Here is a 144,179-nt window from a genome sequence, read left to right as displayed (position 1 = left end):
TTACTCTCGACTAGATTAATGACTCTCAAATCCAATTCAGATGAAAACAGATTAATTGAAATAATTGAACACCTCTCGAAACTTCCTGATGATACCGTTTGCTTATTACCTACAAAAAACATGTGTCAACAATTAAATACTGCAATGCTTAAATCTCTTCTACATCCCAAAATAAAACTTACAGCTGTAGATAGCATAAATTTCCGCAGATACCTAACAAAAAGAGCTCGTGAATGCATAAAAAAATATGAAGACGATGCTTCTATGACTGCAGGCCTGGAAGAGAACATAATTATAAAAATAGGAGCAAAAGTCATGTTAAGGCGAAATATTGACGTGAGTCTTGGTTTAGTTAATGATTCTATCGGTATAGTGCAAAGAGTAAAGGTTTATCAGGAAAATACAAAAAATAATTAAGAAAATATACATTGCATTTAATAAAGAACATGTTTACGAGCTTAGTCCGGTCAAAACTAAATTTGAAATTATTAATAGAGCTAATGTTCATCGCGAACCGTTTTCCATATGTATAGCCTATGCTATAACTACACACAAAAGTCACGGTCTGAGTCTAAATAATGCACTGATGGATATTGGTTCTGCAGCGTTCACATCCGGTCAAGCTTACGTGGCACTTCCGAGAGTTACAAGTCTGGACGGCTTACATCTAATAAATATCGACTTTGCAAGTATTAAAGCGCAAGAATCCTCAATTTGTGAATACAACAGACTAAGAAGCATTTACCGTCCAGACTTGTCAAAAATTGTAACATCAAAGCTTACTAGAAAAACCCATAGAGACAGAGACTGGGCTTTGAGAAAAACTGTGGCTGAATCTCAAGAAGTAGTACCGGAAAAGAAAAAGGGGAAGACTACATCCAAAAATAAGAAAAGGACTATCTACAAAAAGAAATGAGATGCCATCAAAAACATAACTTGTAAAAAAAAACCAAGTCTCGCAACTCAGTTCTTGTATCGTAAAAAGTTGTGAGGTCCATGTAATACCAAGTCGGTCCATTTATTCAGTCCCTACTTAAGGGTCCTTCTGTCTTAAGTTATTACGTAATTAGCTAACCTAACAACATCTTATCGTGACCATATCAAAATTAAAAATCTTTTATGGTTTAAATAAATAGATTGACTTGGCAATCGCACTAAACAATCTAATTTAATATAATATGTTAATGTGATCTAATTTAATGTAAAGGTACATTGTGTTTTCATGCGATGGCCAAGTCAATCTATTTATTTAAACCATAAAAGATTTTTAATATTGATATGGTCACGATAAGATGTTGTTAGGTTAGATAAGATGTTGTTAATTACGTAATAACTTAAGACAGAAGGACCCTTAAGTAGGGACTGAATAAATGGATCGACTTGAGTAGTATAGAGATGATGGCTCTCATATAAAAAGTACCTTTCACTAGATGATGGCTCTCATATAAAAAGTACCTTTCACTAGATGATGGCTCTCATATAAAAAGTACCTTTCACTAGATGATGGCTCTCATATAAAAAGTACCTTTCACTAGATGATGGCTCTCATATAAAAAGTACCTTTCACTAGATGATGGCTCTCATATAAAAAGTACCTTTCACTAGATGATGGCTCTCATATAAAAAGTACCTTTCACTAGATGATGGCTCTCATATAAAAAGTACCTTTCACTAGATGATGGCTCTCATATAAAAAGTACCTTTCACTAGATGATGGCTCTCATATAAAAAGTACCTTTCACTAGATGATGGCTCTCATATAAAAAGTACCTTTCACTAGATGATGGCTCTCATATAAAAAGTACCTTTCACTAGATGATGGCTCTCATATAAAAAGTACCTTTCACTAGATGATGGCTCTCATATAAAAAGTACCTTTCACTAGATGATGGCTCTCATATAAAAAGTACCTTTCACTAGATGATGGCTCTCATATAAAAAGTGCCTTTCAAAATAGTTGAAATATTCAACTAAATGAATTTTTTTTATCTCATTTCAGAATTAAAAATTTAGAATAACATTATAATTACAACAAATGTCTCTAGATTATAAAAAGAAATAAGTAAAATTTTATCTGTATACGGAGGAACATTGTTAACTCATATATTTAAACCGAAGCGATTAAATTCATCTAGAATTGTTTTTATAACTTTACAAGTTCATTTTTCACCGAAAGGAAATTGATAGAAGGGAAAAAACGTTACGATCAAGAATAAAATCATGAAAAACAATGAGTGAGAGAAGCATTGCTGGCTCATTCGATTGAACCGCGGCGATTAAAATGAGCGAGCAATGTTTTTGCAAGGTTATAAGTTCTATTCCCACTCAAAAAAAAGAGGCACAACAACTAAAAGAACCTTCAGATAAATTACAGATCTGAAATGATGCACGCTGCAAATGAAGTTTGCTGAGAAGAGAGTATGCAGATACGAACCTTGGTACCATTGAAATCACGGTAGAAAATGATCCGTTAAAGCGGGTGTATTCAGGTCGGGAGGAAAGGTTAAGTACAAGTTTGCGAAGAAGAGGAAATGCGCGTTCCATTTTTTTTTCCAAGGTGAAAAAAAAGCATTTGTTTATAATGGGGGACATCTGAAGAAAAAAAGAATATAAAGAAATTTATCGATCGAAATCGTCATTTAGTCACCCAGTATACACGGGAAATGGATGGAAAAAAGTTGAGCTTGTTTGTTTTAATAATTCTAGCTACAGCAGAATTAATTTTTATAATATCAAACCACCTTGAGACGACTGACAACGAAATTAAAATTAATAATAAAACGTGCTTTCGTTCGATACATATAGGAAAGGAAATTATTTTATCATGAATGTTTAAAACAGGGTGCAAATATTCATGACATACGATATTTTTTTAACGTAAATTCAACATATTTATCAGCAAGCTTTTTAGGAGTTCAAATGACTGAGAAAGAATTTCAGAAAGTATGTGAACAATGTTCAAATTGAAACATCCTTCGTGTTTACTATGTGTAGGAGCATCGCAGTCGGGTAAAACCTCATTGGTGCGACAAATGATTGCACATAAAGCATATGATTTTGAATTTAAAAATATTATCTGGTGCTATAAAGTTTTTCAGCCATGGTTTGCTAAAGAAAAAGAAATGAAATTTGTTCAAGGTTTTCCAGAAAAAGTCGAAAGCGGAAATCTATATGTATTTGATGATCAGATGGATCAACTTTGCCAAGATTATGCGGAATTGTTCACTATTACAGCACACCATTCTAGAATCAGTGTGATTCTGATTTTGCAGAATCTATTTCCCCGAAATAAAGTGATGCGAGACATAAGTCTGAATGCACAATATGTAATATTATTTAAAAACAATCGTGACGTGGGACAAATCCAGTGTTTCGCAAGACAAGTATACGGAAATAAGGCAGCATATTTTATGGATGCTTACAAAAAGAGCACGCAAGGCAATTTTAACTATTTGTTGGTGGACCTACACCCGAGAACGGATGAAAAATTTAGGCTCAGAGAGAGCGTGTTCCCTGATTCCAATGGATTTTATTGGATATATTTACCGATAAAATGAAGAATATAAAGAAGCATTATCACTTACTGAAACTACTACTCAGCGCATCTCCAGCACAAAAAAGAGCAATAATACGGACTGCTAACAAAAGTCAGTTACATTGCTTATGCGAAATTTGTGTAAACGTCTTAGGTGGTAATTTATCGGTGAGCGTAAAGAAATTACGTAAATATAAAACGGCTATAAGAAAAATTGTTAATAAAAAATTATCTTTAGAAAAAAAGAGAAAAGAATTAATTAACCAAACGGGAGGCTTCCTACCCCTCATTCTTCCCGCAGTTCTATCTGCGTTAGTAGGCCTTGCCGGAAAAGCAATAGGAAGCTGAATTTAATATTCGCAGCAATGTCTCGGAGAATGGCTCTCGTTCCTGAAGATTTAGCAGCAACTTACTTTTCGAAAACATCAGATACCGGAGTACATGGTATTGAAAACCAAATATTAAACCTTCTTCATGAGTCAAACTATTCGGATGATGCAAAAGCAAAACTGTTGAGCCAACTGCTTTTAAAATATCAGCATGCTATAAATGTGCCTAAACCACCGATACGTGTAACTATTGAAGACTCTAAGGAACAAGTTCAAGAATCGCCTAAAAGTAACTCAGTGGAAGATCCTATATTACGTGATATCATACTTTCAGTTCCTGCGAACTTCCAAAAATTTATTTCGCCTATTGCTGAAAAATTGAATACACGCAGCTATGCTTGGAATGAATATGGTGAATTGATGAAAGATAACGAAATCGTTAAAAACACAAACGTTATTGACTTATTTTCATATTTAATGAGAAATGTAAAGAAAGGTTATGAACCACATGGTTTTTCAGTGTTTTGGAGGGGTATTAAAGAGATAAAAATACCAACACGTTGGATTGGCAACCAGAAGCTAGTAGAAAATTTCGGGTTTGACACAGACGCAGGCGAGATCCAAAACGAAATTAATCTGAAATCTCCAGATTCAAAAGCAAAGAAGAAGAAGCAAAACTCGAAAAGAAAATGGAAAGAATATTAGAAGCAGCATATTACGATTTCGCAAACCCTGCATCATTTGGCGGAATAAAGAAACTATCAGCAATCTCTAAAGTTCCATATGAGAAAGCTAAACGCTGGTTAATGACCCAAGATACTTATTCGTTACATAAACCAGTTCGGTATAAATTTTCTCGGATGTCGACGCTTTCATATGGTATAAATGATTTATGGCAATGCGATCTTGTGGATTTACAGCATTTAGCAGAACATAATAATGGGTTTAAGTATTTACTCACCGTAATTGATGTATTTTCGAAGTATGCCTATGTTATACCTCTTAAAAGCAAAACTTCTGTGGCTGTAAAAAATGCTTTTGAAAAATTGTTACAGCAGGTTAAGCCTAAACACATTCAAAGCGATAAGGGCAAGGAATTTTACAATACGCAACTTCAGTCATTGTTTAAGAGGTACAACATTAACCACTATTCAGCTGAAGGTGATCATAAAGCTAGTGTTATTGAGAGGTTCAACAGAACTTTAAAAAACAAAATGTTCAGGGTATTCACATATAGAAAATCTTATAGATATGATGATGTGCTACAGTCACTAGTAAAGTCGTATAATGACAGTGAACATCGTAGCATTGGCATGGCACCTTCAAAAGTCACTCGTGATTTTGAACCACATATCTTCAAAAAATTATATGGTTACACATTGAAGAACTCGCGAGTGATTTTGAATAAGGGAGATTTAGTAAGAATATCGAAAGCGAATAAATCGTTCAGACGAGGATATTTACCAGGGTGGAGCGATGAGGTGTTTATGGTGTCAAAAGTATATCCCTCTTATCCAACTACATTCGAGCTTCAAGACCTTAAATCAGAAGCTATAAAAGGACGATTTTACGCAGAAGAACTCCAGAAAATATTGAAACGCCCTGAGGATTATTGGCATATAGAAAAGGTGCTTAAAACAAAGGGCAAAGGTACGAAGAAAGAATATTACGTGAAGTGGAAAGGCTTTGATAATCGGTTCAACTCGTGGGTAAAAGCAGCATGGATGAAGTGAACGATTTTTACATTACGCTTCCCAGCAACTCTAGCATGGATTACTTTCCAAAAAATACGCAAGCATCATTCAGAACGAAATTATCTCGTCCAATAATACTAACTGGTGAATGGGAAGTTGGTTTATCAGAAATATTCGTTCCTCGAACCTGGTTCAACATCGGAAATCATAATAATAAATATTCGATAACTTACGAGGAAACAAAATTGGTGGAAAAGGATTTTCTGGAGTACTCAATCAGAATAAAAATTGAACAGGGAACTTCTGATGAGGATATAATCGATAACATTAACCAAAGTATTGAAGCAATATGTGGACATTTCGTCTCTTTCGAATTGGATCACAAGAATATGAATATACTTATTGCTCCGAATTATGAACTACACTTGACAGCTGCTGATTCACCAAGATTGTTAACTATGTTAAACTTACCTAGAGAGGATAGAGTTATAAAAACATCGGAAAGTTTTATGTACAGAAAACCATCAAAGACAAACAAAGACAATATTTTCAAAATTATCGCTCGAAATATGAAAAGGCATTTTATAATTCGCGTCACCAGGTTTAATCATAAGTATACTGATATGGACAACATACATCACGAACTCTTTCAGCATATAAATCATAATCTAATGCAGACTGGTATAGGAGGTGCAGCGGATTTTATATTCGACTTTAAAGAAGATAAAGTAGAAATAACGGTTCAAAAGAATGTTGAACTCGAGTTTAGGTTATTATATGCCCCGTTGTTTATGCGAATGTTGGGCATGACGAAAGATATTGTTTTAACGGGTAGAACGTTACATGTTTTGCAAAAAATTGAAAGGCCTCCTATGAACGAATACTTCCGCGTGAGCATTACGAATAAACCAACAATTCCTGTGAAAATTAAAAAAACAGAGGATATGGAACTACAAGTCGGATTTTATAAAAACTCAGAGCAGTTGTTTGGATCTTTTAAACACCTTGCTTTTAATCATTTAGCGAACAATAAGATCAAAATTCATATACCAGAAAATTCAACTCTGACTTTACAAGAAGGATTAAGAGATCTTTTAGGTTTCAAAGAATCCACATTAAATGGCGGAACTCATATATCTGACTATCAATTGGAGTTAGATGGAGGAATCACCGAAATTTATGTCTATAGTGATATCATAGAATCGCACTTTGTAGGGGATACAATTGCTCCTTTACTCCGTATTATTCCTGTTATGTCGAAAAAAGAAGACCAAATAGTAATAAATTATCAAAGACCGCTGTATTTTCCTTTGCGCAAAAATTATATCGATTGCATAGAAATCGAATTGAGAAGTAGCTCTGGAGATGGTATAATTTTTACCAGTGGGAAATCACTCTTGGTTCTCTCCTTCCGTCGCAGAACACTATAAAACTATTACTTATTTTGTGATGAATCATTTTAAATCCGATCGTGAAAGAGAATGCATTTGGATCAAAAAGCTTGTGAAGATTATTACTGCTCGCAAGTGCAGGCTGGCGGTGGACCATATTTTCAGGGTGTTGGCCACCAAAGAGGATATGGAATGTTTTCAAATTTATTTCGATTTATTTCTCCCATAGCACTGAAAGCTGGAAAGTATTTAGGAAAACACCTTCTAAGCGCAGGTTCAAAAGTAATGTCAGATGTTGCTTCAGGTTCATCTCTTAAAGACTCGGCAAGATCGCGATTTCGCGAAACATCAAAACAAATAAAAGACGACATTATTCATAAAATTCAGAGCGGTTCGGGTATAAAAAGAAAGAAATTCCAGAAGAAAAATCATTCGCAACGTGTCAAGCGGAGCCGAAAGAAATTAAAGAAAGCAGACATATTTTCATAATGGATTCCCGAGCGTGTGCTTGCTTGCAGAGTGAATTAGACCTTTTTAACGTGAATCCTGTACAATTATCAACAGAAGACAGCTCATTCACTGAGATTTTTCCTGTTGCATCTCTGAATGAAAAGACGCCAATTGAATTTTACGTAAGCGGAAGTGGTGAACATTATCTGGACTTATCCCATACACTTTTGCATCTACAAGTGAAAATTAAAAAGAGAAATGGAGCAGTAATTGGAACGCCTGATCAAGTGGCTCCTATCAATTATCTCCTTAATACGATATTTTCTGAATGTTCAGTTACATTAAATGACAAGCAGGTTTCTTCGCAAGCTAACTACGCATATAGATGTATTTTCGATGCTTTGCTTTCACCTCGAGCTGTTCAAGAATCAATGCTAACATCGGGTCTTTTCTACAAAGACGCTGCTTCTAAGCATGAATCAGTAGAACTAGCTAATGTTGGTGATAATGCAAATTCCGGTTACCAAACTAGATATAACATCTGCAAAGATAGTAAACTTATAGATATGATAGGTCCATTACATTTCGATCTAGGCAATCAGAGCAAATGTCTTATAAATTCGGTGAATCTTCGGATCAAATTAGAAAGAAATAAGGATTCTTTTGCTCTGATGTCAGCCACGCAAGATTTTAAAGTAGTTATATATCATGCATCATTATTTGTTAGGAAAATTAAAGTCGCTCCCTCAGTCGTGATTGCCCATGAATTAGCTTTAAGCAAGGGAGTTATAAAAATGCCTATTCGCAGAACAGAAGTGAAATCATTCGCACTTTCTTCAGGAATGCAATCAATAACTATCCCTAATGCGTTCATTGGACAATTACCGACACGACTTATAATGGGTATGGTATCTAATGCTGCATTTAATGGGGATTTTTCAAAAAATCCATTCAATTTCAAGCATTATGATTTATCATATCTTTGTATATTAGATGGCAATCGTATGATTCCGTCAAAGCCCTTTCAACCAAAATTTGATAATTCTAACAGTTACAGCAGATGTTATATGAGTCTATTTACTGATTTGGGTAGATATCATAAAGATCAAGACATTAATATAAGTTACACTGAATATAAAGATGGGTATACGCTGTTCGCTGTAGATTTGACGCCCGATCTCAACGCGGACGGAATGCATGAAAGTATTTCACGCAATGGTAATTTAACTATTGATATAAAATTCAGCAAAGCATTATCTGAAACTGTAAATTTAATAGTTTTTTCAGAGTATCGAAATACTATAGAAATCGACAAAAGTCGCAGTATTTTTTCAGATTTTTGAAAATGGATAGCACAACTTTGTGCAGACTTGCATGCAGCGACTTCCGTCTACGTTCTAAATTTGGAGGTGTATACGCTTCAGATGAATTGCCTAAGACAATAGATAGTTATTCATGTTTTATTGTAAATTTAGATCCTAAAACAAAACCGGGAAGTCATTGGGTTGCAATAGCATTTCGGAATAATAAATGTTACTATTTTTGTAGTTACGCTTCTGTGCCGAATAACAAATATATTTTAAAGTTCATAGAAAATAACGCTGCAAATTTTGCTTGGAACAAATGTAGATATCAAAGCTTAGTGTCGTATACTTGTGGTCATTTTTGCCTTCATTTCTTGTACAATTTTGTGAGAAAGCAAACTTTGTCACCTCTAGATTCTAATAAAATTGAAAATAACGAGAAGTTTATTAAAAAATTTGTAGCTAGCAAATTTCGTTTACAAAATTGCTGCTTTTCTCCATATTCAAATCAAATTTGTGAAGCTCGTGATTTCAGAAATAGATGTCTTTAGACATGTTTCAACAGAATATAATTATATATGCTCTCTCTATAAGCTCTCTATATAAATTTAACATATTTTTTTGGAGGTCACTTTTCATACAGAGCATATAAAAGAGATACACTAACTGGGGAATTCTCATTGTGCTTCAACTGATTCAGCAGAAACGATGACTTCCGAACTGAGATATGGCTTTATGTACTTGAAGCGTACTGGATCAGCTTATATGATTCATTGCTTCACCGATTCCCTTTACGAAAATATGATATCCTGTGTTCAAGCTGCGAACTCCTATCAAATGGATACAGTTGATTCAGACTGCAGATTGAAGATTGCCTATTTCAAGGTTCTCAACAATAATGATATTGTCAGAGAACTCCATAACGGTTCTGCTATGAATTATCGACAGACATTTGATTGTAAAACGTAATACAAAGCGAACTTCGGCGAATCAATTACTCATGATTCAAAGATCTGCAATGGAATTGTGGACAACTTCAAAGAAAATAAATGTAAATACTAAACTATACAGCTAAGATACTGAGAATAGCTCAGCATTGTAAACTCTATATAAAATTGTAATACTAAGCAGCACTAACTGTCATTTAATGTAACATCATCAATGAATCGATGTTCTACATGCATAAGCAACACGAAGAAACTGATTGTACCACTCGATGTAATATTTTAACAATCCCTGAATAAAAATATAATTTAACTGTATAATTGCGTCTGTCTTATTTTGCTTCGCTACATCAATATGTTTTTTGTAATATCCTATATCACCGTAAAATTACGTTGTTTTATTCTCAAGGTGGTGAAAGTGGGTTAAGGTAGGAAAATGCACATAAAGTTATTTTAAAATTACTTTAAGGTCACCAGTTCAGGGAGAACAAGGCGTTCCTGGGAAATTCTACAGATAATAAACAATTATTCCATTGCCACTTACATAAACAGGGGTATAAATATAAGCTACATCAGCCTTTGTACATATACTACCGATCTTGTTGAAGACTTCATCTTCATCTCTGTCTCCGTCTTCCTCAGAGTGCGTGTATCTAAGTACTACTCAGCTATCATGGACAGTCACAAAGCGAGCGTCAGTAAGTGATTGCATTTTCATATTCTTTTTAGATTGCTAAGCATGTGTAACATAATTTTTTAAAAATAAAGTTAAGTTTTCACACTTCCTAATAGGCTTAACTGATAGCGATTCAGACGGCGAGCAGTTATTTCCCCTTCCTTCCAAGGAAAAGCATACAAGCGGTAAATTAGATTTGATTTTATAAGTCAATTTAGACTTTAGATTTTTAAATTCCCAAAGAAAAAACATGACGGTAAAATGTAAAATCATTTTACATTTTGTATCTTTAGATTTAATTTCAAAATATTATCCCTTTTCTGATAGCTAAAAGAAAATCAAACGATGAGAAAAAAGAGGAGTCCACCAAAAGAGCAAAGAATTTCGAGTATAATTTTTCTGATCCGACAGAAGAGAAAAAGCTCATACCCCCAATAAGCGCTTACCTAGGAAAAGGGATTAACATCAGCATCAAGGAATACAGAAAGTCCTATTATCTTGCTTTCCAAAAGAATGTTGGAGATGAAACAAAGAACAGATTCAACATGAATCTTGACCAATTGGGAGCTTTAAAAAAAGCTATAAATGTGTTTGCAGAACATATAAAGAAAAATTGACATTCACGAGTTAAATGAAAATTTTGTAAAAAAATTGAACTAACTTGACAATTTTCCCTATATTCATCTTCTTAGAATGTCGTTTAATAGAATAGAATCAAGTTTTAGAGGTTATATTTCAGCTTACCGACACTCTCCGATACACTCTGATCCCTACAACTTATATAACGAAATTCGAGAAAACATTTTCTTACTCTTATTAGAGCAAAACCTACCTTTCCGTCTTTTAATATGCATAAGCATTGAATTTATTAAAGATACTCATCCTGACAATTTACTGCAAAACGCTTACTTCTGTTCATTTGCTGAACGCATAATATCATATAACCAAGTAAAAAGTAAAGTTAAAAGCTGTTTTCAGAAAATATTCAATTCCATTGAAACATATATCCAAAACGGTAGTGGTTGGGTTATTAATAAAATTAACTTTTTAGATGTTAATATCGGACAGTACAGAGAACCGCGGGGAGGTTGCGGTAATATAAAATTACCTGACTGTTTAAAAAAAAAAAGAACTCTTCTAAATATACGTTGCGATGATCACAAATGCTTCATATATAGTTGCTTAGCTCATCTCTTTCCTCCTGAAAAAAATTCTAATGCTCCAAGCAGTTACCAAAATAAACTAAAATACTTAAAATTGAAAAATGTAACCTTCCCCATGAAACTCTCTAACATAAAGCATTTTGAAAGTATCAACAGCTTAAAGATAAATATTTTTACTTATGACAAAGAAGTTTTCCCCATATATATCAGTAATAAAAAGTTGGGTTCGGAAATAAATTTACTTCTGTATAAAGAGCATTACTTCTTAATTAAAAATCTAAATCGTTTATTAAACTCCAAAAAAGGGATTCATCATTATTGCTCGCGATGCCTGATTGGATTTCAGAGGCGAAATAGTCTTGTAGATCATAAGCGAGTGTGTTGCCAAAATGCCCCCCAAAAACTATCCCCGCCTAAAATAAACACTGTAAAATTTACTAGCATTTACAAAATGTTGTTCCATCCTTTTATTTTGTATGCGGATTTTGAATGCATAACGAAAAATATATCTACTGTTTTACCAAATACATCTCAGAGTTTTTCAGCCAACCTAGAGCATCACGAACCAATCAGTTTCGCATTAATAGCAATTAATATAAAAAATGAAATAATATATCACAAATTCTATTGCGGAGAAAATCCAGTACAAATATTTTTAAAAACAATAAAAAAATTAGCAAAATCTTTATTTAAAAGACTATCATGCAATAAACCAATGATCGAGGAAAATATACCAACGGGAAAGCCTAGCACATGTTACATATGCAAGTTAAAATTTGAACCGAGTGATCGCATTGTCAGAGATCATTGCCATGTTTTAGGCATATTTAGAGGTTTCTGTCACAATTCATGCAATTTAAATTTAAAAAGAAGTAATTTCATTCCTGTAGTCATTCACAACCTTAAGGGGTACGATTCCCACTTATTGTTAAAACATATGTCTCCAGAATTCGCGCATCAGATTGATATAATTCCGACGAATAGTCAAAAATTTACTAGTTTCACCCTCGATAATTACATTAAATTTATTGATTCGTACGCATTTCTTGATTCTTCCTTATCTTCTCTTGTAGAAATTTTGAAAATTTCTGAACATCGGTTTGACATTTTTGATTCTTTTTTCCAAAATAAAACAAATAGAAACTTACTCAAACAAAAAGGATTTTTTCCTTATAGCTATTTTTCATCAAAAGATATTTTAAAACAAAAGACATTTCCACCTCACGAAGCCTTTTTTAACATTTTGACGAATTCGAACATAACAAAAAAAGAATACAAACACGCACTGAGGGTTTACCAAGAATTTCATTGTAAAAATTTTCAAGATTACCTTGAATTGTATCAAAATACAGATACAATTCTTTTAGCTGAAGTATTTCAATCGTTTCGACAAACAAGCATGATGCACTATCATTTGGACCCTGCTCATTTCCTAACTATTGCTGATTTAACGTGGCATTCTGGTTTAAAATTCACAGGTCAGGAATTAAAATTGTTATCGAATGTAGAAGACTATGTCTTACTTGAGACTCAAATGAGAGGTGGAATTTGCTTTCTCGGTCAAAGATATGCCCAGGCAAATAATCCATATCTTTCTTGTTATAACCCCGATGAACCTACAAATTATATTGTGAATTTAGATGTTAACAATCTTTACGGACATTGCATGTCTGAATATCTACCTGTGGGGGATTTTCGTTGGCTTTCACCTGAAGAAATAGCTGTTTTTGATTTAGCAAATGTATCTCGATACTCAGAAACGGGATATTTATTAGAGGTAGATTTACTATATGATAAATCAGCTCATGATTTCCATGATTTTCCCTTAGCAGCAGAACACTTAAATATAAATAAACAAATGTTATCAGATTATCAAAAAAAAATATTGTCTGAAAAAAATATTCCATTCACCGAGTGTAAAAAGTTAACACCAAATTTTTATCCAAAGAAACGCTACATTTTACACTACAGGAACTTAAAATACTATTTAAAGCATGGGATGTCTTTAAAAAAAATTTATCGGATCTTGGCTTTTTCACAATCAGACTGGTTGCGAAGCTATATAAATTTTAATAATGAAAAACGCCAACAAGCCAAAAGCGAGTTTGAAAAATCTTTCTTTAAAAAAATGAATAATGCTTTTTTCGGCAAAACATGCCAAAACGTCAGAAAAAGAATTAACTTAAAGACTGCTCTTACACCCGCTGAATGTAGAAAGCATTTAGCAAGTCCTTTACTTGAATACTTTGAGAGCATAAACGAAGACTTCGCTGTCTTTAAGATGAAAAAAATTAATCTAGTTCTCGACAAACCAATTTATGTAGGATTTTGCGTGCTTGAGCTAGCTAAATTACACATGTATACTTTATATTACTCTAAGTTCAAAAAATATTATAAAGAAAATTGCAAACTCTTATACACAGATACTGATTCTCTATTCATGCAAATATTTACAAATAATGTTTACAAAGATTTTAAAAACGAATTTTTTGATATCATGGATCTAAGCAACTATCCATCTTCAAGTGAATTTTTTAATTCGGAGAACCAAAATAAGTTAGGGTTTTTAAAAGACGAAACGAAATCTAAACCTATTTCAGAATTTATCGGTTTACGATGCAAAATGTACAGCTACAAATGTGAAAATACTGAAACGAAAAAGGCAAAAGGTGTAAAACAGAGTTGTTTAAGAAACATAACACATGAACATTTTAAAACCTCTTTACTTAATGAAACGATTCATCGTCACGAGCAATATTCTATACAGTCAAAATCACATATTCTTTCTACAACCATATCAAACAAAATTTCTTTATCTCCGTTTTACGATAAAATATTTTTGAATGAGGATGGTGTGACCGGAAAATGCTTTGGTCACTATTCCTTGCTTGAAGAATAATGGTAATATAATTTTCGTTTATTTTTATGTTCTTCAAAAAAAATTTTTTTTTGAAAAACTATTAAGCATTCAATAGCTACCTTCTGTTAAGGGGAAAATTGTCTCTTAGTTCAATTTTATTTCACATGCTTTGTAAGTGAATCAAATGTTTACTCAGATCGACTGGTTGGACTGAGTTTTTTCATGGTTTTCTCAGTCTATAACGCAAATGCGAACCAATATAAGAAGATCTTCCATGACATATTATTAATAAATACCAAGAACATTTTATTTTTAATGTAATCAATTTTTATACTATTTTTGCATGTACATATATATATGATTCAAGTTGTTGTTTTTATCTTAGTTAATATTGTATTAATTGTTTGCACTGTTTTTCGAATGAAATGGAAATAATTTGTATTCATATCCTTTCTTTATATACATTTCTTTCTTATATTCACATGCTTTGTAAGTGAATCAAATGTTTACTCAGATCGACTGGTTGGACTGAGTCTTTTCATGGTTTTCTCAGTCTATAACGCAAATGCGAACCTATATAAGATCTTCCATGAGATATTATTAATAAATTCCAAGAACATTTTATTTTTTAATGTAATCAATTTTTATACTATTTTTGCATGTATATATATATATGATTCAAGTTGTTGTTTTGTCTTACTTAATAATGTATTAATTGTTTGCACTGCTTTTTCGAATGAAATGAAAATAATTTGTATTCATATCCTTTCTTTATACATATATTTCTTTCTTATAAATACAATAAAAATCGTTCAACAATTATCAGTCTATGCCTCTTTTTTTTGAGTGGGAATAAAATTTATAACCTTGCAGAAAACATTGCTCGCTCTTTTAGTAGTATAGAGATGATGGTTTTCATATAAAAAGTTTTTATATGAGAGCCATCATTTAGTGAAAGGTACTTTTTATATGAGAGCCATCATCTAGTGAAAGGTACTTTTTATATGAGAGCCATCATCTAGTGAAAGGTACTTTTTATATGAGAGCCATCATCTAGTGAAAGGTACTTTTTATATGAGAGCCATCATCTAGTGAAAGGTACTTTTTATATGAGAGCCATCATCTAGTGAAAGGTACTTTTTATATGAGAGCCATCATCTCTATACTACTGACTTGGTATTACATGGTTCTAACAACTTTTTACGATAGAAGAACTGAGTTGCGAGACTTGGATTTTTTTAAAAGTTATGTTTTTGATGGCATTTTCTCTTACGAAATGAAGATATGAAATTTTTTTTCTATTAATTGGCTGAAAGTAAAAATTAACATTTTTTTCGGTGGGTGAGGGTTATTGGAAAGAAATCTACCTGCAAAAGGAAAGATCTTTTGTTCAGTTCTTCCAGAAATTTATCGAATGCTGAAATATCAAGAAAATATTTTATGCATTGGAATATATATCTAATTTGTTTTTAATTGAACTTTTAATTCGAGCGCTATTTTTCAGACAAAAAGTTTTTAAAGTTCATTTCATATATTACTAAACATAATTTCAATTAGCGAGAGTAAATTTAATGAATAATTTTATAACCAAAAATTATTAAACGTATAACTTTTAAGCTCTTAGAAAAGCCTTAATATTTAATAACAAAATAAAATAACTTTAATTAACAAATTTATTCGCCTTATTATAAATCACGTTCATATTAGAATATCACTATTAATGTATGGACTAAAATGATTACATTTTTTTACTACATAAAAATTAAATCTCAATTAATACAGAAAAAATGTCTAAAAGTAAACTTCGTACAATTTTCTAGTAAATATTCTTCAATTTTTTGGAATAACCAATTTATTGTTACTACAAGAAATTTCAAACCAATTATCTGATGCAAACTAATTCACCGTTGTTTTAATGATATATTTTTCATGATTTCTTCGTTTCATTCCAATTTCTTGTGATACAAAGTATGCAGCAAAATAGAAAAGTATTATTTTGTATTAGATGAGCTTTCATTCAGTTTCTCAATTGTAGTATGATGTTATGAAATGACGAATACTAAAGAAATACAAACTAATATATCAAAATTTACAAAATATTTAATTGATTTTCAATTAAACAATAACTTTTCATTTCTGTTATTTCCTACATTTTCTCTCTACCTAATTCCTCAAAGTTCTGTGTACACTTTAATATATACAACATAAGAGAGAATAATTATTATTCTCCACGTATAAAGCAAAATGGAAAAGATATTATCTTATTTTTTGTACATTTTCAATCAGAAGAACTAATTTTAACTGCCCATAGAAATATTAATTACAAATTAAATTCATTAACATATTAACACCCCTTTTTTGCCTCTACACCAAATCCATTGACTTATTATTAGTAAATTGTTAAACAGCTAATAATTACCGTATTTCAATTGTTACTGCACAAAAGTATTTAAACAGTCACTTCAACTATTTTGTCGAAAAAGAATCATTGTTTAAATGCTCAACAAATTTATAGTATACAAACAATGTTATAGAAGAAATAATCAACATATGCATTGTTGATTTCTGCTAAAATTCATTTATTTTCTTGCAACCGATAGTTGTGTGTCCTTATATTTCTGAGCTATGCTTAGTGCTGTTTTTGAACTTTTCGATGAGACTACGGCCTTCTTTGGAATCATCGCCCTGATGGCGATTTGGGAAGTTATGAAACTTTTCCTATTTCCCTTACTACCAACTTTTTTGGACATTGATTCTGATCCTGATTTGGGTCTGAATGCGGAAATGACATCTCCATCGCTTGTACCGGGAGTTGCTGTAGTGCACTCCTACGTTGTTTATAGATTTTGCCAGGCATTGGAGATACCGGCTGAACTGGCTCCAATCAAAGTCCAGAAAGCTGCACCGCCGATTGTAAAATCAAATATGATATATGCAATGTGCTGTGCATTGGATCTGCCTGCACAGTTGGCTCCCATTGGAACACCAGTAGTCGAGTCATACGCGGTCTACCAGTTTTGCCTGGCACTGGACTTGCCTGTAGAATACCGGCAGTTCCAGGATGCAGTTTAATTTCAAAACTGCTTTCAAGCACACTATTGACTGCCTTCAACATCCAGATGCAGTTAAAAAGAATGCCTTCTTTACCAGATTATACTTTTGACTGCCTTCAACATCTAGATGCAGTTAAAAAAATGACTCTTTTATCAAATGCTACTTTTTACTGCCTTCAACATCCAGATGCAGTCAAAAAGAATGTCTTCTTTACCAGATTATACTTTTGACTGCCTACAACATCTAGATGCAGTTAAAAAGAATGACTCTATTACCAGATGCTACTTTTTACTGCCTTCAACATCCAGATGCAGTCAAAAAGAATATCTTCTTTACCAGATTATACTTCGGACTGCCTACAACATCTAGATGCAGTTAAAAAGAATGACTCTATTACCAGATGCTACTTTTTACTGCCTTCAACATCCAGATGCAGTCAGAAAAGAATACCTGTATTACCACATGGTACATTTGATTACATTCAACATCCAGACGCAGTTATAAATGAATACCTGTGTTACTAAATGATACTTTTGACTGCCTTCAACATCTAGACGCAGTTAGAAAAGAATACCTGTATTATCAGATGCTACTTTTGACTGCCTTCGACATCCAAACGGAGTTAGAAAAGAATGCCTGCATTACCAGATGCTACTTATGACTGCTTTTGACATCCAGACGCAGACAGAAAAGAATACCTGTATTACCATATGTTACTTTGATTTCTTTCGACATCCAGACGCAGTTAGAAAAGAATACCTGTATTATCAGATGCTACTTTTGACTGCCTTCGACATCCAAACGGAGTTAGAAACGAATGCCTTTATTACCAGATGCTACTTAAAATTGCCTTTGTTTTCTACAGGCTATTTGAAATGTTGTTGTCAGTAACCAGATGGATTTTCAAAGACTATCGTCAACATCTAGAAGCTCTTTTAAAATCTGTCGTCAGCTTGCTTCTAAATGGTTTTATGAAAAAAAAAAAAAAAAAAAAAAAACATTAAAACATTTGATGCAGCGACGAAGGGAGGCTTGGCGGGAGGGGAACGAGAGTAGCACACCTCCACGTGGTGTTCCCTGGGCAACGTCGCATTTCTTTTGAACTGCGACGGCTAAGATGCTACTCAAGCGTGAAATATAAATAAAGAATTTTTATTTATCTGGAAAATAGCTTACTTATCTTTTTCTTATTTTTCATGTCTTCAAAATATATACATTTTCAAGTCATAAAATTTCGCTATTTGTATTAAAAAAACTAAGCGCACAGTGCATGAATTTATAGACTCAACTGCTGCGGAATTTTAAAGTGCATATAATAACTACTGATTACTTTCATCGCAATTGCTATGAAGATATGTGACTTGCCTCAGTAGAGAGCAGGTGGAAGTTTCTGAATTTCAATCCTTAATATTTAAATCTTGAAGATCTTAAAATCATAATATAGAAAACTGTATATGATTTTTATAAACCATTCAGATGAAACAAATATATATCTTTCTTACCGATACGTAACGAATGCCTGTTTATATGATAAAACTTATTATATAGAAAAACTTAAGATTTTATTACATGTTTTAATAAATATAATTTTTTATATTTTAATAAGACTTAATTTAAACTCATAATTCCTACGTAAAAACATTTGCGTTACTGGTAAAAATTGAAACCAAATAATGACTTCAAAACATTTATTTGTATAAATTCCTGTCATAAAAACTAATTATATATATATATATATATATATATATATATATATATATATATATATATATATATACTTCAATTTATTTCCCTAAGGTAGGCATATTCTGTACAAGATCTATGATAAAACTGACGTCCATTTATATCGCGATACAAGTATAAAAGAGCCAGAAATGTTGTCTCCTCAGTAACAAAGAGATTTTGATAGGGATTTGTTTGGTACGTTTAGATTTAGGGTAGGAAATCTTAGGTATCTTAAAAAGATGCTGCAAGCATTAGGGTAGAATGAAAATATTTAATAAATTAAGTTAAAAATTAAGAAATAAAATTAGGATTTAAATAAGATGAATTTTAATAAATAATTCATTACGTATAAAATTTTGCATTCAAAAATTATATACAGGCATTTTTTTTTATAAGAAGTTATAAAAATTAAATCAGAAAAAAAAAAAACTGTTTCACCAGTTTTCATTAGAAAAGAAACTCTAAATGCTGGAGGCCAAAGAAGGGATATAAACTTAACGTCATTTACGATTCTCATTTTCCGTTGCAGATATTCTTTTACTTATTTTTCAGAATTCTAATCCTACTTTAGACTAGTGTCTAGACTATATCCCTAAACGAAAGCTAAAAGTCTGAAAAACATACGCAATCGACAAAATATATGGCACATCAAAAAGTATGTATTAGTAATCTCTACAATTTCTAAATCTTTTAAAAACATCTTTGAATTCAAGATTTATTTATTATTTTTTTGTTTCTCTTTTAATCCTCTAAATTTTTAAAAAAAATTATAGTTGTTTTTCGTTACAAAATGTGGAATTAAGTGTAGTGCATACATTTCTAAATATTTCTGCACGTCCGGATTATTGTACATTAGATTTAATTTAAAAATTTTACTTGTAGTGGTAACATTATAAGCCAGATAACAACTTCCGGAGAAGAGAGTACTCTTTTGTCTAGTGGTTATGTTACTCGGCTATGAACCCTAACGTTGCGAGTTCGAACCTCAACCCGCACATTGGTGACCCTGGTTCTGAACAACTGCATCCTTCATTCTGCTGTCGTGGCTCCATCTACCGGCAGCAACCACTCACACACACTCGCCGTCACCCGCCATAACACTTGGCGCGATAACAACGTTCGTCGCTCGCCATAACTGGCGCAATAAACTCTACCGACTCACTGGTGGGGGACTATTGTAGTGGTAACATTATAAGCCAGATAACAACTTCCGGAGAAGAGAGTACTCTTTTGTCTAGTGGTTATGTTACTCGGCTATGAACCCTAACGTTGCGAGTTCGTACCGCAACCCGCACATACTTATTCCATATGACTTGTATGTTGGATATGTAGAGATTCGATTGTAAAAGAATATTTAGTAATCTATTTCTGCGATTTGAGCAAAGTGTACTAGAAATTTTGCTACATACATCCTTTTTTAGTGAATTAAAAAAAAAAATATTATAATTTTATATCTAAAATTCCTGTCCTGATTCACAGCTCTAAAATTTCCAGAAAAATGTTGCACTAAACAATAACAGACTGAAAATATCATATGATATCAAAAACATAACGTGTAAAAAAAAACCAAGTCTCGCAACTCAATTCTTCTATCGTAAAAAGTTGTGAGATTCATGTAATACCAAGTCGGTCAATTTATTTAGTCCCTACTTAAGGGTCCTTCTGTCTTAAGTTATTACGTATTTAGCTAACCTAACAACATCTTATCGTGACCATATCAATATTAAAAATCTTTTATGGTTTAAATAAATAGATTGACTTGGCCATCGCATGAAAACACAATGTATCTTTACATTAAATTAGATTACATTAACATATTATATTAAATTAGATTGTTTAGTGCGATTGCCAAGTCAATCTATTTATTTAAACCATAAAAGATTTTTAATATTGATATGGTCACGATAAGATGTTGTTAGGTTAGATAAGATGTTGTTAATTACGTAATAACTTAAGACAGAAGGACCCTTAAGTAGGGACTGAATAAATGGACCGACTTGGTATTACATGAATCTCACAACTTTTTACGATAGAAGAATTGAGTTGCGAGACGGTTTTTTTTACACGTTATGTTTTTGATGGCATATTTATTTATTTGCGATTGACATATATGAATATATGTTTACAATGCAATATAAATGGCTCTAACTATATATATATATATATATATATATTGTGTGTGTGTGTGTGAGCATTATTATACGTGAAGCAGAATGCAGTTTGAAGACAGTGAAGATACTTTTAATTTCGTGACGTCGTTTTATTTCATTTTGAAGAAGCAGGCATATGTACAAGCGATGAGCACACAGAACGACACAGAAAAGGAATGAGGAAAAAGCTCATGGACATTTTATCCCTGGTCTTATATAACCTATGATTTTGAAATGGAAAACATTTCTTCATAGTGCTAATATATTACGAGATTTCGATAGGGATTTTCGTTACACGCGCGGAGAAGGCAAGGGAAACACAGGGAGATTTTAAAAAAGAATTTGCCTCATCAGCGGTATTTTGCCTCTTCACGCGCAGTGTGGGAAAGTTAGATTTTAGCTGATTCATCAATTTAACAAAGCTTCTCTTGAATTAATTAGAGACAGTGGAATTGGATCACGAAATAAGAGAATATTTTAGAATGAAGTTACTATGGGCTAAATTAAGATAAAATCTTGAAAATTAATTAAATTGAAATTAGAGTTAAAATATCATTACATATATGTGTAAGCATTATTTTATGTGAAGCAGGATGCAGTTTGAAAACAGTGAAAAGACTTTTTACATTTTAAAATTCTTTTTAATCCATCGGGAAAGCATAATTATTTACAAGAAGGCGCGGACATCGCACATCCGCCACAGCGCGTTGCAAAAGCAGAAGTGGGGAAGAAGAAACAAATAAATTATCCCTCGTCTTATATAACCTTAGATTTTGATAAGGAAAATATTTCTTCACAGTGCTAATATATTAAGATTCTGATAGGGATTTCTGACGGATGTCAATCACATGTAGGGATTGCAATACCGGACCAAAATTTCAATACCGGTATTCGGTATTTTTTAAATCTTAATACCGGGATACCGGTTTTAATACCGGTATTAGAAATTTTAGAAAAAAGAAAGAAAACACAGGTGTTTCTTTGTTTTATTTGCCAGTTTTATTAGAGAGTGTAAATATAACAAAAAATAATTTGTAACTTATAAATTATAACAGTATATAATCACAAAAAAGTAACGTAACATCTTATTTATTTAAATCACAAAAAAGTGTAAATATCCCTATTCAGTCTGTGGTATTATTACAAATTTTTGAAATGGGATCTTAAAAAAACATAGTGTATCAATTGTTCATTTAAATCACAAAAAAAGTGTAAGTATCACTAGTGAGTCTGTGATATTATAACAAATTTTAGAAATGTGATCATAAAAAAAACATATTGTATCAATTCTACTGTCATTATGCCTGAAAAGTAATTTTGTGTAAAAATTACCAGCTGTCGAAAACGCTCTTTCGTCATCTACGCTAGCTGGTGGTACTGTTAGCAATGCGCGATATATTTTTTCAAGTATTTACCTCTAAATCCCTCATCTTCAAATAAATCGATTTCTCGTCTGATGGTTTTGGATATAGCTGATTTCTGTATTGTATTTTGGTTCGTTGAAATTTTTTTTTAATTTATCGCTAATTCTAATTTTTGTTCAAGAGACAATTCCTTTTCACTATCGACAGTAGTGACATCATAATTTTCGATAATTGAACAGAATTCTTCTGAATGTGGATAGGTTTGTGAGTAAAAAAATTTAAGAAAATTTACTCTAAACTTAATCAGATTTGAACTGGTTGTTTTCTTTTCTTCTTTTTCATTTTCATTTTTAAAATCATTAGAATTATGTAAATACCATAAGACATTTTCTATTTCGGTATGCCTCTCTTCTGTGCGGTTTTTCAATGTAATATATAATTCTTCAGATAGTGATGTTCTTTCAGTGACTGCAACAAGAAATTTATTGTTTCATTAGCTGTTAATAAATTAGAATCTATCCGATATAATGTCCCAATAGTCAGTTTTATTGGAAGTAGAGCTGATATAGTTCTGGATATTAAGTCGAATTCACTATCTGAAAAATTAATTTACCGATTTAAGTCGATTATTGCTTTTTTGGATTGGATTTCTCAGTTTCAAAAATCGGTCCATCATTAGGAGTAAACTGTTCCAACGTGTTTTAGAATCTAATATTAACATATATTCTGTTTTATTTTCGGTTAGTATATATTTAAGTAATATATCCTTTTTATAGGGGAACGTTTGAATATCTTAACAATTTTTCGAACTTTCTAAATTATAGGAAGCAATTCTTGATAGGTTAATATTTCATCTTCATTAGCAATATCTTCTTCAACATTTACATTGTCATTATCTTCTTTGTCAATATCACTCTCACTCTTACTCTTTTCAAAGTTGGAATTCGAAGTTCCTATATCCACAGTATTTATATTCTTCTGTTCTTTATTTTTTTGGTATTATACATCTATTACTCCTAATTGAATTCCATGTGCATAGCACAACTGCTGATTTGCACCAATCAACTTTCCAACTTTTTTCATAATTGTTGCTCCATCAGTCGTTATGGATACAATATTTTCTTTCAGGGATAATCCATGTTTCGCTCATTTAGATTTAAGCAATTAATTAAGCCATTAATTATCTAATTAATTTCGCCCGTTAAGGAGACATAAAAACAAAAATGTATACTATTTTGCTATGTTCGCGATCCCTGAACATATAGTGGAGACCATTTTAAAAATTTCTAGTAAATACCGAAAAACCGGTATTTAAACTTGTGAATACCGGTATTACAAAATTGTACAAATGGCTCAAAATACCGGTATTCGGTATCCCGGTATACCGGTATTGCAATCCCTAATCACATGTAAGGGAAACACAGGGATCTTTTTTAAAAAGAATGTACTTACTAGACATTTTTTTACCCCTTCACGCCGAGCGTGTGAAAGTGTTGGCGTTTAGCTGATTAAGCAATTTTATAAAGCTTCTCCTGAATTAATTAAGTAGAGAAAGTGGAATTGGATCACGAAATAAGAGAATATTTTAGGATGAAGTTATTATGGGCTAAATTAAGATAAAATCTTGAAAATTAATTAAATTGAAATTAGAGTTAAAATATCATTACATACATATATATATATATATATATGTGTGTGTGTGTGTGTGTGTGTGTGTGTGTGTTGTGTGTGTGTGTGTGTGTGTGTGTGTGTGTGTGTGTGTGTGTGTGTGTGTGTGTGTGTGTGTGTGTGTGTGTGTGTGTGTGTGTGTAATGATACTTTAAATTCTGATTTCAATTCTAATTATTTTACAAAGTTTTAGTTTAATTTAGCCCATTGTAAGTCCATTCTCTTATTTCTTGATCCAATTCCACTTTCTCTACTTAATTAATTCAAGAGAAGCTTTATAAAATTGCTGAATCGACTTAAACGCCAACATTTTCAAACGCTCAGGGTGAAGGGATAGAAAAATTTCCAGTAAGCACATTCTTTTTTAAAGATCCCTGTGTTTCCCTTACTTGTGATTGACATGCGTCAGAAATCCCTATCAGAAGCTTAATAATATATTAGCACTGTCAAAAAATATTTTCCCTATCCATATCTCGTGTTATATAAGACGAGGGAATAATTTATTTTGCGCTTTTTCCCGACCTGTTTTTGCAACGTGCTGTGGCGGACGTGGCTTGTCCGCGTCTTCTTATAAATAATCATGCCTGCCACCCGGAAGAGAATAAAACGAACTTAAAAATACAAAGCCTTCTCACTGTCTTCAAAACTGCATCCTCTTCACATAAAATTTTAAATTATAATTAATTTCCTAATTTTGATATTAATTTAGCAAGAAAAAAAGCTGACATTTATCTGAATATGAAAATCTTAGTTGACATTTGTCCAGAATGGGACAAATGTCAACAAATGTCCAGTCTGGACAAATGTCCGTTTTATTGACATTTGTCCAGAAAATTTTTAATTTTGTACTTTTTTTATACCTTTCTGAAAAATGATTTGCATTCTAAATTTTTGGCACTTTAAAATTTAACTTTTAGATTATCTTAATATTTTATCACATTATGTTAAAATTTTTATATAATATATTGTTCTGAAAAATCGAAACTTTATATACTTTGTGTTTCAATTACACCATAAGTTTGGCACAATATGATCAAAAATAGTTTCTACTCTTTTAAATCCATTCAATTAGGCAGAATGAAGTCAGCTTGTAAAACTTGATCTTATTCAGTAATATAATTTGGTAATTGGGAAAAGCCTGCATCCAATTATTGATGTTGAAAGATGAATAAAATGTGCTCAAAATGCAACCCTTTAAAATTTGAGAATGAAGTATCTGGGATATGTTTGTTTGAATAGCAAAGTTAAATGACCCCATTGAAGCCATCACTTCAACCATTCTTCTCATCAATTGCTGGTACTGCAATGCAATCGAAGGTGTTTTTTTTAAATAGCATACGAATCTGAGACATTTCCAAATGAAATTATTTCGAACAATGAATATAAAATAATACATAATTTAGTCACGTCAAACAGTTATTAATTGGCGACGAAAATTGGCGCAAGTAGACAAGTTATTGACTTTAAAGTCTGTCAATATCTCATTTTGCAGTCTCTTTCGAAATGAAGAAATTGAAAACGAATATAGATGATGCAAGCAATGATCATAAACACTGATATACAATAAATCGATGCAATAACAGTGTCTGGGACTATGTCAAAACCGATACTTCTTTTATTTTTCAATTTCTCTGGAAACTGGAGTTCTAAGAATAGCTGGCCAATACTGATAATATTTCTAGATGTCATTAGCTTTATTATGAAATGAAAGTTTTCGAAATTGATTCAGTGGTTAGTGCTTGAGAACTCTGCCTTTTGTTTTCCTTATATACAATGTACAATGAAGCTGTGTTTTTTCGATTTCTCTCTAAAATGAAAGATCGCGGAGGACAAGCAACCAGAGCAAGTAACAATTCATAACATATCCAGAAGTCAGGAGCTTTTATATGGAAAACAAGCTGGTGAAGTCAGACCAATGGTAGAACTAGATGACTGTTTCCTTATTATTTTCAATAACATTATTAGTATGGTTAGCAAGGAAATCGTAGAATTTCATTGATTCTCTGTGGGGTTCTCTTTTTTTAAGACTGTCTTTATTTTCAATTTGATTTTAATTTTTACTATCAACAGCTTACCAAGAGATATCATTACTGGAAAAAAAATGTAAAATCATAAAAATTGTTACTTTCTCGTGTGCGTGGTATGGATAATCATCAAAAATAAATAAATAAAATAAAATAAAACCTCCAGTTTTCGACGAATCTCCATGTGATAGACCTCTCTGAGATAAAAAAAAACAAACAACACATTTTTGGGAAATGTTTGTCTGCCTGTCTTTGACAAAGATACTTCAACAACACTTTTACCTAAACGGATGGAATATGATAAGTGGTTTTTATACCAAATTTGTAGATCTCTATCAAATTTTCCGCAGAGGAATTATATCTGGTGGCAGTCTGAATATAATTCATCACTATAGTTACAAAACGAAGAGAGCTGCATAAATAAAATTCGATGCACAGAATTAACATCTATAGTCTAGGAAGCTATCAAATTTTCAGCTGAAACCAACAAAGGATTTATCGTCTGTGGGTCTGAACTTTTTGACACATATAAAAATAACTCAGTCTTAAATATATGTGGTTTTAAATATGTCACCTTGGTATGTGATTTTTTGATTGCAGGTGTAGCTTTGTGTCAAATTTTTGTTTCAATAGAGTGAGAAAAACGCATCTAAATCACATACATCAAATACAAATTCGATTTTCGGATTCTATTTACCGCATGCCAGGAATTAATCGCCAAACAATTCGCTTAGGATGACACAATAGATTTATTAAAAAGACCCAATTTACGCTAAAGGTTAATACTTCGTAACTATTGTACGCCAGTGCAAGATATTGTACGATATCTCCACGACTTTCTTCGATATTCTGAATACCGGCCAATATCGTGTAGATATCGTACCAGTATCATTGTCATTTTTGTGCTAATAAGGATCAAGCCGTTATCAAGGATTGCACCTTTATTAAAGAGTACGGGAGAAAATTTTTGAGAGACAACTCCCGCTGTTTATTTTTATTTTATATTTTTCTGGTTTTTATTTCATAAACATTCAGCATGTCACAGATAATATTGTACAGGTACTGCTAAAAAGTACATTAACAGTATACAAAGCTATGATGAGATTTTTTTTCTCAAGCATTGGTTTTGTACAGTTTGTCCCCAAAAATTAAATTGCTTGAAATTATTTCAAAATCGTTCACTGCTACAATTTTGTAGACAATATTTTCATGTGAATTTTCTTTTACCATTGCTATTGAAATTTAATTTAGCAAAATTGTGTTCATCAACGACATTGAAATCATTTCATTGAAAAGAAAATTTCGATTAGAAAACCTTGGAAGATACAAGAGAGAAATAAAAAAGTACCTGTCATTAGTTTGATAGCAGTTATTGGATTAGTTTGAAAACATTGGATCGCCCAGAGAAATGCCAGATCAGATGTCGTCTTCGTTATCTAACCATAATTAAAAATTAAGACGTCGGTTGTAAAAAGACGTCAAGATGATTTAAAACAAATGTAAAAGTAATTGAACAAGTCTGGAACTAAATCTTACCCATCTATAGTCAACATTTTCAGATTTTACTTATCATCAACTTTGATATGAGAGCTTGTAATGTAATAGAAAGTATTAAACATCTATTCTCTGCAAAATCTACGTTTTGAACATCGAATTAATATTTTTTGTTGTAACATGTCTATTTTATTTATCATACTCATGGATTTTTGGATCTTTTTTAATGATAAAAGAAATTGCCACATAGAATCTTTTGTATGTTTCATGACAAGCGACAATATCTTACGATTCCATATTTGCCATCTTGAACATGATTGGCTGTTCTGGTCATGTGATTCACTGACGTTTGTAAGATGAATCGCCTTTCAGTTAGAGATGCATAATCCACGATTTTTTAAATAACAAATAATATTGCTATTGTTATTTTTAAATATGCGTTCCAAATATCTGTTATTTCAATCATATTATTAATTAAAAATTAATATTAAATATAAAATTTATTAATTGTAATTAATACTTAATTTACTAATTTAATTAACGTGTGATTGAATTAATTTATCTGTTTTAGCTTACTTCTTAAATTTTATTTTTTTTCTCTAAACTATTTATTTAATTTATTTATTAGAGGGAACCATTTTCTGGAAAAGATGAGTTAAAAATATATGTCATTTCTTTAAAATGTCTACTTTAGTCCTATATTCTACCAATAGATGGCGCCAGCAGTAAACAGAGTGCATGTAATCAAAGTCAATCATGTCACGAGCAATTAAAAATAATCCGTATGGAATAAGTGCATCATCAAATACGAATATCGGTCACTCCCGTAAAGTGGAGTGGTGACTTCGCACTTTCCAGTGAAGCTTCGCACTTTCCGGTGAATCACCGCTCCGATAAATTTCAGTGATATGCAATTCAATGATACGATACGATAATTCCAATAACCGGTCCGTTCACTTTTCAATCCAACCACAGGTTTCTTTCGAGAGCTTCCATTGGACAGATCGTATCGTCACCGCTCCGGCAAATTTCAGTGATATCGTATCGATTGTTAGTTTCTATCGTGATCCAAAACCTGTAATCGAAATATAACAGGATGGAGTAAGGATTTGAATCACACCTCTCTTTGAAAAGTATTGATCACTTGTATTTGTGACTTTTTGTTATTGGTTACGTAATAACCGCTCTGAAAATATTTGTCATCCGTACTTTCAGTGAGATTAATCCTACAATACATTTTGTTTACTATTCTTCAATAATTTAAAGTTTCTCTTAACATTTCCATTAATTTTAAACAAAATATTAAGGCACTATGGTAAGACCGGAGTTTAAACCCCTAATTGGAAAAATCTTTAAAAATCGACAACAACATTGAGCGTAATCGCAACTTAGCGAAGAAGGGGGTTAAACTACGGTGCACCCTAATTTTATTACATTAGTATTTTCTATACAGAACTGCGTACTTTGGGATTTTCCTGTTGACCATTTTCGCCAACCCGAAATTATCGTCAAAAAGTAGCTTTTCGCCAGTAATTCTAAAAGCAGGCTGCTATATCCTTCGATTCTAGGCCCACTATAATTGCATTTATAAATAACTGAAAATATTACATTATTAAGGCTTTTGTTACTGGATTTAATACATTAATAAAATAGGAACACACAATAATAACACATTTTTAATTAATGATATACATTCACATTTCTGTTATGCTTAAATATAATCGAAAGTTCATTCAAACTATTTCAAAAAAGAAACTACAATCATATTTAAGATTAATCGCAAATAGCGATGCTCCACATCGTTTTTGCTTTTAAATTAATCATACACATTCTCATTTCAGTCATGCTTATAAATAATCAAAAGTACATTCAAAATATTTTCAATCCAAACAGCAACCATATTTAAAATTAATCGAAAATATATTCAAAATAATCTTTCCGTTGCAATAAGCAAACGTCAGTGAATCACATGACCAGAACAGCCAATCATGTTCATGATGGCAAATATGGAATCGAAAGATGCTTGTTGAAACCGCTTGTTGTTTCATCTGATATTTATTGACTTCAAGATCTGATTTTATTTCATTTCCCAGTCGAAATTGAAATGAAGGGTAGATAGGATTAAAACAGCCAAACAGCCGAAACAGCAAGCGTGCATCTCAACACTCATCCTCATAACGTTAATCGCAGGACACATACTGGATTAGAGATCTTATCAACGCCTGTAGGTGATTGGACTAGCGTCTCAATCGCAACGTCTATCCCTATGGGATGGGCGAATCCATCCCAAACCATACTTTCGACAGGTAGGGACGTTTGACCGAGAGGGGCAGCAGGGATAAACGTTGTCTTTTAAATGTTGAGTTGAAGCTCAACGCTTATCCCGGTTCATTTGAATCGTTTTTTGCTGTAGTGGAAGGATGCGTTTTCCGAGTAAGGTGTCGACATATTAGCTTAAAACATATTTTTCAGTGATCTTTCATCTTATTTAATGGATATTTAATACAAATACCATTTTATCAAATTTATAGCAAAAACACAACAAACGTACAAAGGCAATATTTCAGACAATTCATTTTCAGGTGGCTTTTACTTGTTTTCTACTGTTTTTATTATTATTATTACTAATTCTGTCTTTATAGGGTACTGAATTTCCTGATTGTTAATGAATCTTGAAATCATTTAAAAGTACTTTTGACCCGACGAATGTTTCCATTAATACATCATCTTTAAAATTGGTAATTTACTGATTTTGAAAAAAATTTAATTGTAATATAATATTCCTTTACAGAAAAATTTCTGAATAATATGGAAACATATTTTTCACTTACATCTAACATGCACTATTTCTGCAATAAATAAGAAAGATGTGCCTATTAGAACTTCATATGATTGTATGGATATAATATCTTTATAGTCTGAGAAAAAAATATTCTGCCAATGGTTATATTTGCCTTTACATTCCCAGAACAGTGTATGTCTATTTTTTTTATAATTCTTAAACTTCACATTTCTATATTTCTTAATATGTTACTATGAACTAAAAAAAAATGATTCTGCTATTTTTAAATTTAAAATATGACATCAGAACATTTCAATTTTGTAATATAAACTAAAAGTTGGATTTTTAAACCATAGATAGTCACAAAAGACATTGACAAATTGAAGTATCTGAAATATATATACTTTAAATAGAATAAGCTTCCTGATATAATCTTTCTGTAGAAGTATTTTCTATAATATGATTAGAATGTTGTTAATTCAGAATATAAACTCAAACAGAATAAATTTGGAATGGATTTAGAATGTTTTCTGATATTTTGCATTTTCTGCAGTCTCAATTTAAAGATATAGCTGGCCAATTTTTTTCTGAAATAAAAATCTCAATCCCAAGACGGTTCTCATATCATAAAAACACAATTTAAGACATTATTTGGGAACTTCATATGTTTTACATTTATTTTCCATTAGCCAGTTGCAGTTATATAGTTTCTAAAAATAATTATGCTATGATAAATTCTTTTTAAAAAGAAAAAAAAAAAATGCAAGTAAAATATTACACACATAGATTCACAGTGTCTCTTTTAGAATGTACTAAGTATTCAAAAATTGATTATTCAAAATCAATTGCAGTATTGGCAATTTGAATCTTGGAACATTTTTTAACGATAAAATGCAACACATCACATGATTTGTGAGAAGATATACTAGTATTTAAAATACTTAGGTAAATTTTTCCTTCTTATCGCTTTCTTTACTTTATTGAACCTGAAATTGTAATTATGGTAGCTATGTTTTTCAGTTGTAATATTTTTTTTAATATTATGCATTGTTCTCATTCTTAATAAAGTTTACACATTTTGCTTAGCATTTTATATGTAGTTTGTGCATTTAATATGTGTCTATTCATTGCAAAACCCTCTTGATAATGTTTATTCCTTTCATTAAAATTTTACATTGTAAATTAGAGCCAAATATATCAATTCAATAGACAAAAAAAAAAAAAAATCATATTAGTATTTCAATTTAGTTACATGCTAAATAATTTGCTATTTTTATTATTTGATTTTTGAAAGTTATATAGTAAAATATTCTACATCCAAAGCATCTCCTATTATGCCATATCAATGTTTGTTGGACTAACTTGGTCAAATATTCATGTATAAATGTTTTTCATTGTTAGTCTTATAAATTATGAGAATTACCTATATAATTCAGAAAAATAAATAGCAGATTGTTATTTTTTTTAATCACTAACCACTTACCAAAGAAATTTTTAGCAGGCATTCAGCTAAGTAGAGCCTTATGGGTACCAATCTGTAAATATTCTTACTATATTCTTTAACACTGTAACATTTCTATATTTTATGTGAATAAATACTTTTCCTTTACCTATAGCACAATTATGAGAATTACATATATAATGCACAATGGTTCCAGTGCTAATTGAGAGTATATTATCTATGCTTATTAGCCATTCATATTTTGGTTTCCTTAATGATTTCGAAGCAAACCTAATGAAAACAAATATATCATTTTCTTAACTGCCTCACAAAAATGAGCTGTTATGTAAATATTTAAAACAAGTTTTAATCAAATTGCTTTCATTCTGTTTCCTTGACTTTTCAGACTTGCTATAACTTTGTTTCTAGAGTGTCCATCCAAATTTATTTTGTTATTATTAATTTTTTATTGTAAAACAATAAAATAAATATAAAATTATAGAAATTTAATATTTCTTCTCATAGAAAAGAACATATTTTTATATAAATACTAATAAAAAAAATGGAAATAACTATTTTCATTATATTTTTTTAATTTGTTTGTCTTTGTTTCTAATAAAACTACAATGCTATATTTTTTAATAATTAGATACAATATACCAATGGAGAAACTAAATTGCATTTGAAATTTTTTAAAAATCTGCCTTGAAAAATTTAGATTTATTTGTATATTAAGTAAAAAAAAGTATTTCACTTCTTATTCTATATAGATAATAAAAAAAAGTTGTTTGCAATAGAAAGTTTATAAAATATTATTTAAATTTATTAAATTAAAAATTTCTATAAAATATCTATTAACTATCATTGAGCTATCATCAAATTTATTCAATTCTTGAGAGCTGAAGTTCTAGTTCACTAGTTTATTTAGCATAATTATAATATATAAACCAAAATACAGTTTGTAACATTTAACCAAATAACAGAATTGCAAGTCATCATCTACAGAGTTATTGTCTGTAGTATTTATGTAAATAAACTTATTTATTGTATCACTTGCATATTTTATTTTTTTTTTAGTATTACTATATTTAACTATTTTAATACATTATAAGGATAAAAACGGAATCATTTTTTTTATCCACCCCGTACATAACTTGCTTCAATGAACGAATAACGAAACATTTAATTATAAAAAAAGTGGAACAAATATATTTATATACAAATAATAAAGTTGAATGTGCGTGTTTTGGTGCTCTACAAGCCAAATCTTTGACCTACATGTATCAAATGTGACACATATGTAGAATGGTGGACGTGTGCACCTTGGACCGATTTCCCCCCCTACATTTAATGTTACATTATTACCCTGAAATCCAAATCGTTTTCATTATTTCATCATGTAGTTAATCGCATGGTTTTCGCCCATTATTGAAAGTCAAGTAAAGAAGTATTATACTTAATGTCTGAGCAATTTATAAAACAAATAGCAAAAGTGAAGTTACAATATCTCAAATTTAAAAGATAGATGAAAGGGTTATTTACATTTTCAACAGTGCCATGATGTCAAGTAACAGTCTCAATCAGAAAAGTTATGATCACAATACACAAATAAGAATATTTAAGTAAGTCAGTTAAAATCACAATTTTAATGCTAAACTATTTGATATGAAGTTATATCTACACAATTTATCTAAAAACAAATACAACCAATATTCCTGGTGAACAAACTGGTCACCTGATGTGACAAATATGAATATATATAATATGAAATGCATAACAGAATGATGAAACAGACAATAACAAATATGAAAACAATATCTTGTTTTAATATTGCATAGTATTCCCTCGTCCTTTATTAATCCATTTTCTGTTTGTTTCATTACATAATGTTTTTGTAATAAATATATATTGCTTTTTTATTATATTTAACTTTATTACATATTAAACATTTTACCATTTGTGAGCTATGTCAGTTAAATAGACTACATCTCAAAAAACAGTTTGCTTCTGTAGGCTCTTCTAAATTTAGCTTTTAGTTTTCCTTGTTGTGATTCAAGTGAACTTGCTAATTATTATTTAATTCTTTTTATCATGATTTCATATTTGGTAAGGATATCTTTGTATTTTATTTGATAAACTGTAAGATGAGAATCTCATTTTGTCATTAAAATAGTAGAAACTTTAGTAATGTGTAAACTTGCACTATCATTTTAATAAGGTAAGCATTAAGATTTAGATGAGAAAAATTTTGACAAATCAAATAAAACCTTTCTCATGATAAGGATTATATATAACTATTTCTTTTTATGACTTATAATGAAACCAACCAAGATTTTTCAAATAAATTAATAAGTATTGCAATTATTCACAAAAGGAAGATAACATGATTACTTCATTCCCAACACTGTAAATATGATTTTATGTCATGGAACAACAATCTGAAAAAAATTACCGTGAACACATTTATTTACATTTTATAGCTGTATAAAGCTAACAATCGATACATTTTATTTTTCATCACTCTAAAAACTGCTTAGTTATGATATTAACTTATTAAAGTTTAGTCAAAAAATTGTGTAATACAGTGCTATATATTATTTATTTATTTTAGTTTTTATTTCATATATTGATTAATTTGTTTATATTATACTGTTAAACCAATAAGAATTTGATATTTGACTATATTTCTATTTTTCCAAGTGTTATTGCTTAATTCAATATTAGCTTGTTATTTAATTGTAGAATTTTCAGGATATTATATTCATACTCCTAAACATGAAAAAAATAACTGCTGGATGATTTAGCAGGTAAAATTAATTCTTTCCTAACTATAATTTTTTTGCTCCAATTTTTACTTTTCTTCAATGAATTCTTAAAACTTCATTTTGCCATATTTCAAAAATTTTGTGTAATTAAACTACAGGGTGACCATAAAATAACTTTCCCCAGTTGGAGGCATCTACAACTAAATAGAATGAAGCCAAATTCCACTAACCCTCTTTTAAAAAGTTTTCACATGGAAACATATTGGTGCTACTAGAAATAGAACATGTGACATGCTGAACATTCAGGCTTTCTATATTTGTATAATATATTAGTTCAATATCACTTCTGTTTCAGTTATTAACTGGAAAATTTATTGGTTTCATTTTTTAAAAAGAGAGATTTATTCCTTTCCTATATTCAGAATGTCAGTAACAGGCTGCAATATTGTGAATATTCTGAACATCTTTTTATCAAAAAGACCATTATATTAATCTTTCAAGAATATTTATATTTTGAAATATACTGAGGAAGCTGCAAGTAAGAACATGAAACTCTATATTTCATGATTTCTTAATAACTAGAAAAACAAACCCTAATTTAAAAACAACCAGTATTTAAAAAAAAATTATATCCTCCGAAACATTCGCAGGGAGTTACATTTTAATACTTTTATGTAATTGAATATAATCTTATACTTGTCATAAGAAAATTGAATTTATATAGTCCTATGTTAAAAAAATCACTATAAAATAAAATTCTTTGCAACTTTAAATTGCTAACAGACATTATTAACATGTTAATTTTCAAATAATACTAATTGAACTAATAAAATAACTTCAAATGAAAATATTTTAAATATATTTACAATTGTGTCGTTTATGTAGAACTAATTTGTTACAAAAGAACTTAAATTATCAATAAAACATGAATTGAAAATAGTTTTATTTGATGCATTAAAAAGGTTCATATTTTTATAGCTCATTTAATGAGATTTATCTGTTAAGTAATAAAACTTAATTTGTTTTATTTATTGAGAAGAGGAAAATAACTTGCGATAATAAAAATTTTAGAAATTTATAATATAGTAAAATAAATCTCAATCAAACATTAATAAAATCAGAATCCATTTAAGAAAATTGTTTCTTGAATAAAGGCTTGATATACCATAAATATTACAATATATACCTACTCAACATGCTATGTTTATGATCCCCGAGTAGGAAATAAACTTTGTGATAAAGTTGTTTTTACAGTAAGCACTTTATAAAATTATTTTTCTAAATTTATGTAAAAGTTGTTTTACTTATTTTTTTTTAAAAATAAAGGTGACCTAGATCATTAAGTTTTGATTATATGTCTTCTATTCACAAAACGTGTTATTTAAATTCAATGTTTCAATATATTTCATTCCTATTAGTTTATTACCTTTACAAGAATTTAACATGCATTTACTTAAAACTACAAAGCACAAGAGTAATATAATGACAAAAAAAAATCAACAAGTATGAAAATGAAATGGTTAATGATTTGTTTTATTTCCATATTACATACTATGAAACTTAAATATCAATATCACATTACCTCTTCATTCACAATGTAATTTTATACATTTCTAAAAATTATATATGATCTGTTTACGAAACGCAACACAAGAACAAATTTGTAAACTGCAAAACAACATTTTCAAAGATAAGAAATAGTTATTTAAAAACAGACATTAATAGAGGGGAAAATTATATCCACATTCACATGCTAAAGTAATGACAACGTATTCCCTCGTGATCAACGAAAAACGATTCAAATGAACCGGGATAAGCGTTGAGCTACAACTCAACATTTAAAAGCCAACGTTTATCCCTGCTGCCCCTCTCGGGCAAACGTACCTACCTGTGAAAAGTACGGTTCATGATGGATTCGCCCATCCCATAGGGATTACGTTGCGATTGAGACGCTAGTAGGTGATTGGTTTGGTAGCCTGTCATAGGTCGATTTCTTTCGCATACACTTTCTTTGCCGTAGCTACTACGAGTGAAGAATTTCTTGATAGTTCTGACATCATATCCGGTAGGGTTGCTCCCGTGATCCTTTCTTCTGACTCATGCTTCCTTCATTTCGTTGTTTTCCCGCTTTGTTTGAGTGTGAAATCTTAGCCATTTTGTTTTGCGTTTTTCTCAACACTAGTTTTGTGGATTATAAAATGCCATTCACTTGTTGTGTACCTAGCTGTAAAGGAAATTTTAAAACTGCGCCCAAAGTTTGTTTTTAATTTACCGAAAGATGGGAATCTGCGAAAACGGTGGAATGCCGCCATTCACAGAAAGGATTTTGAACCCAGCAAGGTATATAAACTATTTCGTCAATTTCATTAATACATTATTCAAATATCCGTTTCGTGATATAATGTAAGAATAGTGTTATCTTATGTTCTTCAAAAATGAGATATTGAAATAGATCTTACTTTTAAGCAGAATCTAGTGCTAATGTGATAATTTTCTTTATGCATTATTTTTGTTCTGTTTGATTATTGATTCTTGAGCATCATTCATTGCTGTTTATTTATTTTATATACTATACTTGCATTTACCATTATGTAGTTTGAAATGCTAATAATTCGGAATTAAGGCTAATGTATGTTTTCAAATAATGTGTTCGAGTGCACTATTGATCGAAATTAACTCCTTTTTTTTCATTAGAACAATAATATTCAAAATCCTTTCCCTTTGTAAGGATAACAAGAAATTTATATTATAAATATTAAAATTTTATTTACTATCTATTTTACCTAGTTCCTGTAAATTTTGTTTCCACTGTAAAATGAAAGATAAGAAAAAATTTAAATAAGGATAAAGAATAGAATAAATTTAAATAAGGAAATCAACACTTAATTTATTAAATTAGTTTCAAAAATTCTTAGTTATATTAAAGGAGTAATTTCTCTTTAATTAATGTCAACTGCATAATTAATGTTATGTCAGAATGAAGGTAATAATTTATTTCTTAGCTATTGCTTTATTATTCGTTTTGGTAAAAGTGAATTATAGTGTGCCTCCTGCTGCGCCAACAATGCCAAGTCGCCAATAAAGATGGTGGACAAAATAAACAAATATTTCCGCGGAACAATTACGGCTACCATTTTCCTCTATATAATTAGGACTTTTTACTGATAAGTATTGTTTTTTTTTCCCATACTGCCCGGTGCCTTCTACAGATGCTGAAGGCACCGGACAGAATTTTTTTACTTTGAAAAAACATCCTACGGCTTCTCTAGCAGCTAGAGTGGGAACCTAGTAGCTTCGCTAGCACATTGAACATAAGGACTGTGTGGATAATAGGGACAGTACATAACCAAAAGAAAAGAACGGAGAAAGAAGCGATCAGAACATTCTCCATACAAAATTTCAAACATCCTTTCCAAACTTCATCAACTCGTAAAAAATATATATATACATATTTCCTTCATCCATTCTACAGGTTCGAAATACTCCCAACATAACAAATAATGAAGGGAACTAACCATTAGAACACCAAAAGAATTACAAGAACGTCAAAGAATTCCATTGCAAGTTAACTTTTCCATTCTTCTTTTAAAGTGAGAATGCAGACAATTTTTTAAAGCTCATACTGACAATTAAAAATTGCTAAAGAATATATATTTTCTGTTCGTATTCACATTAAGAAAAAAGAAGCAAATAAATTTTAATTATAAGCTTAACTTTCTTCATTTAATAAAGTTTTCACTATAATAAAGAACAAAATTAAAATCTTTAATCGATATTTCTTTTAAATTTTTAATTTAACATTTTTCATGTTGTAGTTTATGCACAACTCAACCATTTTAAAAAGTAGTAAACAAAACAGCATTAATGTTGCTAGAAGAGTGTTCTGATGGATTGCAATATTGGCGACAAACTCGGGAGCACACTATTCTTCACTTTATCCTTCGTTTTATTTATTATAATCCATCTTGCTAGTTTCTGTTCATTTTACTTGTAAACTTAACAATGAGTCATTGTTTTGAATTTGTAGTTATTATGTTACTGTTATTGTAGTTTTAACGATTATTTTTGCATTTACTGGAATGATAAAGTCAGTGGTAGCTAAAATAAAAATTATTTTATATTGCAGATGTGTGAGCTGCATTTTGTAGAAGATGATTTTGTCGGAGAAGCTCGTGGGGTCGACATAAACGCAGGTAAAGTGTTTACCTCACCATTGGGCTTAAAAAAAATTAAAGAATGCATTCTCTACAATTTTTTGTGGATAACCAAATTATTTTCCAAGTTCCTAAGATCCAGAGAGATTGTCCTGAAGAAAAGAGAAAGGAAAGAAAGCAGTCTGCTCTCATTCAGACTATTGAGAACAGCATTAAAGAAAATGAAATATTTGAGAAGTCCAAGTCATTTGGCTCTTTGGAAGAACATGATTTGAAGGTAGCTAATTTGGAGTTATCCTGTTTATGGATTGTAATTCCAAAGGATTCGTATTTACTTTTTGCAAAACTGATTCTCCTTGTCCTCAAATTAAGTATTCTGTACTAATAAATGAAATATTGGAGGTAAATGTATTTTTCATGAATCTTAATCGATTAAAAGTTGGATCGTATTCTTTTCCTCTTCAGTGTTGAAGTATTAGTTTACTTACCGATATTCTTTCAACTTGTGTTAAAGTGTTTGAAGAAGAGCCAAAAGACGAGAATTCTGTTAAAGATGCACTTCAGATTATGATGCGTAGAGATAAAGATAACAGTTTGAGATTCACATAAAGCCATATGTTGATTATAAAGCAAGAAACATTGTTGGTCTCACAAAAAATAATGGCAAGTTGGCTACCTCAGCACATGCATTTGTGATTTCAAGTGTGACCTCTTCTTACAAAGATGTTATACATGTGTGGTCAGTTAAAAGCATAAAATAAGATGATTTGCATTGCATGATAAGGAAAATAATCAATAAGTTAGAAAACATTGTGTTTTTTTGTCTGCTGTTGTTAGTGATAACAATTCTATTAATAGAAGTGCAATGTCCCAATTTGATACTCGGGTCGATTCAAAAAAAGAAAAAACAATTTCGAATGGTTTATCTTCATCCATGTGATAAAAAAAAGGCCTTTGTAATTATATGATTGATCCACTGCATTTACTTAAAAGTGTACAAAACAGTTGGTTGAACAAAAAAAAAAAAACAGTTGGTAATTCATTCCTTCTCCCTCCCCCCAAATTTTGAGACATGAAGGGAAAAGTTTTCACCAAGCTTCTTTTGCATCACTTAGAAAATTACATAATGTTGATGCTAATAACTTTGTTAAACATAACTGTAAACATTAAAACTGTAACTGTAACATTAAAAGCTTTCCCTTTCTAGTCTTGAGACAAAATGTCAAGACTTGCCTTACAGGTTTTTAATGACCATACTGTTGGGGCATTGCAGGAGGTTGGCAATAAATATGAAATTCAACATTTTACAGATACAGCTGAGTTTATTAAAATAATCTTGACTTGTTGAAAGATTATGAATGTAAAATTCCCTACTGTAGTGTTGCATTCTAAAGCCAAATTTCTTTAATTCATTAAAATGTTATGTAGAACTTTCTTCCACTAACCGCTGCAGCTGTATGATGAAAGTTGGAAGAAATTTACTTAGATTTCTGCTTTTATTTTTTTCCTCCCTTTAGAAATCTTAACTACTCAAGCAGAGTTTTGAAGTGCAGCAGAAGGAGAGGCAGTCAAATACCTGTCCAACCTACAGCAATTGCAAGATGAAAATCAATTTATTGTGGAAGGAAAAGTCAAGTTGGTAGAAGACCAGTTAAGCGAGCATTACTACCTGTCTTAAAAGAACATGCATATGGAATTTTCTCTGAGTTACCTAAAAACATCCAAAAACAAAGTATAATTTGAAACACTTTGTTGAAAAGACTGCATCTCTTCCAAGTTTATATTTATTTTATTACTATCATGCTTCAAAGATATGTTTGTTAATTGTAATTTTTTTTTTCTTTTGTACATGCTTTAAAAATGTACTAGAACATACTAACAGGAATTGTATGGTGTTAAAATAATTGGTATTAATACGGTATAAAATTTTAATGTTGTTGTGGAATCAATTGCCACTTATTTCATAAAACTGTTATATGTTAAATATTTTTCAATTTATTATATATATAATATATATATTAAAAATTAAAGAGTTAAAATAAAGTATTTACAAGTTGCTCTGTTGTGTATTGAAGCATTTTCAGAAAATGAATAAAACATTCCTTTGAAACCAAAGAGTCTTGAATTTTTTATTGATGTTATATGTATTCACATATATTAACCAAAGTCTTCATATAATCAAGCTTGTGCTGTTATTTGATGGAATTTGAAGTTATTTACATGTAAATTATAAAACTGCATTGAGTCATTCTTCCCCTGCACCTTTTATTTTTTTTTCTTAGTTTTTATTATTTTCTGCAACACTTCTCAAAATTCTTTAATAAATTGTTAGTCTTAAGCTGTGTATAAAAGAAACAAACAAAGATAGACTAATGTATGATTTTTTTTAATCATAAAAAATAGAAGTTTAAAAATGATTTCCTAGGCATGTAGACGGGACATGGGAAGCACGTAGCCTCAAAGGATTTTCATCTTCCTTACCAGCTGAAAATTGAAGTAGTTAGTGACATAAAACAGAGTTTGTGCTTATTTAAAATATAAAACATTAGATATTTATGATTAGACATCTATTTAATGTAATCAGTAAGAGTTTTTTTTTTTTTTTTAAAATTTTATTCTTTTTTTTTAATCCTTATAATTAAATTGGCTAGTCAGGCTAAAGGATGAAAGGGGAAGTGAAGTGTTTAACACAGTGCCTCTACTTAAAAATGACAAGAACATTTTATATTAGAATATAGAAATTTTTTTTTAATTCAAATATAAGAAAAAAATAAAGCATTTATAATTTTTTTCTATCTTCTGTAAACCTGTATTTCTATATCAATTATAAATCTATCAATTAAACAAAGATAGAGAAAAGTATTAAGAAAAATGTATCCCTAATCCACAATTTTTTTCATTCCAAGAATTGTAAAAATAATCAGTGTTATACTATAACTATGAGTTATTAAAAAGTAAGCCTAACATCAATAATACATATGAATTATTTTCACTGACAGATATTGAAAAATAATAATTTTTTTAAACATAAATAGGTACAAAAGTCTTCAAACTATAATGACTGTTTTGATTTATTTGTAAACAGAGATCTTGCCCTAATTAAATTTTTTCATTTTGAGGTTTTTAGATACATTCCATAAATATAGTTCACAAATGAGGCAAAAATAGAATATAAGTATCGATAAGTAAGTAAGATTTGTATTAAAAGTCATTATATATTTTTTCATTACAATAATTTATGTGAACAGTAAAAACTGCTAAATCTATTTTGTTTTGATAGTTAATGTGTACTATTACTCCAACTAAAATATATATATTAAATTTCCAATTGAAAAGTTTTTAAAATAATCTTTAAAAGAATAAAAATGTTATTGTTCATTTCAAAGTATTTAGCGGCGATTTGACATGTTATATCATTTTTTGTAACTTTATTAAATTGTTATCATTGTTGATGGCATATTATTTGCTATAGACGAAATTCAAAATGTATTCGCTTGTGGAAATAGAAAAATATTTTAAAATATTGTTAGAATTTAACTAATATATTTAACTCATAAATACTAAAGATGCATGTTTTTAAAAATTTAATTGTTTGAATGTCAGAAGAAATTGTTTTCAAATGGAGATGGGGATATCTGATTCTAGTTATTGAAAAATAAATATTAAAACAATTCTTTTTAAAATGTCTTAATAAAATTTTTGGAAGATATATTAAATCTCTTAATACTATTTGTTACTGTGAAATATATTTTTATATGAAATATGTATATTTATCTCCCACCACCCTTTTTTTATGGTATACATGTCATATTAATCTGGAACACATATACAGCAGGAAAGATCAAATCCTGAAACCTGAATTCAAGGAATATAAAAATTACAATTTATTAAAAATATTTTTGTGTTTCTTCTTATTATTATTTTGATATAACTATAAAAAGTAGCAACGAAATCACATATTTATATGTTTTGGGGAATTAAGTAAATATCTTCCCCTATATATATAGTGGACTGGAAAATAATAAATGTTCACCTACAAGTTTCAATGGCTGCATAAATGAGCAAATAATGGCTCGAAAATCATAGAAAACTAAGAAGTATTTAATTGCTGCATCAAATATTTCGCAATTCTGTTACTAATTTCTTAAATTAGAAATAGAAATGTTTTTCCTGATTGAAACAGTTTTCTATTTGGTTTGAATTAATGTTTCATTAAAAACAAATATTTAGAGAAAACTATTATTTTAATAAAAATTAGATCATATTGAAAATTTACTCGTATATCTTCCATAAAACTAATGAAAGCCGTTAAGTGTGAGCCAAAAAAGCGATAATTACACTATTATGAGTGCAAAACATTGCCAAAAGGATGCCAAGACTTTTAACAAATCGGAACACGTCGGTACCCCTTTGCCGTAGTCTGTAAAATCTGTGAACTCGCAAACAAAAGAGCATTAGGGTTGCTAGAAGAGCCTTCTCCTGGGTTGCCATATTAGCGACAAACTCGGGGGCATACTATTCTTCATTCGAATATCAGTTGGCGCCAAGTTCAGTTAACGTATGGGAAGATCAATTGTTGCATTAACCCTTAACTGGGGACGTGCGGTCTGTGAGACCATTAACAATGGATTTTCGTTCACCCTATTCTGACCCTGAATGGATTGACCCTTCATCATTCTGTTTTGTGACCTTCAATACACGTGCACTTTTTCAACCGATTTCAGCGGATACTTTTTAAAAATAATTCAGTTATTTCTTTGAGCGGTCTCCCTGTTAGTGTTCCAGTGGCAAACAAGGCTTAGCAGATGGCGCTAAAATTTGGACCCGAAATATCATCCAATTTACTGATCCTATTATGAAGCAGTGCTCCAGACACTTTTAAATGAAGCAGAAAGCGATTTTAGTGATAAGAATGATTATACAGAAGAGTTTTTCGATGAAAGTTCGCATTCCACTGATTCTGAAACGTATGTCAGGGGTGTTTGTGCTCCGGGGAAACCCCGGAATTCCGGGGATTTTGAACTTCGATACCCGGAAATTCCGGGGATCGTCGTTCAAAAGGAAGTAGGAATAATAAGGAATTATTTATTTTGATCTGGGTAATTTTGTTTGCTTTGAAAGCAGAAAACGCAAGGTCAGTGTGTGTGGTGAAAACTTTTCCTTTCTTTCTCCAAAGGCAGTGATAATGCGTGAAAAGGGGGGAAAACTTCTTTTTTGTTCTTTCCTTATTGCGAGTTATGACTCATTCCCCCGGTTCTCGGACATTCTCTTCTGGATTCTTTTCGGCAAGTAGGCGCGGCAGAAAAAAAAGGGAGAGACTTCGTTCGACCAGATGTGCGATAACGTGACTCTGGGTTCAAAGGTCTTATCTCTCCTGGCTTGGCGCCAATAAGTAGAGAAGGGGGATTTTTCGCCTTATTAGCTATTTGTCATTGATCGCTTCGCAACTTTTTTTTCTCCGCTGTGTAAAATTTCCGTTTCATTTATTGATGCACGTGTAAATTTTTCGTTTCGCTTATTGAAATATTTTTTTATTTATGTACGCAAGAGAATTTCACTTTGAAATTTCAGCATATGAAACAGAAATTACCCCTTAAAAATTCATTTCTAATTAGTTTTACAGCATTAGATCCAGAGCTAAGAGGTAAAACCAGTACAATATTAGCTTTTGAAAAATTATCATCTTTTATTATGTCCCATATTTTTAGTGATAATGGAAAGTCAAAAGTAGAAGCTGAAATAAGTTTATACCAGAGTGATATTGATATCACCAAAGAAATGCTCTACACATCTGATGAAAGTGGAAATCAAGTCAAGTGTACAATTGATAAATATTGGTCTAAAGTTTTTAATTTAAAAGATGATTTCACAAATGATTATAAGTATCCTACATTGGCTAAATTGGTCAAAGCCTGCCTTAGCTGCTTCCATGGCCCATTAGTGGAAAGTGCATTCAACTTAATGGATACACTTGTCACTGACTATAGAACCTCTCTTAAGATTGATTCCCTAGATGCAGTGCAGACTATTAAATATAATTTAATGGCTTTTAAAGAAATCTCATGTGAAAAATATGGCTCAAAAAATCCAATGACTGATCCAATTCACAAAGATCTCTTGCTGAATATGAACAGAAGTTGGAAAACATATCAAGAGGACTTAAAAACATGTATTTCAGATAAGTCACCTATAAAAGTCTCTGAAAAACCTTCTACATTAGCAGGAAAGCAAATTGCTTCTACCTCTGCATGTGCAGTTCTCGAGGAAATTTCTTCAACTGTAAATGAGGAAAATAAAAGTCAACCTTCCTGCAATTATGAAGTTCACCACAAAAGAAAGACAAGCCCACAAACATCAGAAAATAAAAAAAAAAGCAGCAGAAATTAGATAATTTTTTTTAAAGAATTAATTCAGGTAATTTAAAATATTTGCATAAAATGTAGTAGTTTATATGTTTGAAAATTTATGGTTATTAATTTTGCAAAAAAAGTAATTCATTGAACTTTTATAATTAGGTCATTCAATACTACATAATTGTAATTTTTCATTTCTCTCCCCCCCCCCTTCTCGAAACTCCAAAATGTCGGTAGTAAGTCCGTAAAAGTTTCAGGGGATTTTTTGGGGTCCCACAAACACCCCTGGTATGTTCAAACATAATTAATTTTTCTAATGGTAATGTAGTTTGAAAAATTTATAAAATATATTAATATGCCAAAGATATATATACAGAATTTATAAGTTGATTTTTATACTAGTTCTTAACCTGTATGTTTAAAATGCCCTAGAAAACCGTGCTATGAAAGTCGCACAAGCCGATAAAAAAAGGGCCAATTTTAAACATTATTTTTATTTTATTTTTCAAATAATTGTTGAATTGTACATGATATTGTTTTCTATATTCTTTCATATACCGTAAAAATAAATATGATTTAAAAAGTAATATTTTTTTCAAGATTATTATTTATTGTAACATGTAATTTGAGAAGAAAATTCCAACGCATTTACTTTTTTCATTGATAATATATTTTGAAAAATTTCTGAAACATATTTATATATCAATAAAATATCTGCAAAATATATTGGCAGTTTTTCATACTAATACATTAATTAGAAAATTTAATTTGAGTGTAAATGAAATGTGGTCTCGTAGACCGCATTTCAACCAATTAAATTTCACCTCTCCAGTTAAGAGTTAAGGTGGGTTCACACGAGGCTTTTTATTGCGCGCAAACGTTGTCTCTCTACTGTTGTCCGTCTATTGTCCCCGTGTGAACAGTTGAGACAACGTGTCGGGACAATGGCTAATAGTTGTCCCGACGGGACAACCATTTGCCATTGTCCTGTTGCAGTCACGTGATTTTCCTGAAGTAGGCGTGACCTTCTATTGCGCGCAATAATAAGCCTCGTCTGAACCCACCTTTAAAGAATTGCTAATTATGTGAAGACAATAAAATGTGTAACTTTTAATGTTTTTACGCCGTAATTTTGGAAGATATATTTGTTCAGGAAGTAATATTGCATAGTCTTATTCAAAAAGTTAGTTTTTCAGTCCTGTTTCTTATCGCTGTCTGTGCTTTTTAACCCGTAACTAAAGACATGAATTTCGCACGCTTTCAGAAACATGGAGTCAAAATGACTCCATTTTTTGATTTTTTGTCTTTTGTAAACAGCATTGGAATTTATTTTTGGAACACAATACGTTCTGGAAATCATGTAGTTAACCAAAAATATTAATATTAAAAATTTTATAATATTAAATATTGAGAAAATGTTATAAGAAAAACTTAATCAATCCTTTAATGAGTATTTATTTTGTTTAGATATTACAGAATTACGTCAATGTTAATAACTGTTAGAATTTATTGGAAAGGTAGAATACAATATTTAAAACTATTGTTTGGAAAGGTAGAATACAATATTTAAAACTATTATTTTAAGAATATTTCTTTATTCTTTTTTGCATTATTCAAATGAAAAGCAGTTTTAGAGACTTGGAGTTAATGAAACTATAAATAACAAAAATTTTGAAAATTTACTAGCTAAAAGAACAACTTAAAGGTATAGAGGACATGATTGTATTTAAGAACCAAATGCAACATGATAATCAGTGCTAATGAACAATGCAAAGTCATTTTGACTCCCGTTTTTAGTTATGGGTTAGTCAATTTTTACAATATTGTTCAAACGATTCTCTAATAATGCCACCTTCTTTTTGTAATATCTTAATCCATATCACTATTTAATTACTTGCATTCTTTTATTGATGTTAAAATTAATTCTTTGAAGATTTTTATTTTTTCTTTAAAATTGTACTCTTTGGCATGATTTTACTTTATATTTTGACATTTTAAACTGTTATTACATTCTTTTGACGTGTGTTTTTCAGTGACTCTTTAAAGCTTCCACTCATTGAGTAAGATTTTTTCATTTGATGAATTATTTAGAAGACTCTGCATACATGGAATCTAAAAGTTAGTTTGTTCATCATGCTACTTAGGAATTTAGATCCATCTAAATTGTGCAATGCAGTAAGACTGAATCAGCAAATACTTCAAGATTCAAGCAACTAACCTTACAGGTAATAATAAAGGAAAGCACCTCTTCATTATTCTTGTTATTCCAGTTCACCTTGCTTTTGTAACAATAATAAATACAGTTCAAAAGCACTCCCTTAATGTTGTGATGTCAACACTATTTTCCCATTCCATCAGAAATACCATTTTTCTCCCATTGTTCAGTTACATAAGTATTCTTGAGTGGGAAAACCAGGCAGTCTTGCCATATGTGCAGTAAATTGCAGAAGTAAAATTATTGCTTATTATAGAAATGGGATAATTTTATATTTGCATCCACATTTAGAGTCTTAAAACCTATGAATGATTTGGATCTAAGAACTAGAAAACTGTATGACATAAAAGTATGCACATTTATTCTTTCATACACACATACATTTATTGATATATAGTGAGAGATAAATATATATGTATTTTTTCATAAATATAAATTTTGAATTAAACAAAAACTTGATAGTTGTTCACTGGATTATATTAATTTTATTATTTTTTATTTGTACAAATGCATTCCTTTCTCTGACAAATGTGTTATGTAAAATCTTCTCTTGACTTGCTTATATAAGGTTTTAAAACTACTGTAAAAGGCCTAAGTGTAATGGTGAAAAATATTTAACTATCTAAAGTTATTCCAAATTATTTTAATTAATCTGTCATCAATTGTACATTTTTAGCTGCAGTTTTGTTTCAGTATAATTATAAAAAATAAAAAAAAAAAAAAAATTGCAAAATTCCTACCTTTTATTAATATTTACCTAGAAATTTCAGTTATTTCATTGCATCTCATTATATAAAATATAACTTTGCAAAAAAAGTTGTATATTTCATAAATACAAAGATCATTTATATTAACTAGCATTACAATTTTAAGTTATTTTTATTTTATTTCTCTCTTAAACATAACTTTGGTAAACTAATGCGATTTTTGCAGCATGTAAAAAAGAAGCATTATCACAATTCCTTTACTAGATTGAAAAATTCTTGCAAGAGAAAAAGCATTTTCTTGGATTTAACTATATTGTTCATTTGAATAAACTGTAATCTGTATAAGTAAAAACTGAAGGTATATTGTACCTTAACCTTTGCAAGACCTAATTTTTTTTACACTCAAATTAAATTTTCTAATGAAAGTATTAGTATGAAAGTCAGCTAATATATTCTGTAGATATTTTTCTTGATATACAAATATGTTACAATTTTTTTCAAAATATATTATTAAAAAAAGCAATTGCATTTGAATATACATTTTATTCTCAAATTGCATATTACAACAAATAATAGTTTTGAAAAAAACAAAAAAAACATATTGCATTATAATTTTTAAATCATATTTACTTTTCTAGTATACAAAAGTATGTAGAAAACAATATAATGGAAAATTCAACAAATACATGAAAAAAAAAATGACAATGAATAAAATTGACAATTTTTGTTATTGACATCATTTCTACTTGTAAATATTCATAGCAGGTTATTCGAGAGAATTTTAAATATATAGGTTAAGTACTAGTATAAATTCAGCCTTTCATCCCTAAGGGATGAAAGGCTGAATTTATCCAATCAGGCTGAATCGCTCCAAAATCATGCTCATCCAAATATTTTAAAGATTTTAGACCTATTTTATAAAATTATCTCTCGTGGCTTTACAGTCTTATTCTGTTGGATACCATCCCATGTGAGAATATGTGACAATGAGCAGGCTGATAAGAGTGCCAAATCCGCAACTCGTTTTTTGGAAACACCCATACCTGCATGCGATTTGAAGAAACAGGCAAAAATATGTCTTTACAAAAACTGACAAACTCAGTGAGATTCAGAAACTCTAAACAAACTTCATGCTTGCAAGCCTATCATAGAAAACTGGCCTTCTTTGAATTATCGAAAACATGACACAGTTTTAACTCGTCTGAGAATCGGTCACACTAGATTCACACATAGACATCTGTTATTAAATGAACAATTGCCAACATGCCCACATTGTGACTGGAATAACAGTTTATCATATCCTTGTTGAATGCCCTTATTTTAATGCGCAGCGCTTATTTTACTTCAAAACAACAGCGGTGACTTTGCCCTTGTTGCTTGGTAGAGATCCACATGAGAACCTTTTTGTCTTTTTAAAATCTATAGGTTTTTATTCCTTAATTTGAACTTACCATCTTGGCTTTGTTTTGACTTTTTGTAATTTATCATCGTTTTACCAATGTTTTTTTTATCACTTTATTGAAACTGATTTTATTTAACTTTTAATTAGAAATAAACTTGTTTGGCGCAGTATAACCTTCATATTGGTTCTTGTGCCATAAAACATCAAACCAAACCAAACCCTTCATTGGGTCGATAAACTGAGGGAACTAAACACAAGGGGGGGGGGGTCCGGTTAGGCCGACTGCCTAACTGGAATATATGCCTTGCACCCAATAACCCTTGGTGAGAAAAACAGACATGGACATTATAAGCCTTGGCCCACATGGATTGTCGTGCCATTCAGTTTAGTTTACTGGTATAAATATCAGTTTGTAAATTCTGTAGATATTTTTCTTGTTATATTAATATTTTTTGAAATTTTTTACAAGACATTATCATTAGAAAATTAATTCTGTTTGAACAAGGATATTAGAATCAGTCAAATGTAAAATTTCATCGAAAAAATTTTCTGTTCAATTATCCTTATCACTAAAATCACTTTTTGCTTTATTTAAAAGTCTCTGGAGCTCTGCCTCATAATAAGGATCAGGAAATTGGATGATATTTTGAGGACTATGTTTTGCAGCCATCTGCTAAGCCTTGTATAATATTGGAACACTTAAAGGGAGGTACAGTCTTACTGACATTGTACAAAGAAATAGCTGAAATATTTAAAAAAATATCCACTGAAACTGGTTGAAAAAGTGCACATGTGAAGCTACAGAGTCAATCCATTCGATTGAGGTAAAAATAGAATAGGGGTAACCAAAAGCCATCCTTAGCAGTCCGAGATACCACACTTCCTCATTTAAGAATTGAGGGACAATTCCACATTCCTCAGCATAATCATATGAAGTTTTTGAACTATGTTACTTAGTATCTGTAAGGATTAATTGCTCTATTAATAATTTGCCATACTCTGTTAAAAGAAATGACGTAGATGTTAAAAGATTGTTTTTCTGCTATAATTTTGTAAAATATCATGTTGTACATAAATTTTTTAATGCAATCTTAATATTTTAAAAATTAATTTCTGAGTGAAGCCATTTCTGTTTAAATAATTGTTATACCAATATTTTTAATCTGTTTTTAAAATTAAATGCATTTTTTTCTATTAATGCTTTTTTGTTATAACATTAAACCAATTTCCCTGTTTAATCATGTGCCATTTCACTTTCTTTGACCATTGTTAAAATTAAATTCATTTCTTTGCATATTTTCACTCTTCCTTTTATTTCATAGCTTTGTACATCATTTTGATATGTATTTACTGTTTCCTGTTTTTTTATTCAAATTTTTTATTTTGATTGAATTTTCTGTTATATTTTAGCTGTTTAAAATTTTTTGTCACATCTGTTGGTATATATATGTCAAATTTATCTTGTCATATGGCAATTTTTTAACTTGAGCTAATTGTATAGAGCTTTATTTTATATAATAAAAGTTTTCAATTTTTGTGCCTTTTTTACATATTTTTTTGATTAATGATAAAGTCATATCTTTAACTGTGGCAATAAACTTTTATTGATGGTTTTATGAATATGTGATTTTAGTTATTTAAAATGAAAATTTTAATAAAATCAGATTAATTACCCTTTAGGAATTCCTGAAAATTTTACTATGTACAATTCTGTTCACTCTGCAATGGATAAAGAGCAAACATTAAAAAAGAAAAAGAAAAAGGAAAGGAATTCTTTGAATTCATCTGGAAAGCAAAACATACATAACACTAAAAGTTAGTTTGCTCGTCATTTTACTTAGGACTCCAAATTATGCAGTGGAACAGGACTTTGTATCTGCAAGCTTATGGCTGACATGAGTCAAGTTTCAAGCAACTTTACTTGAGGTAATAGCAAAACAGAATGCATTTTTTTAAACACTAAGCAAAATATTCAATTTTAAAATTATGCAATTTCTTATTGACCTTGCTTTCACTATATAATTTTTACTGATTATAAAAAGGAATATATGTGTTAGTGCTCTGTAGGCTTACTTTGAAAACAATTAAATTAGGGACCTATTTTTCTTTTGAAGATGAAAGTGTGTAACTTAAAATGATCTTTAAATTTTTAAAAATAGAATTTAATAAATAGTATGTGAAATTTTGGCATTTTTTGTCGTTGTACATAAATATTTTAGCACAAAAATTATTTTTACATTATCTAAAAATTAAAAAAAAAATAATTTTTTTTTTAATGATAGCACCATCTTTCCGATATCTTAAACTTAATATAATCATATTTTACAATATATTATATTGTTAAAATGAAACTCAAATTGTTTTCATTGATTCTGTTAGTACTTTATCCTGTCTTTTTTCCATTATTCATGTTCAAGATATGAAAATTTGTCTAAGTTTCCATTTTCTGTAGGTTGTGACACAAAACATTCTTTTAATAAAATTTTTGAAATTTTATTATTTTTTAAAATTACTTTTTAACATAAAAAGTGCATCTATTTTTAATTACTGCTGTTCTTCTTACTAATATAATTGGACTAAAAAGCTGTTAATAATAACAAACAAACAGTATGAACTATACTATAACAAAACTATAAACTATAACAAACTATAACAAAAAATTAGAGAAATGCATACTATTTTATAGAACAAAACAGTATGAGGTATCTGAAATAGTATGAGTTAGATATCTACCAAAATTTGTTTAATATTTTGCTGATGAAGCTGCTAAAATATATTTGCAACAGAAATATTTAATTGAAATTTTTAGTAATCATTTAGTTCCCTGAAACACGAGGAGAATGTCAGTTTGACAAATTGGTCAATGCAAGGATGGACAATACTCAAGATAGCAGTCGGCCACAACAAATCCTGTCGATACTGCTACGTTCAGTGGTGGCGGGGTGGTCGGCTGTACGCAAGAAGAAGACAAGTTCCCTGAAACAGTTGGTCACCAAAAGCAATTAGTAATAAATAAAACTCAACAATAATCTGTTTCAACTCTGATATCAATCTAGAAAATCCATGTTCTTCTCAATGCCAGTTATATAATTTATTTTAAAGTTGAAACTCTATGCAATCTTTTCATATGTGCTTTCCCAATTGCAGGGCAAAAAGTATTGCTTACCATAGGGTAGAAATTAATTAGGTATTATAATTTTAAATGGAGTTCTCTAAAACTTATTAGTTTGTTGGATCTAAGAACTGAAAAATTGTATAACATAAAAATATGTGTTCATTTTTCTTTAATATATATTTAGAACACATTGAGAGCATCGAGTGCAACATTCTTTAAGAATATAGTAGTTTTTCTATTTTCAAATGCAGAGCAAAGCATAGAATGCAGTACTTCTATTTATATGATAAAGTGTAAAAATTTATTTCAAGTTATTGATATTTAGAGTTTATAAATAAAAAAGTTATTATAATAGTAATTTTTTTCATTATAATTTATATTTGTAAATGCTGTAGGTTAAATGATTTGCAGGACTTAACATTTTTTCAATGCATTAAGATTTTTACGCAACAAACTGTTAAAATTACTTAAAATTTCTAAAAGTATAAGGTATGTATATGTTTTTAGAGCAAGGTTAGCAAAATTTCATTAAAAATATTCTCCATGATTTTATAATTTTTTTGAATACTTTACCATTTTAATGACTATTTGATGAAAGAGCTTTATGCAGTTATATTTACATCAGTGTGGATTATGTGAAAAGGCTCTGGAGCTGCTGCATGAATACATTTTTCTGCTATAAATTTAAGGATTCATTTATTTATGTAGTTTTACTTGTATTATCTAAATATATTAACAGTTAAAATATCATTTTATACTGATGCTTCAACAAAATGAAGGGAAAAAAACAAGGTTTCTCCCATCCCTCCTTTATTTAGTTATTAATTTTAGTGCAAGGTTCTCAGAAAGTCACTAAATCCAAGTGTCGCTAAAAGTAAAATTAGTTCTTTCTGGCTGATTTTACTATAGATATATAAATGAAACAACAGTACCTACTATAAATTACTTTGTATTATAACATTACATGATCAAACATATAATACAAATGCTTAATATCCTAGTTATAGGAATGTATTAAAATTTTATAAAATACAATAAAGAAATATATTGCCTTATAGTTCAATGAATTTTCAAGCTCAGTATTCAACTAAACTGTAAATTAAATTCAGTGATCACATATATTTCATTACTCAGAAAATAAGTGAATGTTCAAATATTGTAAAAGAAAAGCATAGACAATCTTAACATGAGCATTAATATAAGATGTAAAAAATCTGTATAAAACTTTTAATTGCATCAGCACCACTGCATTGCATACCTGGCTCTTGCATAATGCAAATATTCTATTTTTGAAATGTGAGAGCCCAATGGGTTAGTTCAAGAGTCTTTTGTGTGACTTGATTCAAGAATTTCAAAAGATTATGATCTGAAATAATTTCGATTCTCACTTTACAAATCTATTTATCAAATTTGTTCAAATCAAATACCACCATGCTTCCTCTTCAATACTAGTGTAATTCTTTTGAGTCGATCTTCTCTTCTGACTAGCTTATAATTCTCTTCAGAATCTTATTTGAATATACAATTTCCCTAATGGATTTCGTACTGATTTATTATAATGATCATTTGATTTATTATAATGCAATTTGAAAAGGCAGATTGACATCAGAAATGGCTAAATCAGTTACTTCATATATAATTTCCTTCAATTTGTCAAATGAATCTCGCTCTATTTATCCCCAGGGAATATGTTGGTTTATTTTTTTGAGTTAAATCAGAGTGGAGTTGAAATCGCCATTTAAATTGGAATATGGGTTTTGTTAAATCCTATTAAGCTTAATATTAATCTTACCTTCTTTGCAGAAGGTCTGGGTAACCTTCGTATCACCAAGATTTTTTTTTTTTATCTGATTCATGTTTTCTGTACTTGTTCTCTTTTTTTTTCACAATAGCAAAAACACATTTTTCAGGCATTACAGAACACTCCATTTTATCTCTGTCAAAATTAATCTTAAAGTGGGCGAGCAAAGATTTCATGGGGGGAAAAAAATTATCTCATCTATGTAGGATTGAGCATATTCAGAATGGGATTTGAGTTTCATTTTTTACTGAAGAAGTACCAAATGCTTCTGTGAGTTTTAAAAATATAATTTCCATTATGATTAGTAAATGTGGTTACTGGTCCACTGGCTGCATCAGTTTAATTTGCCAATTACCTTTTAAAAAATCCTAATCTTGACCAGTAATAAAATTTAGTATCTTTCATAGGAGAAACAAGTATCTTTGTAATGGCATTTAATGCTTGAAAATCAATGCACATCCATGCTATTCACTCACAAACTACAAATTTTTTTTGATTTGCAAATTACAAATTATTTGAGTGATTTCATCATAACCAAATTACTCTAACTTTAAATCTGTTAATTCTCAAATATGATGCTTTATATCCTTGCTGTTGGCAATGGCTACACTATAACAATGAGGCGTTTCCATATCTCTACATATCTCATTTAAAGATATTTGAATTTTGCAGTTAGATTTTTAATTGTGAACTATCCAAATTATTTACCCCATCAAATATACACTGTCGACCAATAAGTAATTGGACAACTGTGCTAAAGGAGGTAAACACAATTTATTGAAATCTTGCTGAAATATGAAAACCATTCTTGTCATCTACATTTATAAGTGCTTTCTCTAATTTGGTAAGCTGATCAACAATAACCTTTTTAGGTATAACTTGTAAATCTATCAATGTAGCTATTTCATTTTTTTTGTTTCAGGTTCTTTATTCTAAAACATTATTCATTAATCCTTTATTACAATTTTGTCATAAATGTTTATTGAATCCACTAGACAAACAAGTCAAGCTTCTTAATTTCTATTCCTTTTTGTTTATCAAATTTTTTAAAAAGTGAATTTGTTGTGTTTAATCTTTTTATTGTTGGTTGATTATTTTTTCTATTTATTGTAAAGATATTTCATGTTTGCTTCTTATCGGCCAATCATATGATATTCGTTTGAAGGTCTAAGATATACTAATTCTGTTTATCTATTACCTTTTGTTGAAACATAATCCCTCCCCCCACCTTACAAAACCCCAAGGTGACTGGGTGACTAGCTGACTGGGAATCAGTGAAAACTATGAATGGTCAGAGAATTCTGAGAGATAGGGAAAACACAGGGAAATTTATTCTAAAAGTGAGATGTTTTATATTTTGATGATTATTATCAAAATTAACAATTCATAGTCTCTCTCTCTTTTTTTTTGCAATTACAAATTTGTGATTATATTTTTCATTTGTAAATTTTATGAATCATTTTTTTATGGCAACAGTTAATTTTCTTTTTTGTTGTTGGTATCATATATATCTTTCCAAACGTATTGTATAATAGTTACCATTTTTCCATCATTAAGTGTGATATTATATATATCCTTTTAAGCTTTATTGGTTTTACTTAATAAATGCCAACAAGTTATCAGCCCAGTTCTTTTATGGCATTTAAAATGAATATCAGCATTGATACGTTTGTCATTAGTTAGACCTAACAATCAGAGAATTAAGATGTAGCATTATCATATCTATTAGAAATCTAACAGTTATTAAAAAAATGAATAAAGAAAAGATCCAAATTAAGGAATTGCAAGGAAAAAGTGACTGGTTGATTTGTAAATATAGAATTAAATTCATCCTTAATTACTATATAGATGCTTTGAAAGTCAGGAAGGAAAAATCCAAAAATCAGAGGAGCTAAATGTGAATTCAAATGAGAAATACCAAGATGATTGCAAAAGGTATGATAAAGCTAATAATTACATCATGATGGTTTTTACGAATTCTATGACTGAAGAAACTGCAAAAGGTCATGAGATATGAAAATGTTTGAGAGGCTTGATTAGAGCTGCACAAGATTTTCAAAGATTCATCCAACAACCAGTTATCTAATATCTGCTTGAATTTTTTAAATCTAGATGGGAAAATGAGGACATGGCAGCTCATTTATCAAAGTTCAAAAATTTGTGGAATGATCTGAATGAAGGGCTAGAAAATATAAGGGAGAGGACAGCAAATATGCAAAATCTTGGATAATCCTTCTGCAAGCTGTCTTTCTTTTAAGTCAGGTCACTGTCTTTTAAACAAAGAAAAAAGAACTTAAGATAAACTGACTACAAAGCTCTGTGCTGAATGAGAAATGAAGTTGCAAATTCAAAATCAGAAGTTGCAAAGAACAAGGTGCAATTACTGTTTTCAGAGAGGACATACAGTCAAAACATGCGGGAAGGGGATTGTTGATGGGCAACTACCAAGATAGGGTATATCCAACTCCATAAAAGAAAGAACAAATCATGTGTCTATAAATTTGATACTTTTAGCTTTAGATGAGGGCATACTTATTGCTGAGATAATATCAATTGTCTGTACATTGGCAATGGTGCTTCAAAACATGTGACCAAATATAGCAGTCACATGTTTTGAGTCATAAAAATAAGTCACAACTTTGGTGTTTTTGAAAATTTGAGTTTCCCAATAGCATAGCCGTAGCTAATGTAATGTCTTTACCAGCCATTGATAAAAGTACCATGAAAATTGTGACATTTGTAAATAATGAAAAGTAATTCAAAGTTTTAGAAAATGTGTGCTATATGTCTGCAGTTAGCAAAAAAAAAAAAAAAAAAAAAAAAAATCCATATTGGCAACTTAAGATAAAAATCACAATAGTAAATTTGAGCCTACTTATAAAGACTGTTATTTTAAAATGGGGAAACAATTTTACATGGATGCTGGTGGTAGTCTCTTAAGGCTGATATGAAGATATTGATATCAGAAAATCAACACTGACATTGCTGTTAATGATATCCTTCAGCTTTATTGTGTAGGATGAAGACACCAAGACAAACAGCATGTAAAAACTCTTAGAAAATGAAAGAGACTCAAGAAAGCAATGAAAGAAACTCAAAGCAAAGAGCTTCTAAATTTCTTTATCTATGTCAAGAATATGGGACATAATATGAAGGAAATTGCCAGTGACAATGGCTGAGAATTTAATGAAGCAACCAGACAATTCTCAAGAATCAAGGAATATCTCAGAGGCTTGCAGCTCCATATTCTCCTGAACAGAATGGTAATTTTGAAAGCGACAACTGAACAGTTGTTGAAATTGCACAGACTTAAAAGTACTCAAATAAAGAAATAGAATTCCTGAAATAATTATGGGCAGAATTTTTAAGTACTGTGTATGTTTTAAACAGAACTGGTAAATCTTCAAAGTTTAAGCCCCAATGAATTATGAATAGGTAAGGAACCCAGAATAAAACAGATAGGCATCATAGGATCTGTTTGCTATGCACATATTCCAATTTAAAAAAAAAGATGAACAAAAAGGCAACTAAAAGTGGGTAACTTGTTGGATATGATGGAGACAAGAGATCACTTTTATGTTAAAGAAAAGGGCAAGATAATTTGCTCTCGAGATGTGTTAAAGAAAAATCATCCTTGACCGAAAGTGCAGTTACACTGTCTCACCATGGTGTTGAAGACTGCCAGGAATCTCATTATGATGAAAATGAAATTGCATCAGATGAAGATTCCTGACTGGAAGAGAACATAGAAATAGAAATGGAAAGCTGACACAGAAGACTAATATCAGCCCCTAGGTCGACAGAGGATTACATCATGGGAAATATAAAGATTTGTGATGAATCTGTTGATGGCATAAACAAAGAGGAATGCAACTGACTAATGTCATTCAAAAATGAAGGACCCTAGAATTTTTTGAAATATTCGGAAAGGCTAGAAAAGGCTTTAATTTGACCTGAAGCAGAACAGTGGATATTAGATATGAAAGAGGAGTTAGAGAACTTAAAAAGGAACAAAACATGAGATGAGGTTTCTGGACCTATAAAAGAAAAGTTGTTAAATGTTAATTGATATTGAAGAGAAAGTACAAAGAAGGAAATATGAGCAAATTTAACTCTTGACTTGCTGCCAGAGGCTACACATAAGTAAAGGGAATTGATTCTACAAAGATATATTCTCTTATATAATAAAGTCTATTGGAACCTTATTGGCATATTCAGTTGAACAAGATTGGCTGGTTCATCAACTTGTTATTACCACTACCTAACTGAAGGGCATATTAAAAGAGACAGTTTTTATGGAACTACCACCTGTTTAGCAACAGGAAAAATCAGCAAAGGAAAGCTTCTTATTAAAGAGGGGGTCTTTATGTTCTTAACCAATCTGAAAGATATACAATACTGAAGAGAGTGGAATATATGTCTCAATGATTTTCTTATGCCATATAAGCTTATAAGATCTAAAGCATATCCTTGTGTATATTTTGACCAAGATAGAAAACTGATTGTAGATGTGCATGTGGATGCTTACCTTCTAATATCTAACCTGGAAACTATCATACAAAAATTTAAAGGTATCATTGGATTTACTTCTGAAGTCACGATTTGGGAGAGCTACACAGTTTATTGTCAATCAAAATGGAGAGAGAGAGAGAGTCATGGAGTCATTGTCCATCAAGGGTTCAATGACTCTCGACTCGAGTGCATATATATATAATAGATCTGTTGCAATCAACTGGCATGTTAATTGTAAAGGAGTATCAACCCCTTTGGATCCAGAGATGATATACATGCCAGCATCGAAAGGCAACAAATTAAATACTGAAAAAGCATTTAAGTATCGTCAAGTTGTAGGAGGATTTCTGTATTTAGAAAATAAGGCTTGACTTGCTTTTGCAATCTATATGACTGAGTTCAACCAATGCCTTAGTAAAGAACGCTGGTCTGTTCTACAACTCATCCTTCATTATGTTGCACAAACCAAAGATGCCAAACCAACCTTCCAAAAGACAGGATAAAAATATAGAAATATTTTACGATTCAGATTGGGCTATGGCAAAATTGATTTTTGATTATTCTGTGGCTACATCTCAATATTTGCAGGAGGTGCGATTTCAGGGAATAGCTAGAAGTATAGAACAGCAGCTCAATCTACAGTAGAGGCAGAATACCAATTTTGGAATTAAGCGCATTTTCATAATTTGCCTGTCTTCCGACGCGCTGCTGCGTACGTTTTTCCGCATCTTTAATTTTCCTTTCCTTTTTAGCCTCGACGAGCGCTTTCTTCAGACACTTTTCCAAGAAGTATTTTTTACGTAAATAGACACGATCCCTATATTTGCTGTCATCTAAAAATTTCTGAAGTTGCTTTTCACAGATGGCTACTAGATTTTCTTTATTCATGGTGATTTTAAGCTCAGATAACTGCACCAGCGAAACGTGGGATTCGATCTTCCCTCTCAATTGTGTCTGTATTCTTCCCTCTTTTAACTGTCTTCTTCACTTCATTTCTGGTTGACGCGGATTTTATTCAAATCGGAAACAAATTTCGAATTGCTAGGAGAATGTCTGATTCAAAATTACTATCACCAAAATGCAACTTTTAATTGAACTCTAAGTTTAAATTTTAAAATATTGATTATTAAATAATATTTAGATTAGACAAAATTATGATATGGTCGCCACGAAGCTCTTCGATCAACCGCCGTCGCCGCATAAATTTCAGACATTTTTTAAATTAAAAAAAAAAAAACATTTTTGAATGAAACTGTCAATATTTAAAATAACTTTTTAAAAAATAATTTCCATATGTATAATTATGATGTTTGTGTTGTATTGTTTGCTCGAATACCAGATATATAAAATTAAATTGTTGCAGTCGTCTAAAATAATGAAGAAATTTTTGGCGGGTTTATAACTATTCGAGTCCAAAAAACACATTATTTGGAGATATGCCTTGCATTTTATTTGTTTCCGAACTAGATCATTGAAAATCTCTTTTGGCTTCAAAGATATAATTTAGAATGCTCTCCCTCCTCTCTTTTTACACCGTTTTCCGAATTTGTATATTTCTATTAATTTTTGGATGGAATTCATATAGAAACAGTGTTCTGTGTGAATGCAAGAAAACAATGTCTAAACGAACAAGACTTTTTCGCATGCTCAGTAATAGCGGCTTTATCACCCTCTCGCAAAAAAGTATAGATGCTGGGCAGGGCCCTGAATGTCACATGTGCTCCGATTTTCATTTTCGCACATTAGAGTTGTGTGCTTTATAGAATAGTAAGGAAAACCGACTATACTATAAAGCACACAATACTCTTTAATTAACTGCTTTATTCTGGTAAACACTACAGCGAAAGGACGATATTTAGCCTAAATTTAGATATTTTTTTTCTGAATCAAACATGTGATTAATCGGTTACACAGGTATGAGAAAAATTGAATGTGTATTTCGGAAGCTTTTCTCTTTTGCACTGAAATGAAACCAGAATATGATACAGAAATTATAATCATAAGATCAAATATCAAATTTAATTTACTTAAGCCATTATGGTTTTCAACTATTGCGTTACCATGCATGGGAAAGGACATGTGGTCAACCCGTGGACCGCTTTTGTTCCATAAACATACAGATCGTCGCTTTAGATGATACATCTATGTACTAAATTTTATGCTCTTTTCGTTCGTGATTCACTTGTACACAGACAACCAGACATAAATTTTTCTGTTTGAGTTTGGTTTAATATTTGGTGGAAGTCTGCAAATTTCTTGCTATGTCCGTATTTCGCCACTATTTTAATATATTTCAAAATGTCTTTGAAATATGTTCAGATAGAAATTGAGATTTGTAGTCCGCATTTTTCGACGGTCACAATACTTTTTATTTGTATATTTCGTTTAGCAAAAAGTAAAGTCATCCATTGGACTCTCCAACCAGCCACGAAGACACACGGATTTAAACCATAAAACTGAATGACCTGACCGCCGCAACAGCAGCACTGGTGGGAACTGTGGTTGAATCCTAAGGGCCATCACCGGCCACGGTACAACCATCCCCGAAGGAAGTTTGTTCCGTCATAGATGCGAGGAGTCAGATCCCCCACCTATTTGTGTACCCTCCAGGGTGGCGAGATAAAGCCATCATACCGGAAGCATCTCATCCTCACTTCGAGGGTGCCCCCCCGGGGGGGGATGTAGCAGAAAGTAAAAGTGGAAACGACTGTTTCCGTAAAATTTCGTACCCAACTTTATCCTCTAATATATAGACATGCATCAGGTTTGCTAACAAATCTATCAACGCGATGATTGTATAACGGTCTAAATCTTCGGATATACAGAAACCCAATAACTTGGAAAATGCTTTAAATGGGTTTTGAAATGGCACTAAATTTGTTGTTCGTTGGTCACTTTAGACCAAAATTGATTATCAAAATCGCGTCCAATATATACATTCGTAGTTTTACACAGTACTACGATACACAAATCGCTCATGACAGAACTGGAAATAAAATTCTGGGTACTTTTGGAGTTCACGCACTCGCTCTGGGTTGAAAATTAATTTTGCGATCTTTAAAAAAAAAATGTCAATTGGGTATAATTCCTGTAATAGATTGGAAAATTAGCAGCAGAAAAATGTTTACTTGAATTCAGCAGAGCTATTTATATAAGTAAGCTATAATTTGTATTTAGAATAAAATGAATTTTTGTTTGTTTGAAATAATGAATTATATATTTCTTGGCACAATCGAATAAAGTTTTTGAACATATTCTTTTATAGCTCAAAGGATTAACGACACTATTAATAATTTGTTGTGGTTTCTGAAAGGGAGTAAAATAGATGCGGGGGAAAAAAGATCAAATTTTTTCCTTCTTAACTTGGAAAAAGTATCAGTGCTCTTCCCCCCCCCCTACTGATTGAAATATTAGCTATTCAGTCACATTATGCTCATTTCTTCATTACTATTTTTTAAATTAATTTTAGTGTTTAGAATTAATTCCTAGTTATTTTATTAATGTTTTTCTTATTTTTATATTAAACCCTTGAATCTTTTTAATGACACACTCTTTTAGCAATGTGAAAAGTAAATTCATATTTTCTCTTTTTTACTAATATTTTCGATGATGCTTTTATTTTGTAATATATTCCAGTTTTAATGTTTATTCAGAATAAATAATTTTTAAACCCTGCTTTTTTTAATTTTATTTCTTTTACAGTGTGAATTATTTTTGTTGTACATTTTCCAGGATGCAGATTAAAGGTCCTTAAGAATAGCTTATTATTGATTCTCCATATAAAAGGGCATTAGAAGTCCTTATTTTTTATGTATGTTCTTATATTTTCCGATTCAGATTTTATTGAATTCAGAGATTCAGTGGCAAAGGTTTTATTGAAATATTGATAGAATGTTGAAAATATATACTTTTCCTTCACCTTTTTCTTATTTAGACTGGAGGTGGGTAAGAGTCCGTTCTTCTTAGAGTTAATTTATGTATTCGAATAAAACCACTAATGTTGATTTAATGTTTTGCTTCTTGTTTGTAGAGCATTTGCTATATTTCAAAATGATTTAATGACTCCTCATTAATGAATTATTTAAATATTGTAACTTAAATTAATTTTGATGCAAAAATTTAATACTTTTTGACTGTATGCCGAAAAATATACATTTCAATCATTGTGATCTTCCATAAGTGAACACATTGAATGATTGCTCTGTTGTATATTTGAATTCATTTCAGAATAGACTCAGACTTTTTTGTCTTATAGTATATTGGTTTTCTAAAAATAAAAATCCTGTCTCTCTTGGCTTTCACAGCCTTACCCAAGGTTCGTGCCAGATGGAAGGGTGTTAATATCTTTTACGGGAAGTATTGGAGAGAAGATCTCAGCTGGTTTCTTGTGTTGTGAAAAATCAGATATTACACTTTTATCGGAAAGGATATGAAGATGATATTATCATGGAGTTTATAGATTCCCAGTCAAGTCATCTTTACTCGATTTCAGTAATTTTATAATCAGGAAAATTAGATTTTTTTAGTTATTTTTATCCTTTATTTTTAAAATAAAATAAAAAGAAATTGAAAATTTTGAGATTTATTTCAGTTCTTTCTCATGAGCAAACATCTTTTGAAAGAGGATTCTGCATTAATTAAGTTATTGAAGTGGAAATTTTATTTTTCACAATATGTAGTCTATGACCATATAAAGTAAAATAGCAGAATACACTCAGTTAATATTATTTTAAAAAATTAGAATAAAAAAAAATCTTAGAAATGGAAATTACTGATGCGAATTTACTTGTTCGGCAAGCCAGAACCTCTTGATTGCTACTAAATTGATATAGTGATTAGGGAAAACTTATTTGTGCGAAAATTGAAGGTATTAAAAGAATAAAAGAAGGAATAACAGTTTAGAAAAATCTCGAAAGGGACACAACCTTTTATTTACATATTTAATAAAATTAGTATGATTATTGTACTCTAGATTTGTGTACTAAAATTCTTAATCTTTATATCGAGGATATCAAATTTTATTAATGTACCAGAAGAACTTACTTTCAAATACTACTGACTTTTATGTAATTGAATCCTTTAAGATATCCAATGAAAGTCTTTTATTAATATTTTTTAACAAAATTTGTATTAAAAAAAGTTATTTTCAATGTTGGTTATATTATAAAATATAACCAACATAACATCCATATATAAGAAGAACCAAAAAAATTTAGTTATTCTGATAGTATTTATGTTTATATTTGTAAAAAATTAGACATTTACTTAGTTTATAAAACATAATTTATTTCATTGAATTCATAGTTCTCTAATAAAAGAAAGAAAAAAATACTTCATAGTTGATTTTTATTTTTTCACTAAAAGTGCTTATTTTTTAAAAATAAAATTAACATAGGCGCCATGTTTTATAGTTTTAATATTTTTACTGCATTCATTTAGCATGTCAAGTGTGTTTCTAAAAGACTGATTTTTGTAATATCAGATATTATTCCAAATGTTGAATGAGATATTATTCCAAATAATGATTATTTTTGTTTTCTTTTCATCTATTTCATCACATTGGGTACAAAGTCACTTTTGTTCAGCAGATTTTCTTTTTCACTTTCTAGAATAAAAATGTAATGAAATTATTTTTTAGGAGTTTGTTAGGAAGTTCTACTACAGAAAATTCTGTTGATACTATAATGGATGAAGAGCAAATTACTTACTATTGAGATGTTTTAAACCACCTGAAGAGCAGCGCATACCTGAAATTTAAATTAGGAGCTCATCATGCTTCTGAGGAAATTAAATCCATCCAAATTATGCAGTGTAGCAGGACTTAGCATTTGCAAATCAAAAGCCTATATGATTGAAGAAACTAATCAACAGGTAATTATAAAAGAGAGCACACTTCATTTCTCTTATTTCAAGTTTTATGCCATGCAGATTTAAACCTTGGACTATGCATGTTTTGTAACAGTATTTTTCTCTATATTTTCTATGTGGGTTATATGATTAGATTCTAAACAACGCATATTTATTTAACTCCCCATTTCTGCCCCCTTCAAACAAATTATCTTTTATCTGAAGGCTAGGACATGTTCATCAAATAATCACCAAAAACTAATTTTGCTATTTAAACTCACTTTAAATATTTGTAATATGTTTTTTTCCAGTTTATTAGATGATAAATATAACAGTTATATATTTTTAATATTGCTATAATATCAATGGATTGGTCTTCATTAGAAAGTTTCATGTATACATTGAACCTTATATCCCCTCAGGGGCTCGCCTACTATAGGTGAGTACGGGTGTCCCAATCCCGATGTTCCCAGGGATCTATACTCCCTTTATGTTTTACTCTCCCCTACTCCTCCTGCTGTTTTCTTGACCCTTCCATCCCTCGACGTTAAGCGAGGGAGCTCTCTATGACAAGCAGTCGCCGCTCTGTTTGCTTCTTGCTTCTCATGGACAGCCAAAACCCCACGTGTTTGCCGTGCGTGGCGACCCATTTGAAAGACGGGTGGTGCACTGTGGTCCCCGGTGTATCAATCGGCTGGTACCTAGTCACTTGAGTGGCTAGTCTGCTAGGGATCAAGCGAAGGGGCTACTCCTTGGGCTTGGCGTTAAGGGTGGCCACTGTCCCCGGGAGTAGCTCCCAGCGTATAGGTACCGATTAGCACTAGGGTAAGTACCGAGGTTGGAAATGTCCAGAGCCGGTGGCTGCCTTCCCTTGTTGGGCTCCGTGGTGGGCGGTGCCGTCGGACCCGAATCTTTTCTAATATCGTATGGGCTCCTCCAAACGTGGTCCCTTCAGTGGGCGTCAAGTTTATAAATCTTTAACTAATTTTGAACATTTTGACAAATTTTTCGTAATTAAACGAAAATCGGAAAAACAAGATACGTTTAACTTCGTTTCACCTTTTTTAGTTCAGAAAACCGTCTCTGCTACCGTCGGTGAGGTACAGTCTATTAAAAAAATGCGTTCTGGTGACTTATTAGTTGAAGTAAATTCTAAAAAACAATCACAGCAAATTATGAAACTGAAAGCTCTAGCTTCTATACCCATTTCTGTTAGTCCGCACATATCTTTAAACTTCTCCAAAGGTATAATAACTTGCGGAGAATTATTTAATGTCTCTCTGGAAGAAATTACTTCAGAATTGAAACCTCAAGGAGTGACTCATGTTCGCCAGATTGCCATTCGGCGGGATGGTCAACTCCTTCCAACAAAGCATTATGTGCTTACCTTCCATAGCCCCAAGCTACCTGAATTTATATATGCCGGTTATATTAAGTTACCTGTGCGTCATTTTATACCAAATCCATTGAGGTGTTTCCAATGCCAGCGCTTTGGCCACTCGAAGATTAATTGCCGCGGGACACTCACTTGTGCCCGCTGTGCTGATAAAGGGCATGATAGCCAGCAGTGTTCCGCAACAGAAAAGTGCGTAAACTGTGGTGGCGATCATCCCTCTTATTCTCGAAATTGCTCCCGCTGGAAACTGGAAAAAGAAGTCACTATTATCAAAATAAAAGAAAACATAACATACCTAGAAGCTAGACGTACAGTTCAAATTCAGACACCTACGCCAGGCATTAGCTATGCCTCCGTTGTTCAAAAACCATTTTGTACAAATTGTTCCTGTGAAAACTGCATAAAGCAAACTCCAAAACCAAAACTTCCTGTAAAAACATCAGAATCTGATTCTGATAATTCAGTTCAAAGTATTTCAGAATCTCCTAAACCGGATCTATCAGCATCTAAAAAAACTCGATAGAAAAAACCTCAGTCCTCACTGACATTGAAACTTGCTAAACGTGGCATGTCACATAAAGATCTTTCTGTCAAGTTACAAAAATCTACTTCTCGGAATTCCGTCGCTTTGGGATTAGCAAGAGATGGTGTAGCCCATAAGGATTTAACGTCTATCTTTGGAGGCACTCCAACTATCCCTGATTTTAAGCTCCATCCGTCTGAGGATGAAGATGCACTTTCTATGAGTTGCGAAGATCACGCAACTCCTACAGCTGCTCACTCACACTCCCCATCTAAATCTCTCTCTTAATGGGTACCTTCGTTTCTTGGAATTGTCGCGGCATTCGTTCCAAACTTCATGACATGAAATCAATTATTAACATATTTCATCCTATCTGTTTCGGTGTTCAAGAAATCTTCTTGACACCCAACATTCCCCTAAAATTACGCGGATATAACTGTGTTCGGAAAGATGCAGGCACTGGATCTCATTCTTCTGGAGGTGTCTGTATTTTCCCATCAAACCTTTATCCCAGCACACCTCTCAATTTGCATACCACTCTTCAGGCTGTGGCTGTACAGGTCCATATACGATCTTTGGTCACAGTCTGCTGTATTTATCTTCCGCCTCACGGTATCATCCGTCAGCAAGACCTGGACAATCTAGTAGACCAACTTCCTTCACCCTTCATTTTATTTGACGACTTCAATGGACATAGTATTTTGTGGGGCTCGGATAATACAAACTCTCGAGGGCAGCAGATTGAACAGTTTATTGCTAATAACTGTCTCTGTCTGCTCAATAATGACGAGAAAACGTACTTCCATACGCCCATACGTAGCTTCCACTGTCTTGACCTAGCCATATGCACTCCTGAACTGCTACCGTTGATGAATTTGAGAATTGAAGATGATCTGCACAATAGCGATCACTTTCCCCTAATAATCTCCCACGCTGATGGTCGAGGTGCGACTATTTGTCCTCCGCGTTTTCTGTTCCAGCGGGCAGATTGGACTACATTCTCACAACTAGCAGTTATCAATGAGACTATGGTCAGTGATGCAGATATTTCAAAATCAGTTCAAAATGTCATTGATACAATAATGAACGCCGCGAACACCACCATTCCAAAAACATCCCCACGTGTAAGAAAATTCCGTAGGCCGTGGTGGAACGAAGCTTGTCGCGACAGTCATAAGAACCAAAAGAAACTCTGGAATCTGTTTAGAAGGTACCCTACGACTGAGAATTTGATCGCTTTTAAAAGAGCCAAAGCGCTAGGTCGTCACATTCGGCGTCGTAGTAAGAGAGAATCGTGGATTAAATTTGTTTCATCCATCACATCCTCTACTTCGAGTAAACTTTTATGGAAAAAGGTTAAGGCTGCTAATGGGATCTATAATGGAACTTCTATTCCTGTTATAAAAACCGGTAATATGATGTATTCAAGCCCATTAGCCGTTGTTAACATTCTCGGCCAAGCGTTTGCACAAGTTTCCGCAACGGATTCTTACAGCCCTGAATTTCTGGCAATTAAGAATCGCGCGGAACGGTTGCCTTTGCGCTTCAATGCCCGAAGTACTCTTCCATATAATTGTGACTTCAGGATGATTGAATTGGAAATGGCCTTGTCTCAAGTCCATGATACCAGTCCCGGGCCAGATGGGATCACATATAATATGCTCCGCCATTTGAATGCACCTTCCCTTTCGAATCTGTTATTACTATTTAACAGAATATGGATTGAACAGAAGTACCCTTCACAATGGCGCGAAGCTATTGTGATCCCAATATTAAAACCTGGCAAGGAAGCCTCAATTCCTCTGAACTACAGACCGATTGCTCTTACAAATTGCCTCTGTAAGACTTTCGAGCGCATGGTTAATGCTCGTCTAATTTTCGAACTAGAGAAACAGGGATGCCTCTCCCCGTTGCAGAGTGGTTTCCGTAGAGGTTGGTCTACCTTTGACAACCTCGTATTACTGGAAACCCAAATACGCAATGCCTTTGTGAGGAGGAACCACCTAGTTTCCATATTTTTCGACATTGAGAAGGCATACGACCTTACATGGTGCAACGGCATACTTTCAACACTTTTTAATCTAGGTTTTAGAGGTAACTTACCCATATTTTTACAAAACTTTTTATCAAGACGTACTTTTCGTGTTCGAATTGGCAACTTTTACTCTAATCCTTTTATTCAAGCTGAGGGAGTTCCGCAAGGAAGTGTCCTCAGCGTTACACTTTTTATAGTTCATCTGAGCCAAATTTTAAATCATTTGCCTCCATCTATTAATGGAACTCTTTATGTTGACGATCTGCAGATCTCATGTCAAGGTAGCAACATGAATCTCATAGAACGACAATTGCAAAACGCAGTAAATAAGGTGGTAGCTTGGTGCAACAACAATGGGCACGCAATCTCACCTGAGAAGAGTAGATGCGTTCACTTCTGCCGGAAGAGAATAATTCACCGAATATTTATATTCGGATCCGAATATTTATATTCAAAATATACCTATCCCAGTGGTGAGTGAAATACGGTTTTTAGGAGTGATATTTGATCGGAAACTCACCTTCCTTCCGCATATATTGCATTTGCGAATGAAGTGTGAGAAAATGTTAAATATTTTGAAAGTACTTTCCAGAACATCCTGGGGTGCCGATCGGACCTCTCTACTCCGTATTTATGATGCAATCATCCTTTCGCGCATTGACTATGGGTGTATGGTATATGGTTCGGCGCGATCATCTGCTTTACGTCGGTTGGATACTGTACACCATTCTGCTTTAAGGATCTGCTCCAGTGCGTTCCGTACTTCTCCTATTGAAAGCCTTTATGTTATTTGTCACCAGTTGCCCCTTTATTTAAGACGCCAGAAAATTTCTGTTTCATATTATTTCAAAACAAAATCTATTTTGAAACACCCCTTAAGTCAAATGACATTTCCGAGTGGTCTTCGTAGATTGTATAATGCCCGTCCGTCTCACATTCTACCATTCTATGAGAGAGCCAAAATGCTCATAAGTGACTCGGACCTCAATACTGTTAGTGTTAAAAGTGTTGACTCCTTTATTTTTCCACCTTGGGATGCCCCGAAATTCTCTTTTGTAAATTCCATTCAAAGGCTTCGATAAATCCTCAACTGCACCTGTTGTCTTCCAACAGCTATTTTTCTATCATCGCCATCGGTATTCCTCATTTGATCCAATTTTCACGGATGGCTCGAAATCACATGGTCATGTCGGTTATGGCATAGTACTTCCATCTGATATAGGGAGCTATCGGGTTCATAATTGTTGTTCAGTATTTACTGCTGAGTTGCTTGCCATATTCTGCGCTCTACAGAAGATCTCATATTTGCCACAGCAAAAATTTATAATTTATACCGATAGCATGAGTGCCCTGGAAACACTTTCTCACTATCATAATCGCATGCATCCAACAGCAATACGAATTTTATCCCTTTTGCGCCTCTTGCAGAATGAGGATTATCAAATCATTTTTTGTTGGGTTCCCAGTCATGTCGGCATTCATGGAAATGAAATGGCTGATTCTGCTGCAAAATCTGCATTGTCGTGTTTGAACCAACGACTTCCTTATAATGATATTACGCGGTCTTTCATTAATTACATCTATTCTACCTGGCAAAGTAAATGGGATCTGCAGATCCATAACAAACTGCATGAAGTGAAGAGTAACATTGGCTCGTAGCCGGTCCTCCCTGTACGTGGGGTGGATGTCAGGTTGACTCGCCTCAGTATAGGACATACACGTTTCACGCATAGGCACATTTTTGGCGAAAGGGCACCACATTGCCCGGCCTGCCATGTTGATTTTAGTGTAAAACACATCTTGATTGAATGCCCTACTTTTAACTCGCATCGTATCCAATATTTTCATACATCGTCAGTAATTTTGAAGGACTTGGTGGGTGAGAAATACCACCCAAATATTTTTAACTTTCTGAGAGCCACAGGCTTTTTAAATCGCATTTGATATTTTCACAAATTACTTATGCCTTATCACTTTAAAATTTTTAACAACTTTCCATCATTCGTTTCCTTTTTACTCTTTTTCAAAATAATTGTTTGTGTTTTCTTTTTTACATTTTTAAATATTATATATTTATGTTTTATGAAACTTTTTATCATAGTCTGGTGCTGTAGATATTTTTAATCATCGATAAAGCCTACTTTACATTTTGCTTGGCGCAGTATGGCTAGATATGGCTCTTGCGCCATAAAACCCCAACCAACCAACCAACCATTGAACCTTATATATGCAAGACATTTATACTCCGCTGTAATGTCAGCAATTTCACTTAAGCATGATAATCAAATTATATCTCGATGATTGTATGCAGATATTAAATACAGCCAGTATCGAAAGTGAGGCATCTATCTGTTCCTCAAAAACGACTGGTGTATAATAATTTATGATATGTGCCTCTAAACATAAAATCAGGAACTTCTATTTGTTTCTTAAACTCTAAATTGAATCCATTCCATGTTATCAGTATGTAGTATTTCAATGTATAAAAAATTAATAATTGGAGTAATTTTTCATTATTACATTTTTTTCATTGGAGTAAGCAATTTCATTTGAATTTCGATATCAGTGGAATGCATTTTTTATATTTTTATGCATCAAAATTTTCGCATGAACAAGTATTTCAATTTCTCAATTAATCGTGAATTTATATTTACAATAATGCTTCAATTCTTCTGAGCAAATTTCACTAAATTTCTTTGGAAAGTTTCGAAATAATTTTATAACGATCATTTTACACATTGTTGCATTTCCTTTGGGTGCCTTTGAGATGAAAGAGCTTTCCTATTTAATGATGTTATCTTTCCTTGACAATAATTCATTTGTAATAATTTGTTCAATTCAGTGACAATAATTCGTTCTGTGAGTTTCTGGTCATCCAACTTCTTTCAGGATATGAATTTATCCTCATTCTTTTTAAATAATGTGATGGAATATTTTAATAATTCTGACAAAATGCAGGGGGAACAGATCAAAGGGGCTAAAACAGGCAAATGATAGAAAAAAGGTTACACATTGGAATAAAACTAAGCATTTCATCAGCTGGTATATTGTGTTTATCTTGTTACATTGCAACATACTACGACTGAATGGGATCATCAGTGTTTTTATTTCCCATTTATAATTTTTCTGGAAAATGAATTCTGTTCATTGAATATTATACGGGAGTATTATAATTTTTGAAGGTGAATCTTTTTTTTAGAACTGCTCACTCTAAGAAAAGATCCACCTTGGTTTTGAGTTTCTGTACATTTATTTTGTACAGAAAATGTACTTAAGTTGCTCTTGGTTTGAGTTGCGTACATTTGTTTTATATGATTGTTTAGATGCTTCTTTTTAATTATGGATGTATTAAACTTATTTTAAAAAAAATCTAGATATAATTATAGTGTTTTTATTATTAATATTATTGTAGAAAACTGACTGGTTACGAGATTATTTTTAAAAACTTTATTGTATCATTCTTGTATCTGGCAACTTCTGTTAGGCGGGCTTCTGTTCTAATGTTTATGTTTTGATGTAACGTTTTGTGTGTGTCGTAGTTTTAGATGTCCGTAAATGTAATTAGATGTAGTTAAAGTAGATTAAATGTTTTAGTAAGTGTTTGAAGAGTTATTGAGTTTTATATACTACATCACATGGGTATTGAGAACTAGGAATATTGATCCATAATAGAGTTTTTGGAGATCGATATCCGACATCTGGCGTCCGCGACAGGATATCTGCTACGATTCGTGTAAGTCATAACTTTTGAGCTTGTTATATTTTCGTAATGGAGAAACTAAAAAATTCTCGAAAACAGTATCGGAGACTCTTTACGATTGCTCATAGTGATTTTTTGAACTGTGAAAATGATTTGACTATCGAAGATAAAATTTTGAAATTAAAAATTGTAGAAGAGAAAGCGAAACTAATGGTAGCGAGTGAGTACGAATTTCGAGAACTATTATTTGCTTCTGAAGAGACTGAAGAAAATATCAATAATGAAATCGACATTTCAGAGAGCTATATTGATAAGTGGCGAATTTTAGAAAATAAATTACATGATCTTTTGGATGAGAAAAAAGAACATTCTTCGGCTTCTACTGTTTCCGGAGCGGTGAGTACTACACCGAACAATTTATTACATTATCCTAAAATCAATTTACCCACTTTTGATGGAAATATAAGGAACTGGTTGTGTTTTTGGGGACAATTTCAAAAAATTGATAACGATTCCAATCTCGATAACCATGATAAATATGCTTATTTAGCACACGCTATGGAGAAAGGTTCACCCGCTGACGAGTTGATTAAAAGTTTCCCCCCTGGTGGTGAAAATTATGAAAAAGCGGTTAAACAGTTGAAGCTACGCTATGGCAGAGAAGAGTTGCTCGTCGAGGTTTACGTGAGAGATCTGTTATCTATTGTACTATTAAAACAAAAGTTGCAAAAAATCCCCATACGTAAACTGTATGATCAATTAGAAACAAAACTAAGAGCTTTAGAGACTTTGGGAGTGACCAAGGATAAATATGCTGCAATGTTGTTCCCTCTAGTTGAATCTTCTCTCCCTGACGAGACTTTAAAGGCCTGGGAGCGATTCCGAACTACACATAGACGAGTGAGTGAGGAGGTGACGTATAGTTTAACAACCGAGGAAAAAGATACCTCTTCATGTAGGAAAATGCCAAGTAATGATCTAGATCGGCTTTTAGACTTTCTTCAGGATGAAGTGGAGGGAGAAGAGAGAATTGTGTTAGCCTCCCAAAGTTTTGATCAACCTAAAAAATCAAGCTTTTCCAACAGTCGTCGAGAATTTAACGAGAAGAAGTTTCAAACAAGAGTATCATCAGCAACTGATCTTTTGGCCTCTAATCTCAATAAGAAGAAGCTTTGCATTTTTTGTACTGAGGAACATAATTCATGGAACTGTAAAAAAGCTTCTAAACTGACTTTGCATGAAAAACAAAGTGCTGTAGAGAAGGCCCGTTGTTGCTTCTTGTGTTTGAGAGAGGGACATGGAGTGAAGACGTGCCGTTCCAAGTTCAACTGTCAATTATGTGGGAAGAAGCATCATTTATTTTTGTGTAGAGCATTGTCACCAGAACCCAATTCTTCCTCTGTCCCTACAGATATTAAAGTTCGAGAATCAATGATACAACACGACGAAGCTCTGGCCAACTTGTCTAAATGTTCCAATGTTTTCCTACAAACTTTAACCATTCTTGTGAGAGGAGAAACCACTAAACGTAAAGCTCGAGCCATCATTGACTCTGGATCTCAGCGGTCGTATATTCTGAAAGCAACAGCTGAAGAAATGAATTACAAGGCCAAAAGGAGAGAGTATTTACAACACTCACTGTTCGGTGGTTCCAATACCTCAACCTGCCAACATGATGTATATATGATATATTTGTCAAGCGTTTCCGAGGAGTATAGCTGCCATTTTGAAGTGCTCGGACAGGAAGTGATTTGTGACTCAATATTGTCTAGAAAACGAGGGTCACATTTTAAAGAACTTAGAGATTACAACATTCATTTGGCAGAAGATTTGGATGGTCCGATTGAAATTCTCATAGGAGCTGATGTTGCAGGAAAGCTGATTACCGGAAACCATCTCCAACTGAAAAATGGAATCACTGCCATTGAAACAAAGCTAGGTTGGACGGTTATAGGACGTGCCAATAGTGAGAATACAAGCTTAATAATCACTTCAATGCTCACGACAAGTGCTTGCATAACAGATTTGTGGACTCTTGATTCTCTTGGTATCACAGACCCATCTGAAAAGAAGACGGCGTTTGAATTACAAGAAGCAGCGAGGCAGCATTTCTTAGACACAGTTAAAATAGAGAACAATAGGTATATTGTGAGTTTACCTTGGATTGAAGATCATCTTCCACTTCCTGACAATTTTGAACTTTCTGAGAAGAGATTACACAAAGTTGTAAAGAGACTTAAAACCGAAGGACTGTTCGAAGCCTATGGAGCAGTATTTAAAGAGTGGTTGGAAGAAGATATCATAGAAGAAGTGACTAAAGACGAGGTTAATCTCCCTGCACATTATTTACCACACCGTCCTGTTTTGAAGCAGAATAGTACCACCAAAATCAGACCTGTATTCGATGCTTCCGCCAGACAGAAAGGTGCCCCTTGCCTCAATGACTGTTTAGAAACTGGAGTTAATTTGATTGAATTGATACCAAATATCTTATATCGTTTTCGGTTGGAAAAAATTGGAGTTATTGCTGATATTCGCAAGGCCTTTTTGCAAGTTTGTCTGTCACCTTCAGATAAAGATTTTTTGCGTTTTCTGTGGATTGGAGAAGATGGTAAATTGAAGTACTTTAGACATGGTCGTGTAGTTTTTGGTGTGTCATGCAGTCCCTTTTTGCTTGGAATTGTTATTATGCACCACTTGCAAGAGGTTTTAAACCATCAGGATAAGAAATATCCAGAGAGGATGGTAAAGTTATTAATGCAGAGTTTTTATGTGGATAATTGTGTGACAAGTGTGCCAAACGAGAAAGAGCTTGAACTCTTCATTGAGGTTGCGACCAATGTCATGGCTGAGAGAAGTTTTCAACTAAGAGGCTGGGAAAGCACATGTTTAAAGGATAGAAGCGCTCCTGTCACGAATGTTTTAGGATTACAGTGGGACAAAGGTCTGGATACTTTGGGTATAAATATGAACAGCCTGAAGGAACTTTGTATAGAGAATGTGACGAAGAAAACTATTCTATCTGCAGCTCATCGTATCTTCGATCCTATTGGTGCAACTTGTCCTGTTGCATTGTTTCCAAAACTTCTGCTACAGAAAACTTGGGAGCGAAAATTGAATTGGGAGGAAGAAGTGGACTCCAATACTAGAGAAGAGTTTCTGAAGTGGATGAGAGACATATTTCATCTCGAAAAGGTGCAAATTCCTCGACATTTAAAAACTGGTGATGCGAATGAGAAATGTTCCTTGCATTTTTTCAGTGATGCGAGCATGTATGCTTATGCAGCAGTAGCTTTTCTTCGAGTTGAGACGAGTGAGTATGTCAAAGTTCAGTTGTTAAGTGCTAAAGCCCGAGTTTCCCCAACGGGAAAGAAGAAGACCACTATTGCAAGACTAGAGTTATTGGCTGCTACAATCACTGCACGCCTTGCCTCATCTATCACAAAAGAGATCCCACATGAAAAAATCTATTTGTGGTCCGATTCAACGACAGTGATAACTTGGATAAAAAGAGAAGATGCTTGGAGTACCTTCGTACAAAACCGTGTTGCTGAAATCAGAACTTTGACTTCCAAAGAAAATTGGAGACATGTGCCTGGTTCATTTAATCCTGCCGATCTTCCAAGTAGAGGTTGTTCTGCCAAGAAACTAGTGCAGTCCAAATGGTGGGAGGGCCCTGATTGGCTATATTTACCTGCTGATCAATGGCCATTCTCAGATGTAGTAGTCAATGAAGATGAAGTGCTGAAGGAACGAAAGAAAACTCTTGTGTCTACCCCGACTGCCTGTTTGAGTGCTCACGCCATCGAAAACGTGAACACGGAAGAGCCTGATTGGTACTATAGTTACTTTTCCCAATATGAGAAAATTGTGCGTATGATCGGATGGATATTGAGATTTTTTAGAAACTGCAAAAAACCAAAAGAATTGAGAAAATGTGATATTCTGGATGCAGAGGACTTTGAAGAAGCGGAGAAAATAGTAATAAAGATCATTCAAAGTGAAGCATTCATTAACGAAAAAGACGAGAAATTGAAAACTTTAAGAGTTTACAAAGATGAGGATGGCATCATCAGATTGAGAACAAAAATTGAGTATCGTGAAGACAGCCATTCTTTTCGAAGACCTGTAGTCCTTCCTTCTCAACACCATGTTGTGAAACTTTTAATAGTTTCTTTTCACAATAGACATGGACATGTGGGGACTCAAATGCTACTTAACCTGCTGAGAGAACATTTTTGGATCTTAAATGGCCGAAAAACTGTGCGATCGATCATCTCAAAATGTGTTATCTGCAAGAGGCATTCTGGAAAAAATTTAGATGCAGAGCCAGCCCCAATTACCAAAGATCGAATCAGAGACACTGCTGTATTCGAAATTGTAGGAGTGGACTTAGCTGGCCCATTGTACTTGAAAGATGAGAAAAAGACTTGGGTTTGTCTTTTCACATGCGCGGTGTACAGAGCTGTACACCTTGAGCTTCTATCAGACATTTCCACTGACACATTTTTGTTGGCCCTGCGCAGATTTGTGGCAAGAAGAGGTAGATGTTCAGTTATCTACTGTGACAATGGAACAAACTTTATTGGTGCTAGTAATTTGCTCCGTTCTTTAGACTGGAACCGGATCGTTGAGAACGGAGCAATACATCGCATTAAATGGAAATTTAACCCCCCTACTGCATCCTGGTGGGGAGGTTGGTGGGAGAGGTTGATTCGAGTTATGAAAAATGTACTAAAGAGGGTGTTAGGTCATGCTTTTTTGTCATATGAGGAGATGATCACGGTTCTCTGCGACTGTGAATCGATAATCAACTCGAGACCTCTCACCTATATTTCAGAAAGAGATACAGATTTTGTTCCACTGTCACCATCATTATTCCTACAAGACATTAGAGAAGTTGGAGTGCCCGACTGTGATGCAGCAGATCACAAAAGCCTAAATAAAAGGATAAAATATCGTCTTGCTTTGCAAAAGGACCTTAGGAAAAGATTCAGGTCTGAGTATTTAGGCTCGTTAATTCAAAGGCCAAAGCTTCAAAATAAGTCGATTATTTCTGTTGGTGATGTTGTTCTTGTAGGAAACGATAATCAGAAGCGTATCAACTGGCCCTTGGGACGTGTGACAGAAATCATCCCCGGAAAAGAGGGAATTACCAGACTCGTGAGACTTAAAACAGCCCGTGGAGAAATACTAAGACCGATTCAACGACTGTTTCCATTGGAGATAACTTATGATGTGGCTAAGGATGTCAGAGCTAAAGTGCAACAAGAGCAAGTTACTCCTAAAGTGCAACAACAGCAAGTTACTCCTAAAGTGCAACAAGAGCAAGCTGCTCATGAAGTGTCGCAGACACGAGTATTAGATCCTGAAGGTCCCATTTCAGAAACTGTCAAAACTCGATCTGGAAGAATCGTACATGGACCAAAAAGACTCGATTTGTGACTTTGAGATTTGTTGAGTTGCGAACTCTCCCAACTCAAGGTGGGAGGATGTAGAAAACTGACTGGTTACGAGATTATTTTTAAAAACTTTATTGTATCATTCTTGTATCTGGCAACTTCTGTTAGGCGGGCTTCTGTTCTAATGTTTATGTTTTGATGTAACGTTTTGTGTGTGTCGTAGTTTTAGATGTCCGTAAATGTAATTAGATGTAGTTAAAGTAGATTAAATGTTTTAGTAAGTGTTTGAAGAGTTATTGAGTTTTATATACTACATCACATGAGTATTGAGAACTAGGAATATTGATCCATAATAGAGTTTTTGGAGATCGATATCCGACAATTATTGTATTGGGAAATAGCAGAAGGAGGTCTTTTAAGTCTTTCCTAAGCACTCAAAATGCTTCAACAGTTTTTCTTGCTAAGTGTATTTGAGCATGTGGTTAACAACAGTACCAAAATATATACTCCTGTAACCACTTTTACTAACCAATGCTGTTGTTGCATCAGATGAAGATGTTGATTCCACCAAGCACTACATTACAATACAATAAATGATAGATATTTTCAAATTTAACTTTCTTATGTTTAGTTTATTATTCATACTTTTAAATAGAATGGAAAATATTTTTATTTTCAAATTTCTTGCCAATTAATGACATTTTTTTAAGGAATCAAATTAATCAATTCACTGAACATTAAGACAATGAAGTATTCAAATAGTAATTTTCCATTCAGCCTATTTGGAACTAAGGGAAAAATCAATTACGGAACTTCATTTTTTCAAGCATGAAGCAATTTCTTTAAAGTATGTAGCAAATATATTAGAGGACCTTTGAATTTCTGTTGTCGAAGAAAGTTAAACTAAACAGAATATAATATACTTGCAAACAATATTTTATCTTCACGTACCAAATTCTGAAAATAAAAGTAAGAATCCATTTTTAGTATTTACTGTTATGAAGAGTCTTTTATGCATATATATGGTCATTTCGACTGATGCAGCGCAATTAGCCAAATTTAATGTTTGAGCACACTAAGAAAATATACAACATTTCCATATAATTATCTCTTGGGAAAGCAATGTTTCTAGTCTAGCCAATGAATGAAAATTTGCAATAATTGATTTTTTTTAAAAATTCCATCGATTCAAAAACTCTCTTGATTAATATATTGTTTGGTTAGGGCAAAAATACCTCGGAAGTTGTTGCTAAGCACCCCCTTCTGTCTTTTGTTCATCTTTATTAATTTCATTTTTTTTTCTCGCAAAAATTAATCAGAATTGCCATTTATAAAATTTTTACTTTGCAAAATATTTTCTTCTACTGTCGGAAACAGAAAATAAGACTGCTTTTATATATATATATATATATATATATATATATATATATATAATGTTCTTTTGTTATTTTTAATTTTTACTCTTTGGATTGTACTTTTCTTTTTCTCCAATCCTAAATAAAATACATTCTGGACAATGAACTGTAGCTTTATATCCACTTTTTTTTTATTCATATACATTTATAAATATAGATAAAATAATACTTTGAAAGTTTACGTTTTTATTTGAGATCGATAATTCAGTTAATTTTATAGAAATTCTTACTCAGTAGAATGTTTGTATTTTTTTTTTTTTTTTCCCATCCCTCTTTTTGAACATTTTAGAAATTTTATCTTTACTAATATTTCTCTACTCATTAATTAAATAGTTCCTTTGTTGGTAAAATACATCTAGAAATCTGCTTTCTTTTTTTTTTAATTGCTTAATAATTCTGTTTATTTCTTTTTGAAATCTTTGATATTATTTGATAAAATACATATTTTATGCTATAGTTTAGTAAGTATTGTGAAACTTCTAATGAAAATAAAACAAATTAAGTAAAATAATTGGATTTATTGATTACAATTACAAAAGTATCAATGATGTGTAACATATTTTGAATATTATATTTTAAACTTATTCTTTAAAAAAAGAAGGAAAAACAATGGTGCCATCTAAAAAATATAAACATTCTGCAATATAAATGAATTGGTTAAGTAGGCATAATTTTGTGCTCATAATTATATGACATTTTATGATTCTTTATCATATTACATTAAAAAAAAAAAACTAAGAGAAGAAAAAGCATTTAAAGCATTATGAACATCAACGAAACTATTTGACGTATCAAATTTTCAATAAAAATCATATATTCACAAGAAATTGTGTGTGTAAATTGTTGAATAACATAATTTGATAGGTTTACAAACACCCACCAACATCATAACAGTGATAATAAATTTTAAAAGATTGCTAATTACGATAAATGTCTTGATTTAAAAAAAATAAATAAGGATTATCTCAGGTAACACGTGAACTCAGTCATTAGAGAATAATATAGGCCAGTTCTTGTAGGTCTCCAGTCTGTTCCAGAGCATTGCAGAGTTCATCAATGTATCGATGTATATCCGAGTTGTTGTTTTGAGGGTCTCCATACATGCGGCTTTCTTCAGGTCCCTTGAAATCTTCCTCTGGTATTTCTCCAATCTGTTCCAGATGACGGCAAAATTCTTGAATGTATTGATTGACGCTGCTTTCGTTCTTCTGAATGTTTGCATAGAAACTGCTGTGTTCTTGAGGTCCATTGAAATCTTCTTCTGGTATTTCTGCTGGAATAAGTCCTTCCAAATCGCCGAGATTGGATGAATTTAACGATGTTGAAGAAAGTAAACTTCTGTTTTCTCTTTGTAGGATCCATTCACAATTGGGAACATACTCGTAATTTTCTCTTCCTGCCATCCGATGCTGTTGAAGTTCTCCTTGAACCTGCTTGGGGAAGATTATTTCCGGATCGTCGAAGTTAATTATTTGAGGATCAGATTGAGTTGGAAGGATTCCCTCCAATGCTTCTTTAATTAACTCATCTTCTGTTATGCTTTTGGAATTAAGCGCATTTTCATAATTTGCCGGTCCTCCAACCCGCTGCTGCGTACGTTTTTCCGCATCTTGAATTTTCCTTTCCTTTTTAGCCTCGACGAGCGCTTTCTTCAGACACTTTTCCAAGAAGTATTTTTTACATAAATAGCAACGATCCCTATATTTGCTGTCATCTAAAAATTTCTGAAGTTGCTTTTTACAGATGGCTACTAAATTTTCTTTATTCATGGTGATTTTAAGCTCAGATAACTGCACCAGCGAAACGTGGGATTCGATCTTCCCTCTCAATCGTGTCTGTATTCTTCCCTCTTTTAATTGTCTTCTTCACTTCATTTCTGGTTGACTCGGATTTTATTCAAATCGGAAACGAATTTCGAATTGCTAGGAGAATGTCTGATTCAAAATTACTATCACAAAAATGCAACTTTTAATTGAAATCTAAGTTTAAATTTTAAAAAATTGATTATTAAATAATATTTAGATTAGACAAAATTATGATATGGTCGCCACCAAGCTCTTCGATCAGCCGCCGTCGCCGCATAAATTTCAGACATTTTTTAAATTTAAAAAACAAAAACAAAACCATTTTTGAATGAAACAGTCAATATTTAAAATAACTTTTTAAAAAATAATTTCCATATGTATAATTATGATGTGTTTGTGTTGTATTAAGACTGACGATCTAATTAATTATGATCAGCTTAAAGTATTGTTTGCATTTGGTCAACCCCTGGATCGCTTTTGTTCCAAAAAGATAATCCATCTCTGTATTAAATTTTATCCTCTTTTCGTTCGGAATTATCTTGGTTCACTTGTACACAGACAACCAGAGAGAAATTTTTTTGTTTGAGTTTCGTTTAATATTTGGTAGAAGTCTGCGTATTCCAACACTTTTTTAATATATTTCAAAATGCCTTTGAAATATGTTGAGGCAGACATCGAGATTTGTAGTTCGATTTTTTTCGACGGTAACAATACTTTTTCTTTATACATTTCGTTCAGCAGAAAGGAAAAGTTGAAACGACTATTTCCGTGACATTTTGTACCCAACTTTATCCTTTAATATATAGACATGCATCAGGTTTCCTAACAAATCCGTCAACGCGATGATTGTCTAAATCTTCTGATATGGGGAAACACAATAACTTGGAAGATGCTTTGAATGGATTTTGAAATGTCACCTTGGCACTGAATTTGTTGTTCGTTGGTCAATTTAGACCGAAATTGATTAGCAGAATAGGGTGCAATATAGACATTCGCATTTTTACACATTGCTACGATGTGCAAATCACTCAAGACAGAACTGGAAATAAAATTCTGGGTACTTTTGGAGTTCACGCACTCGCTCTGAGTTGAAAATGAATTTCGTGGAAAGAGGAATAACAACTTTTTGAGGGATTGGTGAAAAAAGTTTCCGGTCGTTGTAATCGCCGAATGCTTCTGCAATGTTTACTTCCATTTTCGCTGACTCATCTAATTGATTAAATAATCTAGTAAATGCAGATCTAACTGTTTTCCGTTTAAGCTTTAAAGCCTCCATAATTTTTCTGAAACATTTACTCTTACTTCAAAGTATCGACAAATTTCTAATAACAAATAATTTATCGTTAAAATAATTCACTTGCCTTTCGAATCGTTAATTTCAAATCACAATCCTGTCGCGGACGCCATGTAGTGTACTCACCCATGGTACACGGGTTCTTTTACTGCGATTGAAAAACTAATCTCCTTGAAAATATAAACTATAACATTTATTTCTACGACAAGACAAGTTATTCTATATACATATTAAATATAAATGACTGCATTTCCGAAAGAAAATCGTTCAGATTCTTTTCAGCTGCCGATTACAACGTTTTTTGCAAGTTTTTAATTCCAAGTTTTTAAATTCCAATACGGAGTTGAATTGTTACTCGCTTCGTCAAAGATCGCGGATTCATGCGACACTCCCACCTTTTGGTTTTTTTCTTTTCAAGAAAACTCAAAATGGTCTTTAGTCCATACAGTTCACAGGTCCAGTCGTTTGGGAGCTTGAATCTTACTGCCAAAACGGGTTTTCATGGTATTTAGATTTGGTAGAGAAGTTTGTTCTGGTAGCTTCTCAAGATGTTCAACATATTGCTGTTGTACTGCCTCTTCTTTCTCATCTTCAATTTCAGATGCTGTCTTCTCTAGTAGATTCTCTACTGAAGGCGTTTGAACCTCAAGTGCGTATAGACGCTGTACAGGTATCGGAAATTCGCCGTTCTTCTTTTTTACTTTCACAGGGCGAACTGAACCGTCCTTACCAGGCAATATTTCTGTTATTTTCCCCAGAGGCCAATTCAGACGCTTTTGATTGGTTACTTCGACAATAACCACTTCTCCCACTTTGAAATCGTGGGCTTTTATCATTTTCGTCGTTTATTGCCTCAGCTGCCCCAAGTATTCCAGTCGGAATCGATTTCTGAGATCTTCTTGCAGTTTACACATACACAGCCGCCTCTTGCGAAGATACTCAGGAGATAGTTCCAAGTGGTCAAGATCTGGAATTCCATTTTCTCTACGTTCTCTGAGGAATGAAGATGGTGTTATAGGTTCCAAATCATCGTGTTCTGAAACGTAGGTAATGGGTCTTGAATTTACGATGTCTTCGCAATCGCATAGCATCGTATTCAATTCTTCGTAATTCAGGCACGCTCGGCCTAGAACGTTCTTCAGAAGATCTTTTACTAGGGCAATAAGGCGCTCCCACCATGGTGCTGATGGTGGTATGAATTTCCAAATGATTTCCTTCTTTTTCGACACTTGTTCGACTTGATTCTTCTACTACTTGTTGCCAGTTAATACAATGAAATAACTTGTTCCAACAAAGTTTGTTCCATGATCCGAGTCTATTACTGAAGATCGGCTACGTCGTGCAATAAAACGCCTCAGCGCTAGTATGAAATTTTCCGTTGACAGCGAGGAAAGAAGTTCAAGGTGGATCGTGGACGAGACTCTAGCTTGAGACTGAACAAAGCTAACAAACACTACATCACGAAACTCTACTCTTAGGAAAATACAAGTGGCATACGCTTTAGCACTTGCATCACAAAAGACATGAAGACTGACGATTTCTTCTTCACCTTGACTCAGTTTCATCAACTGGGGTATTTTTGATGGTTGGGTTGACGGGGCTCCTAGCCCCGGCAGGGGCTGATCCCCGGTAAGGTGAGACTTCACAAGTGCTTTGCTGTCTATACTTTGCCGTGGCCGTTTTCGACGAGATTTGGAGATGGCGAGTGTCAGGACTCATTGTGAATGTCTGATGTGAGGGTGGGGGGGGGGGGGTACGCTGCCGTTAGGCTTAGTAAGTTTTAACTGCTTGTGAGCTAGAATTGGCTATTGAGATACTGTTTAAATTTGGGTTTCAAAAAATAAAAGTTAGGAAGAAAAACTAAAGGACTGAGATAAATTAAAGTAGTATATTACGGGGTCTTCTAGAGTTTGTAGATAGTTTATATTTAGGGATTTTAGCTATTACTTCATTTTCATTCTTATCCATGTTTTTAAAGAAGTTAGTGGCTAGATTTTTAATGAATTTTTAAGAGGGGGATAGTCTAGGCATAAGTACATATTTGTATTGGGCATGTAGTATTTCATCTCGCAGAAATTTCTAATTAAGTTGTTTTGCTGGCGTTTAATAAGTCTAAGATTAGTCTTGGCAGCATATCCCCACACTGGGCAGGCATAAGTTAATACTGGACGCAAGTAGGCAGAGTAAATAAGCATTTTATTTTGTCTACTCATTTTGGAGTTTCGAGAAATTAAGGGATAAAATAACTGAGGTATTTTGACCTCTGAAAGATTCTTTATACCCTTCAGCCAGTTCCAAAATCGTTTTGATAGACCTTCAAGCAGGGCATCACTCCATTTAAGTCTAAGATTCCAGGATAAACTTTGGAATGATGATTACGGGAGAAGATATACCCAAAGGGTCAAATATACTCTGAGCCAAAAAAAAGCAGACCTCTTTTAGTAAGAACCAGGTTTTCATCTTTCGGACAGTTTATAATGCAAGACAGAGTATCTTGTTTTAGGTCCAATAAGGGTACAGTTTGGTGTTTGTCGGGTTGATCGATAATTTCAAGTGAAGCGTTTGGTTGCCAGCGTCGTAGATTGGATTTTCCTAAAGATATCAACGTTTGCGATTCAACTATAAATTTATCTGCTTCATCTATATTCTTCAAAATGTCCGCAGTATTCAGGAGCTCTTCAGGGGCTTTTTCCAGATGGTAATTCAAAGTTGCCGATAAAAGGAATGGACTGCAGGTGACACCAAACACAACTCTACGAGGTCTGTAGATTTTCATTCCCTTGTCTTTGGTTTTCCATAAAAATCGCAGATAATCCTTGTACCTCTCTCTGATTCCGATCTGAAGAAATGCCTTCTCAATTAGGGTTTATACAAAAACCTATTGTTTGAAAAACCGGTTTTCGAATTCGATATTTCCAAAAAAAAAAAAAAAAACGGTTTTAGCCGGTTTTCGAATTTTTGTCAAAAAAAAAAAAATTGAATAGGGAATAATAAAATATTTTTCCCTATTCTATTTTCTGTATTTTATTTTAATTTATATAAAATAACAAAAAACGAAATCAATATCAAAGTCAAAATATAAAAAACAAAATTAAAGATTACATATACATATTACACAAAATAACGAAAACTCAAACAAAAATTTCAAATAATATTTATATAGGGTGTTCATTAATTATTGTCGGGGTTTCCGTACCTCATAACTTTCGAATAAAAAATATTACGCAAAAACCGATTACGTATTCGTAAATTACAACTCAAAGAATTTTATTAATGATATTAAAGTGTAAAGCTTGCACAATTTGCACTTTGTAGGCATTCAGCTGAAGGCGATTACGTATTCGAAAATTACAACTCAAAGAATTTTATTAATGATATTAAAAAGATTAATGAATTTACACATGGCTGCCCTTCGTGGCTTCTAACACATCGAGAGGAAATTCGATTTCCCTCTAAGTGTTTTCCAGCATTTGTGAGGTAACACTTTGGATCGCAGTAGCAATTTTGCGCTTCAGTTCATCAAGGGAGGGCACATGGGTCTTGTACACAATGTTCTTGACAGACTCCCATGGAAAGAAGTCCAGCGGTGTTATATCTGGTGATCTCGGAGGCCATGGGATTGGTCCATCTCTTCCACACCATCTGCCGGGAAAGTTCTCGTCTTAAAAATCACGTACAATCATACCCCGATGTATGGGTGCACCATCCTGTTGAAATATCACATCTGGCTGATGATGCATCTGAGGAACCGCATACATGTCAAGGCATGTCACGGAGTTGATTGTTGTTTTCAGAAAAGAAGAAAGGTCCAATAACTTCAGTATGTGATAAAGAGCACCAAACATTCACCTTTGGGCCTCTTTCCAGTTCTCGATAATCGTGCGGGTTCTCCGAGCCCCATATTCCTCTCAGGGGCCCGCCTTCTTTAGGTGGGTACGGGTGTCCCAATCCCGAGGTACCCAGGGATCTTTTACTCTTTCTTCCAACTCTCCCCTGTCCCTTTTCTCTTCTTTCCCCCTTCTCTCTTTAAATCCCCCCTTCCCCTTCTGTTTCTTCATTTTTCCATCCCTCGACGGTTAGCGAGGGAGCTCTCCATGAGAAGCTGTCGCCGCTCTGTTTGCTTCTTGCTTCTCATGGACAGTCAAAAACCCCACGTGTTTGCTGTGCGTGGCGACCCTTTAGACGGGTGGTACATTTCGGTCTCTGATGTATCAATCGGCTGGTATCCCAGACATTTGACTGGGCTGCTCAAGGGGATTAAGCGAAGGAATCACTTCTTGGGCTTGGCGTTAAGGGTGGTCACTGTCCCCGGGGGTAACTCCGAACGTATAGGTTCCGGCTAGCACCAAGGTAAGCGCCGAGGCTGGGAATGGCCAGAGCCGGTGGCTGCCTTCCCTTGTTGGGCTCCGTGGTGGGCGGTGCCGTCGGGCCCGAATCACTCTCAATATCGTATGGCTCCTCCCAAGAAGGGTCCCTTTAGTGGGCGTCATTCTGTTCCAACTACATTTATTTCTGCACACCATTTTGATTCCTTTTTTGTCATTAAACGCATTTCGGAGAAAAATGAAACTTTCGCAACAGTGTCTCCTTTCCTTGTCCAAAAAGCTATTTCAGCAACAATCGGTGAAGTATCATCCATTAAGAAGATGCGTTCTGGAGATTTATTGGTAGAAGTAAATTCTCGTAAACAATCCCTGAATATTCAAAAACTGAAAGCCTTGGCTACAATAGCTATTAGTGTAAGTCCTCACCAGTCGATGAATACCTGTAAAGGAGTAATTACATGCGGTGAATTACTGAATGTACCTCTAGAGGAAATAACATGAGAGATGAAATCGCAAGGAGTTATACACGTCCGTCGTATTTCTATTAGACGTGATGGTGAACTCCTTGAGACTAAACATCATGTTTTAACATTTAAATCGCCAAAATTACCCGAAAATGTATATGCAGGTTACATACAATTACCCGTCAGGCCTTACATCCCTAATCCAGAGATGAGTTGTGAATTTTCAGCAACTCGTACCAAAGCTTCTAATAATTCTCTTTTAAAATCTGTCTCTTAATGGGTACCTTCCTCTCTTGGAATTGTCGTGGCATTCGTTCCAAACTTCATGAAATTAAATCAATTTTAAACAAATTTCATCCAATCTGTTTTGGTGTTCAAGAAACATTCTTGACACCCAACATTCCAATTAAATTGCGTGGATATAATTGTGTTCGGAAGGATACAGACACGGGATCTCACAGTTCTGGTGGCGTCTGTATCTTCACATCTAATTTGTATCCGAGCACACCTCTAAATTTGCATACCTCTCTTCAGGCTGTGCAAGTGCATACTAAAGCGCTGGTCACAGTCTGCTGCATTTATCTTCCGCCAAATAATGTTATTTGTCAACGAGAACTCGACAATTTGATTGACCAACTTCCTTTGCCTTTTTTGCTCGTAGGTGATTTCAATGGCCATAGTGTTTTATGGGGTTCAAACAGTACAAACTCTCGTGGGCAACAGATTGAACAGTTTATTTCTAATAACTGTCTCTGCTTGCTGAATAATGACGAAAAGACATACTTCCATGAGCCCACACGTACCTTCCATAGTCTAGACTTGGCCATATGTTCTCCTGAACTTCTGCCAATGCTAACCTTTGAGGTTAGCAACGATCTATATAATAGTGACTATTTTCCTATTATTGTCTGCCATGCTGATAGCGGCGGTGCGACTTTCTGTCCTCCGCGTTTTCTATTCCAGCGGGCAGACTGGATTGCTTTTAAGCAGCTGGCGGAAATCACCGAGTCTATGGTCAGTACTGCAGACATTACGGAAGCAATGCATCTCACCGTTGAAGCCATTTTGAATGCTGCAAACACCTGTATCCCAAAGTCTTCCCCACGGCCCCGCAAATTTCGTAGACCTTGGTGGAACGAAGCCTGCCGCGACAGTCATAAGAACCAGAAACGACTTTGGAATATATTTCGAAGGTACCCTACGACAGAGAACTTAGTAGCTTTTAAAAGAGCAAAAGCCATTGCACGTTGCATCCGCCGTCGATGTCAGAGGGAATCGTGGATTAGTTTTGTTTCTTCCATCACATCAAACACTTCCAGTAGAACCTTGTGGAAGAAGGTAAAGGCTGCTAATGGTATCCATAGTGAATCCTCTATTCCTATTTTAAAAACAGGAAATATGACGCATTTCGCTCCATTAGACATAGCAAATATTCTCGGTCAAGCATTTGCACAAGTTTCCGCTATCGATTCTTACAGCCCTGCCTTTCTGGCAACTAAGAATCGTGCGGAACGGCTGCCATTGCGTTTTAATGACCGAAGTACTTTTCTTTACAACTGTAAGTTTAGTATGTATGAATTGGAAGCAGCATTATCGAAGACCCACGATACCAGCCCCGGGCCAGATGGAATTACGTATATGCTTCGCCATTTAAATTCAATTTCCCTTTCCAATCTGTTATTGCTATTCAACAGAATTTGGACTGAGCAAATGTACCCAGCTCAATGGCACGAGGCTACTGTAATTCCTATCCTAAAACCTGGCAAAGATTCATCAAACTCTCTGAATTGCCGACCAATTGCCCTGACGAATTGTATATGTAAAACCTTTGAGCGCATGGTCAATGCCCGCCTTATGTACGAATTGGAGAGACATGGATGCATCTCCCCATTGCAGAGTGGTTTTCGCAGAGGCAGATCTACATTTGATAACCTCATTTTACTGGAAACCCAGATACGCAACACATTTGTTTGGAGGAATCACCTTGTCTCCATATTTTTCGATATTGAGAAGGCATACGACTGAGCATGGCGCTATGGCATACTTTCGACACTTTATAATTTTGGTTTTAGGGGAAATCTGCCCATATTTTTACAGAACTTTTTATCTCATCGGACTTTCAGAGTCCGTGTAGGCAACTTTTATTCTGATTCTTTTATTCAAGCTGAGGGAGTTCCGCAGGGAAGTGTCCTCAGTGTTACACTTTTTATTGTTCATATTAGTCAAGTTTTGTCTGTTTTACCTTCATCTGTTCATGGAACTCTTTACGTTGATGATCTGCAGATCTCTTGCCAAGGCTGCAGTATAAATCTCATTGAGCGTCAATTACAGAATGCAGTTAATAAAGTGGTAACTTGGTGCAACAACAATGGGCACGCGATCTCTCCCGAGAAGAGTAGGTGTATTCACTTCTGCCGAAAGCGAATCATTCATTCGGATCCAAATATCTATATTCAAAATGTACTCATTCCTGTGGTGAGTGAAGTGCGGTGTTTGGGAGTGATATTCGATAGAAAGCTTACATTTCTTCCGCATATTTTGAACCTGCGGAAGAGATGCGAGAAAACGTTAAATATATTGAAGGTGCTCTCCAGAACATCATGGAGAGCTGATCGAACCTCCCTACTCCGTATTTATCAAGCGATTATCCTCTCCCGCATTGACTACGGCTGCATGGTATATGGTTCTGCACGCCCTACAGTTTTGCGGCGACTGGACACCATCCACCACACTGCTCTAAGGATCTGCTCCGGAGCATTTCGTACTTCTCCAGTTGAGAGTTTGTATGTCATTTGTCACCAGTTACCTCTAAATTTGAGGCGTAAAAAGATATCTGTTTCATTCTATTTCCGCACACAGTCCGTGCCTCATCACCCCATTTGTTGCAACAAGTTTCCAGTTGTTCTTCGTAGACTTTATGGTGCCCGTCCTGCTTGCATTCTGCCATTCTGTGAGAGAATCAAACCCATACTACACGACTCGGACCTCAACGATGTAAGAATCAAAGTTAACGACCCATTTATGTTTCCACCTTGGGATATCCCTCAATTTTCTTTTTTGAATCCCTTCACTGGTTTCGACAAATCGTCAACAGCTCCTGTGGTTTTCCAACAGCTCTTTTTGCTTCATCGCTATCGGTATTCTTCGTTTGTTCCAATTTTCACGGACGGCTCAAAATCAGCTGGACATGTTGGTTGTGGTATTGTACTGCCTTCTGATACACTGAGCCACCGTCTTCATAATTGCTGCTCTGTTTTTACTGCTGAATTGATGGCAATTTTCTGTGCACTCCAGAAAATTTCTCCTTCTCTACAGCGTAATTTCATCATTTATTCCGATAGCATGAGTGCTTTAGAAATGTTGTCTAACTATAATAATTGTATGCACCCAATTGCTAACCGCATTTTACTCATTTTGCGCTCTTTGAAAAATGATGGTTTTAATATTATATTTTGTTGGGTTCCGAGTCATGTTGACATTCCAGGAAATGAAAAAGCAGATTCGGTTGCAAAATCTGCGACAGCCTTTATGAGGACTGGACTTCCATTTTGTGACGTTAAGGTGGCATTCTCCCGTCATATAAATTCCTCTTGGCAGGAGGCATGGAGTCTGCAGATCCATAATAAGTTACACTCCTTGAAACCTATCATTGGTTCTTGGCCTGTTCTTCCAATACGCGAGATCGATGTTAAATTGACTCGTCTCCGTATAGGACACACTAGATATACTCACAGGCATCTCATTTTTGGTGACAGGAAGCCAGTGTGCCCTACATGCCATGTTGATTTTAGTACAAAACACATTTTGATTGAATGCCCTGTATTTAACCATCAACGTATATATTACTTTCATACATCATCAATAACTTTACAGGACTTGGTGGGTGAAAAGTTCCACCCAAATATTTTTAACTTTTTAAAAGACATTCATTTTTATACTTGTATTTAGCACTTTTTACATTTTGTGTTTTGCATTGTCTCATTGTTTTACATTGTCATATGTTAACACATATGTTTATTTTGTAATATCGTATATTTAATTTTTGCAATACTATCTTTTATAAAGTTCTATATTAATATAGATTTTAATATTTGGCTTTCATTTTACCATTTGATTGGCGCAGTATAACCAAATATGGTTCTTGTGCCATAAAACAACAATCAAACAAACAAACACGATACTCAATTTTTGTTCTCAATCTGATGACGCCATCCTCATCTTTGTAAACTCTTAAAGTTTTCAATTTCTCGTTAATGAATGCTTCACTTTGAATGATCTTTATTACTATTTTCTCCGCTTCTTCAAAGTCCTCTGCATCCAGAATATCCCCTTTTCTCAATTCTTTTGGTTTTTTGCAGTTTCTAAAAAATATCAATATCCAGCCGATCATACGTACAATTTTCTCATATTGGGAAAAGTAACTATAGCACCAATCAGGTTCTTCCGTGTTCACGTTTTCGATGGCGTGAGCACTCAAACAGGCAGTCGGGGTAGACACAAGAGTTTTCTTTCGTTCCTTCAGCACTTCATCTTCATTGACTACTACATCTGAGAATGGCCATTGATCAGCAGGTAAATATAGCCAATCAGGGCCCTCCCACCATTTGGACTGCACTAGTTTCTTGGCAGAACAACCTCTACTTGGAAGATCGGCAGGATTAAATGAACCAGGCACATGTCTCCAATTTTCTTTGGAAGTCAAAGTTCTGATTTCAGCAACACGGTTTTGTACGAAGGTACTCCCAGCATCTTCTCTTTTTATCCAAGTTATCACTGTCGTTGAATCGGACCACAAATAGATTTTTTCATGTGGGATCTCTTTTGTGATAGATGAGGCAAGGCGTGCAGTGATTGTAGCAGCCAATAACTCTAGTCTTGCAATAGTGGTCTTCTTCTTTCCCGTTGGGGAAACTCTGGCTTTAGCACTTAACAACTGAACTTTGACATACTCACTCGTCTAAACTCGAAGAAAAGCTACTGCTGCATAAGCATACATGCTCGCATCACTGAAAAAATGCAAGGAACATTTCTCATTCGCATCACCAGTTTTTAAATGTCGAGGAATTTGCACCTTTTCGAGATGAAATATGTCTCTCATCCACTTCAGAAACTCTTCTCTAGTATTGGAGTCCACTTCTTCCTCCCAATTCAATTTTCGCTCCCAAGTTTTCTGTAGCAGAAGTTTTGGAAACAATGCAACAGGACAAGTTGCACCAATAGGATCGAAGATACGATGAGCTGCAGATAGAATAGTTTTCTTCGTCACATTCTCTACACAAAGTTCCTTCAGGCTGTTCATATTTATACCCAAAGTATCCAGACCTTTGTCCCACTGTAATCCTAAAACATTCGTGACAGGAGCGCTTCTATCCTTTAAACATGTGCTTTCCCAGCCTCTTAGTTGAAAACTTCTCTCAGCCATGACATTGGTCGCAACCTCAATGAAGAGTTCAAGCTCTTTCTCGTTTGGCACACTTGTCACACAATTATCCACATAAAAACTCTGCATTAACAATTTTACCATCCTCTCTGGATATTTCTTATCTTGAGGGTTTAAAACCTCTTGCAAGTGGTGCATAATAACAATTCCAAGCAAAAAGGGACTGCATAACACACCAAAAACTACACGACAATGTCTAAAGTACTTCAATTTACCATCTTCTCCAATCCACAGAAAACGCAAAAAATCTTTATCTGAAGGTGACAGACAAACTTGCAAAAAGGCCTTGCGAATATCAGCAATAACTCCAATTTTTTCCAACCGAAAACGATATAAGATATTTGGTATCAATTCAATCAAATTAACTCCAGTTTCTAAACAGTCATTGAGGCAAGGGGCACCTTTCTGTCTGGCGGAAGCATCGAATACAGGTCTGATTTCGGTGGTACTATTCTCCTTCAAAACAGGACGGTGTGGTAAATAATGTGCAGGGAGATTAACCTCGTCTTTAGTCACTTCTTCTATGATATCTTCTTCCAACCACTCTTTAAACACTGCTCCATAGGCTTCGAATAGTCCTTCGGTTTTAAGTCTCTTTACAACTTTGTGTAATCTCTTCTCAGAAAGTTCAAAATTGTCAGGAAGTGGAAGATGATTTTCAATCCAAGGTAAACTCACAATATACCTATTGTTCTCTATTTTAACTGTATCTAAGAAATGCTGCCTCGCTGCTTCTTGTAATTCAACCGCCGTCTTCTTTTCAGATGGGTCTGTGATACCAAGAGAGTCAAGAGTCCACAAATCTGTTATGCAAGCACTTGTCGTGAGCATTGAAGTGATTAATAAGCTTGTATTCTCACTATTGGCACGTCCTATAACCGTCCAACCTAGCTTTGTTTCAATTGCAGTGATTCCATTTTTCAGTTGGAGATGGTTTCCGGTAATCAGTTTTCCTGCAACATCAGCTCCTATAAGAATTTCAATCGGACCATCCAAATCTTCTGCCAAATGAATCACAAATCACTTCCTGTCCGAGCACTTCAAAATGGCAGCTATACTCCTTGGAAACGCTTGACAAATATATCATATATACATCATGTTGGCAGGTTGAGGTATTGGAACCACCGAACAGTGAGTGTTGTAAATACTCTCTCCTTTTGGCCTTGTAATTCATTTCTTCAGCTGTTGCTTTCAGAATATACGACCGCTGAGATCCAGAATCAATGATGGCTCGAGCTTTACGTTTAGTGGTTTCTCCTCTCACAAGAATGGTTAAAGTTTGTAGGAAAACATTGGAACATTTAGACAAGTTGGCCAGAGCTTCGTCGTGTTGTATCATTGATTCTCGAACTTTAATATCTGTAGGGACAAAGGAAGAATTGGGTTCTGGTGACAATGCTCTACACAAAAATAAATGATGCTTCTTCCCACATAATTGACAGTTGAACTTGGAACGGCACGTCTTCACTCCATGTCCCTCTCTCAAACACAAGAAACAACAACGGGCCTTCTCTACAGCACTTTGTTTTTCATGCAAAGTCAGTTTAGAAGCTTTTTTACAGTTCCATGAATTATGTTCCTCAGTACAAAAAATGCAAAGCTTCTTCTTATTGAGATTAGAGGCCAAAAGATCAGTTGCTGATGATACTCTTGTTTGAAACTTCTCGTTAGATTCTCGACGACTGTTGGAAAAGCTTGATTTTTTAGGTTGATCAAAACTTTGGGAGGCTAACACAATTCTCTCTTCTCCCTCCACTTCATCCTGAAGAAAGTCTAAAAGCCGATCTAGATCATTACTTGGCATTTTCCTACATGAAGAGGTATCTTTTCCCTCGGTTGTTAAACTATACGTCACCTCCTCACTCACTCGTCTATGTGTAGTTCGGAATCGCTCCCAGGCCTTTAAAGTCTCGTCAGGGAGAGTAGATTCAACTAGAGGGAACAACATTGCAGCATATTTATCCTTGGTCACTCCCAAAGCCTCTAAAGCTCTTAGTTTTGTTTCTAATTGATCATACAGTTTACGTATGGAGATTTTTTGCAACTTTTGTTTTAATAGTACAATAGATAACAGATCTCTCACGTAACTCTTCTCGACGAGCAACTCTTCTCTGCCATAGCGTAGCTTCAACTGTTTAACCGCTTTTTCATAATTTTCACCGCCAGGGGGAAAACTTTTAATCAACTCGTCAGCGGGTGAACCTTTCTCCATAGCGTGTGCTAAATAAGCATATTTATCATGGTTATCAAGATTGAAATCGTTATCAATTTTTTGAAATTGTCCCCAAAAACACAACCAGTTCCTTATATTTCCATCAAAAGTGGGTAAATTGATTTTAGGATAATGCAATAAATTGTTCGGTGTAGTACTCACCGCTCCGGAAACAGTAGAAGCCGAAGAATGTTCTTTTTTTTTCTCATCCAAAAGATCATGTAATTTATTTTCTAAAATTCGCCACTTATCAATATAGCTCTCTGAAATGTCGATTTCATTATTGATATTTTCTTCAGTCTCTTCAGAAGCAAACAATAGTTCTCGAATTTCGTACTCACTCGCTACCATTAGTTTCGCTTTCTCTTCTACAATTTTTAATTTCAAAATTTTATCTTCGATAGTCAACTCATTTTCACAGTTCAAAAAATCACTATGAGCAATCGTAAAGAGTCTCCGATACTGTTTTCGAGAATTTTTTAGTTTCTCCATTACGAAAATATAACAAGCTCAAAAGTTATGACTTACACGAATCGTAGCAGATGTCCTGTCACGGACGCCAGATGTCGGATATCGATCTCCAAAAACTCTATTATGGATCAATATTCCTAGTTCTCAATACTCATGTGATGTAGTATATAAAACTCAATAACTCTTCAAACACTTACTAAAGCTTTTAACACTTTACCGACCGGCCGTCGATTAATCGACGTTTTGTTCTCAGCGCTTACCAACCGGCCGTCGATTAATCGACGTTTTGTTCTCAGCGCTTACCAACCGGCCGTCGATTAATCGACGTTTTGTTCTCAGCGCTTACCAACCGGTCGTCGATTATTCGACGTTTGCTCCCCAGCGCTTACCGACCGGTCGTCGATTAATCGACTTTTGACCGATCTGTGGTGACTACGTTTTCCACCAATTCAGCATGCCCTGAAAAAAATTCAGCTGTCGTTTTCTCGAGTGCAGCTGGGTGCAGCTGAGCGGGCGGTGAAATGGCATAGTATGTTCGAACCGCTACCGGTCGGTAAAGTGTTAATCTACTTTAACTACATCTAATTACATTTACGGACATCTAAAACTACGACACACACAAAACGTTACATCAAAAACATAAACATTAGAACAGAAGCCCGCCTAACAGAAGTTGCCAGATACAGGAATGATACAATAAAGTTTTAAAAATAATCTCGTAACCAGTCAGTTTTCTACAATATCAATAAAAACTCATTCTGACCAAAACAGTACAAATTTTTATTTAAAAAAAATGGTTTAAACTTTTACAGTGCAGTTTGCATTGTTATACTGTATGCATTTGAATTTATGTATTTTCTCCTGCCTTAAAATAAAGGAACAAATTCCCAATGGTTTAGCTGAAAAGGTGGTCCAGAAATTTCTGGCTTTCTTTTTAAGCTTTTAACTTTTAGGAAGTTCCTTTATGAAAAAGAAATTTAGCATCAAGATAAATCCATTCAAGAAATCACCAATACAACAAAGCAGTAAGTGATGGGCTAAGAAATGTAACATTTTCCATGCAGTAACTGTGTTGTATATAAAAGTGAAAATGGATCTCTTGTATAATATAAAAAGAATTGTATTTCATTTGTTTAGTGCACATTCTTATGGGAGATGTAGATAGAAATCTGTATAAAAATTGTTTAGATGCAGTTGGTTTGAAATATATTATAAAAATTTATAATGTTGTTTGATTATTTATATTTCATCACTTTTTCATGCTTGTTAAAAAGGTTCTTAAAGGTAATACTGAGCTTGATTTTTTTTTTCTTTCAACTCATATAAAGATGTTTAGAGTTTTCTCACACTTTTAAGTGAAACAGAACCATAAGAACATATTACATTATTACTTTTCACAAATTATATATTTTTAATGATTTTCAGTTATTAATTTTTCCATTTAAACGTATTATTTAATGATTTCTCTTTGCATAGTTAATATGTAGCTTAATCTGCTAGTTATCAATTAATTTTATAAATATCTCCCAGATATAGTTTTCTTTTCTTAATTTTGCAAACGAAACAAACGTAGTTTATTAGTGCTTGGAATAGTATATAAAATCAGTAAATTTAATAAAATTCATTTATTTCATTGGCATATTACTGAAAATTGGTAATTGATTTACGGTCAACCTTTAGTTCGATTTAGCTCAAAATTTGTTAGATGTCTACACGGTATTTGCTAAATCTGTATTCCGAATTTTATCTATCTAGCTCTCTTCGTTTTGTAGTTATCGTGTTCAAAGACAAGCAGACGGACTTCCTTTGAACGGATTTTGAACAAAATTTGATAGAAATCTACAAATTTTATGTAAAGACCGTATCCATACTCCATCCGTCTTGCTCAAAACATTTTTTAATTATCTTTGTCACAGACAGATGGACATTTTCTACAATTGTGTTTTCTGAGCTCAGGAGGATCTCAAACACGGAGATTCTTCAAAATATCGAGTTCAAATTTTTGACGATTACATTACATTACTTTATGCTTCGTGTACGAGGAAGTAAAAAGTGAGTCAATATAGAATTGTGAATAGTATAATATAAATTATGTATAGATTAATACCACCACAAAAAACACACCACTGATCTTATGAAATGATTAAATAAATACTGCAAATCATTAACAATTATTCCATATAATGCTTGTAAATCAGCAGCAACTTTAGGAGCACTTTTTCTTGGATTTTTTTTTTAATATTCCAAACGATAATTCGCTTTATTCCATTGGATAGCTTTGATGGTCGGCCAGGTTTTCTTTTATCCTGAATAATATGATTCTTTTTATATCGTTTAATGATATTGAGAACTGTTGAATGACTCAAGTTAACTGTTTCAGCAGTTTTTCTAATAGACTTTCCGCGTTCAATATGCAAATTAATAACTAATTTTCGAATTTCAGGCGAAGTTTCTTTTCGTTTAGCATTCATGGCTGCACATAGCTAAAAAACACAAAAATTCCAAAACAAACTGGAGTGAAATACTGCAGACGATTTTATAAATTATTGCCAATTGCTTTTGAGTAAAAATAAAACCACCAAAAATATTTTTATTGCTTATTTCAGACGATTTTTGTTGCATATCTAATGGTGTGCCATCACTTATGTGAGCTATTTTTTGCTCCGTTCTAAACAATTGTATTTTTATTAAATTAATATTTTAATATTTTGACAAAATGTATGTTATGTAATAATTGTTACTAAATTTAAGTATGAAACACACCCACAAAAAATTTATACATGTTTTTTTAATTTTTATTTTATTACAGTTTCCTTTGTGAAGCACAAGTGTCCTATCACTTTTGTGAGACACTGTATATAGATAGAGAAAAATAGAAATGACACAAGTACATTGACAAATTCTTTCTTCAGAAACCAGGAACTACAATCAAAAGAGAAATTTCTCTTCTGTGATACAATGACAGCGACAATCGGTACTAACAACACGAACTGAAACTATTTCGAAATTCATTTATAATGACGTCACACTCCCTTGGCAGAGTGCGCAGCTATGCGAACCAAAGATGTTGCTGGATTTTTCCTCCGTACATGAAATAGAGTCGGGAATGGGAATATGCTTTTACTATACGGATAAAATAACTTAAAATATGAACTTAATAAACTTAATTTATAAAAACTGCAAATTTTTAACCATATATTAAAATTAACGTACTCTTGGAAAATCATCTTCCATTCTCATGCGTGTAGTATTTAGTTTTATTTTTACCAAAAACAGAGCATTCAGCATTTTTTGAAATTCCTTTCATATTCTTGGTAATTGGCACCTTATTGAATGAACTATGTTGGCATACAAATTTTTTCCTGTAATAATGCCACTAAAAAGCACTTTATAAGCGTTCACCAAGAGACTTAAAATATATCTAAGAAAACTCTTTCTAAAATTTAAAGCTAAAATTAATCCCCTTATTATACAAGGGAAGCTAAAATTAATTTCGTAACTTAACTTACAGCAAATAAATCTTTTCTTGAAGGGCATGATTTTATACTGTTCCACTTAGTATTTGTTGAATTTCCAAAATCTTTCACTCATTCATTGATATCATCCATGGAATTTAAGTTGCACCAAATGGAAACTATTTCATTTTTGAAATTCGAAGGCAAATTCTCTGCTTTTATATTCATGCAGATATTCTTAGACAAATCCATGTAGCTGAGAAGTAAAAGGTAAAAAAAAAGATAAAAATTACATAACAATGTACAAAGGCAAATTCATTCTTCTGAAATTACGAAGTAGTCGTAGCAATACGAACTGAAACCACTTCGAAATTCGCACATAATGACGTCAGATTCTCTTAGCAGAGTGCGCGGCCGTGAGAACCAATGATATTACCCGATTTTCTTACATACAAGAAATAGGGTTGGGAATAGGAATATACAATCTGGCATTAGAATTGAATTTGAAGTTCTGTTTGCGTGAACTGCTTATTACTGCCGGCAAAAAAGTTGACGTTTCTCCGGGCATTATTAGCTTCGTAGGATTAACTAGGAACATTCGTTATTTTTGGTAAGTGAATGAAATTAACGCTTACATTTATAGAATGAAAACTTAAATTATATATTCTTTTTGATTTATTGTAGAGTTACCGAAATTATATAGTGCAATCGACAATATTTTCTGTAAAACGAAACTGAACATATTTTTACTGTATAAAGGTTTGTATTTTCCTCCATACCCATCATAAAGAACAGCGTTAAGTAGCCCTATCCGATAAATATATAAACTGCTTTGACAAGATGTCGAAATCATTTTAATTTACGTCTAAAAATTCATTAACTGTTTAAATGATACGAAGTTTTCAATGATCGATATAGGCTTTCCATTCTTTTCAACGATTCTTTATTATTCATATCATAAATAGCAATAATCTTTCGAAAACTTTTATAAACTGTTAACATCAAGTTATTCTCATAAAAAATTATATCGTACACTTCGGCAATAATCGATGACTCTTATATGCATTGTTTTTAAGCTTTAAAACAAAGAAATAGTGTTCAAGAAAAGAAAGGTGATTTTTTTAATTTTCGGAAAGGGTTAGGAAAGAGAATCAGTCACCTTATAATGAGATTTAGTGATCTCAAAATTGATGCATCTTATGGCATTGGACCTTAATGTGAAAATCTAGATATAGACCCGAAAGGAAACTAACCAGAACTGTAAGAATTTACTGATTGTATTATGAAGATGTAAAGTAAAATATTCTTATATTTTAAAATTAAGCTTATTGTGATTGAAATTTTTTGTGTTCAAAAACTGCTCCTCATTTGATTAAAAAAATAATTACTTGTATTCAAAATATTACTTGTATTTTTATTACTTCAAACTAGAATTTTCGTTAGGATAGTGAAGAAAAAAATTGACATTACATCAGCTATTAAATTTTATCAATCAGTAATCACAATTTTACAGCTAATAAGTGCAGTTTCTTATTAAATGCTTCCTTATAATAATTTCTTTCAGAAAATTTTTAAATGAGTTAAAAAATATTTCAAAATTTGAATATAGATAGTTTTGTTGCTATGAAATCTCTAAATTACTAATATTGGCAAGGATGGGACAAATGATTATTAATGCTCTCCATCAATCTTAGGAATACTACAAGAATTATATTTTATGTTTAATCTAATGACTATGAGGGAAAAAAAATATTGTACGATAATGCTATTTCTTTCTACGACACTGGAAAAGTAATTTAAGCTACAGATTTGATACAGGTCCCCAATGGCAATATTTTATGGTGAAGACTTTTCATTTGGTGCATCTTATAGACTGGAAACTTAAAAGATGTTATTAACGATTTAATCTTTGACTAAGTAACAAAGTCGGTATAAAATATTGATAATTGGAGACCTATGTCAAAAATGTTCCTTAGTATGTAAATATCAAAAATCACTTGAATCGTTCATTGAAAGGTTGGGGGGGGGGGTAACATGAATGTTTCTTAGAATTGGGATTTTGGAGGGAGGGGAGAATCATGGAAACAGTTTGCTACCCTTTCTAGTAACTGTTCTTATTTTCCATCTTTCACAATCAATCTACCTAATACCCAAAATATAACAAAAGATCTGTTAATTCTATCTGAGGAGTAAAATCTTAAAAGGGTTTACTGGTTTAAAAGCTTTTTTTTTTTTTTTTTTTTTTTTTTTGCAACACCATTTCAAAAGGTAATTAAATATCACAATTATGTTATAATTATAATTTCACATTGAGGCTACTTAATCCCAACAGAAAATAAATGAATGCCGTTTGAATTTCAGACACTCCTTTTAAATTTATGAACTTTATATTTTTAAATTGTTCCTTTGAATATTTTTTTAAATGTTCTTTTGAAAGAGTAAATAAACCTATTGGATTTTGAATCTAAAAAAAATGTATGTGACAACTGATTTTTTTTTTTTTTTGCTTTGAATTTATATTTTGTTGTTATTTATACAAACATTTGTGCCACATGCTCGTAGATTCAGCATGACAATTTTCCTTTTCAGAATTTTGAGCATATTATGTAATGTTTATTGGAAAGAAAGTTTTTAAATCTTTGGATTTTTAAAAATCTAATTCAATGTAATGATTGAAGGTTTAAAATTATAAAAACTGGTATGTATGCAGAAAATATTATTCTACGAACTATTGTTTAAAAATTTATTGCTCTATATTAAAATATGTTTCTAAATTTTAATTATTTTATTTAGTTCATTTAGTTATTTAATTTTTTCCCCTTCAGAAAATGTCTGGAGACGATAACTGGGATGAAGCTTATGGTCTTGTTCAAAAAGCTCTTTTTGTTCAACGTCCCACACGCCGCATTGACTTGAATACAGAACCTCGAGATGGCAATGAATACATTCATAAATCAAGATTGGAAAATGCAAATCTTAAATTTCACGATAGTGAAATTGTTGAGCATAAATTTTCTGATGAAAATGAACAAGAACTTTTGAAGCAGTGGGCAAGAAAGAAAGCTTTAGAATTTAGTTATCATGCATCAGCAATGGCTGTTGATGATGCAAAGTTATACTTGAAAAAGAAATTTCCTAAAAAATTCAGATTTCCTCATAATAATCGTACTTATATTCAAGAATGGTGCACTTTCTGTTTAGGTTCAAAATTATGCTCTAAAATTTATGAAAAAGAATATGAGGAACCTATTCATGAAATTGAAGGGCATTCCCCACTCTTGAGTATCGTTGTTCATTTTGACCAGCACAGAGTATTTACGGTGCTTCATTTTCTTCATGAATGGTTTTTAAGTCTCGGAATGGAAGAATCATTAGGTAGCTGGATTTATGCTCTCCTTGCATGCATTAGAAAGCCTTTAAATCACAGCTGTAAGGAGTTTTTAGAAATTTTCTATAATGATTGTGTAAAGCGTCTAGAGGATTGTGATGAATCTGAAGAAAGGTCTCGATTATATATGTTTTCTACCATTTTCAATTATTATTTTCACATCAATTCTGATTAAGTAAAATCATTTTTGAAAAATTAAAGCTATGATTTCTTTCATACTGGTCAATGTGTGTTATTACAGTTATATGCCTAACCGTTATAAAGAGAAAATCAATATGGTGAATAAGTTCTACATTGCTTGTTCAAATTTTCTGAAAAATATTTATATTACTTTAGAGAAACTTTTCAATAACTTGAGTATATATGTTTTATAAAAAAAAGTTCTTCTGTATCATATATTATGAAATCTTCCAATATATCCTTTACACAAGATTTGTCTTAAATAAATAAATAAAAAAGTATTGAATTAGTTATTTTAGATTAAGGATGGTTATTTAATGCTTAAAATTCATATCCTTGAACCTTATATAGTAATGATTCTAATTTTTAAATTTAAAATGTTTAATTTCATTTGTTATTTATATTGAATATAATAAAGTATTTAGTCGAGATGAAATAAACACATTTTAAATGTGTCATAATGATATACCACTGAAATAATGCTTCTATATCTGATTTTGTGTGTTTAAACAAAACACTGCATTTCCAAGTTTCAATTACCTAATTTCATTTCTTATTCATATTAATCCATCATTTATGTTAAATATAATACGAAATGTAGAACATATAAAATTAATGAAATGAACGAACGAAATAAAAGTATTTAAAATGTGCCATGATGATTGTATCTGATTTGTGTGTGCATAACAAAAATATATAGTTTCCAAATTAATTCATTACATTTGTTGTTTGTAATTTAAATATGGAATAAAATAAATATATTTAAAATGTGTCATTCTTTAAAATTTTTATACAGATATTTAAGTGTTATAAAAAAGCTGTGCAATAAATCATTTATTATAACTGAAGTAAGAGGGTTTGATTGAGTAGTATGAAGAGGGGGAGGAGGTCTGTTTATCAAATATGAAGCTGGACTTGTTATCGATCTGAAGAGAATTTTTTTAAACTTCAAGTTCACTTTTTAAATTTAAATAATAATACTAATTTCTTTATTACATAAAAAAATTCTGACAAAAAATAATAAAAGTATATATTGTTACAAATCTGTAATTTTGCTATCCCGCATGAATAGTGTCATCCTGGAAAAGCCGTTAAAACTCTTTGTAAGATCTGTCCTGTGCGTCAATGACCTGAGAGCTTGGCGACTAAATGGATACTACTGGAAAGTTCGAGAACTTTCACGATCCATCCGTTAAGACCCGAGATACAGCAAGGTACGCCCTGAATGGTCTGAAGATTCCAGCCCCGCCTCCCGGAACTATAAAAGACAGGCAATCCAGCTGAGAAGAAGTCGTGTGGATCGTCGGAAGTGTGTGTGAGAGGAGTCGAAGTTGCCGACACGTAGAGATTTTGGAGAGCATTAGACAGCAAGCAAGCAAGCTGCTGAACTAATGAACTATAGCAATTAAATGCGCTGTGTCATTACGATTTATTGGCGGTAGTTATTGAAGGAGAAAAATTTTTGTAACAATATGGAGTCTTTAAATTCCTTAAGATAAAATAAAAGTGACTACTAAATACCAGTGGTGACATGTTTGAATATTTTCAAATTTAATTGCCCCCCAAATTTAAATTTGGCTGGTAATTTATTTTCAGGTACATATTGACATTTTTCTCTTGTTAAATAATTTTTTTGGCAAAAAAAGGTCACTTAATCAAACTTAAAAAGAATTAGTAATTCTGAAGATTTTGTTTTGATGAAAATGAAATTTATATTTCATATAAAAAGTGGCGTTTTCTTAATTTTAGTATTTCAATTCAGAATAAATAAGTTTATGCCTTGCAAATATATTCTCAAATGTACTATAAATTTGAGAAGTTTTATTCTGCCAGTTTTTTATCTGTACATATGTATAGAAATGTCATTTTTATCCCTACCACACTGTACATAATATTTTTTTAAGAGAGCTTAGAAAAAAGATATGCTTATAGATTCTGAAAGTGTAAGCGGAAGCAAAATAAATTACATCAGGCCAAGTCTATCATAGGAATGCTTTTAATATTTTCCAATGCAATCATTGAAGAATGTTGCCCGAATACATTAAATTTAAATATGAAAATACAATTATTACACTATACTAGAGAAATATCTTAATTAAAAAATTATCACAGTTAAAATTATATATCAGTATTACTTACAAATACAGTTATAACCATTTATGAACTACTGGTTCAAATTTCCACAAGTCTGGGTGACCAGTATGCCTAACTGTTTTATCAAAATCGCTTTTACTCCACTGAAAAGGAGGCACTGAATCATAAGTAGGTCCACTAATTGCAACAAATTCCAAATTTTTGAACATCTCGTATGATGTTAACTGTAAAAATAAAATGTTTCAGAATTATTTATCCAGAATAACTTTATTTTACTTTCTAATTACATTAATTCTGAAATACATACATATATATATCCTTTCTTTTTACACTGCTCTAAAAACAAATCATTTCTGCATACAGAATAAATAAAATGTCAATATTATTAGCTGAATGTTAAATAATTTTTAGCATATCTACAAATAATAAAGGAGAATGTATGCATAGGAATAATAAAGGAAAAATAGTCATTCTGTATGCTGAATTGTTTGACATCACATAAATAAACAATTGTCAAACTTGGCACATAAATATTTTGGAAGGTGAGAATGTCACCTCAATCTTTTTATTTATTTTGTAAGTGAATGGAGACATTTTGGAGATAACTTCCCAAAATAATAGCATAAACATGATTTTTTACATTGTCTTAAAATTAAAAATAAAAATCTTTTTAATGATATTAAGTTTTAAGCTGCATAATTTTTCCCCATTTTAGAATTATATTTTACGACGATATATTTCATTCTTCAAGAGAAACTCAAGTAGTTTTCATTGTTGTTACTAATATTAGATACTGGTTTTTTCTCCCATTGTTGATGATGTTAGTATGAAATTATGGTTTATTTTTTAATAAGTAGACTTAAGTTTGACATTTTTTTAAAAAATTGATTGTAATTAAATTAAGGTTTAGCTTCACTACTAAACAATGAAATTTATATGAATTTAAATTTCTGTAATGCACATGAGAATTGATTTTAAAGCTTAGTTATTTTATTTTCTGTTTTTATATTTTAAATAAATTTATTTAGTTTCACTTAGGAAGTGTTTATATTAGTTGAAATTTAAACACTTCTCTTTTTCAAATTTCAAAGTCTACATTTTAGTTAAGGTGACAGAAAATTAGGGAGATGCATTCACAATGAATAAAACAATGTAAAACTGTAAAAATAATAGATTTTTACATGTCTGTCAAATTTGAAAAACAGAAACTTGAGGTTACTTGTTCTTGAAGAGCAAGTATTATGACAGATTTAATAGAAAAAAATTACTTTGCTAAAACATATATCAAGAGCAAGTTACAAAAAATATTTAATTGGAAATTTTAGCAATCAAATCGTACAACCAGCAGTCATCAAAAGTGGCTAATATTAAGTAAGTTTCAATATGAGACTTAATTCGCTTTTAGTAAAATAATTTCATAATTCGCATTCACTTTAAATAAATAATAATAATTTAATAATTTGCTTTTAATAAAATTTTTGAATTTTGTAGTATACACATTTAAGTTTGAATTTCAAAATCAAATAAGCATGAAAATTTTAAACTGTATATTCTGCTTTTTAATGAGTTCAAGCACTATTGCTCTTTCATGTAATATGTATAAGAATGTAAACAGAAAATTAGGAAATTGCATAGCACAAAGAAAAGAACAATGTAAAGCTTATAATATAGTATGAATTATATGACTGTCAAAATTTGAAGTGTTAAAATTTTTGCTGAAGAAGCAAGCCATTAAGATCGAATTACTACACAGACTGCATTTTTGAACTGAAATTCAAACTATTTTTATTGTTTCATCAAATATTTAATAATGTGGTTTTATTTCATAGTTGAAAGCTAAAGAAGAAGGATTCTATTTAAATTTGGATAGTTTATAATGTAATTACAATACTGCTAAATTTAGAAGATAGATTTCCTACAGACTGGCCTCCATAGATAGAAAGATTCATGCATAGAATGAACAGAAAGCAGTGTTATTTTAATCATTTTTCATATCTGATCATTTATAAAAATCACGGTCATGAAGTGATATCTAAAAATTTTAATTAAAATTAAAAATCTATACTTATAATAAAGCTCAATGTGTGTGTGTGTGTGTGTGTGTTGGCGCTCTACAGGCCAGGTCATTTGACATACAGCTATCAAATTTGGTACATGTATACCTTAGAGGTCGGGAATGTGCACCTGGGGTCCCTTTTTTTGAAATTTTAATTATTAATTAAAAACTAACTTTCCCGCCAAAAAAATCTTCCATTTTCCCCACCGCCAACTTTTCCGAAAAAAAAATCTTCCATTATCCCCAGCGCCAAACGAGAAAGGCTCCAGTTTTTTTTTTCTCCCAACAGTAATGAGGCTAGGGTTAAAATTTTTCGGCGGATTATTTCAATCGGTTCTGTTTATTTTCTTAATGTTTGATGCATTTAAAATTAAACATTGTTAATGAATCAATCTTTCAGATTCATTCTGAAGTACTTTTGAATTAAAATAAAACAGAATAAAGGAAATTAAAAATTTCTAATCCGCATAGCGTTACCCCAACTGGCGTAGAAAAAATCACGTATTTGCGTTACGCAACCGGCGAAGAAAATTCACGCATGCGCATTCTGTTCTGATTGTTGCCATGACAACGTTATCAATGGATGATTTAAATTATTTTTGGGTTAATTGCATGCTTTTGTAAGTAAATTGTATTTATGTTAGTTATATATTTTTTGTATATGCTTATAGTTTTAAGTACATCGTTTTTTAAGTAGTTTTTTTAAAACCTGTTTTCAACCGTTTATTTTAAACGATTCGTTTTATTTTCTTAGTGTTTGATGCATTTAAATTTAAACATTGTTAATTAATCGATCTGCTCATAATGAATCTAAGAAAATTTTGTTGACCAACTCTTGAGATATTACATAAATTTAAAAAGATATTCTTTAGTGCCCATAAAGTTTAAACGCTGAGTGACTCTATTTTCAGTTATCAGATTATAAAAAAATGCTTTGTTTCAGTAAAAAATATTATTATATTAATTGAAGATAAATTCTTTCCACTTTAATTTAAAGCATAAATTCTACGGGTGCTAACAGAAAATGAGAGAGATACATATTACGTTATGACTGAAGGCCTTTATAATATTATGAATGAATTATATGGATAATCAAAATTTGAAGTTTTAAAATATTTTGATGAAGAAGCTATTAAAGTAGAAATTGCATAAAATATTTAATTATTAAAATTTTAACGAACATTAAGACTGACGAACCGGCTGGTCGCCAAAGGCGGCTAGTAACCAATAAGTCCAACAAACTAGCTGGTCGCCAAAAACAATTAGTAATGAATATAGTAAAAAATTAACAAATAGAATATAGTATAATTTATGGTGGAAAAAATATAAAAACAAAACAGATGATTATTTATAAAGTTTCAAACAAAATACCTTTACATCTATAGCACCATGTTGTTTGTGTCCTAAGGCACCAAATGGATAGGTCCCATTTATTGCATTGAGATCACTTCTAGCAGAAATGGCATTTTCAGCACTATATGGAGGCGTGCAGTTACATTTTGATAAGGGATCATTGGTGTAATCATTGTATCTATGATCAGTCCATAAAATATATGTTAGCCATGTGGTCTTTCATAATTTTAGGAAGAAAAAAATTTTTTAATAGAATATTAATCAGCACAGTATATATAATATTATCAGCATTATCTGTTTGCATGCTCAGTTGTTCAGGAATATTAAAAAAAAATAATAGGTTAACATGTTAATAAAAGTTTTAAAAAATTGAAAATTTTTTTATTATGAAACAGTTATTGTTCTAAATGATTAAATTCAAAATTTAAGACTAAAATGTTATTCTGAATCATACAATACTTCAAATAACTAACTTGAATACTTGAACTAAAGTGTACGAGCCTTTGCAGGCATCATTTGTTAATAGTCCAAGATTTAATTTTAAAGCTTATGAATAAATCCAAGAACTTTTGAAATGGAAAAAAATATTATTCATATGCAGTGTACTAATAATACAATTCATTGAAATTAATTTACAACTGTGTGTAACCAATAAAATTCCATAGTATATTTTTGATACTCTTTGGACTTCAAATTCCACAGAACTATTAAACAGTATTTGCATTTTAAAAATAAAAATTTTGTTTTTATTATGCTTATTCTTTTTTTTCCCCCCACTTACCTTCCATGCATTTCCATTTTAATAGATAGAGAACTAATGTATAAGAATGAAAAAGAGATTGTAATTGACAGGAATAGATTTATTTAGAAGTTTAAGACCTACATTTTTATATAAATTCATTTCAGCACTAGATTAAATACTCTATGAGCCCTTAGCCAATGAAAGTCTTGGGGAAAAAAGGAGGGAGACTCCTTTCCTCTCCTCAATTTTCAGTCAGATATATTTTAAACATTATATAATCAGTTTTAAGTAGCAAATTTTAAAAATTGAAATATCCTTCAAGAGATTTGGTTTCAATAAATTGCATATAAAATAATAAAAAATTAAAATTTAAATGTAATTTTTCACAGAACAGTAGGAAAAAATTACTAAACTTTTAAACACTATCTGAATTTCATTTTATATAGGATCAGATATTTTTTTTAATTATAAAGCAACATATTTTTTTTAGAATTACAAAGTAATAGAATATAAAATTTACAAAAGATAATTAGTTAGAAATGTTGCTAGAATATTATTTCAGAATTTAAACAATACTTGATTTTAATTTGAATAAACTTAAATGCTCAGTTTTCATATTTCAATAAAAACACAAAATTAAATTACTCTGAAAATCGAGGTTTCATGGCTCTGCAAAATATCTCAAAGCAGTTGTTTGCTTATTTAATAATTTGGCTTTGACTTATTCATATACAAATACATAAAAATATGAAATATTTTACAATGCTGTAATAAAACCAAAGAGTTTTAGACTAACATACCTCATTAATTTGATCATGCTTGGAATATCTTTAATTTTACCGTGATCACGTTTAAAAATTAAAGCTCTTGCAGTTTTATCATACGTAAACCAATCGCCATACTTTAGGACATCTATTTGTGCTCCACTCATATTGAAAACATCTTTAAAATATCTGTAAGTGAACACACAAAGAATCTATCAATTTCAAGCTTTGAAAAATTGTATATCACAAGATTTTAAAATTTCTTTGTAATTCACGGGATTTACTCAACATATTTTTTAACATTTCTCTTGAAATGTTTCACTAAATTTAAATCATTTCTTTATACTTTTGAAGATGTCAGTTTAAAAATTGTTAGATGTTAGGAATTTTTATTTCAACAAAACAAAATAAAAAAGTTTTCTTGATGTCAAGAATTTACCTAACACCAGTAACTCTGTTATTTGTAAAATTTAAATAGATTCAGTCATATTTTTTACTTGAGATAAATAAATAAAGGTCCAGAAATATTAGGGAAAAATTATAATAAATAATTTCAATTAAGTTACAATGAAAAATTCATTCATTAATATATTTCACTCTAACTAAAATTTATCACTTCATTCAGAAACAACCAGATAATATTATGGTGAGTGTTTTCTGTTTCTTTTGATTGTGAAGTAATTTAAGCAGCCATTAAACATTTAAATGCTTACAAAAAAATATAAAATGTAAAAATTAAATGTCAATATGAAATGCAAAACTGAATATCATGAAATGCAAAACTGAATATCATAGCAATTGCATATTATGTATGTGTTGTTATAACAAATCGTCTTATTTGTTACTTGCAGTCATTCATAATGTTAAAATTTAAAACTTACGGAACATTATACGATGGCCAATAACCTTGCTGCCTCAAAACATCAGTCATGTCTTCACTATGTAAATATCCACTGGAAAGAAGGAAAAAAAAATTTTTAATTATAACACTTGATGTATGGTAAAAAAGCTAAGATGCTAAATATAATTAAATTTAAAAGGCAGATCACTAATTTATTCCCATGTTTAAAAAAACAAAGTCTCAAAGCAATAAATTCTGACATTTTGATCTTTAATTGTGTGAATTTTCAACACATAATATCTTCCTTCCTCTTTTTTTTTTTTTTTTTTTTTTTTTTTAATACTATAAAATCTTTTTTCTACTTGAGGTATGAAGTAATAGACAGAGGAACAGATACTAGGAAAATAAGCTTCTCAATTAGTTTTAGCACTTTACTTACTTATCTTTGAATTCTTATCGCTCCTTAAAACAAACCAAATATTTGACAATACCCAGACTCACCAAGACTTTTTAAAAAATGAACATTTTTTTAAATAATAATTTGTTAAATTTATCAAAATAAAATTTTGTACTGGTACACAATTAGAACAAAGATAATCAATGGAAAGTTTTGAAGCACAATTGAAAAGTTCTTGCAACGTTCTCACAATCAAATAACCATTTTCATATACAGAAATTAATTATAGTTGGAATGAGCTCAGTGATAAATTCTGATATTTTGTGGTCGTAGATAGTGCAAATTATGAGACCTCTCTTTTAATAAATTGGATTATTTAATTTCATAATCCAATATATTTTTAATAGGTTCACAATTCATTTTATGTTAATATTTATTATTTTATTAATTTGTAGAAATGTAGTGTTTTTATTATGAATCCAGACCACTCTAGCATCTGCATTTGTACATGATATTATTGTAACAGGTATTCAGTTTTATAAATATCCCTTAACGAATTCTTAAAAACTTGTTGCTACTGGCGATAGGCGAGGATCGAACTCGCAACCTTTGGGTTCGTAGCCGAGTAACAAGACCACTAGACAAAAGAAATTTCTCATGTCTCGTAGCTGTTATCTGACTTATAAAGCGTCACCACATTACTCCCCCTTCAGTGCATCGGAGGTGAGACGAACGATATTTTGCCCTGTTTTTGCTGTTGGGGATATATTGGCTGTTGCGCCTTATCCATTTATTATTTTTTTATTTTTAATTGGCTGATTATTTATCAGCTTCATTTATTTATTGGCTGATTATTTATCAGCTTCATTTATTTATTGGCCGATTGTTTATCAGCTTCATTTTTTTTTCATTTTTTATTGGCTGATTATTATTTATCAGCTTTGATTTTATTTATGTCTGGTAGAGGACGCTACAACAGTTGTATGAAGGTTTTTTTTTTTTTTTTTTTTTTTTTTGCGTATCACGTCCGGGTCACCAATGTTGCTATTGGCGATAGGCGAGGATCGAACTCGCAACCTTTGGGTTCGTAGCCGAGTAACAAGATCACTAGACAAAAGAAATTTCTCATGTCTCGTAGCTGTTATCTGACTTATAAAGCGTCACCACAAACTAAATGAATGTAATGAAACATATACAGGACAAATTACATTTGATAAAGATAACATTTTATAACTAACTGAATTAGAATTTTTTTTTACAGACTTATTTACTTGACAATAAGGAACATAAAGTTTGTTTTTTATCAAACTGTATGTGACCCTAGTGGCCAGGAAATTCATCAATGAATGAGGTAACTTTTATGTATATATTTTACTAATAGATTTTAAAATAAAAATGCCTAAATAAGAATTTAAGTTTTTTTCTAATAAATATGGAACGTGAATGCTAAGAAAGTGAGAACACTATCTGGTAAATATCAAAAATTTAAGCCTGTAAGAAGAAAAATAATTAAGGCTGTTTCTGCAAATGATTTTCAAGTATTTTATGATTATATTCATTTATATATTCAGTTATACATAAGTAAATAAATAAACTTAAAAAACATTTTTTTCCCAACTTCATTTAATAGCAATTTTAAGTTTCATAATAACATACTCTAGGCAAAATTCAGGAGCAAGCAGGATGAAAATCGTCAAGATTTTGATAAATTTCTACCAAAGCTACAAAATTAGAAGTTGAATGCATAAAATTCTATCACATTTAATACTGATAATTTCAGAACAGTAATTATAGCTATAAATTATGTATCTTTTTTTTAATAAGGAAAAAAGAATTTTCATCAATATTCAAAATACAATAGAATTTTGACAAAAAAAAAATATTACCCATTAAGACTAGAATTTTTCTGGTCAGTAATTTTTATTTCATAAAACAAAATTATCTTTTTTAAAATAACAGATTTTAAATATTTTTTGACTAGTTAAAAATTATTATTATTTTTTTTTTAATTTCATGATAACTGTATTTACTGCAAAACCACAGTGAATCCTAGGAACTGAATATTTTCTTAAGCTAAATTGAAATTGTGGAATGTTGTGTTCTAAATTAGTTAAATATAAATACTCTCACTTGTATATTAGAATTTATAATTACAGTTTGGTCAACATTGACAGCAATATAGCAAGGATAAATTATGCACATGAAATAAGGTAGCATTCATTTTTCACTATCAACAGTTTCAAATGAAAATCAAGTGCTTTACTATTTTATCTTTGTAACTTCTTTTAAGACTAGACAAATAACATTTATATATCACTCTTATTCTCCTTATCATGGAAAGCTAATGACCTTTAAGGAAATCAATGTAAAGAAAATTTGAAAAGCAAAACTATTAAAAAATTACTTGAAAAAACACTAAGATTCCTCCCCAACAAATGTCACAATACTGTGTACTATTAAATAATTAGATTACATATTTTACTATCTGCACAGCCAAATTTATATTTTGATTAATTTTTATTCAGTCTGTCTCTTTTCATGATTGATTATCAGTCGAACAAAGTATGGTATTCTTAATAAAATAACATAAGTTTTTGCATATTACTGACTAAAGAGTAATGTATAATCATCTAAATAGCATTATTTTTGTGTGATAACTCACCAAATATAATTGGAAAAAAAAAATTTTTTTTGCAACCTAAAAGCTGCTTGTTACTATTTCTGGCAGTGTTGAAGAAGGAGGATTTTTGATGAGTTTTTCAAGGTTGATGTAAATTTTTTTGTGGTTGGTGAGAAACATTAATTTTAAGACTTAATTAGCATGGTATATTTAAAACAATATCAGAAAATATAAAATAAAATATGTTGTTAAGTATATATATATTCATTATTTACAATAATTATATCATAATAAATTTCTTAAGCAAGCAATTATTTTCTTACAAATCATGTAAAAACTAATAATCTGTCCCATATCTAATTAACTACATTTTTAAAACAAAGTTTCATACAACTCAATAAATGGTATTAAAAAAGATTTTCTTAAATGATGAAAAAGGAGCTAACAAATATACAATCATATTAAACACTTAAAAATATAGTTTTTAAATACATATAAATGCTGTACATAGAAATATTCAAGAGCAAGTTAGAATAGAATTTAAAAAAGACTCACGGTAATTGCTCAAGCACCCACAATAATCCATCTTGTAGAGGTCTGCCAGGTTGAAATTTTTTGAAATCTAATATAATCCACTGATTATTGTAACTAAAATTAAAATATTCAAAAAGAAATAATTTCATAGTTATTACCCGATTTCAAAAATGTTTTCAGAATAAATTATTTTACTAACACTTACGTTCCACTATTTTTTAGTCCAAATAATGCCACCCATTCTTTACCACTTTTAGCTAATCTGTTAGCTATGACATTTCGTTGCCATTCTAAAATTATTCCTTTAGGTGTCACATATTTCCATAAGCTTGCATTATGGTTTGAATTTGTTGTTTCCATTGCACCCTATAAAAAAATTCATATTGAATTTTTTTTATCTTTAAATTTAAAAGGCAAATTTTTTATGTTCTCAAATTCCAATAATATGACCAAAACTTTCTATAAAAAGTAGATATTGATATGAAGGACTTTTCTTACAATATAAAACTGTATTATCTAAATGTAACATTTGGTAAATGTTTAGAGAAACTTGTAACAAATTTACTTTTATTTCATATTATATAGCTAGTAACTGATCTTTAAAAATTTTATTTTTGTTAGAAAATATTAGAAACATATTCTATTTTTTTAACATGCGATTCTATAAAATATCTCGCATTTTGCAAACAAGTAAAAAATATCTGGTACTTACGTATTAACGCTACCACAGCTACAGATGTGGCGGTTTTTGTGCTAATGCACCAATAAAGAGCAATGTTTTGATTTTAAATAAAGTGTTTTATTTTATGATTTGTTGCACAAATTTTAGGTGTAGATTAGCGGCACAAAAACCGCCAAATTTGTAGCTGCGGTGGCGTTAATATGTAAGTACCAAATATCCCAAGAACAAGCCATTGAAATTGCAGATTTATTTAGAACATTCAGTTTCTTATAAATCAAAGATAAACTATTTTGAATTTTTATTGCTGCTTATACTTAATACTGCAATTATTTATCATATATACTTATTTAAGTATTCCTTAAATATTTTTTAATTTTTATAATCTTTTTTTTTTCTGTTTACAAAATTACAGGCTTATAATGATTTTACAGAGATCACTTCTAAAAGCAATAAATTTCCATCTGCTGAAGCACCACATACATACATATAAATTTTTAAATTAAATTCCTCAGGTTCAATTCATACACACATAATATACATATCTACAACTTAAAACCTAGAATTGATTATGAAAGTCAGGTTTTTGCTATTGTGATAATTTCCTTTACAAAATCAAGAAGAAATAAAAATCAATAAAACAGAAGAAAATGAACACATGATAAGGTAATTCCTATTTTTTGATAGTACAAAATACATATTGTCATACAATGTTATTTAAGAGCTACTGTATTGAAACATTCAATCATTGTAAAATAATTTTTGTTTTTAATTCCTACAGTAATAACATGTTAACTGTATCATCACAGCAAAAATCAAAACTTGGGATTCTGAATTCCAATAATGAAGCAATTCATTTTCACTTTGATGGAGAGATAAGGAAGTGAACAGATAAATACAAGAACAAAAACATTCTACTATTTTTATGTCCAATACTTATTATTCATACTTGCGAATTGAGTTATCCAGTGTACCTATGTTAACTTAAAATATCTCAAATTATAAATACAAAATATTAAATTTATAAATTTTCAAAAGATTTTTCTACTTGATATGCTTTATGAACAATTCATTAAGATGAAATTTGAAGGCAAAAACGCTTTGAAATTAAGGCAAACTCTAACTAAAACTAGCCTAAAAAGAAACTTATTATGCAATATTCTTCAAATGCTAAATAAAAAATGGATATGATGAGCATAAAAATTTATTAATAAAGTTAATAAAAAATAATTGATTTTGTATAGCAATAAAACTTTATCAGTACAAATTTTCATTATCTGATCAATTCATTGTAGTTCAGTATGTAGTAAGCAGCTTGTAGATAACTGTCATTAACATGCATTTGTAATGATGTAATATTATTTTTACTATTTATGAAACACACACACACACACATATATACACTGGGTAAAAAAAGTAGAAGGACACTTGATTTTGTAACAATAACCGAAAAATATTTTATTTTTACTAAAAATTTTTATTAGAAACATTTAACAAATATTTCAAAAATACAATTTTAACATCAGAATTCTGATGTTCAAACATAAAATATTAATGGCAACAAAAATAGTTTCTCTTTTTTGAAACTTTGTAAAAAAAGTAGAAGGACAGCATTATAATGAATGAAAAAATAGTGACTTTAATAAGGAATGGTCTTCCCATTGGCCTTTATAACTTCAAATATTCTGTTTGGAAGTGAATTGTATAGAGTTTGAATTTCAGTTTGACAAAAATTGTCCCACGAGTCATTCAATGCTTCTCGAAGCTGAGTTTGCGAATCAAATTGCCTTCCATCAGCATAAACTCGATGAACTAGCATTGCCCAGATGTTTCCCACTATATTAAGGTCAGGACTTTTGGCTGGCCATAGTAAAACATCCACATTATTTGTTAGGAACCAATTTTTGACTCCAGTCGCGGTGTGAATGGAAACTCCGTCTTGCTGAAACTTCCACTCTTCACCCCCCATGTCAGAGGCATAAGGAAGAAGCTCGGAATTTAGCACTTGAATGTAGTCTGTATGTTTTTGCCTACCATTTAAGAAAACCAGACTTGTCCTTCCTCCGTATCCAACAGCCAACCAAACCATTAAACTCCCTCCTCCCATTTGTCGTGTTGAATAGTATTCGCCTTCAGTCCCCACACAATGCCAGTAGTGCTGATATCCGTCTGGACCGTCTAAGTTAAATTTCTTTTCATCGGAAAATATCACAGAAGTTCATTCTGTAGTCCAGGACATGTGCTCCTTAGCCCAGGCTAAACGGTTATCAATGTGAACTTGTTTCCACTTAGGATGATGTTTCCGTTTTTTGAAAATGCATTTTTTAGATCTTTTAATATAGTTGTAAAATGTTTGTTTCGTCACATGATTAAGTCCTGCTTGATTTCTTGCCTTTGAAACAATTCCTTTGTTCTTCTTCAGCACACGAGCAAGTTTTCTTTCATCACGTAGTGTTAACTTCTTCGGTCTACCAGTCTTCCTTTTATTTCCATTTTTATAAGGATTTCTGATAAAGTTTGAAACTGTATTGGGGCTCACCTGCAACAATCGAGCAATCTCTATGACACCTTTACCATCATTTTGATATGTGGAAATTTGCCCTTTTTGAAAATCGTTCAAAGGTATTCTTTTAGGCATTTCTGAGAACGGAGAAACAACGTAACTTTTAAACAAATTAGATTTTTTTGACTGAAAAGGATAAACAAAGTACAAAATCACTATCTAAATAAAGAATAACTCACTAAATTAAATATATTAACAAGTGTCCTTCTACTTTTTTTAAACATCGGAAATTATATATACTAATTTTCTTAATAATATTAGTGGTAGATGTTTAATTTTTGCCTAAAATGAAAACAAGAGTCATTAAACTAAATCTGCATAAATATCTGGTAGTTAGGAGAAAATAAGAGATATTAATTGGCAAAAAGACACTGTCCTTCTACTTTTTTTACGCAGTGTATATATATATATATATATATATATAGAGAGAGAGAGAGAGAGAGCAGAATAAAGTAGTTATAAGAGAAAATATTGTTATTGCTTCAAATTTAATAATAAACCATTATAAATACAATTTTATTATTAATTTATATAACTTACTAGGCCAGATGAAAGAAGATAAAAATCATCATGTGAATAAATCACACCAGGTTGTGAAGAAAATGTACTTGTATGACCAGGTATTAAAGGAGAACCTGTAGAAAGAAACATGAAACAAGGGCTTTTTAATTGAAAAAAGATTATATATATAATGTTTTTATATTTTCATTTTGTGAGTGTGTGATAATTTTAAATTATGTGCAATCTAAAAGTAATTATCATTTGAACTTCACCTTTACTTTAATTTCTGAATTGCACAGGCTTTTACTTTCTTATGATAATTCTAAAATGTGCTACTCTAAAAGTGTTGTTTTAACGAATTCCCTCCTGAAATTATATAAGCTTTACATATATTCCCTGCCTTCTCTTTAATCTGCATTTCCTGTTGGTCTTTGCTCTATATTTTGATAATAGATAAAAATTTAATTCCTTCCATAACATCATAAAGAATAAAAGTTATACTGTTAAGAATACTGTTCAAGAGATTCATGTTTCCATCTCCTGAAATCAAAAACTATATTACATATATCTACCCATAAAAAAGATGAATGTGTTTGTGTGGGTAGATACTGAAGTCAGACTGTCTGACTTCGGGCTTTCAAACTTAGCATCTAAATACTTTGGTGGGTAAGTATATGGATTTTCACAGCCTTTAAAAAAAATTAATTAGAATTTTAAATTAAAAATTAAGTAAAATTTTAATTTTTTTTATCTTGTAACCTCTGAAAATATTATACATAAAAAAGATTTTCTCATCTTAAAATTTATCTTTTAAATGACACCAATTTAATACTAGTGCAAAGTTTTTCTGAATTTTGGCAAATTTTTAAATAATATATATATATATATATATTCCAAGAATAGATTACATTGTTACTCTGAGATTCAAATAGTTTTTATTAGTTCATTAAATATTTATTCTCATAATTTTCTCTCATTATTAAAAATTAAAGAAGGATCTGCTAAATATAGTAGTGAAGTTTATTGTTGTAGTGTTATTGTTTGTATAGTAGTGTTATTTTAGTGTTATTGTTGAGTAGTTTACAAAAATAATGAAAAATAAAAGTTACAATACTGCAAAAATTAGAATCCAGATCAACTGAATATTAAGTCTTTAATAAAATTATGATGTCATGGAACTGGCCTCTATTGGAAAGGTTCATGTATACAATAAACAGAACATATGCAGCAGAATTAAAACTATACAGTTTTAATATCTGACAAATTGATGGAATGGTAACCAAATGATTTTAGTGAAATTATATGTAACCAGTAACCCCAGAAAACTAACTGATTGCCAATGGTGAAAAGTATATACTAAAACTATAACTATTTGATTATCATTTATTTTCTTTTAGTTAACTAAGATTAATTTCCACTAAAATTAATTCAAACTTAATACATTCACAAAAAAATGATTTATTATTTATTTATTTTATCAAACAATTAATCAGTTAAAAGTTGCTCTAGAGAGATTGAAAATATGGGTACATATGTTATTCAGCCAGTTTTATCAAGTCTTTTATTGATTGATGTTTTAACTATTTTGGCTTGAGTAAGAATATTTGAACTGTTATTTATCAAATGGTGAGTTAACAAAGATTCTAGGTAAAAGTTAAGAAATGGAAGTCAATTAAGTTGATATTAACTTTTTAATGGATTATCTTTATTCAGAATTACGATTACTGCAGATTTTATATATATTTTTTAATCATTTAAATATATTGCATAACTGCCATGCAGTTAAAAAAATAAATTCTACACAAGGGATAGAAGCAAAAAATATACATAATTTTTAAAGCAATATCTGCTTAAGACTTAAAGTATTGCTGCTTTTATTAATTTAGTTATTGAGAACAGGAGGAAAAAAGGCACATTTTGTTGATTTTTTTAAAATATGAAATTTTAGTTAGCTAACGCCTGAATTTATTACTTGCTTTTTTAAAATTCTGCAATAAACCTGATTTCTGATTTTTTACCTGCTTTGAATTGAAGTTTAATTAAGTTACTTAATATTCTTTCAACTATGTTTTATTTTGATATTGAAATATACCTGAATAAAACAAAACTATTTTTTTTAATGTTTATACTTAAAGAAAATGCCGAATTTTATCACAGTCTAGTTGTCATCAAAATGAGAATTTGACACATTTACAATACCATTTTTACATGAAAATATAAAAATACAAATATACAAATTTCTTATTTATATATTTTTCTAAAAAATTCATAGACTTTATAAGAACACACACAAAGAAAGAAGAAACAATCTGGTCATCAAGTAAGTGCTTGGTTGACATTGGACAGTAGGTATTCTATTGTATATTATTTTAGCTTTCTTTTCTAGTAAATAAGTATATGAAATGTATTTTTAATACATATAAAAGTAGAAAAACAAAAGTCAGGGAGATTATAACTAATGAAGTTCTTAAATGTTGAGTAAATTTTCTTCAATTGCACTGAAACAAGTATTATAGAAAGCTATGCAATTTCACAAGAAAATGTACTATTGGCCTACTATTCCATGATAAATGTTAAAGAGTTGATTGACAGGATTAATAGTCATATGACTTCCAACTATACCAAATAATTATTCCAATGCAGCCCAAGCTTTAATAATACATTTTCTCAATGGTTATTTTTTTAAATCATAACATTTGAAGTGAAAAAGAAAAGAAGAAAAAAAAAAAAAAAAACCTACTAGCATTTAATGAAGTATGAAACTGCAGATTATATTTTTTTAAAATTCTCAGCATTCTATTATAAAATGTCCAAGTACTGTGAGCAAAATAGATATCCTTATTATTGGGAAGAATTTTCACTAAAGCAGAACATGAACCACTACCATATGCTTTTGCAACCTTCTTTTTATTTAAAACTACTTCAAGATCATCCAAATCACCTAAGATATTCAATAACCTAAAAAAAAAATCAACAAAAATAAACTGATTCGCTTATATAAGGCAAGATTTCATTGTATACATAATACAAGAAACTTGCATTATTGAACTAATGTATATATAAATATAAATGAAACACATGCAAAAATCAACCTATGAAAACAAATAAACAATGATATTTAGATAATATTCTGGAATAAAGAAATAATAAAATATTAATTTAAAGAATACTTAATTTTAAGAACAAACTTTATAACAATAAACAAAATTACTTCAAACAATAATCTAATTTGATACAATTATAATTCATTGAATATGAAAACAATATAAGTAACACTTTTTTATCCTTTTGATAGTTTCAAAAATTTTAAGCAGAATTTTAAGAAAAGTACTAAAACTAATTAAATATATGATTATATTATAAGAATTATTAACTCACATTAAACCCATAACATTTACATCTGTAGATGGATGACTGGTTTTGTTTCTAAACCCTTCCTCTAAGCCATGTAACTGCTCAAGAGTTAGAGCTACCTGCAATAGAACAATATATCATAACATATGACAAAAATAAAAGACAAAATATGACTTTTGTCACATTAAAGGAACTGGATTTCGCCAGAATTATAAAAAGTTCTTGAAAAAAAATTGTTCCAATACAAAATTTTAATAATTAATAAATATTAAAATATAATTCATCTCACATTTGTAAATGTATTTTATAACTGCAATTTTACCAATGAATCTATTACAATATACAAATTATGCTGTTTAATATTTGTGTGCAAAAATAAAATGAAATAACTAATTTCAATTTTTTTAATTAACTCTGAAAAACAGAAATATAAGCTATAATATTTAGCAAATCAATTACATAGGAATTTTAATGTATTAATTTGAGAAAAGGTTGTCTTTCCAATGTGAAAATATGAACCACAAATAAGATAAAACAATAATAAAAAATAAATAAAATTTCCATTTAAAAACAGATTTTAATCTCTCCCTTTCCTTTTGCAAAATTTTTTAAAAGCAAAAATTAAATAAAAATATTAAAATTGAATTTTTTATAAAATGAAATGTTGTTTCAATGATTAAAAAGATAAATAATTCAGATTAATTTTACAAATACAATTTTTTAAGAAATAAGATTCAAAATATTTAAACACATTTTAAATATAATTGCATAAACACACACACACACACATAAAAAAAAAATTGAAAATTAAAGATGAATTCTAGTAAGTGATAATTATTTGCAGAATAGTGTAAAAGAATTTAAATATGAAATAATTTCCAAAATGTACGTAATCAAATTATTGGCATAAATTATGCCATATTAAATTTTTAAATAGCTTTTAATGGTATAAAATGTTACAATTAAAAATTATTTAACAGAGAAAAGAAATTGAAATCAACTTAATGTAGACTTATATTTACTGGAAACATTTTATCTTAAAACAAAAATCAGCCAAAAATCCTTTTGGGAGAAATAAAAAAAACATTTTAAAAAAACAGAAGTCAATGAAAAATTAAACATTTAATCTCTTTATTGAATTAAAGATAATAATCAAAGAATAAAGAAAAAATATAGATCTCATATAGTTAGAATTTTTAAACACAAACCTTATATTAACACTTACATGGTGCCAATATGAATCATAATTCCTTTTAGCTTCAATATTTTTATTTATGAAATCCAAATTTTTCTGAAGAAAATCTTGTAAACGATGACAAAACGCTTCATCATTAGTACAGTAGTCAGCAATAACATTATACCAATGTTTCTCCAATAGATCTGCAGTCAAGAATCCTTCTACAAGACCAGCTGTATAAGCTTGTACAGGATCAGGAAAGGATTTATTACTTTTTATTTGTAAATAAGACCACCTATAAAGCAAATTCCATTGAAACAAATTTTTAACAACTATTATGCAAAATATTAAACATAAAATTAGAATAACCAATAATTTTTCCTAAAAAATTATATTAATTTCAGAAAAGTTTCAAAAAGATTAAGATTTATTAAAATATTTGCAGTAAGAATATGAATAAGACAGATCTTGCAATATTAATATCATTTAACATTACTGAATAAAAAAAATATCTATTTTTGGTAAATTTTTTTTAATCAGACATGTAGATCCGTTAGAAATTTTAGAAAAGATATAAGTGGAAATGTTATGTATAAATGGAATTTAGATAAATTAATTATACAAAATTAAATATATTAAATTTACTGAAGTGTCCAATTGTATAAGAAATGATTTGTCATGAGTAAAATGAACTTACACAAAGAAAGTACTATATTGTTACAGAATTTGAATATGGAAGTTCTAATATTTATATTAAAATATCAAATAGGATATATTAAAATAATGCATCTTTAATTCATTTCTTTCTAAAATAATTTTATTAATTTTTAAACTATATATTTTCTTATTTATCACATATTATTTTGAACTTTAACCACTTGTGAAATTTAAATTGATTCATTACATCTAATAAGAATCAAAATTGAGAAACAATAGTGATATTAAAATACTTTTAAAACAGTTTGATAGAACTCCTTAAGGAATTATTTACAAAACTGATATAGGAATATTATAATGTACTTCTATTAATTAAATTATTACTTTTATCATCTTCAAAATATTATAAACCAGTTTACATGTACAGCTACAAATAAAATAAATCTTTATAAAAATTACCTATTATCGAGAGTACAATTTTAATTACATTCTATATAATAGACCACCATGAGAATTCATAATTATGCCATAAAAAATTGAAATAAAGAAATTACAACATTTAAAAACAAAAATTAGTTGAACTCACCCAGTCAGAAAAATGTCATCTTTAAAATCTCCATAAGCAACTGAATTATCAGCAACAAAATCAATGATGGTGAATTTTTTCAAAAACTGATCATATATTACAGATGCAGTTTTAATTTTTTTACCCAAGCAAGCTGATACAAAAAGACTGAATAAAATCCAAAAGACCTTCATAATTTGACTGAAATCATACAAAAATTCTTAATATATGATAAAGAATTGTTTATTTAATAATCAAGTATAAAATATTCAATCAAAGAAGAATGCAATCAATAAGAGACAATTTTATTCAAATTCATTCACACTTCAAATTTCTTAGTTTAGTCTTAGGTTGTCTCATGTATTTTATATATAATTACATACTAATACACAAATTGATAAAAAAAAAATGTGTAAATAAAATGAACAATAACTCACATTGTACAGAATAAAATGATCAAATATTTTAATAAAAAAATTAAAATAAATATATTTAAATCTTAAAATTTAAAACATAACTAGAATGCACTTATTTTCTGCAATTTATTAAATACCTTGAAAATTAATTTTTCTCCTTCTAAAACTTCATTCACATTCATTTTTAAAAAATTCTCTCGTTCTATTTCTTTGTATGAAAAGATATTTCAATTTTAAAGAAGTTTTTCAAAATATTACATTCAATAATAATAACAATGACAAAATTTAAAAAAGAAAAATAATAATGGAAAAGTATAGATTAATTCTATCGATATTGTGAAATAGATTAATTTTATCAAAAGTATGATTACCAAATAGAATGTCAGTTTCTGCGTCTCTTGAATGAATTATTTCTTCAATAAAAATATACATACACAATTAAATGATGATTAAGTAAAAATGATTTACGAGAATTCGAAAAATTAAGTGACTGAATATCTTGTCGTTACTTTTTATAAATAAGAGTCAAAATTTTTATTTTTAGCAACAAGATAATTTTCGCTTACAAATAAATGTACTGGATAATAGAAGAAACGATATTTACCGTTAAGCAACGCATTATTTGTGTTTGATGTTCCTGATCACACATATTTCAAAGAGCAACACACATGTGACTGTGAATAATGAAAGAAAAACCCGCTGATTCAATCACGTGGATTGATTGGTTGCTTTATGTAAACACAGAAAACATTCTCGTGATGGCAAGTAAATGCTTTTTCACTTTCTTATTTACACGGAAAAATTATTGCAATCAAAAAATTCAACATAGGGATTTCGACGTATTCCGAATTTTAGATCTCCCCGAATTTAGTAAGGCACGTTTGTGGCATCATTTCTGTCTGTCAGTTTGTTTATGAAAGCAATAACAAAAGAATGTTGTAACCTAGAAATTTATAGATGTCCACCAAATTTTGAAAGAAATCCATTCAAAAGAAGTCTGTCTAGCCTTTTTTTTTTTTTTTTTTGGTCAGATAAAATGGTTTGCTAGCCTACCTGCCTGAGAACAAATGAAAATGATAATTACGACATGTTAAAAACAAGACAGATAAAATTTGGTGCACAGATTTAGCATATAAAATGCACATGCGTATAAAATTTTGAGCTGAATCTCTATTGGTGTTGACTGTCTTCCAGTCTGTATTTTCGCACAGACATAAGCACAATAATTCAAAAAGCAGTTAATTCTCATTCTGGAAACACGATAACAATACACACGCGCGCGAGGGGATTAAAAAAACAAAACAAATGAAACGACTTAGATTAATAAAATTTTGATGCGAGGTTGTTGCGGAATTTTGATTTCATTCAATCAAAATAGGTGGGACATCCAAAATGCACAATGGGTTTTCTTCGTTTAGTATATTCTACAATATAGAATGTGGAAATTTGAAAAGAAAAATCTGAGCACTCGTGGTGTTCATGGTTTTGCCCGAGGTCTAAAATTTTATACACGAAAAATCACGCCTTTATTAGAGAGTATATGAGAATGCATTAAGGAGATGACTCTCGTTGATATTTTTTTTTTTTATGATTTTAATGAGAATCTATTAAATCCTTAAATAATCTGTGCATTTAAAACTAGCCTCCTTTGGTAACCAGCTGGTTTGCTCGGAATATTGGTTGTATTTAATTTCAGTTAGATATAATTTTATGATTCCAATGAGAATCCATTAAATAATCTATGCATTTAAAACTAGCCTCCTTTGATGACCAGCTGGTTTGCTAGGGATATTGGTTGAATTTAATTTCAGTTAGATATAATTTCATGCCCGTGTGTATGTTAAATTGACAAATATCAAAGCCGCGTTATTTTAAATGATTTTAATATGTTCTGTTCATTGCTTAATGAACTTTTCTAATGACGGATCAGTCCCGCAACACTCTAGAGCTATTAAATAAGTAAATGTGCTTCTTCTAAATTTTGTGTTTTTTCAACTTTAATTTTTTTTATTCATCACATAGTTGCTTTTGAATGTTCTCAGATGTTCATGATATTTAATTCCCGTTATAGTATATTTTCATGAACATGAATCTACCAAACTGTCAGGCATTATGACCGTATTATATTAACTGCCTTGCATATCCTATGTTCATTTCTTATATGAAATATTCTAATGGAGACCAGTCTTAAAATGTCCGGTACATCTACTTAACGCAATATTGTAACTTTTATCTATATCTTTCAACAACAGAAGAAAATTACATGATTATATATCTGATGAAACACTGGAAACGGTCTGAATTTCAAGCTATTGTTAAAAATTAAGCAAGTAAATTAATAAAAATTGCCAAGATTCAAGAAAAGTTTGAAAGTGATATTTTTTTTTATTTATATGTAATATAAAGAAAATATTATAATCATAAAAAAATGAGCTCATTATTTTGATGAATCTGCACGTTTTAGACCTCCCCGAGTTCGATAGACACATTTTTGGAAAATGTCCGTCTGTCTGTTACAAGGATAACTCATTTGAGCTAGACGGTTGAAACGGTATATGATTTTAATATAAAATTCTATCAATCCAGCTGTTCAAATATGATTTAATACGACAAATACAAAGGGGAAAGAAAATTCAGCTAACGTCTACACCGTAGACACGTATCAAAATTTGAGCCAAATTCGACAAGGGATCGACCATCTGTTTTTTCAGAAACATGTAAACGCTATGATTCAGAAACGGAATGTTTAAATATATCGAAATTGGTATATTATGACTACAAGTGTAGTTTTGTATTAAATTTTTTGTTTTAATCAGTTGGGAAAAACGCGACTAAAACACAAATTCGATTTTTGGATGCTATTAACAGCTTGCAAAGGGTTAAACTCACCAAGGACGGCACGATAGATTGTTTAATACCATGCTAAATAATAAAAATTTTGAATTATTGATCATAATGCTATGTCATGATAAGAGCTGGGAAAAATATAAACAAAATAATAAATTAGTGTTTTGATTGCCTAACATGGCAGCGCAATTCCAAAGGATGCAGACTGAAGCCGATGCATTATTTGCGCAGTACTCACCAATCTAAACAGTCCCCGGATAAAGGTAAAGTAGTTTTAGTAATCAAATGCGCTTATTGTGACGCGACGGCCATCACACGGCTGACTATAGAGGAATATAGCCGAACCCCAAATTTTCGAAGTTACAAAACAAAACTATACAGACAGCTAAAATTTTAATTGAAGCGAATGTAAACAAAACATCAAATACTGCCCTCAAACAAAAGATCATAGTAAGAGGGTGATAGGAAGATAGCGGTACATTCATGAGCAGCCCCCCCCCCCCAGCCATAAAGGGGAGGAATATAAGAAGGAATGAAGGAAGAAAAATTCACACTAAATAAAATTCCAATGTTACGAAATATGTAGGAAGTCCTAATCCTTTTGGCTAAAATTAATAGAATTTTCAGAACGATTGAAAATGCCCAGGAAACGGTCAGACTTAAGCAAAGCAAATAATCACTTTTTGGAAAATTTAAAATTCTCTCTGAAGCCGACAACAAATCTAATTTTGGTGTTGGACTATATTTTGGTACCCCTTCAACTTACTTACTTTACTTCAGTCCTACCCAGATGACTAACAAAATGACTGAAAGCGGTAAATTCAAGGTTTCAAGCATATAATAAAATTTCTTATTCAGTGGTATTCAAGGTTTCAAGCATATAATAAAATTTCTTATTCTCTGGTATTCAAGGTTTCAAGCATATTATAAAATTTCTTATTCACTGGTATTCAAGGTTTCGAACATATAATAAAATTTCTTATTCACTGGTATTCAAGGTTTCAAGCATATTATAAAATTTCTTATTCACTGGTATTCAAGGTTTTTAATTTATTTCTAATTTATTATTCTTTCTAGAAAGTTTTGCATATCAATAAAAGGAATTTCGACTAGATTATATGTTCCGTTTCGTAGCAGTGTGGGACAGACTCCATGATTTATTCATAATTGAATGATGAAAGCGGTGTCTGAACCCTCACCCTCTCCCCAAACTTCCACACCACAAGTAGAAGGGGGGGAGGCATTTGGCCATGACATATTTAGTACGCCAATTCCTTTCATGCGACGTTTTTGCAGTTGAATTAGGTTTCAAGCCTAGAATCCACTGGTCCCAAACAGGGCCCGACTTAGCCTAATTGCAGACTTATAATATGACAATATTATTTCATATGTGGGAGTATTTAATTATTTCTTGTATTTATTGCATACACACAAAACCAACTTCATTATTTAAGAAAGGTAATTAGTTTATCAGTCTCATTTTATTATGATAAATATTTTTACATTAAAGGTCGAATATTTATTCTAAAAGAATGAAAAATATTCAGACCAATTCATTACTCAAATTACAGTAAAAAGATAATTTTAATTAATGTACAGGCATTAAAGATAAATTTTACATCCAATGTGGATATGTATTTATATTCAATTAATTCCTCCATGCAAAACTTAAAAGAAAAGATAGGAGGGGAACTTTTGTTATTTTTTGTCTTTGAAAAGCAATGTTATTTTAACTAATTTATTATTTTCTTTCCATTAACTGAATTAAAGATGCATAAAATGTTCAATAATGCGATAATAAAATAATTTTCTTTAAAAAATTTTAAAAAACAGCAACAACATGCTAATATCATAGTCTTTAGTAAAATACAATAAAAAAATTATTTTTTTAAAACAACTAAAACATTTCTGCATATTACTTCATAGATACATTGAAATAAAGTATTCTTTACTGTTACAGAACATTGTATGAAAAATGAGACTAAAAAGTGTCATTTGTGTAAATACGTATTTGTAATTTTGAACATTTTTTGATATAACACTAAGTCATGTTTTCTTTTAAAGTTATTACACATCATTATGTATTATTACTATGCAAGAAAAACTGGGAATAATAAAATTTATATTGACCTTGAATGATTATGTTTATTTTTAAATCTACAAAATGTTAACATGTTTATTACTAACTCAGTTTTAACCAAAATTTACTGTTTTCTCAAAATAATAACAATAAATAAAGAAAAACATACATAATTAGAAATTTAATATAACAGAGAGAGATTATATATATTACAGTAATATAAGTTTAATTTTGCAATTACATACAATATTATTATGAGACAATTTTTCATGATAAATCAATATTATGTAAAAACAGATCTTATAATATTTACTCTTTATTTATAAATTGACACTTAAGTTGTGTTATAATAGATTTCTTCCTATTTCCTTTTCAGTGTTTTTTTTTTTTTTTTTCTAATTTTACTTTCTGCAAAACTATCTGTAGTGAATAGCTTATAAGCCTGTTAACAACTACGCTCCACGAGCAATTGCTTTTGTATCATGGTTATGTTACTGGGCTGCGAACCACAATGTCCCAGGTTCTATCCTCGCTCATTCCAATTCGCCACATTGGTGACCTCGGACGATGAACCTTCAACCTTCGTGCAGCTGTTGTGGCGCCATCTACCCTCAACCAAAGTCGTCAGACTCACTTGACGCAGCATCAGCAACCACTCACTCACACGCTCGCCATAACGCTTGGCGCTACTCATATGGGTACATGTGCATTAGAATCAACAGCTAATACACCAACAGTCATATCGTTCGTCTCACCTCCGACTCACTGGAGGGAGAGTCTGTAGTGAATAGCTTATAAGCAAGTTAACAACTCCGCTACACGAGAAATTGCTTTTGTACCATGGTCATGTTACTGGGTTGCGAACCACAATGTCCCATAATCTATCCTCATTCATCGCAAATTCGCCACATTAATTGCATCATCATAATCAATATTTTTTGTTACATCAGAATTTAAACATAACATAAAAAGTTAAGACAATTTTCTTTGAAAAATACATGATCTTATGGGAAATTTTAATCTCTTCAACAATGAAAATGATCTTTTCTCAGTGCAGTTTGAAACTGGTAATGATAAAAAAAAAAAATTTGGAGTGCTGTCTCAACATTAGAAAATGAAGATAATAAAATTGTTTTAACATTTTCATCATATCTGATGCAGTTGTCTTCTTATCTATTACGGAATGGAAATGTTGCAGCTCACCAGGGATTTTGTTTAGTTTAGTTTAGCACTTTAGTTTAGTTTAGTTTAGCGTCCCGTTGTAAAGCAACACTAGGGCTATTTTGGGACGGACCTCGTAATTTTGAACCGCGGTCAGATGACGAGGATGACACCTGAGCTGGCACCCCCCTCCTCTCCACGTCACACCACACCAGCGGGAGGACGTTTGGCATGACGGATTTAACGTGAAATAGACCCCCTTACACGACGGTTCTTCGGTGGAATTGGGTCTCGAACCTGAAACCCTACAGCTCACAAGCCGAGACCTTACCACCAGGTCACCATGGCCCTAGCTCATCAGGCTAGGGCCATGGTGACCAAATTCATCATCTAAATCAGAAGGATAATACCTTACCAATTCCTCCGCTTCAGTTTTTTGAAAGTTTGATTTTGTGTTTATCAAACATGAACATTTATTTCGTAATTTTTTATATGGAATTTTACGATTGGTTAAGTTTAACATTAATGTATCACATAACATGGAGTGACAGTTAATAATATATTCATCACGTGGCTCAAGATTTACTTCAGGAGCATTTCCATCATCTTACAACCTACTTCGAGTAGGTTTTTTTTTTTTTTTTTTTTTTTTTACCTCATATATACTGTTTTTTGGCAAAATTTCTATTAAAAATTTCAAAATTCCCTCCCTAGAAAGTCATCTATACTTATAATAAAGCTCAATGTGTGTGTGTGTGTGTGTGTGTGTGTGTGTGTGTGTGTGTGTGTGTGTGTGTGTGTGTGTGTGTGTGTGTGTGTGTGTGTGTGTGTGTGTGTGTGTTGGCGTTCTACAGGCCAGACCGTTTGACATACAGCTACCAAATTTGGTACATGTATACCTTGGAGGTTGGAAATGTGCACCTGGGGTTTCTTTTTTCGAATTCTTAATTAGAATTTTAATTATTAATTAAAAACTAACTTTCCCGCCAAACAAATCTTCCATTTTCCCCACCGCCAATTTTTCCGCCAAAAAAATCTTCCATTATTCCCAGCGCCAAACGAGAAAGGCTTCAGTTTTTTTTTCTCCCAACAGTAATGAGGCTAGGGTTAAAAATTTTCGGCGTATTATTTCAATCGGTTCTGTTTATTTTCTTAATGTTTGATGCATTTAAAATTAAACATTGTTAATGAATCAATCTTTCAGATTCATTCTGAAGTACTTTTGAATTAAAATAAAACAGAATAAAGGAAATTAAAAATTTCTAATCCGCATAGCGTTACCCCAACTGGCGTAGAAAAAATCACGTATTTGCGTTACGTAACCGGCGAAGAAAATTCACGCATGCGAATTCTGTTCTAATTGTTGCCATGACAACGTTATCAATGGATGATTTAAATTATTTTTGGGTTAGTTGCATGCTTTTGTAAGTAAATTGTATTTATGTTAGTTATATATTTTTTGTATATGCTTATAGTTTTAAGTACATCGTTTTTTAAGTAGTTTTTTTAAAACCTATTTTCAACCGTTTATTTTAAACGATTCGTTTTATTTTCTTAGTGTTTGATGCATTTAAATTTAAACATTGTTAATTAATCGATCTGCTCATAATGAATCTAAGAAAATTTTGTTGACCAACTCTTAAGATATTACATAAATTAAAAAAGATTTTCTTTAGTGCCCATAAAGTTTAAACGCTGAGTGACTCTATTTTCAGTAATCAGATTATAAAAAAATGCTTTGTTTCAGTAAAAAATATTATTATATTAATTGAAGATAAATTCTTTCCACTTTAATTTAAAGCATAAATTCTACCGTTTTCAATCGTTTATTTTAAACAATTCGTTTTATTTTCTTAGTGTTTGATGCATTTAAATTTAAACATTGTTAATGAATCGATCTGCTCATAATGAATCTAAGAAAATTTTGTTGACCAACTCTTAAGATATTACATAAATTTAAAAAGATATTCTTTAGTGCCCATAAAGTTTAAACGCTGAGTGACTCTATTTTCAGTAATCAGATTATAAAAAAATGCTTTGTTTCAGTAAAAAATATTATTATATTAATTGAAGATAAATTCTTTCCACTTTAATTTAAGGCATAAATTCTACCGTTTTCAATCGTTTATTTTAAACGATTCGTTTTATTTTCTTTTGATGCATTTAAATTTAAACATTGTTAATGAATCGATCTGCTCATAATGAATCTAAGAAAATTTTGTTGACCAACTCTTGAGATATTACATAAATTTAAAAAGATTTTTTTTAGTGCCCATAAAGTTTAAACGCTGAGTGACTCAATTTTCAGTAATCAGATTATAAAAAAATGCTTTGTTTCAGTAAAAAATATTATTATATTAATTGAAGATAAATTCTTTCCACTTTAATTTAAAGCATAAATTCTACCGTTTTCAATCGTTTATTTTAAACGATTCGTTTTATTTTCTTTTGATGCATTTAAATTTAAACATTGTTAATGAATCGATCTGCTCATAATGAATCTAAGAAAATTTTGTTGACCAACTCTTAAGATATTACATAAATTTAAAAATATATTCTTTAGTGCCCATAAAGTTTAAACGCTGAGTGACTCTATTTTCAGTAATCAGATTATAAAAAAATGCTTTGTTTCAGTAAAAAATATTATTATATTAATTGAAGATAAATTCTTTCCACTTTAATTTAAAGCATAAATTCTACCGTTTTCAATCGTTTATTTTAAACGATTCGTTTTATTTTCTTTTGATGCATTTAAATTTAAACATTGTTAATGAATCGATCTGCTCATAATGAATCTAAGAAAATTTTGTTGACCAACTCTTAAGATATTACATAAATTTAAAAATATATTCTTTAGTGCCCATAAAGTTTAAACGCTGAGTGACTCTATTTTCAGTAATCAGATTATAAAAAAATGCTTTGTTTCAGTAAAAAATATTATTATATTAATTGAAGATAAATTCTTTCCACTTTAATTTAAAGCATAAATTCTACCGTTTTCAATCGTTTATTTTAAACGATTCGTTTTATTTTCTTTTGATGCATTTAAATTTAAACATTGTTAATGAATCGATCTGCTCATAATGAATCTAAGAAAATTTTGTTGACCAACTCTTAAAATATTACATAAATTTAAAAATATATTCTTTAGTGCCCATAAAGTTTAAACGCTGAGTGACTCTATTTTCAGTAATCAGATTATAAAAAAATGCTTTGTTTCAGTAAAAAATATTATTATATTAATTGAAGATAAATTCTTTCCACTTTAATTTAAAGCATAAATTCTACCGTTTTCAATCGTTTATTTTAAACGATTCGTTTTATTTTCTTTTGATGCATTTAAATTTTAACATTGTTAATGAATCGATCTGCTCATAATGAATCTAAGAAAATTTTGTTGACTAACTCTTGAGATATTACATAAATTTAAAAAGATATTCTTTAGTGCCCATAAAGTTTAAACGCTGAGTGACTCTATTTTCAGTAATCAGATTATAAAAAAATGCTTTGTTTCAGTAAAAAATATTATTATATTAATTGAAGATAAATTCTTTCCACTTTAATTTAAAGCATAAATTCTACCGTTTTCAATCGTTTATTTTAAACGATTCGTTTTATTTTCTTTTGATGCATTTAAATTTAAACATTGTTAATGAATCGATCTGCTCATAATGAATCTAAGAAAATTTTGTTGACTAACTCTTGAGATATTACATAAATTTAAAAAGATATTCTTTAGTGCCCATAAAGTTTAAACAATGAGTGACTCTATTTTCAGTAATCAGATTATAAAAAAATGCTTTGTTTCAGTAAAAAATATTATTATATTAATTGATGATAAATTCTTTCCACTTTAATTTAAAGCATAAATTCTACCGTTTTCAATCGTTTATTTTAAACGATTCGTTTTATTTTCTTTTGATGCATTTAAATTTAAACATTGTTAATGAATCGATCTGCTCATAATGAATCTAAGAAAATTTTGTTGACTAACTCTTGAGATATTACATAAATTTAAAAAGATATTCTTTAGTGCCCATAAAGTTTAAACGCTGAGTGACTCTATTTTCAGTAATCAGATTATAAAAAAATGCTTTGTTTTAGTAAAAAATATTATTATATTAATTGAAGATAAATTCTTTCCACTTTAATTTAAAGCATAAATTCTACCGTTTTCAATCGTTTATTTTAAACGATTCGTTTTATTTTCTTTTGATGCATTTAAATTTAAACATTGTTAATGAATCGATCTGCTCATAATGAATCTAAGAAAATTTTGTTGACTAACTCTTGAGATATTACATAAATTTAAAAAGATATTCTTTAGTGCCCATAAAGTTTAAACGCTGAGTGACTCTATTTTCAGTAATCAGATTATAAAAAAATGCTTTGTTTCAGTAAAAAATATTATTATATTAATTGAAGATAAATTCTTTCCACTTTAATTTAAAGCATAAATTCTACCGTTTTCAATCGTTTATTTTAAACGATTCGTTTTATTTTCTTTTGATGCATTTAAATTTAAACATTGTTAATGAATCGATCTGCTCATAATGAATCTGAGAAAATTTTGTTGACCAACTCTTGAGATATTACATAAATTTAAAAAGATTTTCTTTAGTGCCCATAAAGTTTAAACGCTGAGTGACTCAATTTTCAGTAATCAGATTATAAAAAAATGCTTTGTTTCAGTAAAAAATATTATTATATTAATTGAAGATAAATTCTTTCCACTTTAATTTAAAGCATAAATTCTACCGTTTTCAATCGTGTATTTTAAACGATTCGTTTTATTTTCTTTTGATGCATTTAAATTTAAACATTGTTAATGAATCGATCTGCTCATAATGAATCTGAGAAAATTTTGTTGACCAACTCTTGAGATATTACATAAATTTAAAAAGATTTTCTTTAGTGCCCATAAAGTTTAAACGCTGAGTGACTCAATTTTCAGTAATCAGATTATAAAAAAATGCTTTGTTTCAGTAAAAAATATTATTATATTAATTGAAGATAAATTCTTTCCACTTTAATTTAAAGCATAAATTCTACCGTTTTCAATCGTTTATTTTAAACGATTCGTTTTATTTTCTTAGTGTTTGATGCATTTAAATTTAAACATTGTTAATGAATCGATCTGCTCATAATGAATCTAAGAAAATTTTGTTGACCAACTCTTGAGATATTACATAAATTTAAAAAGATTTTCTTTAGTGCCCATAAAGTTTAAACGCTGAGTGACTCAATTTTCAGTAATCAGATTATAAAAAAATGCTTTGTTTCAGTAAAAAATATTATTATATTAATTGAAGATAAATTCTTTCCACTTTAATTTAAAGCATAAATTCTACCGTTTTCAATCGTTTATTTTAAACGATTCGTTTTATTTTCTTAGTGTTTGATGCATTTAAATTTAAACATTGTTAATGAATCGATCTGCTCATAATGAATCTAAGAAAATTTTGTTGACCAACTCTTGAGATATTACATAAATTTAAAAAGATTTTCTTTAGTGCCCATAAAGTTTAAACGCTGAGTGACTCAATTTTCAGTAATCAGATTATAAAAAAATGCTTTGTTTCAGTAAAAAATATTATTATATTAATTGAAGATAAATTCTTTCCACTTTAATTTAAAGCATAAATTCTACCGTTTTCAATCGTTTATTTTAAACAATTCGTTTTATTTTCTTAGTGTTTGATGCATTTAAATTTAAACATTGTTAATGAATCGATCTGCTCATAATGAATCTAAGAAAATTTTGTTGACCAACTCTTGAGATATTACATAAATTTAAAAAGATTTTCTTTAGTGCCCATAAAGTTTAAACGCTGAGTGACTCAATTTTCAGTAATCAGATTATAAAAAAATGCTTTGTTTCAGTAAAAAATATTATTATATTAATTGAAGATAAATTCTTTCCACTTTAATTTAAAGCATAAATTCTACCGTTTTCAATCGTTTATTTTAAACGATTCGTTTTATTTTCTTAGTGTTTAATGCATTTAAATTTAAACATTGTTAATGAATCGATCTGCTCATAATGAATCTAAGAAAATTTTGTTGACCAACTCTTGAGATATTACATAAATTTAAAAAGATTTTCTTTAGTGCCCATAAAGTTTAAACGCTGAGTGACTCAATTTTCAGTAATCAGATTATAAAAAAATGCTTTGTTTCAGTAAAAAATATTATTATATTAATTGAAGATAAATTCTTTCCACTTTAATTTAAAGCATAAATTCTACCGTTTTCAATCGTTTATTTTAAACAATTCGTTTTATTTTCTTAGTGTTTGATGCATTTAAATTTAAACATTGTTAATGAATCGATCTGCTCATAATGAATCTAAGAAAATTTTGTTGACCAACTCTTGAGATATTACATAAATTTAAAAAGATTTTCTTTAGTGCCCATAAAGTTTAAACGCTGAGTGACTCTATTTTCAGTAATCAGATTATAAAAAAATGCTTTGTTTCAGTAAAAAATATTATTATATTAATTGAAGATAAATTCTTTCCACTTTAATTTAAAGCATAAATTCTACCGTTTTCAATCGTTTATTTTAAACAATTCGTTTTATTTTCTTTTGATGCATTTAAATTTAAACATTGTTAATGAATCGATCTGCTCATAATGAATCTAAGAAAATTTTGTTGACCAACTCTTGAGATATTACATAAATTTAAAAAGATTTTCTTTAGTGCCCATAAAGTTTAAACGCTGAGTGACTCTATTTTCAGTAATCAGATTATAAAAAAATGCTTTGTTTCAGTAAAAAATATTATTATATTAATTGAAGATAAATTCTTTCCACTTTAATTTAAAGCATAAATTCTACCGTTTTCAATCGTTTATTTTAAACGATTCGTTTTATTTTCTTTTGATGCATTTAAATTTAAACATTGTTAATGAATCGATCTGCTCATAATGAATCTAAGAAAATTTTGTTGACCAACTCTTGAGATATTACATAAATTTAAAAAGATTTTCTTTAGTGCCCATAAAGTTTAAACGCTGAGTGACTCTATTTTCAGTAATCAGATTATAAAAAAAATGCTTTGTTTCAGTAAAAAATATTATTATATTAATTGAAGATAAATTCTTTCCACTTTAATTTAAAGCATAAATTCTACCGTTTTCAATCGTTTATTTTAAACGATTCGTTTTATTTTCTTAGTGTTTGATGCATTTAAATTTAAACATTGTTAATGAATCGATCTGCTCATAATGAATCTAAGAAAATTTTGTTGACCAACTCTTGAGATATTACATAAATTTAAAAAGATTTTCTTTAGTGCCCATAAAGTTTAAACGCTGAGTGACTCAATTTTCAGTAATCAGATTATAAAAAAATGCTTTGTTTCAGTAAAAAATATTATTATATTAATTGAAGATAAATTCTTTCCACTTTAATTTAAAGCATAAATTCTACCGTTTTCAATCGTTTATTTTAAACGATTCGTTTTATTTTCTTAGTGTTTGATGCATTTAAATTTAAACATTGTTAATGAATCGATCTGCTCATAATGAATCTAAGAAAATTTTGTTGACCAACTCTTGAGATATTACATAAATTTAAAAAGATTTTCTTTAGTGCCCATAAAGTTTAAACGCTGAGTGACTCTATTTTCAGTAATCAGATTATAAAAAAATGCTTTGTTTCAGTAAAAAATATTATTATATTAATTGAAGATAAATTCTTTCCACTTTAATTTAAAGCATAAATTCTACCGTTTTCAATCGTTTATTTTAAACGATTCGTTTTATTTTCTTTTGATGCATTTAAATTTAAACATTGTTAATGAATCGATCTGCTCATAATGAATCTAAGAAAATTTTGTTGACCAACTCTTGAGATATTACATAAATTTAAAAAGATTTTCTTTAGTGCCCATAAAGTTTAAACGCTGAGTGACTCTATTTTCAGTAATCAGATTATAAAAAAAATGCTTTGTTTCAGTAAAAAATATTATTATATTAATTGAAGATAAATTCTTTCCACTTTAATTTAAAGCATAAATTCTACCGTTTTCAATCGTTTATTTTAAACGATTCGTTTTATTTTCTTAGTGTTTGATGCATTTAAATTTAAACATTGTTAATGAATCGATCTGCTCATAATGAATCTAAGAAAATTTTGTTGACCAACTCTTGAGATATTACATAAATTTAAAAAGATTTTCTTTAGTGCCCATAAAGTTTAAACGCTGAGTGACTCAATTTTCAGTAATCAGATTATAAAAAAATGCTTTGTTTCAGTAAAAAATATTATTATATTAATTGAAGATAAATTCTTTCCACTTTAATTTAAAGCATAAATTCTACCGTTTTCAATCGTTTATTTTAAACGATTCGTTTTATTTTCTTAGTGTTTGATGCATTTAAATTTAAACATTGTTAATGAATCGATCTGCTCATAATGAATCTAAGAAAATTTTGTTGACCAACTCTTGAGATATTACATAAATTTATAAAGATTTTCTTTAGTGCGCATAAAGTTTAAACGCTGAGTGACTCAATTTTCAGTAATCAGATTATAAAAAAATGCTTTGTTTCAGTAAAAAATATTATTATATTAATTGAAGATAAATTCTTTCCACTTTAATTTAAAGCATAAATTCTACCGTTTTCAATCGTTTATTTTAAACGATTCGTTTTATTTTCTTAGTGTTTGATGCATTTAAATTTAAACATTGTTAATGAATCGATCTGCTCATAATGAATCTAAGAAAATTTTGTTGACCAACTCTTGAGATATTACATACATTTATAAAGATTTTCTTTAGTGCCCATAAAGTTTAAACGCTGAGTGACTCAATTTTCAGTAATCAGATTATAAAAAAATGCTTTGTTTCAGTAAAAAATATTATTATATTAATTGAAGATAAATTCTTTCCACTTTAATTTAAAGCATAAATTCTACCGTTTTCAATCGTTTATTTTAAACGATTCGTTTTATTTTCTTAGTGTTTGATGCATTTAAATTTAAACATTGTTAATGAATCGATCTGCTCATAATGAATCTAAGAAAATTTTGTTGACCAACTCTTGAGATATTACATAAATTTATAAAGATTTTCTTTAGTGCCCATAAAGTTTAAACGCTGAGTGACTCAATTTTCAGTAATCAGATTATAAAAAAATGCTTTGTTTCAGTAAAAAATATTATTATATTAATTGAAGATAAATTCTTTCCACTTTAATTTAAAGCATAAATTCTACCGTTTTCAATCGTTTATTTTAAACGATTCGTTTTATTTTCTTAGTGTTTGATGCATTTAAATTTAAACATTGTTAATGAATCGATCTGCTCATAATGAATCTAAGAAAATTTTGTTGACCAACTCTTGAGATATTACATACATTTATAAAGATTTTCTTTAGTGCCCATAAAGTTTAAACGCTGAGTGACTCAATTTTCAGTAATCAGATTATAAAAAAATGCTTTGTTTCAGTAAAAAATATTATTATATTAATTGAAGATAAATTCTTTCCACTTTAATTTAAAGCATAAATTCTACCGTTTTCAATCGTTTATTTTAAACGATTCGTTTTATTTTCTTAGTGTTTGATGCATTTAAATTTAAACATTGTTAATGAATCGATCTGCTCATAATGAATCTAAGAAAATTTTGTTGACCAACTCTTGAGATATTACATAAATTTAAAAAGATTTTCTTTAGTGCCCATAAAGTTTAAACGCTGAGTGACTCAATTTTCAGTAATCAGATTATAAAAAAATGCTTTGTTTCAGTAAAAAACATTATTATATTAATTGAAGATAAATTCTTTCCACTTTAATTTAAAGCATAAATTCTACCGTTTTCAATCGTTTATTTTAAACAATTCGTTTTATTTTCTTAGTGTTTGATGCATTTAAATTTAAACATTGTTAATGAATCGATCTGCTCATAATGAATCTAAGAAAATTTTCTTGACCAACTCTTGAGATATTACATAAATTTAAAAAGATTTTCTTTAGTGCCCATAAAGTTTAAATGCTGAGTGACTCTATTTTCAGTAATCAGATTATAAAAAAATGCTTTGTTTCAGTAAAAAATATTATTATATTAATTGAAGATAAATTCTTTCCACTTTAATTTAAAGCATAAATTCTACCGTTTTCAATCGTTTATTTTAAACAATTCGTTTTATTTTCTTAGTGTTTGATGCATTTAAATTTAAACATTGTTAATGAATCGATCTGCTCATAATGAATCTAAGAAAATTTTCTTGACCAACTCTTGAGATATTACATAAATTTAAAAAGATTTTCTTTAGTGCCCATAAAGTTTAAATGCTGAGTGACTCTATTTTCAGTAATCAGATTATAAAAAAATGCTTTGTTTCAGTAAAAAATATTATTATATTAATTGAAGATAAATTCTTTCCACTTTAATTTAAAGCATAAATTCTACCGTTTTCAATCGTTTATTTTAAACGATTCGTTTTATTTTCTTTTGATGCATTTAAATTTAAACATTGTTAATGAATCGATCTGCTCATAATGAATCTAAGAAAATTTTGTTGACCAACTCTTAAGATATTACATACATTTAAAAATATATTCTTTAGTGCCCATAAAGTTTAAACGCTGAGTGACTCTATTTTCAGTAATCAGATTATAAAAAAATGCTTTGTTTCAGTAAAAAATATTATTATATTAATTGAAGATAAATTCTTTCCACTTTAATTTAAAGCATAAATTCTACCGTTTTCAATCGTTTATTTTAAACGATTCGTTTTATTTTCTTAGTGTTTGATGCATTTAAATTTAAACATTGTTAATGAATCGATCTGCTCATAATGAATCTAAGAAAATTTTGTTGACCAACTCTTGAGATATTACATAAATTTAAAAAGATTTTCTTTAGTGCCCATAAAGTTTAAACGCTGAGTGACTCAATTTTCAGTAATCAGATTATAAAAAAATGCTTTGTTTCAGTAAAAAATATTATTATATTAATTGAAGATAAATTCTTTCCACTTTAATTTAAAGCATAAATTCTACCGTTTTCAATCGTTTATTTTAAACGATTCGTTTTATTTTCTTAGTGTTTGATGCATTTAAATTTAAACATTGTTAATGAATCGATCTGCTCATAATGAATCTAAGAAAATTTTGTTGACCAACTCTTGAGATATTACATAAATTTAAAAAGATTTTCTTTAGTGCCCATAAAGTTTAAACGCTGAGTGACTCAATTTTCAGTAATCAGATTATAAAAAAATGCTTTGTTTCAGTAAAAAATATTATTATATTAATTGAAGATAAATTCTTTCCACTTTAATTTAAAGCATAAATTCTACCGTTTTCAATCGTTTATTTTAAACGATTCGTTTTATTTTCTTAGTGTTTGATGCATTTAAATTTAAACATTGTTAATGAATCGATCTGCTCATAATGAATCTAAGAAAATTTTGTTGACCAACTCTTGAGATATTACATAAATTTAAAAAGATTTTCTTTAGTGCCCATAAAGTTTAAACGCTGAGTGACTCTATTTTCAGTAATCAGATTATAAAAAAATGCTTTGTTTCTGTAAAAAATATTATTATATTAATTGAAGATAAATTCTTTCCACTTTAATTTAAAGCATAAATTCTACCGTTTTCAATCGTTTATTTTAAACGATTCGTTTTATTTTCTTTTGATGCATTTAAATTTAAACATTGTTAATGAATCGATCTGCTCATAATGAATCTAAGAAAATTTTGTTGACCAACTCTTAAGATATTACATACATTTAAAAATATATTCTTTAGTGCCCATAAAGTTTAAACGCTGAGTGACTCTATTTTCAGTAATCAGATTATAAAAAAATGCTTTGTTTCAGTAAAAAATATTATTATATTAATTGAAGATAAATTCTTTCCACTTTAATTTAAAGCATAAATTCTACCGTTTTCAATCGTTTATTTTAAACAATTCGTTTTATTTTCTTAGTGTTTGATGCATTTAAATTTAAACATTGTTAATGAATCGATCTGCTCATAATGAATCTAAGAAAATTTTGTTGACCAACTCTTGAGATATTACATAAATTTAAAAAATATTCTTTAGTGCCCATAAAGTTTAAACGCTGAGTGACTCAATTTTCAGTAATCAGATTATAAAAAAAAATGCTTTGTTTCAGTAAAAAATATTATTATATTAATTGAAGAAAATTTCTTTCCACTTTAATTTAAAGCATAAATGTAGTGGCGAGCGCCATCTGCTGGTTGTTAGACGGAGTTGACGCTGGTTAGACGGAGAGCAGATCAGACGGATCTGGACGAGAGAAAAGACGTATCAGATCAGACGGATCTGGATGAAAGTAAAGACGAGACGAGACACGACGTATTCGACGAAATCTACTGAATGTTCAATTCTTTTATGTTAATGTATATATATCCTAAATGTCCTAATCGTCCTAAATGTAATTAAATGTGTGTTCTAAAATAGTAGTGATTTCTGAGTCCTACAAAATATGGGGGTTCGGCCGAGATATTAATGAAGACCGGCACATAGACGAAAGAAGAGCCAAACAGGAGTGAAATTTGACGTGCTACAATAAACCTTTTGGATATCAACTACTTGTGGATTGACGCAGTGTGGATCGACGTTGAAGAAATTGTGAGTACAATTTTGATTTATTCTCAAGTATGGCATTTCTTACACGAGCACGAAAGAGCGACTTACTAACTTTAGTAGACGAATTAGAACTAACGGCACCACAGGATGCCAAAGTGCGACAGTTACAATGATAACAGAGTCGAAAGACTATGACGAAGAGTTCGTAAAAAACTTACTTTTAACTATCACTCAGGAGCGCGAAAGGTTAGATGCTGAAAAAGCCGAAGCCGAAAAGATAGAGCGTGAATATACTTTAAAAAAGTTAGAACTTGAGTTAAAAAGTAGAGAAAATACTTTAACTGCATCAGATATGCCTAAGACTGATATATTAAAATTGCTAAAGAATTATGATAATAGCGGAGACATAAGTGTTTACCTTTCGTTATTTGAGAAACAAATAAGTAGGGCTAACATTGCAAAAGAAAACTGGATTTCTTATTTACTCGGGTTATTACCATTGGATATAGTCAATTTAATTGCTCGCGAACCTGATCCATCAGCTAATGACTATGATTACATAAAAAAACTGTTGCTTAAAAGATTTAAATTAACTTCCGAACAACTCAGGCAGAAGTTCTTTACTCACAAACGAGATTCTTCTTCATCATGGCGGGATTTCGGTTTTGAACTGAATAACTTTTTTGAGGAATGGATAAATTGTTTAGAAATAACCGATTTTGAAGATTTAAAGCAGCTAATGGTCGTTGACCAGTTAAAGAGTAAAATACCAAATGACGTACGCGATCATTTTCTCGACGATTTGCCCAAAATAAAGAAAATAGAAGATTTGGTTAATAAACTGGACGAATATGAAGCTGCACGAAGTCACCTTAAAAAGGAAACAAACAGAAATTGGCGTGTTTCCGAAAACAGAAGTAAATTTGATATCGCGAAAGAAGCTAAAAATTCACCATTGACGTTCGTTCGTGCTCAAAAGAATTATGCTGATGATAATTACTATAACAAGAGTAATAATAAATGTTTTAATTGTAATGAGACTGGCCATAAATCAACTAATTGCAAGTTTAAAAACAAAGGATTGAAATGTTTCCAATGTGGTAACTTTGGCCACAAAGCCAGTAACTGCCCGCAAAGAGATTTTAAAGTGTCTCTCTCTAATAAAGTATATACTCGTAACTCTCCAAAAACTGTAAATAAGCTTAGTAAAAATGTTGAAATAAATGGTGTAAATTGTGATGCATTAATTGATACTGGAAGTGATATTACTATGATTAATTATGATTTTTATTTGAAAATTGGTAAACCTAATTTAACGACTGATAATGTGAAATTAGCTGGTATAAGTGGCGATAGCATTACTCCTCTAGGTTTTTTTTATTGTGATATATTAATTGATGAATATGTAATATCAACTAATGTGTATGTGTTAGAAATAATGCCGAACGAAATAATCATCGGCATGGACATATTAAATAACCTAAGCTTTTCATTCCAAGAAAATCAAATTATCATTCATGAAAAAAGAGCCCAAATAAATTACACCCGGCTGGTGAGAAACGAGGTCAAGGTCACATCACTACGTTCCTCAGAGCTGAAAAGAGGCAGTCAGGCACCTATTTTTGCTGAGGCTGGCAATAAAATAAATACACATCCTCTCCCATACTTCATTCATTTAACGGATTCGATAAACTATGATGAAATCGACATGAGTCATGTAAAAAAACCGTTGAGACAGGAAATAAATCGTCTTTTAAATAAGTATTCGCCAAACAAA

At 30.9% G+C, this 144,179-nt stretch overlaps 3 protein-coding genes across 11 annotated transcripts; 2 read left to right on the top strand and 1 right to left on the bottom strand.

Moving 5' to 3' along the window:
* Positions 1 to 6,502: 6,502 nt before the first annotated feature.
* LOC129976131 (uncharacterized protein F54H12.2-like) lies at positions 6,503 to 15,116 on the top strand. Of its 6 annotated transcripts, none has more exons than XM_056089537.1 (3): positions 6,503 to 10,345; positions 10,440 to 10,508; positions 10,651 to 15,116. In XM_056089537.1, exon 1 carries the CDS (start codon positions 7,438 to 7,440, stop codon positions 8,740 to 8,742), a length of 1,305 nt encoding a protein of 434 aa, XP_055945512.1. In that variant the 5' UTR covers positions 6,503 to 7,437; the 3' UTR covers positions 8,743 to 10,345; positions 10,440 to 10,508; positions 10,651 to 15,116. The 6 variants fall into 6 exon arrangements, with proteins under 6 accessions (XP_055945512.1, XP_055945508.1, XP_055945510.1 ...); XM_056089533.1 differs by having other exon boundaries at positions 10,651 to 15,112; XM_056089535.1 differs by having other exon boundaries at positions 10,421 to 10,508; positions 10,651 to 15,112.
* Positions 15,117 to 43,480: 28,364 nt separating this feature from the next.
* On the top strand, positions 43,481 to 103,128 carry LOC129975064 (gem-associated protein 2-like). Of its 3 annotated transcripts, XM_056087945.1 has the most exons (5): positions 43,481 to 43,934; positions 47,354 to 47,545; positions 51,325 to 51,570; positions 64,711 to 64,943; positions 101,682 to 103,128. In XM_056087945.1, the coding sequence occupies exons 4-5, from the start codon at positions 64,845 to 64,847 to the stop codon at positions 102,417 to 102,419; spliced, it is 837 nt and encodes a 278-aa protein (XP_055943920.1). In that variant the 5' UTR covers positions 43,481 to 43,934; positions 47,354 to 47,545; positions 51,325 to 51,570; positions 64,711 to 64,844; the 3' UTR covers positions 102,420 to 103,128. The 3 variants fall into 3 exon arrangements, 2 of the variants coding, with proteins under 2 accessions (XP_055943920.1, XP_055943921.1); XR_008785005.1 differs by lacking the exons at positions 51,325 to 51,570; positions 64,711 to 64,943; positions 101,682 to 103,128 and adding an exon at positions 50,243 to 51,001 and having other exon boundaries at positions 43,482 to 43,934; XM_056087946.1 differs by lacking the exons at positions 43,481 to 43,934; positions 47,354 to 47,545; positions 51,325 to 51,570; positions 64,711 to 64,943 and adding an exon at positions 99,432 to 99,466.
* Positions 103,129 to 104,404: 1,276 nt separating this feature from the next.
* On the bottom strand, positions 104,405 to 124,418 carry LOC129976734 (putative phospholipase B-like 2). 2 transcript variants are annotated; one of them, XM_056090453.1, is made up of 12 exons: positions 124,342 to 124,418; positions 123,343 to 123,522; positions 122,148 to 122,394; positions 120,947 to 121,041; positions 120,309 to 120,526; positions 117,608 to 117,702; positions 114,031 to 114,191; positions 113,847 to 113,939; positions 110,315 to 110,386; positions 109,470 to 109,622; positions 107,946 to 108,105; positions 104,405 to 104,742 (listed from the first exon to the last, which is right to left on the bottom strand). In XM_056090453.1, the coding sequence occupies exons 2-12, from the start codon at positions 123,513 to 123,515 to the stop codon at positions 104,572 to 104,574; spliced, it is 1,638 nt and encodes a 545-aa protein (XP_055946428.1). In that variant the 5' UTR covers positions 123,516 to 123,522; positions 124,342 to 124,418; the 3' UTR covers positions 104,405 to 104,571. The 2 variants fall into 2 exon arrangements, with proteins under 2 accessions (XP_055946428.1, XP_055946425.1); XM_056090450.1 differs by lacking the exon at positions 124,342 to 124,418 and adding an exon at positions 124,109 to 124,280.
* Between the last annotated feature and the right edge of the window lie 19,761 nt (positions 124,419 to 144,179).

Source organism: Argiope bruennichi, chromosome 7 (assembly GCF_947563725.1).
Source record: "Argiope bruennichi chromosome 7, qqArgBrue1.1, whole genome shotgun sequence".
In the NCBI taxonomy this organism is placed as follows: domain Eukaryota; kingdom Metazoa; phylum Arthropoda; class Arachnida; order Araneae; family Araneidae; genus Argiope; species Argiope bruennichi.
Note: the sequence above shows the minus strand (reverse complement) of the source record. Positions and strands in the feature narration are given on the sequence as shown.

What these genes read in the sequence shown, in the direction of transcription:
- LOC129976734 (XM_056090453.1), bottom strand. Translation starts at nt 123,515, where the DNA reads ATGAAGGTCTTTTGGATTTTATTCAGTCTTTTTGTATCAGCTTGCTTG. An exon ending in GATGACATTTTTCTGACTGG is followed by an intron (nt 122,395 to 123,342) that starts GTGAGTTCAACT and finishes TTTGCTTTATAG; the next exon opens with GTGGTCTTATTTACAAATAA. An exon ending in ATCTTCTTTCATCTGGCCTA is followed by an intron (nt 114,192 to 117,607) that starts GTAAGTTATATA and finishes ATTTTTTTATAG; the next exon opens with GGTGCAATGGAAACAACAAA.
- LOC129975064 (XM_056087945.1), top strand. Translation starts at nt 64,845, where the DNA reads ATGCTTCTGAGGAAATTAAATCCATCCAAATTATGCAGTGTAGCAGGA. An exon ending in TTGAAGAAACTAATCAACAG is followed by an intron (nt 64,944 to 101,681) that starts GTAATTATAAAA and finishes TTTCCCCTTCAG; the next exon opens with AAAATGTCTGGAGACGATAA.
- LOC129976131 (XM_056089536.1), top strand. Translation starts at nt 11,017, where the DNA reads ATGTCGTTTAATAGAATAGAATCAAGTTTTAGAGGTTATATTTCAGCT.